General features: G+C 46.7%; 1 protein-coding gene and 1 non-coding gene across 15 annotated transcripts; both read right to left on the bottom strand.

Moving 5' to 3' along the window:
* Positions 1-42,896: 42,896 nt before the first annotated feature.
* On the bottom strand, positions 42,897-122,495 carry BCAS1 (brain enriched myelin associated protein 1). Of its 14 annotated transcripts, XM_053926381.2 has the most exons (16): positions 122,340-122,495; positions 121,794-121,948; positions 114,819-114,895; positions 112,184-112,262; positions 100,633-101,204; positions 82,490-82,645; positions 81,353-81,397; positions 78,838-78,972; positions 74,663-74,833; positions 69,484-69,525; positions 65,189-65,248; positions 62,163-62,336; positions 56,051-56,116; positions 53,227-53,502; positions 49,688-49,758; positions 42,897-46,696 (listed from the first exon to the last, which is right to left on the bottom strand). In XM_053926381.2, the coding sequence occupies exons 3-16, from the start codon at positions 114,888-114,890 to the stop codon at positions 46,624-46,626; spliced, it is 1,992 nt and encodes a 663-aa protein (XP_053782356.1). In that variant the 5' UTR covers positions 114,891-114,895; positions 121,794-121,948; positions 122,340-122,495; the 3' UTR covers positions 42,897-46,623. The 14 variants fall into 14 exon arrangements, with proteins under 14 accessions (XP_053782356.1, XP_053782355.1, XP_053782358.1 ...); XM_053926380.2 differs by lacking the exon at positions 122,340-122,495 and having other exon boundaries at positions 121,794-122,089; XM_053926383.2 differs by lacking the exons at positions 56,051-56,116; positions 122,340-122,495 and having other exon boundaries at positions 121,794-122,089.
* An 18,818-nt stretch (positions 122,496-141,313) lies between these two features.
* LOC112304263 (U1 spliceosomal RNA) lies at positions 141,314-141,477 on the bottom strand. Its single transcript, XR_002974714.2, has one exon. It is a non-coding gene; the product is annotated as a U1 spliceosomal RNA (small nuclear RNA).
* Positions 141,478-144,179: the final 2,702 nt, after the last annotated feature.

The raw sequence follows: 144,179 nt of genomic DNA, 5'->3' as shown, positions 1-144,179 counted from the left end.
TCCCCACCATCACCACCTCCCGCCAACAGCTTGTCTCATAGTCTTCTGAGTTCTGCCCATGGCTCCTCCATCCAGCCAGTGGCTCAGGCCAAATACACTGCACTTGACCCTGACGCCCCTTCCCCTGCATGTTCCACACTCAATCCCACAGCAGCTTCGGCGTTACTGTCAAGAAGCCTGATATCTGCTCCTGCCCTGGACCAGCCGGCACCAGGGGCACCTGGAGCTTCTCTACTGTTCCCACACCTCCCACCCCCCATGCCTCCTTCCATCCCGTCTGCAGAGTGGGATTATTTGAAAATAATTTGAAATGCTGTGCCTCGTTCCAGACCTCCTTGATGACTCCCCATCTCAGAGCAAAGTCTAACACCCCACGCCCCTTCCCTTCCTCCGCCATCCCCTCACTCATCCCTCTGCTGCCTCTCTGTCTTGCGTCTTCCACTAGCCAAGGATGTGCCCCTCTGAGCCTCTGCACCTGCTGCTCTCTTTCTGGAATGATCCCCCAGATGCCCCAGGCGGTATCCCTCACGTGTTGAGGTCTCTGCTCAGTGAAGCTTCTCCAGTATTTCCCTTGGACGTGCATCGTAGTTATGTATTTGTGGATGACTCTTCCCACTACCAGTTCCATCAGAGTGGGGATTTTTGTCTCTTTTTTGTCATGGCTATATTCTCATTGCCCAAGCCAGTGCCTCCGCAGAGAGTAAGTACTTGTGGACTATTAATTAATTAATAATTAATTGGATGAACTAATGATGGTATTCATCATTGAACAGCACATGCTACAGATCCTTGTTGAGTGAGTGAATGAATGATACTTAAAAGCAGCTTACCAAAGTCATTCAGTCCATGAAGTTCTGTCTCGGGTCTGGAACCAATTTACCCGGCCCTGCAGTAGTGAGTGAATACGACAGACAAGCTCTCCAGTGACCTGGAACTCCCAGTCTGCTTGAGCAAAGCCACCCGTCCGACAATCACAGAGACATCTCACTGCAAACTTGGTATGGCTGTGGGGAAATGCAGACAACACTCAGAGTGTTGCTCCATTAGAGAGAACTGGGAAGGCTTCTTGGGGGAGGTGACATTTGAGCTGAGATGAGAAGGCTGAGCTGTGCAGCAAAGGGGTCTGGGGAGAACTTTTCTGGCAGGAGAAATCTCCCACCCAAAGGCCCTGAGCCCCTGTGGATTAATCATTTCCCTCTCACCGTTTCCAAGATCTGGTGAGCCTTGGTATTTGTGGTCTGATATTGACCATTCATTTCACTTTGTAGCTGTCAATAGAATGAATATTGATGATGGGTTTGATTCTTTTAAGGGTTTTTTTAAAAAAGATTTTACTTACTTATTTTTAGATAGAGGGGAAAAGAGAGAGAAGGAGAGAAGGAGAGAGAGAGAGAGAAACATCAATGTGTGGTTGCCTCTCGTGCGCCCCCCACACCCCCCGGGACCTGGTCTGCAACCTGGGCATGTGTCCTGACTGGGAATCGAAGCTGTGACCCTTTGGTTCACAGGCTGGCATTCAAACCACTGAGCCACACCAGGGCGTGGAGGTTTCGATTCTTTCCCCTGTGAAGATGGGAACCACCTCCAAGCTCAGGATTCTGCCGACATCTTGGAGACCTCAGAGTTTATGCGGTGCAGTTGGAGTTTTACGTCCTTGTTTGTTTTCTTCTCTCACCAGCCCTTTGACACTGCCTAATCATTAAAGTTTAGAGCTCACCCTGGGCTAAGTGGACAATTTCCTGGAAAACAGCTGGTTGAGCTTCCCCCTCTGTGCCTCTGAAATCAACATCCCCTTTGGAGAAAGGGCTTCCTTAGCGCCTTCCTGCTCAGCCTTGATTTTGCAGTTTCCACTCCTGTTCTGCGTGACTTCTCAGAAGAAGTCTAGAATAACCGAAATCACAGGCAAGGGTTAGTATGCCCTTCTCTACATGACCAGCTCTGGGAGCCAGGTGCTATTCTTTTTTTTTTTTTTTTTTTTTAAGATTTTATGTATTTTTAAAGAGAGGGGAAGGGAGGGAGAAAAAAGGGGGAGAAACATCAATCAGTTGCCTTTCACACACCCCTAGTGTCTCCTTGACCCCACATTTACAAGTCTTCTCTTCATGTCCCTGGCTGTTAGATGAAGGGTTGAGCCTAAAGTGCTCATTCTTACCGTCCATGTGCAGTCAGTCATGTGGGTACTTTTCTCTCGCAGGAGTAACCATCTCTGGCTAACTTGTGCTGAACAGAATTCAGTGGACTAACATCAAGTAACTCGCAGATGGGGAACTGAGAATGAAGAAAGAAAGAGAGAAAGAGAGGGGAGAGAGGGAGGAAAGGGATTGAGAGGGGGTGGCTCTCCAACAGGGACCTCAGAATGAAATCGTTCCTCCAATTCCAACACAGGAGCAGAGGACTTGAGCTCCACTGAGTACTTCCCTTCTCCATGAGGGTGCTGGGTTTATTCTTCCCAACTCTGCCTACCAGATAGACCAAGCACTCCTCCTCTCCTGGAGCCAAGTGGGGAAAGAGCAGAGAGAGGCCAGGAAGTTTAGGAGCTGGGCTCTCTCCGTGTGGAGGGAAGTATCAGGATGGGGAGAAGCACCAGGGTGGGGAGAACACCAGGGTGGGAGAAACAACAGAGTGGGAGAAGCACCAGGGTGGGGAGAAGCCCTCTCTCTCAGCTTCCTGACCAGGTGCTAAGGGGTCTGGGGAAGGGGCAAGGAGGTTTTGGCCCTGAGCTGATAACAATCTACTCCGCAGGTCTGTTGCACTCTGTGTGGCTATCTACTGATTATGTTTTCACAGCTTGTGACTAGAAACATTTCCATCACCCGAGGCCCGACATCAAAACACCCAGTTTTGAAAAGTGGAAAATTTTGTCCAAGGACTGTGAAAGTTCTCTTAAAATAGAAACCTTCAAAGCCCCAGAAAGGAAGGAGTGATAATAATAATTATCATCATTAACTTGGCGGCAAGCAAAGGCCAGTCGGCCCCGTGCGAGGACTGAATTGACTGGCGGGTCTGAAGAACAGGGGCTAAGCTTCCGAGTCGTGAGCTTGAACTTCTGCTTTTTTCCTTATTAGCTGTGTAAGCTGAGGCTTGCCGATGCTTCAGGACCGCATATCCACAGCTATAGAGTTAGGATGATAATAGCTTCCATGCCATAGGGGTTTTTTGGGGGAAATCGATTGAGATAGTGTATTTCAAATATGCAGACCAGTGTCTGGCACACGGTAAGCTCTTAATTAAATGTTAGTTAATGCTCTTATTATGATTTTTGTCACTGGCAGTGATGGTTAGGGTCCTTGTGTTGCCGTGGAATATTATCTATTTGCTTGCATCATCCTCTGATTGTCTGTTTGCTAATGTCCAGTGGAAAGAACTCTGGGGGAAAAGTCTGGGAACCCAAGTTCAAATCCAAGTTCTGGCACTTTCTAGGCAGATGGTGATTGACAAAATCACTAAACCCCTTTGAACTTCAGTTTTTTCACCCGTTACGGGTGGCCAGGAATAATAGAAAAACTTAATCTGAACTTGGAATGTGGATTTCTCTTTCCTTGGAACGTTCTTCATCCTTTCCATCTATTAACGTGGTCTGCCAGGGGCCTCACTCAGTTCAAGTGCTTCTCGGCAGGGTGGCCCTCCCCTCCCCCATTGTACGTATCCATGTGCTCCGCACATTTCAATGAGCTACTCTCCTGCCCGCCAGACACTGTGAAGCATGGTCTCTGGCTTTCAGAACTGGGATGAAAAGTCAAGAAGCTTTCCTGTCATATCGTGTCCCCTGGGGTGACCCCGACAGGCCTGCTGTAGGTTGTGGACATGACCCAGACCTGGAAAAACACACACACACACACACACACACACACACACGTTCACCTCCTCCCTGGGTTAGAGGCCTGGAAGTCTATTTACTGGGTAATTCATTCAATTCACCCAATGAAGTTCTCCCCACCTCGCCTCTTCTTCACCCCGGAGTTAGATTATTCAGAAGCATGAATAAGCCTCGTCCTTGGAGCTTCCTCCTAGGTACTGACTCAGTCTACTAAGGGGTGGGGATGACCAGAGGGCAAAAAGGCCACCGTGGTTTGATAAAAACACACGACTGCTGTTCATTTTTGAGGTCGTTGCTGATGTGTCAACTCCTGAGAGAAACCTCCCATTTGCGGTAGCTCTTTTCAACCTTGGCCGCCCATTGGAAGCTCCTGGGGAGCTTCTGAGCCTACGGATGCCTGGTCCAAGCCCCAGAGGTTCTGACTGAACCAGGCATCCCCTGGCCGTGGTTTTATGTGTTCCCAGAAACTCCAGCTAGGTTAGCCATGGTTGAAAATCACAGCCTTTAGGGAGCGCACAGCGTGGTAACCAAAAATACAGACCCCAGAGCTGGGCTGCTGGGGTTTGAACCCTGGTTTCTGCAACTCACTGGCTGTGTGACTTTGCAAGGCAATAAAACTCTGAGCGCCTCATTTTCCTCCTCTGTAAAATGGGTATCGTGATAGTAACAGAACCTACCTCATCGTGTTGTGAAGAGTAAAGGAATTAATATGTGATACTATGATTTTCTCAGGTTCTGTATTAAGTATAACACTTCGGTATAATTCCTGTTTTTTTATTGTGATAAAATACACACAAAATCTACCCTTTAGCCACTATTCATGGTGCAGTTCAGTGGCATTCAGTATATGTCTAAGGTTGTACACCTGCCAGCACTGTGAATTCCCAAAGCTTTTTCATTATCCCAAACAAAAACTCGGAATCCATCAGCACCTCTCCATTCCCAGCCCCGCTCTTTCACTCTCTGTCTTTACGCAGCTGCCCGTTCCATGTACTTCATACAAGTGGAATCATACACTGTGGATTGTCTTGTGTCTGGCTTATTCCACTCGGTGGAATGTGTTCAAGTTTCATCCATGTTGTGTAGCACATGTCAGAATTTCATTCCCTTTCAGGGCGGAAAAGGAGTATACATATTCCATGATATGTATATACCTGTTAATTCACTCACCCGTCGACGGACATTGGGCTGTTTCCACTTCTTGGCCCGTTTGAACAGTGCTGCTACGCGCGTTGGGGTACACGTGTCTGAGCCCCAGCTTTCATTCTTGGGTAGGTACCTCCACGCAGACTTGCTCAACCACGTGGGAATTCTATGTTTAACTGTCTCTTGTTTCCCACAGCGGCTGCACCATTTTACATCCCCACCAGCCACGCACAAAGGTTCCAATTTCTCCGCATCTTCACCGACACTTGTTCTTTGCCTTTGTGGAAACGGCAGCCATCCTGATGGGTACACGCCGTGGCGTCTCATTGTGGTTGAGCTGTAATTCCTTTTGATCTCCCCCAAAGTAGATTATCCACCGCCTATTATTCTTTTAGCCACAGAACACGGCTCTTTACTGTCACGCTGCTGTCACAGCGTGTCCTCCTGTTTGTGGAATGTTTGTCTTGCTGAGTTGCCCGGGATTTGGCAAGCTCTGGCTGGGGGCGGCAGGTCAAATCTGGACTCTGTTTGTTTTCAGATAGCCCGCAAGCTAAGAATGATTTTTATGTTTTTAACTGGCAAAAACAACAACAGCAAAACAAAAGAAGAATAACATTTTGTGCAATGTAAAAATTCTGTGAAATTCAAATTTCATTGTCTATAAATAGTTTTATGGGCACACGGCCACGCCCTTGTGCTTACGGATTGTCTGTGGTTGCTTTCGCACTACCCAGGCAAAGTTACGGGGACCATATGGCCCAGAGAGCCACAGATATGCACTCCCTGGCCCTCTCTGTTTATCTGTAAAGAAGAGACTTGCCGGATCCTGCGCTAGACCCTGACCTTGGGAGGAAGCGCCCTCACCTCTCCCAAGTACCAGCCACGGAATGTGTTGGTTCATTCTCCTCTGCTAACTCCAGGCACAAAAATAAATCAGAGGTGGATCAGAACACTAAATATAACAGTTAGAACAAGACACCTTCTGGAAGAAAACAATAAAGAATATCTTTGTAAACTTGGGCCAGGCAAAGATTTCTTAGGGCACAAATGCACTACCTGTAAAATAAATAAATTGGACAACATAAAAAATTTAAATTTCTGTGCATCCAAAGCTCTGATTAAGGAATGGACAAGCCTCAGATTGGGAGAAAATTTTTGTTATATGTGATAAAGAACTTGTATCCCGGATACAAAGACATCCTACAAATAATTATAAAAAGATAAACATACACATTTGAAAAATGGGCAAAGGATTCAGACACTTGATAAAAGAAAATGTAAAAATGGCCAACAGGCACGGGAAAAGTGCTTCACATCTTCAGTCATCAGAGAAATACAATTTAGAAGCACAATGAGATACAAATTCACAGAATTGTCAAATAAACAAAACCCCCCAAAACACAGTAGGAAGTGTTGGTGAAGGTGGCGTTTACTGTGGCTCTGCTGCTTAAGGGCGAAAGGAAGTGCCTGTGCTTTGGAGAGCTGTTTGGCCGTTTCTTACAAATTCTATTTTCTCTTGAGTATTACCCGAGAGAAACGAAAACAGGTATCCACACAATGACCTACCCTCGAACATGTACAGCAGCTCATCAGAGCAGCCACAAGCTGGAAACAACCCAACCGCAAAACAGGCTTTTTTTTTCTTTCAGTACTATGTTGTGTTCATTTCAGGCGCACAGCACAGTGGTCAGACAGTCACATACTTTACAAAGTGTTTCCCCCAATGTTTCCAGTATCTACCTGGCACCACACGTAGTTATTTTAGTCTTATTGACTGTGTTCCCTATGTTGCACTTTGTGTCCCCGTGATTGCTCTGTAACTACCAATCTGTGCTTCTTAATCCCTTCCCCTTTTTTCACCCAGCCCCCCCAATCCCTTCCCCTCTGATCCTATGAAGCCATTTAGATGAGATTCTAGAAAGGACTAATCTCATCTCTAGCTACGGGAAGCAGATCAGTATTGCCTCTGGCCGGGCTGGGGTGATGGTGGTGGTGTCGCCTAGAAAATGGCAGGGTGCGGGCAGGGGAGCTTTCTGGGGTAATGAACACATTCCACAATTTGTTTTGGGGGGACGTTCATCATGGGGTTTTATGTAGTTGTCAAAGCTGAGAACACAACACTGAAGACCTGTGCCTTGTATTGTATATAAGTTAAACTGCCGTTTCTATAGGGGGAGTGGGACAGCTGACCCTCAAAGGTGAGGAAACACTGCTTTGGAGGTGGCCCAGATGCGGAGGGCCGGCCTCCCCTGCCCTCCATGAGCCCAGCCAGATCTGCAAAGGAAGAGGAGCAACCCCGGTGCCCTGGTGTCTGTTAGGGGCACATGGCCCCGACAACTGGTTTCCTGTTTTAACCAGAGCTCTTCTCTGAAGGAAATAACAGCAATCACTCCTCTGAGCCCTGGAAGTTGGAGACTAGAAAGCCACTTCCTGGCCTTGCAAAACGACAGCACCCTCCGCTCAGCTGGGAAAGCTTCTGCCTGCTCCCTCTGGGAACCTGCTGGTGGCTGGGGCCCGAGTGACGGCCATCACTCATCAGCTGGCTGCAGACACCTTGAATAAGTGCACAGTCCCAACAGGCAGGGGAGGTGGAGAAGCAGAGGGTTTCTGGTTTCATGTTCAGAGGGCGACGTCAACAAAGCTGCCTCCACGAGGCAAAGTGTCAATACACCTCTGACTTCCTTACAAATCTGAAGCCAGAGTTTGAGTTGTTTCTGGCGGTATGAGTTTCCTATGGCTGCTGTAACAAAAGACCTCAGACAGAGTGACTTCAAACAATATAAGCTTATTAACTTACAGTTCTGGAGGCCAGCTGTGCAACACAGGCCTCTTTGGGCTGAAATTGAGGTTTGGTAGGTCTTGCTCCTTCTGGAGCTTCTAGGGAGCATCTGTTTCCTGGCTCCTCTGGTTTTGGAGGCCGCTGGCACGCCTTAGTTTGCGGCTCCTTCCTCCAGCTTCAAAGACAGCAATGTCGGATCTCTGTGCCTTTCTTCCAACGTCACATTTCCCTTGACTCCTCTCTTCCAATTTTAAGGACACTTGTGATTACAGTGGGCTCGTCTCCCAGCTGACGTTACATCAGCTGATGGGAAACCTTGCTTCTATCCGCAGCTGTAATCAAGGTTCTAGAGAACCCTTGCCATTCAAGGTTCTAGAGATTAGGATACAGACCTCTCTGGGGGACCGTTATCCTGCCAGCTACATTCCCCGATGTGCAAATTCGACTTCCACTCGCAACCTCCTCACTCTCTTCAGAAGGACCTGAACTGGTCATTTGGTTCTGAGGTTTACAAGCTGTGTGGATAGTGACAGCAACAATTACAGTGACCGCATGTGGCGGACAAGACGTAAAGCAGGCACAGGGGACACATGATCTCATTTGATCCTTCTGGGATGCTTATGGAGTAGATATCATCGCCTCCATTACAGATGGGGAAACTGAGGCCTAGGCAGTATAGGCAGTATATATACCCAGCCCAAGGTTACTCAGCTTTTAAATGGCATATCCAAGGTGTCTGACTTCAGAGTCTTTTGTCTTAACAGCAGGTGTCTTAGTGATAAACCTCTACTGCATTGCCGATCACCCTTGCTCTGGGCGGGGAGTTTATATGAAGAGTAAAGATAATGTGCGTCCAATGCTCAGCACACAGGAGATGGAACTTTTGTGGGTGGCTCAAAGACAGTCTCGTTGCCTCTTTATACCTGTCTTGTTCCGTCCTGTTCCTTCCTTCCTTCCTTCCTTCCTTCCTTCCTCCTTTCCTTCCTTTTTTCCTTCCTACTTTTCTTACTTCCATCCATCTAAGACATTTTTAAAAGTGGATGCAACGTGGTGTAATAGTTAAGAGCTAGGCTCCAAGTTCAAGCTACCTGGGTTCAGCTTCCACTTGGGCCCATGTCACCTCTGTAAGCCTCAACTCTTCCCCGTTTGTAAAAATTGGCATGTTATCTACCTTACTGAGCTGTTGGGAGGATTAGAAATGATCAGGCATGCACACAGCACGTGGTAAACGACCGTGATTAAGCCCCTTGTGTGTGTCCATTACTGAAGCAGGTAATGTGAGTAAGGAGAGAGAGTATAACCTTCGTTCACAAGGCTCTTCCTCTTTCTCACACACACGCACCCCCACACCCCCACACCCCTCCCAGTTAATGACATAGAATGGGAAATTAGGAAGGACTGAAAACTGCAGACCAAGACCCCTGATAACATGGTTCTAATTTGTGGTTAGGAAATCGGTAAAGGACGAGGTCAATGTGTACTCAGAGAAAGGGAGGATTCACTAATAAATAAGGAATGCGGGGTGAATCACACAAACCGTCATTGTCTGCAGCCCTTGAAGGGGCCCTCTGACCCCCTCGCCAGGCTGTTTCAACCACCAGATGTGGTCTACCACAGCCCCTCTCACGCACAGCCCTTCACACGTGAACTGCGTGGTCCGAGCTGTGTCTGCCACTGCCTCGCCTAGTATTTACCCGACACTTTTCTTTAATCAATCCACTACTCACACTTAACTACATTTGTATAAAAAGGAAACTTTACATCACTAGAGTGACCGATTTGCTTGTCACAGAGGAAGTAGAAATAAATACATGACTATTAAAACTAATAAATAATTGTGTCTACACACCGGCTGACGGCATTCTGGATCTCACCAGCGGTCGGCATACCGTATTGGGATGCACCGTTCTCACGGAAAGCACTGAGGACTCTGCCCCTTCAGGTCCTCGCTGCCTGACCTTTCTGTGTCTCTGTTTCTTGTCATTGAAGATGTTCATTAAAATAGCCACCATGATTGAGAAATGGCCCAATTGAGCAGTTTAGACCCAACTGCTCATTCAGTTCTAAGACAGGTTCTAGAATGATGTATTATTATTGAGGTTGTGTCTGTGAGGAAACTGAGGCACAGGGAAGGAGAGTGGTTTTGCTCCACCCCACAGCTCAGGGCTGGAAGAGCTGGAAACCTTCCCCGCCCCCCGCCCAAAGCCTTGACTACGGGCAAGATGCCTCTCCGTGCTGGCCCAGTCATGGGTGCTAAGAACAACCAAATTAGCTGATGCTTAAAAAGACACCCGGGGTGACATGCGGGGGCAGATATTTAATGGGTCCTTAGTACGGGCCACACACTATTTTTAAGCATGTTTTAAAAAAGATTTTATTTATTTATTTTTAGAGAGAAGGGAAGGGAAAGAGAAAGAGAGGGAGAGAAACATCAGTGTGTGGTTGCCTCTTGCACACCCCCTACTGGGGACCTGGCCCACAAACCAGGCTCGTGCCCTGATTGCGGATTGAACCCGTGACCCTTTGGTTCTCAACCCGCACTCAACCCACTGAGCTACACCAGACAGGGCTGAGCCCCTTTTTTGTATTAACTCATCTCGTCTTCATAGCGGCCTATGATGGAGGTCTTCTCATTATTCCCATTCACTAATGACAGGTTTGAGAGGAAGAGCCTTTAAATAACTTGCCATGAGTAGGTGGTGAACCTGGCTGGACCGGAGCCCCATGGGTCTGGCTCCAGAGCCTGTGTCCCTGCCGCCGCCAAAGGCATCGAGCAGATGGCACCGCTGTTGGTCTATGTCATCGCCTGTGACAGTTTCACCTTGACAATGGAACATTTATGAGTTGGCCCCAGGTCTTGTCTAGCCCCTGCCAAACCCTCCTTTGCTTTATTTCCTGTACAAGGTGGACTTCAGATGACCTTGGCCTTCTCAGAAATTAACCTCATGTCGGGGAGGGTTGCATCCATTCACTCAGCTATCTGGCATCATGGGTATCTCCTCTGTGCCAGGTGCTGTGCAGTGTGTCACAGAAACAGGACAGCAGTCGCGTGTGATGGCTCAGATGGAGACATCACAGTCACATAGACCCGGGAGCCACGCTCAGCACCAGCATTTGCCAGCTGTGGGACTTGGGGGTAGAAACCCTCCGAGCACCTGTTCGCTCAACGGTAAAGTTAGATTACTACAACAATCTGTAAGTTTTTTTCCATAGTTTCCTTTTTTGAATCCTCACCCGAGGACATTTTTTCATTGCTTTTGTAGAGAGAGGGGAAGGGAGAGAGGGAGAGAGACAGAGAGACAGAGAGACATCAAGGTGAGAGAGAAACACTGATCTTTTGCCTTCCTGTACATCCCCCCACCGGGGATCGAACCTGCTACCTTTTGGTTTACAGGCTGATGCTCCAACTAACTGAGCCACACTGGCCAGGGCCATAATTTACTTTTTGGAGAGAATTTTGGGGCGAGTGTTTACTTACTAATAGCTCCTTAATTCATTTTATTCTTTTGAGCAGAGTTTCATAGCGCTTGTCATATATTTTTGTTTCTTTTGCTGATTGTGAAAGTAAAACACATTCACAGTCCTTTGTCCCCAAACCCAGCGGCCAGGTACCTTTTGTAAGCTAGATTTTTTCAGATCTTTTAGATGCATTTTGTTTACACTCTATGTGAAATAACACGTAATATTTCTTTAAAGAAATATACACATATTCACACCACGTGAGATCATTAAAGCTTTCACGTGAACTCAGAGGAGTCCGATTTGCTGTCAGATGCGGTTTGTGGATTTTGGAATTGCGGGTGAATGAGGGATCATGAATGGGACCTGCACATGGTTATGGTGGGAAATTTTAAAAAATACAGTGGTGTATTGAAAAGAAAATAATCGTATTAACAAGAGATACTTACTGAAATTTCCACGTATCTATTCTAATTCATTACATTATTTAAAAATATTATCCAACACCTACTATGTGTCCTAGGGGTGCTCAACTAGGGGCAACTTTGTCGCCCCAGAGACACTGGCAGCATCTGGAGACAGTGTGGTCGTCCCAGCTGGGTGGGGGGATGGGTACCACGGACACCTAGTGGGTAGAGGGCAAGGCTGAACATCTGACGGTACCCAGGACGGCCCCACGACAAAGACTGTTACCCCGCCCTCAATGTCAGGTGTGTTATGATCGAGAAATCCAGGTCAAGGTTCTGGGCACACAGCAATGAACAAAATAAAAAAATTAATCTGCTTATTATGCTCTTATAAAATATATGTGATGTCTACACACAGACATATGTGTTTTACAGATTTGGTATTATTCACGCACAGTTTTTTACTTAACTTCGCTTCATGAACATTTCACAATATTATCCAAAAGTCTTCAAAGATATGTTCTCATGCCTAGAAAATGTTCCTTCAGAAAGATGTGAAGTTATTTTGTTAGCAGTTCTGTTATAATAAAATTGATGTATTTACATTTTCCCTATTATTTAAAGTAAGGCTGTTGGTGAACATCCTTACGTCCATATCACTGGTGCATCTCAGATTACTTCATTGGATCCTAAGTCTTGGGGTTCATCCTAGATACGAAGTGATCGAGTCAAAGGGCATAAACTTAAAAAAAAAAATCCTGGATGTAGCCCTGGCTGGTGTGGCTCAGTGGCATGAGCGCCAGCCCGTGAACGGAAAGGTCGCTGGTTCAACTCCCAGTCAGGGCCCATGTCTGGGTTGTGGGCCAGGTCCCCAGCTGGGTGCGTGCGAGAGGCAACCAATTGATGAATCTATCACACACTGATGTTTCTCTCCCTCTCTCCCTCCCTACCTGTTTCTCTAAGCAAATAAGTAAAAATCTTAAAAAAAACCCCTTTGATGTACATGATGAAATTGCTTTGCCAAAAGGTTGTCCTAAGTTTCACTTTACAGTTTACATTTAAAAACCAGGGATGTTATGTTATTAATTAACAAATATAGATAGTTTAAGCTACCAATAACACATCTGGATAATTCTGGTGAGTGGAAGAGGTCTTCAGAAGGAGGAGAGTAACATGTTGGGTTCAAGTTCAACTAGTCATCTGAGCCTGAATGGATCGGATGTATTTCTTCTCAGTCAGTCCCAGGGTACGCATTGCATCTGAAGCATCCCAGAATGCAAGCGGATTGAACACAAAGACTGCAAGAAAACAGTTCAGGAGTGACTGACTTATGGGAAAAAAATGAAAAGAGATTGAAGTCTGAAAGCTGTGTGGCAGAAAACCCTGGAAGGAGGTGACCACCGTTACCAAGCACTGAATCCAGTAAATAAAGTCTAGAAGAGGAACTTCCTGTGGGGAGGGAATGGCTCCAGAGGTAATGGATACAGTTGAACAATGGGAATTCCAGAGGGAAAGGTCAACGGGAAACTTCCTTATGGTTCTCCGTAAGAATCATCTGTTAAAGAAATGATAGGATTCCTTTTAAAAGGTCAGTAGGTGAAACAGCAAGGGGAGCACAGGCCAATCAGAGGATGTGATTCTGTTCTCCAGCAAGTCCTGCAGGAGAACCTAATACGGCAGGTGAACTTCCCCTCCCCCAGGGCGAGCAGGCGTGCGCAGTCTCTGCTAAAAGCTGCCGTTGACCGGAGGACCTGGAGTTGAAGGACAGAGATTGCACATTTTCTTTCTTTTCTTTCTTAATAATTAAACATTTTGTTTCAGTTACAGTTGACATACGATATTACATTAGTTTCAGGTGTAGAGCAGAGTGATTCCACATTTATACATCTTCCGAAGCGATCACCCCAGTGGGTCTAGTACCCATCTAACGCCACACACAGTTATGACAATATTATTGACTCTACTCATCCTGCTGTACTTTACATCCGGTAACTGCTTTTTTTTTTTTTTTTTAATAACTGGAGATGTGTACCTCTTAATCTCTTCCCCTCACACTTTCTCTTCATCTGCAGCTAAAGGAAAACAGCACCACCAAGCTCATCATTGAAGAGTAGGGGCTGGCACACTTTTCCTATGAAGAGATGGAGCAGATATCTTTGGCTGCCTCTCCAGGCTCTACGTCAACCGCTCACCTCAGTCTTCCTGGGCTGAAAGCAGCTGTAGCCATATGCAAATTATGACCGTTGACCTGGAGAAGTAGGAAAGAGCCAGTGTAAGAGTGAGGAGGTTCTGAGAGATCTGGGTTCAAATCCCATCTCTACCACTTACTGGCGGCGTAACCCCGGCAAGTTAATTGACCCTTTGGAATATCAGTTTTCTTGACTCTAAAAAGGGGTTAATTGAAGAATGTACCTTATGACTTTGTTCTCAGAATGAAATCGAACAATGCCTAAATAATGTGTAGCAGAGGCCTGGGCACATAGATGCCTGTAAGAAGAGAAGGGTAAAAAAAGAATGCATACTTTGTTCCGTTCTTATCCCGTTGTGTGTGAGTTTGGAAGACCGCTTCCTCCGCTAGCACGAAGTCCTGAAGTTCAAGGACCACATCTTAGTTAACCACGTCTCAGCGCCTGTGCCTTGGCACATAGCAGCGGGTCTGTGAAAGCAGAGTAGGGGCAGATTTGGTTTATCGAGGCAAGGCAGCCCGGAGGAGGGCAGTGAGAGACAGAGCGCAGGAGAGGGAGCTAAGCAGAGATTTTTCTCCACTGGAGTCCAGCTGCAGCCTGCTCTCTGGGACCTGCTGCTCCCCTGGAGGCAGAGGGGCTGGCCTTTCACACCCTGGGACAGTCAGTTACTGGCTGTGGGCTGTCCCCATGAAAGGTGAATGACAACCTTCCAGGTGAATTGGCTCGTGTTGAGCTGAGGGCAACTCTGAGAATTGACAGCTGGGAGCTGTTAGCTGTCAGCATAAGTGACACCGCAGCCTGGGAGGGTGCCCTGCCCAGGAGGGTGACCCGGGGAGACACCAACAGCCTTCCATACAGTGCCTGATTGTGCTCTGAGCTTATGCCAGAGCCACCCATGACACACAGCTGGCTTATAGCAAAAGGGAGAAGGGCAGAGCCAGGGTGACTAAGCCATCACCTGTCACTCCAAAGGTAAATTGTTTAACTTAGAGGCTGAAGCCAGGGATGGTGTGGACACTGGTGGTGATGCTCTCATTCTGCAGGGACAGGAAGTGGCTTCTTTCCCAGTGGCCGGTGACATTTCCTCTGCCCAGAGGAGTCAGTGGCATCACCCAGATGACCTAACACTGTGCTTGGCATAGTGGCAATGAGGTCACAGTTCATACCTGCCTGGGGTTCTGCTGTCCTGTTGGGGTGGAGTCAAATCCCAGCTCTGTCACTTTAGCTTGTGACCCTGAGCTAATTACTCAGCATTGCTAAGCCTCGGTTTCCTCATCTGTAAAATGGGAGCAACAATATTTCCTAATTCACAGGTTTTTCTTTTCTTTCTCTCTCTCTCTCTCTCTTTTTTTTTTTTTTGAGTGGAATAGAGTTAATGCTTATAAAATACTTAGTACAGCGCTGGGAATCTAGTTAAGGTTTAAAACATGGTAGTTTTTTTTTTATTACTTTCTTTGTGGTGGTGTTTTTGTTTGATTTTGTATTTTGAGAAATGGCATTGTCTAGCGCCCTGTTTTTCAATTGTCTTTTGCATATTGCTTTGGCATTTGCCATATCTGTTAGCACAGTTGCTAATATCTATTTAACATACATTAATTGACTCTCAAATGAACCTCACACACTATTAACTTGCCCATACGACCGGCGCACTCCAGTGCAGGTGAGTCCGTCAGCGCTGCTAGTGAATGACGTCATTTTGCGTTCTACCTGAGAACTTGCCTCCGTCCATTTCATTCCTTCCTTTCTGGGCCAAGTCTCTTGCGTCCCCTCCCCTGAGTGAGGTCACCTCCTGGCTGCTGCATGAGCTCACGGCTGTGTTCTCTCTTGGCTAGGAACTGCATGCATACTATCGGGAATGTTTTTCTCTCTCTCTCCCCAGTGAAGAACTGGGGCTCTGCCAGATTACACGGAAGTGGTTACTCAGCGTGCAGCGCTCACGGCTGGGGACAGGGGGCCGTGGAAATTCCCCTTCCTTGCCTAAAATAGCTGGAGCTGGAACACGACAATAGGAGCTTTGTCCAGGCTTGAAACAATATCCTTTCCAAGTGAATTTTGTACGGAAATCCCTGCCAGTGTGTGGTGGTAGCCCTCGCTGACAGGCTAGAAAAGGGTCAGCCCTTCCGAGTTCCACGTTGAAAGAACCATTGTTAGCGATGATGAGCCCCAGGGGAGGGAATATTTAAGTACCTGGGCGTGGGAATATTGGATTCACCTGACTCTCCCTGCCCCTTATCCCGTCTGGTCTGATATCTTTACGATGGCAAAAGCCTAATTCTGGAAATAGACATGCTCTCCATGGATCTGATTATTTTTATTGCCAGGCTGTTGGTGACAATCTTCCCCAGGACACTCCCGAGCAGGTTCTGAGGACAGGTGAGGAGGAAATGCCCGGTAGCCTTATGGTGGAGCAAAGTTCAGAGGGGCTGAGTCAGGACGAACGTCGTGAGTTCAGATTCCGGTTGCGTTTTGACCCCCGGTGCTTAAAGCTGGCTCAGGAGGCCCGAAATAAGCATGAGGGCGAGGTGTCCTTCTTGTGTCTGCCTCAGGATGGAAGGAGCTGGGATTTGGTATGGTCAAGTATCCTCCCACTGGAGTGTCTTTCGGACGACTGTAAACTCCAGAGGAGACAGAGCAGCATCTCAAGAAATGTTTCATGCTGTTTCTTTAACATTGTTACTTGTTATCACTTACAAAACTGTATTCAAGGCTAAGAGGAAACAAAGGGGGCATGCATAAAAATGGGAAGCCATAAATTAACGTGTTTTAAGGCTCCACGAAATTTTGTTATAGCTAGTCATGTTAGCCTGCATTCAGACGTTTCTCGAGACCTGCTGTGTAACACGTGTGATTTATTAAGATGAAGAACCCGCATCAGGGAAAATGTCCATCTCAATAAAGCCGGGAGGCCGAAGTTTTGATGCACATTTCCGAGCAGAGGTCTCTCCACCAGTCAGCACTCTGGCGCAGCTGGGGGAGGGTGCCCCTCCTTGAACAGACTCTGGAGGGTTCTGTCCATCCACCCAGTGAGGTCCGAAGATTCTAACGTTAGCAAAGGGGCAGGCGGGGCTGCACAGAGCTCCCTTTTTCCCCCTCCTCTCACCCCTTTCTGACCAAGGCAGGGGAGTAGATCATTTCGCCCACTGAGCAAGCTTGGCCAGGGGTACAAACAGGAGAGAGAGCCAAGATAAGAACTGGGTGGCGCTGGCGATGGTGCCTGCCAGCTCTCACGGGACACTGAGCGAGGAGGACGTTCCTGGCCATCCCTTAGGGAGGGAGAGGCCTCACGCTCCTGAGCGTGTCATCGTGGGTTACAGATTCACACAGTTTTTTCTTAGACCATGATTCCTACGTGTAAGCCAACTATTGCACCTGGTATTTCAAGAAATGGTCACCTCCGTACTCCAGAGTAACGTGACACGAATTCCCAAAGACACCTGTAGAAGAATCATCACGTGGGCTGGGGTGTGACAGAGAACAACTGGATACATGTGAAGTGGCCCACAAGGAGAGAATGCCTTCTGGACTGGGTATGTCCCCCAGGTATCGTCCACGAGGTTTTTACCTGGGACTTTCATTAGAGAAAGTCTAATGAAAAAATGGGAAAAAAATGTTGGGAAAAAAATTAGTGTGTCTGCATGTTCCTTTGGATGCACAATCCATGAAGCTACAGATGATTGCCGTGCAGTCACATGGAAAGGGTCTACCTGAAAATAACACCAACATCGAGGGAAAGAGAGCCAAGACATGGGAAATGACACGCACCTGCTAATTGTATTGGACGCCTGGATCCAGCTATGCCTGAAGTCAGCAGTAAATTTGGATGCTTCGGTTACATAAGATGATAAATTCCTTTTTATTCTTAAATCAGATGGAGGGATGTTGCTGTCACCTGCACTGAAAGTAGTTGTGGCCATTACATCTGCCTCCTTCTGATCTGAACTCTACATAGATAGGTAAACAGTTAGTTTGGTTAATGACCAAACTTTGCAGGACAGAAAATCCCCCAAATCAGGAACCAAGTGCTTAGGCTCATCTGTACTCAAGGCTGGACACTGATTTTTAAGGATACGGCCCGTTTCCCTTGCAGACAGTGTGTCCAAGGGGAAGTAAGCAGGGGTTCTAGTCACTGTGGGGTAGGCATTGCTGCATAACCTGGGACCAGTCAACGCTGTCAAATGCTGATGCCTGTGATGAGTCCAAAGGATTCTTTAACAATCAGTTTCCATCATGGAAGTGTAAACTCACCCCCGAGTCACCAGCTGGCTAATAGTTCTTTCCTGTCCTCTGCAATGGAATTCACCCACATTTTGAGTGTATAGCAAACATTCCCAAGTATCTGTTCTTAACGAGCCTCTGTGTAATGCTCTGGCACTTGGGATGTTGCCCCATAACCCTGTGGCTTGGGTGTAGCAGGGTACCATTTTCCGCCGCTGCCACTGAGTGAGTGGTGATTTCACCATCAGAGGCATAAAAGCCTTGGACTTGTTTTTCTTGACTAGATAATGCTTAATGCTACATGATCCACAGAACAGCATGCAACCAGGAACAGGGCTGAGCTGTCTAGAGATGCAAAAGGAAAATTTTGTAAGCCCGTTGCGTAACCATCAGCTCCTGTTAGAGCTTGCGCCCGAGAAGACTGTCTTCCTCTCTCAGCCTCCCAGAGAGTTGCGTGCCCCCGGGGAGCGAGTGTGATGGGGATCTAGCTTGAAGAATGCAGACAGATACCGGGCCGTGGACCACACAGCGCCTGGGAGAGGCCCAGGCCATGACGACTCAACAAGAAATAAAAACGAAAAAAACGAAAAAAAAAAAAAAAGAAATAAAAACAAAGAATTGCCAAAGCCAGAGTTACCAAAAATTATGGGATATTTTCAGTGTTCACGTTAAACAAGATAAGAGCTCGAACACGTACAAACTACTGTTGACTGTAGTGACATTGCACTGTATACAGGGCCAGTGGGTTCATAAGACATATTATCTGCAAATGGACTGCAGACAACGTGATCTGCAAATAGGACACGAGTTGAAAGCTGTGTTATTACTGCTCCCCCTGAAGGCCTGTGATGTTTTTGAAGACAACCTTGAAAATCCAATAAAAGGCCTAGGATTTCTAGACCCCTCACTGCCAGCCCCACTGCATGACGTTAAAATTAATTGAAAACAATTAAGATTAAAAAAATGATTAAGTTGCGTCTTGTGCCTCCTGCCTTCTTAGACCTGGGGGGGAAGGGCAATGTGAAATAGCAGAGCCATTACTTGGTAGGGATCCAAAGGGTTCCAAGCTTGCTCTGTGGTGTGCCCCAGCTGGCTGGGTGACCTTGGGGAAGTCACTTAACCTCTCTGGACTGTTCCATCTATAAAAATGTAAGTGTTGTATCATGTATCATGATGGTCTTGTGAGTTCCTTCTAAAAATTTATGATTATTCCAGTGTCACGTGAATGGTTTAGGTATGAAGGATACAGTGATGCAGGAAAAACAAGAGACAATGCTTCACCCAGATTCAGTCGCTGCCTGGAAGGAGTGCACACTCTATGCGGGGTGCGTGGGGGAAAGGAGTAGAGAGGGGTGTCTCTGTGTGCTGACAGTCAGCAGAAATGGTAGCTGTAGAAGTCAGAGAGGGCAAATGCCACAAAGAACAGAAGAGACTGAGAGTGGGCAGGGAGGAACCTCTGGAAAGATGGTCGTTAATGCTTCCCAACCGACGTGATGCTGTTTAAGCAAAGGATGTGCCATGGAGGTAGGTGGAAGACTCAGTGGGCAGAAGGGCCATTGGAGGATCTGATGGATACAGGAAATGACTCCCTGGTGACTCAAGAAGTAGGAGAGGAGAAAGGAGAGAGCAGTGATGATCAGAATGGGATTTCTGTACCCCTTCCGTGTGTCTGTATGAGAGAGGCAGATCTGGATTTGAACCCAGACTCTATCCACTTACCCCGTGTGTCCTTCCCTCCCCTACCAGGCAGATCCTTAGCTTCTTTCTTTCCGCAAGAGGGGATTAAGAAGCCTGGTGAGGGTGAAATGGGAGGATGTCTCCAAAGACAAAGCACAGGGTGGATGCATTAATAAACGCCCCACCTGTAATTAGTATAGTGCTTGCTAATATTTACTGAGCATCAGCCAAATTGTTCTTAATCTGTATTGCTTCCTCTCTCCCTCCCCCAAACAAGTCTGGGAGGCAGGCCCTATTACCATCCCATTTCACAGAGGAGGCTGAGATGCGGGATTGGGTCGTGGCAGACCTGTTAGTCATCATTATTTGTCCTCCGGCAGCACCGGCAGGGGGTACGGTGACCCAATGGCTTAACAAGAATGTCAACATAGGCTGGCACTTTTCCTGGAGGTGGAAAGTGAAGAAACACCAACTGTGACAGAAGCACATTTTTCTTCCACCTGACATGCCTGTCTCTTATCGCAGTATAACTTCCATGCAGCACAATTCACCCACGTTAAGTCTTGTGGTGAATTCCGACACAGGTATACAGCCACACGCTGTGTATCTAACCATCACCACCACCACGGCAATCGCCAAGTTGCTTTCTATCTCTGTAGTGTTGCCTTTTCCAGAAAGTCACATAGATGAGGGTGTGCGCTTCTTTCACTGAGGACGTCTCTGAGATTCACCCACGTTCTGGAGCAGATTCGTAATTCCTCCCCTGATTTTGCTGACTCATATTCTGTCAGAGGGATGGGCCACAATTTGTTTTTTCTCTCACCTGTTGATGGACATTTGGGTTATTTCTAGTGTTTGGTTGTTACATGTAGGGCAGCCAGGGACCGTTGAACACAGGTTTTTCTGTAGACATAGGCTTTTGTTTCTTGTGGATAACATCTTGTGGTGGGATCGCTGGCTTGTATGCTAAGGGTGTGTTTCACTTTAAGAGAGACACCAAACTGTTTGACCTGGGAGCTGTCCATTTTGCATTCCCACCAGCAATGTATGGAAGTTCCGATTGTGCCGCGTCCTTGCCAACAGCTGGCATTACCAAACTTTTAGATTTTAGCCACTTTAGTGGGTGTATGGTGATATCTCATTGTGTTTTTAATGAGTGATGATATTAAACACCTGTATATGTGCTTATTTGCTATTTTTGTATTTTTTCTTGAAGTTATTTGTTTAAATATTTTGCCCATTTAAAATAAATTGTCTTCTTTTAATTGAGTTTTAAAGACTTCTTTATATTCTGGACTTTCATCTGATATATACACACTTTGCAAATATTTTCCTCATTTGTGACTTGCTTTTTTTTTCTTAATTAGTGTCTTTTAAAGATCATAAGTTTTTAATTTTTATGAAGACTACTTTATCCATTTTAAAAAATGTGGATGCTCTCGTAGCTTAAGACACCTTTACTTAGCCTAAGGTCACAAAGATTTTTCTCCTTTGTTCTTCTGGGAGTTTCACAAGTTTATCTCTGTTAACTGTATTAGGTCGACGGTCCATTTCAAATGAATATTTTATGTGCACTGTGAGAAAGGGTCAAGATTCATTATTTTTGCAATGGATATGCAACTGTTCCAGTCTTGTTGTAGACAAGACTACCATTTCCCCATTAAATTAGCTGGGCACCTTTTTATGAACTCAACTGATCATAATTGTGTGGGTATATTTCTGGATGTTCCATTGATATACATACGTACATATATATATATATATATATATATATATATATATATATCCTTATTCCAATAATGCACTGCCTTGGTTATGGTATATTTATAATAAGTCCTTAAAAAGTTATTTGTTCATTTATTTTTAGAGAGAGGGGAAGGGAGGGAGAGAAACATCTATCAATGCCTCTATTACGCCCCCAACCAGGGACCTGGCCCACAACGCAGGCAGGTGCCTTGACTGGGAGTCGAATCAGCAACCTCTTGGTTTGAAGGACGATGTTGAACCCACTGAGCTACACCAGTCAGGGGTATAGTCTTGAACTCATGTCATTGAAGTCTTCTAATTTTGCTCTTTTCAAGGCTCATTTATGGAGCACCAACTATATATCCAGTCCTGCTGCTCATTTGTTCACTGATTCATTCAAGAAATATTGCTAGAGCATCTATTAGGTGCCAGGCTTGGCTTTTGGTGCTGGGATACGGTGGTGGTAAAAATAAACAAACTCCCTGCCCTGGCAGAGTGATGAATGTTCCGCTGAGGTTTCCGCACTGTATTTGCACAGAGGACACAATCCAAGTTTTTAAAAATTCCTCTTAGTGGTCATTTCTATGAACAAAATAAATAAAGAGAGCTGGACAACATTTGAAGGGAGACTTAAATGAAGAGATACAAGTAGTTACGTGAAGTACTGGGCATGAGCTTTCCAGGAGAGGGAACAGCAGGTGCGAAGGCATGGGGAGGTAAGAAAGGGCTTGGCGTGTTCGAGAACCAAAATGCAGTGTTAATACGGAAGAGTCTTTGAGATGAAGTCCGACAGATAAACAGGGACCAAGTGCTCAATGGGCTTTGTGAGCCCAGGTAAAAGTTTGGATTTCATTCGAAGAGACAATGGATGCCACTCAGAAGCTTTGAAGAGGAGCGACCAAATTAATTTCTGTTTTTGAAAGGCTGTGTGTGCTTCAATGTAACTGAGTGGCCTGTATTTAAGAAACTTCTGCCCCTGGCCAGGTGGATCAGTTGTTTGGAATGTCATCTGTATACCAAAAGGTTGCAGGTTCGATCCCCGGTCAGAGCGTGGACAGTAGGCAACTGATCAATGTTTCTCTCTCACATGGATGCTTCTCTCTCTCTCCCTTCCTCTTTCTCTAAAATCAATGCATATATCCTTGGGTGAGGGTAAAAACAATTTCTAGAGTCCTGAGAAACCATTGGCATGGGGCGGGGCCATCTGGCAGCTTCCCGGAAACCCCCTCATTTGGGAGAATTTATGATCATGTTCAGGGATCGAGGTCCCTCCCATGGTGACTGTTGAATTGTCTCAGGTGCAAAGAGGAACTCGTGGTTTTATCAGGATGAGGAATGAGTTTTCATACAGGGGGTGTGTGCGCGCATGCGTGTTTGAGGTGCTGAATCTCGATGAGTCATATTTCCCCATTTCAAATAAATGAACATTCTGTTTATAATCTTTCTCTGTCCCCAGCTTTATGAACACTTTTTATATATGAAAATAATTTCAAATTTACCAAAATGTTGCAAATAGAGAAATAATATAAAGAATACCTGTCCACTCTTTATGAGGTTTACCTATTAATAATCTACTCCATTTGCTTGGTGGCTTGGGTTCTCTCTCCCTTCACACACACACGCACACACACACACTTTGTCCCTAAATTATTTGTGGCTGTTACATTTATCATGGCCCTTTACTCCTAATTTAGGAGTATGTGGGTAGTCTCTCACACAGAGAGCCCCAGTAGAATTAACAACTTCTTCCACTTATACTGATGCAAACCTTTGATCTAATTTATTGTCCACGATCCACTTTCATCAGTTAATCTTACACCATTCTTCAGGGTTTGCCCTCCTCCAGGACAGGGTCCAGCCAAGGGGCAGAATTTGCAGTTAATTTTTATGTCTTTTTAGCCTCCTTTAACGTGGAACATTTCCACAGCTTTTCTTCGTCCTTTGTGATATTAGCATCTTTGAAGAATATAGTCCCTCCCGTGCCCCCTGTCCCATATAACAGAGTGTTTCTCATTCTGGGTTTGTCTGATGCTTCCTCGTGATTAGAGGCTATGCAGGCTTGGCTGGAACGCAGGGCTTCAAGGGTGATGTATCCTTCTCAGCCTATCACCCCCAGAGGCACGTGATGCTCACCTGTCTGTCACTAGTGATGGGAAATACTCATAACATTTTATCCAAAGTTGGAGGATGACAGGAGGTCGGGAGGGAGGAAGAAATTGGAAAAACCTGGGAGGCAGATGACTCAGCATTAGTTAAGCTCCTGAGTCATCTGGGTTACTGATTTAGCCACCCAAAGCAACATTTTGTGTAATCACAGGGGTGGGGCGAATTGCACACACTGAACACAGGCTCACACACATACACACTCATGAACAGACACAGCTCAGCTCTATTTTGCATTTTTTTTTTAAAGCTACCACCAAAGTCCTGTTTTAGCAGATGAGGCATTGGGAGAAATCGGAGAGATTTTCAAATTCTGCACGAAGGCTTCCCCTCTAAGCCTTACTTCCTAATAATTCCCCGGGCCTTAAAGGATTTGGTGCTATGGTCAGGAGATTTGTGGGCACCAGCCAAATGAGTGCATTCGCTTAAAGCAGTGGTTTCCAGCCCTGGCAGCGCACTGAAGTCTCGCGGGTGCATTTCACAAGGGCTATGCAGACCCAACCCAGATCGGCGGAATCAGGACCTCTGAGGGTGGGGCTGGGGGAAGGAAGAGGTTTAAAAGCTCTGCAAAAATGTCTAGTGCCCTGCCAAGGTGAAGAACCAGCAGCTTAGAGATATGATTCCAGAACTTCCGTGATCCCCAAGTGGTCCTTAACTTTTGGTCAAGTGCTCCCTTTAATAGCTGACGTCTATTGAGCACCTACTGTGTGCTGCAGGTGTCACAGATTTTATCTTCACGGTGTCCACTGTCTACTCTCTGGGTAAAAAACTTCCTGGTGTTCCTCTGGCTAATGACCACCCACAATGTGCAACTCATGGGGTCCCCGGGGGGCTGACCCTGACTCCCCACTTCAGGGATGGGCATTGATCCTAGGCCTGGCCGACTGGTCCGTTTACGAACGCTCTCAGTGGTTCAGATGAATGCGAGCTAAGACTTTTGCTGGGATTATTGGCAAAAAGGTGTTTCATTTCTGCTGGGGCCTAAGACGGAGAGAATGTGAATGTGAAGTCACCCGGGGCTTCTACAGAAAGGGGAACTGCCCAGGAGTGAAGTCCACATAGAAGAAAGCAGAAAAAGAGATGGACTTGATGGCTATGGTTTGAGCCCAGTCCTGGATGCAGTCATGCCTGAACCTACAAACTCCTAGATCTTTAAGATATGAGCCACTAAATTTCTATTTTGCTAAAGTCAGTGTGGGCGGAGGTTTAAGAAGCAGGTAAGACAAATCTTATCAAGAGACCTGATAATTTGACCTATGGCAGGAAGTTATCAGAGACAGAAAACCCTTACAGAAGGAAGAGAATTCAAATGCCAATTCTCTGCGCGTGGCTGTGGGACTCCATCATCATCAGTCTCCCTGGGCTCTAGCCCACTCTTCAGAGGGGCCAGGGGGTGGGATAGTGGGGCTGGCCCCACAGTGTCGCCTTGGGATTCAGTGGCACAGCCTGGCATGGCCCTTCGCAGCTGGTGACCTCTGAGGCCATTCTTAGGAGTCTGTGTAAAATTCAAGTTGGTATTTGGGAAGTTGGTGGAACAGGAGATATGGGTGTCTCTAAAATGGAAACTGTGCCTCCATCGGCCACAGCTGCATCCATAGCCGCGAGCAGATGTGGCAGGAGGTCTGGGCTCTTCTTTGCAAGGCCCTTTTCTGTGCTCTCTGTCCACCCCACCCCTCTCTTGTCCCTGACTTAGGCAGGAGCCACCATTCCATCACCTTTGCCCTCCTCCCAGCCCCCACCCTCCTGGCCTGCTGTGTAGCTGTCACTTTAGGTGACACCTAATTTAATAGTGGAAGGCAGGCTGAGCCTCACAATCTGCAGGGCCATCTGGGTGGCCTTAGTGGACCCATGGGGTCCTCTCTCAAGTGCCAGATGAGGTTCAAAAGTAATGAAGCCTACAAGAGAATGATATTTTTTTGAAATGACACATGACATCATATGCTACAACTAAGTCATTTTCTTTTGAGGCAGTCTCTTTCTTTCTTGGGGAGGGAGCCCCTCCTTTGCTCAGAGCTCTACCGTGCATGTGGTTGGTCAGGTGCCTGTTGAAAACCACCCTGCCCCTGCTCTGACTGTGTCCCGGCACCTGCCGTTAGCCAACAACCCCGATGGACAGATGGACAGATGGACGTAGGTGACTCAGCGGCCCCTGTTTACCAGGTGAAGTGGAGACACAGAGCAGGGAGGGGTTTGTCCACGGTCACATGGCTGCTCAGCTCCGGGGTAGGATTTGATGCCAGGTCTTAATCTCCTCCTCTCCCTCTCCTTATCTATCAACCTTTCTGTCTATTACCTACCTTCCTGCCCATCAATCATCTAACTCTTATCTAGTTATTTATCTATCATCTATTTATCTACCTACCTACCTATTAATTATCTATCCATCTATTTATTTCTCTGTTCATCTCTCTATCATCTTTCTATGTATCTTTGTCTCTTCTCCTTGACTTTGAACTTACCCAGGTCTGGTGTTACATTTTCCGTAGAGTGACCTTATTTATTATCCAATCGAGCACACTTTGGGGAGTGAGAAGCAGCACCGTTCATACTTAGGTCCACACTGATGCTGCCCATGGAGCCCTGGGAAGTGTGGGGTGGGGTGGGCAGGTGTTTATTTCTCCCCAGTCCTTAGCTCATCACAAGGGCTCCCTAAAGTTGTGCTGAGTGTGTTTAAGCTACAGTCTCAAAGGAGGTGGCCAGCCAGCAAAGCTTGTTTGCTTTATTCAGAGAGAAACTGAATCACAAAGAGATGATTTACAAAATCCCAGAGACGCAGTCACAGGTGAGGTGGGGCCAAACCTCCCCTTGGCAGGTTCGCTGATACAGAGCTCCCTCCAACAAGCATTTGTGCGCAGAAGCTAAGCTCCCTCCAGGCCTGCTGGAGGGAGCTCGTGGCAAAGAAATGGTAAAATAGTAATATCTGGTGTTCACTGCACCCATATCATGGGCCTTTGCTAAGCCCTCCACATAGGTTGTCTTATTTATTCCTTAAGGAAGGTGCCATTATTACAGAAAAAAGAGATGAGGGTTCAGAAGACAAATCTCCCGCATAGCACAGCTGCTAGAGCCAGGGGACCAGCCATGTGGCCGCCTCGTCCTGGAAGATGCAGTGGAGTGATGGGCGTTTGCTATTGAGAAGCCCCTTCCAACGTTTTTTTGGAATCTTCAAAAGATTCCAGTGAACACCCATAATCTCCTGAATAGGTTCCATGCCCCAAAGCAGGCCAACCAAGTAACCCTAACTCATAACTTGTCTCAGAGCCCCACCCTGAGATTCATAAACAGAAATTACAACCTTTGCTCAATAATGAATCAGCCCTACTGAGGGGCTGAGAGCAAGAATCAAGTCAGCTGGGACTTCAGCCCCTTCTGTGGGGGGAGGGGGGACTCCCACAGAGGATGCGGCAAGGAGAATGGGGGGTGGGAAGAGAGAAAAGGGAGGAAGTGGAGAGAGAGAATGAAACAGAGACAGATTGATGGTGGGGGGAAGGGTTGGGGGGAGAAGGGAGAAGAGAGAAACAGAAAGAGAGGGAGAGGAAGGGAGAAGGGGGAGAAGAGAGAGACTGAAATAGAGATGAAGAAATGGGGAGGGGTGAGGGAGAGAGAGCAGAAAGAGAAATGGGGGGGCACAGAGATTGAGAGACTGAGAAAGACTGAGGGGGGGGTGAGAAAGAGAAATGGATTGAGAGAAAGGGGAGGAACAGAGGGTACATAGACAGACAGACAGAGAGACAGACAGTCAGATGACAGACAGTGAATGTTGACTGGCCATGCAGGTGGAACAAAAGTCCCCCTTGGGTCCCTGCAGATGCCCCTCTTCAGCCACCACCATTTTGTTGCTGGCCTGGGTGTGAGATGCTGGGCTGTCCTCCCAGCCCCCCAAAGGGCAGTGCCAGCCCAGGATGGGGGTGCAGCTGGGGACAGCCCCTGGCACTCCAGGCCTGATTCTGGGTGGCAGGGACTGCACCGTATGCAGTTCAGACCTCATTTCCTAAGAGTTCTGCAAAATGGTGTCTGCCCGTGTTTACCCTGGAGGCTGCTGCGTCCCTGAGCCGGGTGAGGTTCCTTACAGAGCTGGCTGCGTGTGGCCTGGACGGCTCTTAATCTCCAAGTTTTGATGGCATGTCCTTCAGGTGACCTATGCTATCTGCTATCTCAGATTGCTGCTCTCTGTCTCTCTCTGTGTGTGTCTCTCTCTCACATACACACATACACACACACACACAAAGTATTACTGGAAGAAAAAAAAATCCCTAATGATTGTGTAGATATTCTTACCAGGAATATTAAACTCAGATGCCCCCTGCTGGGCAAGACAGGTAGGGGCGAAGGGCTGCGGAGGATGGCCCTGGTGGCCGGTGGCCCTGAGGTTAGGTGCTCTGGAAATGACGCTGTGCCTGGGGGCTCAGGGGAGCAGCCACAGCGGGGTCTGCCCCCTTCTTCTATGACCCATGGGCATCTTTCAGGGCAAAAGGGCCAATCTGAGCTCTTTGAGTCGAGAGGAAATAGAAAACAAAACTGAAACTGCTTATAAGCAAATCACACATTTTGGGAGAACGGACAATTCCTTCGCCTGCATTTTTTTCTTTCTATGACTAGTACTGTTAGATCTGACAGGTGGGGCGAATCGGGAAAAAATGATAGAGGCTTTGCTGACACCTCCGGCTTCTTCCTCAGGACAAAGGGTTTTGGGTCTTTGGACGGAAGTCCTGGCAAACACTGGTGGCTCAGGGGGCTGTGAGGAGACCGGGGCCAAGTTCATTTTCATTATGAAGTTGTATTCCCCAGCCAGGACATGATTAGAGAGAAAGAAGGTGCTATTAATGATTATGCCAGGTCAACTGGTGTAATCCAGGGATGTCCCAGGTGAGTCAGACGGTTTAGTCAAATTGTCCCAAAGGAATTTTTCACAATGATAAAAATAGTCTGAGCCATTCAGTGTGGCAACTGCTAGCCATGTGTGGCCACTGAGCATTTGAAATGTGGCTGAGGAAACCGAGATGAATTTGTAGCTTCCTCTCATTTTTGTTCACCTACATTTAAGTTTCAATAGTTGCGTGTGTCTAGTGGCTGGTGTATTAGGCAGTAGAACTCTTCAGTCATATTATTCCTGTGAAGAGGCCGGAACCCTGGATGGCAGCGGCTAAGGCCCCAGACACAGGACTTGCTGAGAACAACCAAAGACTCCATCCTCAGAAGTCACTGTGTTCTGCCTCCCCAGCGGCAGGAATTCAGACCGCTTTTCAGAGACTTCCAGGAACTTCCAGAAGCACAGTTTTGCCTGAGGAGAGCCAAGAGCCCGGTGACATTTCCCATCAAACGTCTAAGCCTAACCCCAGGTCTTGAGTGTTCTGATGTGGCTCTGGGACCAGCATTTGGAAAGATTCTTTGCCACCCGTTCCCAGGATGTTCCCGGTAGTGTCCTGAAAGGCAGCGGAGTTTCCGTCCGGGCAGAAAAGACCTCCCTCCTTGAAAACGTCTGAATTTCTGCTGGGGGTCACAGATTGGGAAAGATGTGCTTTTGTTTCTAATTATACATTCCTGGGTGAAGTCACTTCAGCCCCGAACACGCAGTGGGGCTATGTACCGAAGAGGGGAAGACAACTGCTAACGAGTTATCTTGAGGTGTCAGAAAGAAAGGATGAAAAACAGGACAGCTGGGGGAAATGTTTTCCAGCCTGCTTTCTGGTTTCAGCAACCGCGTTGGAAGAGATAAGATCCACATGGCTTTGACGGAGGCGGCGGGATGTCCAGGGGACATGAGACGGGAGAAGAGAATCAGGCTGAAAACATCCAACCATCACATATTCCCTGAGAAACAGATTACGATAGTGCAAAGGAAGCTCTTTACGGAAGGGCTCCTCCAGGGACGGTTGGAGCAAAGAGTCAGTGGGCTCGGGGACAACTTGACTTCAACTCAATGGTATTTGAATAATCTGCCCGAGAGAAAACAGATAGAGCATGCAGTCACATTTCGCGTCGAAACTCTCAGTTTGATTATGAGTAATGCTCAGCCATGCCCAGAGGTCAGGCCTACACTCACCCAGAAACAAGTGGGGAATTGAAGCAATTATTCAGATAAGATCCACAGATGGAGCTACCCGCCAGGGTCGAGTCCCCCGTTTAGGCCAGAAATAGTAATACTATTAGAAGCTGTTTGCGATGGGGCGCGAGGCAGGGACTCTGTTGAATTTATTAAGGAGGGGCGGTTACAGGAGAATCCAGCCTGTCCCCGGGCGTCCGCCAGAGCCCAGTGAGGAATGGAGAGCCTTTCCGCGCCATCGTGCTTGCAGCCACAATGGAGATGCGGAGTTGGATTTAAATTTTCCAGATGGTTCGGATCTCCACCTCGCACGTGCACAGCCGTTACGTTTCACGTTGGATTGCATTTGGGCTGAAAGGCAGAAAATGGTAGGACAGCACACTGAGAATTTGGAGATGCTACGAATCACGTAATAGTATTTACAGCTGTCCCTTAATTAGTCTCTGCTCGTGGTTTTCGGTGAGCTAGCCGATGGAGGGGGGGTCCAGTGTCCCCTGGAACCCTGTTGTTTAAAGAAGCTTGGAATAGAATACAGTTTACCTGCCTATGAGGGAAAACCCCAAAACCAGCAGCTTAAATAAGACTTATTGTTTCCACTGAGTGAGAATCCAGGGAGGTGGGTGCAGGTGTTGGTATGGTACAGACTTTAAGGCCAGACTTTTTTGACCCTTTTCTCAAAGTCTCATAGCTGATCAGATAGCAGGAAAGAAGGGAAAAAGAGATAACCTAAGGGTTCACCTGCCCCCCTCCCCCCTGCCTCTAACGAGCCTTTGGGGAAGTGCATCCAATGACTTCTGACAGCTCATTGGCCAGAACCACGTTAAATGGCCTTGGCTAGTTGCAAGGGATTCTGGGAAATGTAGTTTCCAAAGCTGACTATCTTAAAGCTACATCCCCATCCCCACCCCCACCACCGCCCCATTAAAATTGGTGTTCTGCTAGTAGCATTGAGGAGATTTTACCACTTTAAAGAATCTTAAAACAAAATAAATTAAAAAAATTTAAAATCTAGCTCTGCAAAAATAATCCTAATGCCATGGTCTTTATGAACAACTTTTGTTTATAACTAATTACCATGTAATAAAACAATGATTAGAGAACCAAGATGGTGGCGTAGGTAGACACACTGCGCCTCCTCGCACAACCAGAACTGACAGAAAATCGAACGGCAAGGGGGTCCGACACCAAGGAAATAAAAAATAAACATTCATCCAGACCGGTAGGAGGGGCAGAGACGGGCACCAGGGTGGAGAGGACTCGCGTGGCCATGGCAGGACTGAGACTGGCGGAGTGTGGGACGAACGGGGCAGGCAGTCCGAGCACTAGCAGACCCTGCGGCCCCACATTCGCGCAGATAAACCGAGAGGGCTGGACCCAGAGTGGCAGAGAACGGGGCAGGCAGAGCAGTGGGTAGCACCCCGGGGCCCCACATTCGCGCATAGACAAACCGGACGAATGGTGGGAGCGAAGCAGACCGCGTAACCCAGGGCTCCAGCTCCGGGAAATAAAGCCTCAAACCTTTGATTGAAAGCGCCCGTGGGGGTTGGGGCAGCAGCAGGAGAGACTCACAGCCTCACAGGAGAGGTCGTTGGAGAGACCCACAGGGGCCTAGAATGTGCACAGGCCCACTTACTCGGGAACCAGCACCAGAGGGGCCCAGTTTGATTGTGGGTATTGGAATGAAAGACTGAAATCCGGAGGAGAGTGAGGCGGGCGCCATTGCTCCTTCTCGGCCCCTCCCCCACGTACAGCCTCACAGCACAGCGACTTACCCCGCCCTGGTGAACACCTAAGGCTCCGCCCCTTAAAGTAACAGAAGCGCCAAGACAAAAAAAAAAAAGGCCCAAATGACAGAACATTTCAAAGCTCCAGAAAAAATACAACTAAGCGAGGAAGAGATAGCCAACCTATCGGATGCACAGTTCAAAGCACTGGCTATCAAGATGCTCACAGAATTGGTTGAATCTGTTCGAAAAGTAGATGAAAAAATGAAGCCTATGCTAAGAGAAACAAAGGAAAATGTACAGGGAACCAATATGATGCGAAGGAAACTGGGACTCAAATCAACGGTGTGGACCAGAAGGAAGAAACAAACATCCAACCAGAAAAGAATGAAGAAACAAGAACTCGGAAAAATGAGGAGAGGCTTAGGAACCTCCAGGACATCTTGAAACGTTCCAACATCCGAATTATAGGGGTGTCAGAAGGAGAAGAGGAAGAACAAAAAATGGAAAACTTATTTGAACAAATAATGAAGGAGAACTTCCCTAATCTGGCAAAGGAAACAGACTTCCAGGAAGTCCAGGAAGCTCAGAGAGTCCCAAAGAAGCTGGACCCAAGGAGGAACACACCAAGGCACATCATAATTACATTACCCAAGATTAAATGAAAGGACCTACATCCAAGATTACTGTATCCAGCAAAGCTATCATTTAGAATGGAAGGGAAGATAAAGTGTTTCTCAGATAAGGTCAAGTTAAAGAAGTTCATCATCACCAAGCCCTTATTATATGAAATGTTAAAGGGAGTTACCTAAGAAAAAGAAGATCAAAAATAGGAACAGTAAAAATGACAGCAAACTCACAGTTATTAACGACCACACCTAAAACAAAAACAAGAGCAAACTAGGCAAACAACTAGAACAGGAACAGAACCATAGAGATGGAGATCACATGGAGGGGTGTCAATAGGGGAGTGGGAGCAGGAGAGCGGGGGAAAGGTACAGAGAATAAGTAGCATAGATGATAGGTGGAAAATAGACAGGGGGAGGGTAAAAATAGTGTAGGAAATGTAGAAGCCAAAGAACTTATAAGTATGACCCATGGACATGAACTATAGGGGGGGAATGTGGGAGGGAGGGGGTGGGCAGGATGGAGTGGAGTGAGGGGGGAAATGGGACAACTGTAATAGCATAATCAATAAATATATTAAAAAAATAGAACAATGATTATACATATTATCAAATATGTACGGGAAGAACACCAGTTAGCGAAGGGGTGGGGGTGGGTGTCTGTGTGTTGTTCTCCACGAAGGTGAGCTGCGTCCTTCCTGGAGGATATTCAGTGTGTTTCTCCTGGGGGTGGAAATGAATGAGGTGTGACTTTGTCAGCCAGTAGCACCATCTCCCTCTGTCAGAATCTGAGCTGAGCAGGAGACTCCTGAGAACTAAATCAGGAGCTTCAGCAGGAGTTTCTTCAACCTGAAATGCACTGTCTACAGCAAGTTCAACTTCATTAGTGATTTGAAGAGAGATTTATTGAGCCAAAGGGACGACTTCTCGGAACAGAGTGTGTCTACCTTGATTTAAGTAACTCAGACAGTCATGGCATTTGAGTGGGGGCTAGATTCAAGTCTGAAATAATTTGTGAGTCAGCCATTGTTAGGGATGGAGAATAGGAAGGGGGCGAGGGGAAGGGCTGAAGTTAAGGCTGGAAGTTGGCATATCCAGGACATAGGACACAGGGTCGTAAGTGCACACCAACAGGCAGGGTGTTAGCCTGTGGTTCAGCGGTTGCACGCTGCTCCCAGACCAGGCAGCAACGTGGGTGCACGAGGCTGGCCGGGGTGAGGACACAGGGAAGGGAGCAAAGTGCCTGGCTCCCTAAAGCCACGGTCACCACTGATCATGCATATGATTAACTCTGCTGACCCAGGGCTGTCAGCCAGTCAGATCTTTCAGAAAATACCTGAATGTTTACATGAAACCCGGTTTGATAACCTTGGGTCCAATTTTATACTGCTGGGCCAAGTGCTGATCAAAGATGGTCGTTGTTGGCAACTTTGCTGTATGAGCAATCTGGTGCCGGTAAGGCTGTCTGAGCAGGGGAGGGACCTGGACACTTGCCCCTCCTTCTCCCCCACTTCTCTCTCTCCATCAGCGATGCGAGTCTGTTCTGGAACGGAGAGGAGGGTAGCAAATAGGCGTGGGCAGGGCAGTATCAACTGATGTCAGGAAATCAGTTAGGATGCTCTAGCCACAGCCAGGATGCAGCTTTGGTGAGCGTTGGAATGAAGGCGATGGCAGTGGGGATGGAAGGGTGGGCTGAATTCTGGACCAATTTCCGAGGAGGAATCAGAGGCTTAGGCTGACTGGATAATAAGGGACAGGGCCAGCTTAGAGGAGGGAATTTGAAGAAAGAAGTTCCTGTCTGACATCTTGGCAACTGAATTGGCCTCATAGGCATGTTTCATGGACCACGTGGGATTAATATTCCTTTTACATTCATTTTCAACTCTTAAGAACTATGAGCATTTACACACACACACACACACACACACACACCTCTAGATTTCTAGCTCCTTTTGTAAAAAATCTGAGAGTATTAGGCACAGATTCCAAACAAGCAACAACATTCTGGGCGTGGGGTTGGGTTGGGCCCTGGGGGTGGGGGAGAGAGAGGTGCATACACTCGCAGAATTTTTTCAACCACGGGGTTCCTGTAAGTATTTGCGTCTGTGACCCCCGAGGGAGCCGTGGTACCAACCATAGCAGTATGAGATCACCCCATTAGATAGAGCAAGATGTGAGGTATTCCAGGCCTCAACCCCATTTTAGGACAGAGTCGGGGAACAGGGCAAAGGGGACTTGGAAAAGACAGGCTGGGAGAATGGAAAACAACAGGAAGAAGTGGAGTAAGAAACAGAAGCGGCTGCCTGCTGCCTGATGCCACCGGGGAGCTCAGTCGTGGAAAGATTGAAATAGGCTGTTCATGAGGATTTGTGTGGCTGTCTTGAAGGGGTGACGTGCCAACGCCATTAACGATAAAAGGAAGAAGTTCACCCTCGCTGGCTGGGAGGTCCAGTGCCATGTAGCCACCCCGGAGAAGTGAAATTCCCCCAGATGGGTACGGAGAGACAGGTGGAGTGCTCCTGGTCTGTTGTAGTGACGAATTAGAACACCCTAAATGTCCATCAGTAGGGTTCCAGGTAAACGAACCATGGGCCATGGTGTATCTGTGCTGTGGGAACCCAAGGATTAGTTACAAAGGTAAGATACGTTGAAAAACTTCCAAACAAAACAAATGTGGCATAGCGGTACTCTTGTATTTCTCTCTCTCTCTCTCTCAATCGGTCCTTTAACTGTATGGAAGCCTGACATTTGACATTCGGGTGAAAGACAAAAAAAGGTCTGCAAAAGGCGTCTGGGGCCTGAGGACCTCTCCTACCTCCCCCTCCCCTGCCCTCCGCTTCCACCACTTACAGCACTAGATGTCTTTGCTGAAGGAGAAAGTTTCAAAAATCAGGGATAAGTGGTTAAAGGGAATCCATCTTTCTCTTTATGTTGTTAATTATTTTAACGGGGAAGATGCCTTTCTGTATCACCTGTGCAGTTAAAAATTCATGGAAAGCATAGGATGCTGCATTTGGCAGTCTACAAGGTCTGTCTTGGCAGACCACTGGGAGTGAAGACGGGATTATAGCATCTTGAGTAAACAGTGGGTAGTGAGTGGGAAATCCAGGCCAGGCCAAAGAGGAACACAAGGCTACGGGCCGGGCGGGGGGGCGGTGGAGAGTCCGGGAAAGTTTCCTTCTATCTGGGTGACCCAAAAGCTTGGCGAAAGGACACTTCGGCTTCTCCGACAGGCCGTTGCTTCTACAGCGGCGCATGGGGTTTGCTTCAGAGCTGAGATCACACTTACAATTTGCATCTCGGCTCTTCTGATGTAGAAAAATCTAAAAGGATTCTCATGGGAAATTTTAAGTATTTGGCAGGATAGGACCCCAATACTTGTGTAAAGGAGAAACATTCATATGAGGAAAATGTTGCTTGATATTGGATACCAAGGAATGTCCACCAATGGAAAAATGATTAAATATGTTTTAATGACCGCTGGGGCAGACTGTTAGGTATTATCAAAAAAAAATCATGTTTTCCAAGTTTTAAAGTTTAAAACATAGAGAAATGCTGGTCCTGGACAGGTAGCTCAGTTGATTAGAGCATTGTCCTGGTATGCTAAGGTTGCAGGTTCGATCCCCGGTCAGGGCACATTCAAGAATCAGCCAATGAGTGAATAAATAAATGGAACAAGTGATGTTTCTCTCTTTTCCTCTCTCTGTCTCTCCCTCAAATCAATAAATAAGAATTTTAAAACATAGGGAAATGCCGATAATACACGCTTTGATGAAAAAGTTATCAACAGTGCTTCTCTCTGGGTGACGGGGAAATTGGGGGTTTTACTTTTCATGCATTTCTGTTGACATAACAATTTTCCACTGAAAACCCTATTGCTTTTATAATTCCCAGAAGGAACTGTTTTTAAAACTGTAGTTTCAAAATCATTCATAAGGGAAGACAGCCAAAGAAGGACTCCTGTTGGCAAGGAATCAGACAGGCAGGCCCAACGCTGCCTTTTGCTGACTTTTTTCGCCTTTTACCCAAATGCCAAATGTCAGGCTTCCATGCAGTAAAAACGACCTGGAATTCTAATCAACTTCCCAAATGCTGGGTGACAAATGTTAACTGCTCCCTGCTCCCTACTCAAGGGCTGTTGGATGTTCTTCAGTTGATTTCATACAAGAGAAAACACGGAACTCAAGTGGGCTGGAGCCACGAGCCGGCAACACAGGTGAGTCCCCTGCCTCCTAGGCTGACCCCAAAAGTGTTCTGTGACCTGCAGAGAGGAGATGGTGGCTCTTCTTCTATATGTTTCCCCCACCCCACTGCCTGTCTTCTCGTCAAAATGGCTACACAGCCCCATGATTCCGTTTATAAGCTTTGGCATCGTACAAACCCTATGGAATCCTTATCCTTTTACATCCCAGCTCTGTGGCTACCGGCAATTTCTGTAACTTCTTTGGACTTGAGCTTTCTCATGTGTAAAAAGGGAATGAAGGTCCCCGCCCCACTGGGTCCCTTTGAAGATGAAATGAAATAAAATACATCAAGTGGACATGGAGCAGTGTTGAATCGGTGGGTATCTTACCTAATTTTATTTTCTTCTCACCCCACCTTCTGGCCGTCACTCACGGGATGAAATAAGGAAGGACAGTTTTGGGGAGAAAGATACTCTTGTTAACCTGCAGACTTCCCTGTGAGAAGCAAAGCCACCCAACTCCACATTGGTATCCATTGGAAACCAATGGCCCAATAGGGCGAGCATGGTGACCTTCCAGGGAGAGTGCTTAAGCCCCCTTCAGGTGCTCATGTGGGTGTCGCACAGATTGCATTATTCTGCCATGTCTTACTCAAATCCATCCTGAAAACAGGCACTTCCTGCCACCTCTTAAGCTCCCCCGCTCATCTAAGCTGCTCTCTTCTCCCAAGAAGTGACCGCAGTAGCATTCTCCTTGGCTATCCTTCCTAGTGACCTTTGGAGTCAATCAAAATAAGAGAAGAACCAATCTGGGCAGAGTAATGTTCTGCTACTCTGCGTAGTGTGGGGGCCCAGGAAGTGTGAAGGCAGGGGGACTTGGGACTGAACTTTCATTGCCTGGGTCAGTTACAAATTTACCTGCAGTCACAGGGAAGGAAGTGGCACAGCTGCTTTTCACACCTCTGGCGGACTGACCCCACTCTGGACCTCCAAGCTTGCAGGCCCCCCCCCTCAACACACACACCGCCATGGTTGCTAGGAGAAGTGAGCCTCATGTGCCACGGGCTGTCCCACTTGTGTTCATTGCTGAGACCTCTCTTCCTCTCTGCTTTCCCAGCACCGAGAGGGAGGAATTTACTCAACCAACACATCCTAAGAATTTGGGAGTGCTGCTTCAGGAAACATAATATGTAGCTGAACATCTTTCTCTGCAGCTTTTTAAAGCCAACCTTTGAATTAGCCAGCAGTCTGAGGAGATCTTTCTTTAGGCATTTCTACTCAGGGCGAATGTGTTGGTTTTGTTCACAAATACATCAAAATACTCATATCTTTTATTGATCTGTGTTGGGGGATTTGTGAGTTTTAATACATTTTTCTTTGAAAGAGTGAAAAGCAAAGCTTCAAATGAAAATAGGATCATCCCATAATCTCATCCCCTTGTGGAGTTCATTTTATTACAGCCCAGTTGTATGCAAGGAACCCCGCTTTGATTTCATCTCTTTGGGCTCCCTTCCGGCTAACTTACAGGGGACGGAGAAGTGGCTCAGCCACAGCTCACACATGGACGTGGCGAGATACCCTGGAGCCATAAAAACTGTAATCCTGTAGTTTATTTAAAAATAAAGGGAATGTCCACGATGTAATTAGAACATCATAACATAGTATCATATCACATATAACTGTAGCTAAAGTACACAGAACATGAAGCAAAATAGTTCTGTGCATTGAATTGGACAGTCGGGTGGTGGGTATGCATTTCACTGAGCACCTGTTATATGCCTACTTTCATAACCATGAAATGACCACTGTAAAGTATATTTGAAGGGGCTGTTTAAAAATAAGATTGCATCGGGGAGATGGGATTATGATAGACTGCTTTTACCTTTATTGTCTCCTAAGATTAAAAAAATATTATGGTTTCATAAGAAAAAAGGAAAGAAATGTTTGAAACAGTATAATAATGAAAGTTGCAAATGCTCATTTTGTGCTGACTTGGTCCCAGGCTCTGCTCCGAGCAGCCCGTGTATAGCATCTGATTTACTTCTTAACGATGGGAGCATTAATGACGTCAGTCCCATTTTACAGAGAAGAAGCTGAGACATAATATTTCTCAAGAAGCCCAATGCCTCAGAGCTTGTTCGTAGGACGGAGTTCCAGAGTGCTCTTAATTACTACTCCAAGCGTGTCCCACAAGGGCACATAACCCAGTTACGCGTGTGGGACTTCCTACGGTATTTCCTTGATATTTGGCCTTTGAAGTGGATGCTCCCTTAGCTGTACTGGAGGCTTCTCTGGGCTTCTTGCTCCTCACTCTCCCAGACCCAGACTGCCAGCTGATACACGCGGTCGATGAATAAACGAGTGCCACTCTCATCAAAGAGGACAGGCTCTGAGTTGACACTTCACTTTTTCAGAAGTGTCTGTCAACTTTGTGGGACTTTCATAGAGTGTTTTTTTTTTTTTTTCCCTGGGCAGCCACCATTCCAAATTGAAACGGATGTTGCAGCCCAGTTCACAAGACAAGCAAACACTTCAACTGAGAAGACAGCGATTAAAGCAGGAAATTATTTCACCCTGGGAGTACTCCGGAAACCAAGCCTGAATAACTACTCCATGTTCAGTGGGGCGCAGGTTCATTCCCAGGTTGACTCACACTTGTAAATTCTCCTGACTACCTTCTGACTGCCATACATGCCCAGTGTACACACACACACACACACACACCCCTGTGTTCCCAAATGCTAACCGTACAGCATGAAGCAGTCACTCAGGACTTTGGAGCATGGAGTCCTTCATCATTAACCTTGACTCCTCTCTCTCTCAGACTCACCTCCTCTCCGAGGACAGCAAACCTTGCTGCTCCCACTTCTCAGTTTGAGACCTATTCTAAATCCAGCACATGTCAATTTTGGTAAATGTCCTCTGTGCCCCTCAAAAAATATATATATTCTTCAGTTTTAGGTCAAGTGTGTTGGTCAAAACTTTTCTATTCCTGCTGATGTGTTTTTGTTGGTTTGTTTATTAGTTACTGAGAGAGGAATGTTGAAGCCCACCACTAGGGTTTTGGGATTTCTTTATTATTCCTTTTTAAATCTGGTGGTTTCTGCTTTATTTATGTCGAGGCTATATTACCGGGTGTTTATAGAGTTAGAATTTTTCTGTCTTTCTGGTGGGACTGACCCTTTTTGTTACTATAAAATCTCTCCTGGTATTATATTGCTTCTTACCTTAAAATCTGCTTAGTCTGGTTCCAGAACAGTTAATCAGCTCTCTGTTGGTTAGCGTGTGCAGCTGTATCTTTTCCTACCCTTTTATTTTCATTCTTTCCGCGTGCTTATACTTAAGGTTGCCTCTCGTCAGCAGAATATAGCTGGTTTTGTTTTTTTCATTTAGTATGACAACGTCTTTTAATTGTGTTACTTAGTTCATTTACATTTAATGCAGTTATCAATACATTATGAACACCATATGAGTATATTATCAGCTGTTTTCAATTAGTTCCAGTGTTATGCGTTTCTCTTTCTCTCCTTTATGGCCTTTTACATTAATGAGGTCTTATTTTTTAGATCATTCTGTTTTTCCTCTCTATTCACTTGTTATCTCCATATTTGCTTTTCTTTTCTTTTTCTTTTTATTACCCTACAGAGTCCAAGTGTGATTCTTGACTTAATAGAGTCTAACAAAATTAGTGCTTTTACTACTTCTCAGGCAGTGCAAGGAACTTAGGACAAGTTTAATTCTCTGCTCTTTCTTGCCTACCTTTTGCTATTGCTGTAACATATTTTAATTCTACATATATTTAAACCCCATGAGACATTATTATTATGTTTGAATACAGTCAATATTTATTTAGATTTACTAATCCACGCATCGTTTTGCTGCTCTTCATTCTTTCCTAAACTTTTATTCTTGCATCTGAGATCATTTTCTTTCCCCCTGCAGAGCTTTCTTTAGTCTTTTTGGAGTTTGTTGTCAATGTATCCACTCACTCTTTGTTCGTCTGAAAAGGTATTTATTTCCTCTTAAGTGTTGATGGATATTTTTTACTGGGTATAGAATTACAGGTTGAAAGTTGTTTTCTTTCAGCCCTTAATTTTTTCCCCAAAGAGCTTTATCTTCTGGCTCCTGTCAGTTCTGCTGGAGAGTCAGCGGCCAGTCTCCTTGTTGCTCCCCAGATTGCTGGACTACTGTGTCTCTCAGGATGCCTTCAGAACAATTTTCTTTTGGTTTAGCTTTTCTAGTTATTCTCAGTAGGTGAGATGATCTGAAACTAGCTCTTTGGCCAATTTCCCAGAGAGCATTTTTACATACTAAATGGTTCGGGATTTCCCTAAAAGATTACTGAGATTCCAAGCCACACCAGTAGACTCCAGAACCCACACTTTTAACCAGTAAACTATACTAAAGACCAGAGACTTTTAAACTTTTCGGTGTATAAACTATAGTAAGAAATATATACTGAATCTATATGTACATATTCACAGTAAAAACCTAACCGTTCACTAATCCCTGCTACCTCTACTATCTGTGCTATGACATGAGATATTCTATTCCATTCCATTCCCATTCCATTCCATTCCACCCCACTCCACATGCTGGCTTAACATGAATGGGTTGGTCCCCAGTTTCAGATAAAAATCACTGCTAAAGACAATGACTTATCTGAAGGATTAATAAAGCACATAGTTCCGATTTGCCAGGGAAAGCTCAGAGAGGGAGAAAAAATTAAAAAGGCAAAAGAAGCCGCTTATGATGGCCTTTCAGTGACTTTAACTACAAAACAGCTTTGGACCACCCCGTTCCGATTCTGGTCCTAGGCAGCCTCCAGGAGGTCCCTGCACTTTCACCTGGCACCAAGCAGGGAGAAGTGATTCTGCCTGTTTGGGAGCTCATCATTGTCCTCTCTACCCAGCACAGGGGACGGAGCGAGCACTCCACACACGTCTGCTGCCTGAGCGGGCGCAGGGTCAGCTGAAGTCTGTGCCTCTCTCTCTCTCACTGTCCATTAAGCCCCTGAATGAAGAAGGCGACACAGTTCCCTCTGGGTCAGCCTCAACAGCCAAAGCATGTGCTAGAATGATCATTTTGTCCAGAGTTGCTACCTTAGGTGGCAGTGGCACTCACTGAGGAATTAAAGAAACATCCCCCTCCCCCCATTCCAGAATTTCCTGTTCCATCTTGTGGTTGACTTTTAAAACATTTCAACTCCCGCCTCGCTCTTTCTCACCATCTCTCTTTCAGGGTTAAAGAGGTTGTCCATTGGCAAAGGAAATGATTAAGCAAACTCAGAGATCTTGGCCAGGGGACCTGATTTTTTTCAAGGCTCTAGATTCTGAGAGCTGAAGAAATGTGCCCAATGAAGGGTTTGCACTGGAGATTTTCGCCTTAGTCAGGACTGGGGCATTAGTTCCTGTTTTGTAGCCTCCAAACTGCTAAGCTGCTTGTGAACAACTGGCCGAGGGAGAGGGAGGGGCTGCGGAGACCTGGGGCTTCCAGCCAAGAAGGGAAAAGGCTGTTTCTCCTGCAGTTCTGGCAGAACTTCTGTGAAAGTGGAAAGATTTTTTTTTTTTTTTTAAGGCAATGAAGTAGAGACTAGAGGCAGATTCTAGACATCGATGTTGGGGGTTTGAATGATAGAAGAAACAAGCTTGAGCAGGAATTTTAATGGGCTGCCAGATATCCAAAGAGCAGCTGAGTCTCGACATGGTCTGATAGCATGAGTATTTATTAGGCACTTACTGTGTGCTGGGCAGTGCTAACTGCTTTGCCTGGAATATGTCATTAAACCCCATGGCAAGCCCACGAGGTGGATACCACTATCACCCCCATTTTATGGATGGGAAAGTGAAGCTTGAAGAAGTTACGTGATTTGGGATTCCAACCAAGGCTTTTTGGACCCAGAGCCTGTGTGGTTAACCAGCACTCAGTTCTGAAGATAAAGGAAGTGACAGGGTTGTCACTGGGACCATAATCTCCACGTTCATCTACTCAGATCCAGGTTAGGGAAGGGGGCGCTGACTGAAGTGGCTCCCTGGCTTTGTCTTCTCTCAAAGTGGTCTTTCAGAATGTGCAGGGCATTTGCCTGTTTGCTCTTAGCTTCTCTCTCTCTTTTTTTAATCCTTACTTGAGGATATGCTTATTGATTTTAAAGAGGGAATGGGAGGGAGAGAGAGAAACATCAATTGGTTGCCTCACGTACACACCCCAACCAGGGATTAAACCCGCAACCTAGGTATGTGCCCTGACCAGGGATCAAACCCACAACCTTCTGGTGTACGGGATGGTGCTTCAACCAGCTGAGCCACTCAGCCAGGGCCCTAAGCTCCTCTTGCCATGTTGCCCTTCAGACGGCTTTGCCCAGGTTCCATTGCCAAGTTGTTAGTTTCAGCCAGGGGAAGGCACTAGCACCCTATCATAAAGCAGGGCTCCTGAAGAGCCCCCTCTGGTCCTAGCTACTCACCCCACCCGCACACGGCACCCCCTTTCTCCTGTGGTGTCCAGGCTCCCGGCTCCCATGACATCACCTCTTCCTGTCTGCCTGGCCCTAATGGTAGTCACGCTTCTTTCGGCCTCCAAAGTTGGGATGGCCTCCTTGTCTGTTCCGCTGACCCGGCACCTTTAACACTGGTGCCCAAATGAATTTCCCTCCGTGAAGCTACTTGGCACGAGCTAGGTTCTCCCTGACCGGATCCTACGAGACACAGACCCTGACACAAGAACACGGATGCAGGTTGTTTATTTGGGAAGCGGTCCCAGGAAGTACATACAAGGGGTGGGGTGTCCATGAGTACGTTACTGCTGGGGGCAGCTAGGGCTCTGTGTTGCTGGGTACCCTTGTGGGAACATGGAGAGGACACCTCAAAATCGTCCCACTGAGCAATGAATGGGGAAACCGAGCTATTTATCTGCCATCATCCATCCTTCCCTGGTGGAGGGAGGCCCTGGGGGCCTCCGACTTCAGGCACTTCCAGAATGCCCTGCATACGGGCTGCACAAATTCCCACAGCCCCTGGAGAAAGCCACCGAGAAGGAAAGGGAATAACAAGGAGTCTTTGAGGTGGGAAGCTGTTGTTGCTGCAGGTGAACTCAGGGGTGAGCACTCACAGCATCTGCTACCATGGCAACCTGGCTAATACACTGTCGTAGGTACATACAACCAGGAAAGCCAAAGGCAGTCCCCGTCCCTGAAGTGGGACTTGAGTTTAGAATGGGATGGATACCGGAGACAAATCAACATTTTTCCCCCCTTCTCTCCACCCTCCTCTCTCTTGTTTTGGATAAGCCAGTCAGACATCTGGTTACCTGGATGGGGAGAGACTGGGACACAGTTTAAGGGTGTCCCAAAGACTGGGAAGTCATTCAGCCTGAGACAGAGAACACATCCATTCTACCTTGAGCAGGTGTCCCCTGCACCTCGTCAATGATGCTTCATGAGCACATATTACTTGCCAGGTACTACGTGTACACAATGCATTGTGTCCTTACTTAGGAACTCTCTGAGCTAAGTACCATTGTTATCCCCATTCTACAGATGGACAAACTAAGGCTCTGAGAAGTGAAGTAACTTGCTGAAGATCGCACAGCCTTGGTCACAGGTGTAAATCATCTGAGCGGACGGGGCCCAATTCGCATTTATGGCCCTTGGAAATAAGCATTTAGGTATCCACCTAAGGGCTAAAGCCATTTAGAAATTTTATGTAAGTGGACATTTCTTATGCCTCTTTGAAGAGGCTTAGAAAGAAAATAATTACACGTTATTTCTAGTGGAGAGTTCAAGTCGCTCAGTGACTCCTAGTTGAATTGAGTTTGTATGAGATCTGACCTGCAACCAAAATACAGATCTGAGTCTGTCACTCTCCAGCTCAGATCTCTCCCGTGGCTCCGTACTGGCCCTGGGAGAAAGTTTAAAGTGACTAAGGGCTCTTTCCCACGCATCCTCGATGCCCGCCACCCTCCACCGTCTTACCTACCCTCCTGCAGCCTCACTCCAGCCTCACTCCAGCCTCACGGAACTACTTGCTTTTGCATTCTCTTCCCTGGGAACCCTTCGGCTCTTCTCTGTGCTTCCTGAGTTCCACACACCCTGCACTGACCGCTCTTACACTGTATTATTACTGTCTTTTTGCTTGACCGTCTCTTGCACAAACATGAACATGTGCCTTTAAGAGCTTAGGTTGAATTTCAACCTGGGCTCTGCTGCGTGTGCCCTTGGGCAAAGTTGCTTTCCCTTTCTAAGCCTTCGTTTCTTCATCTGTAAAATGGGCAGACAACAAGGTAATTCCCGGGGTGCACAATACCTGGCACAGAGTCAGGTCCCATGTTAGCTGTGGTCTTTGCATCTTCGGGGCTGGTTTTTCTAAGCTGACGTTCAGTGAAGTGGTGGTTCTGCCCTCATCAGTGGCTTTCAAATTTTCTCCTACATCAGAACCACCTGGGCATGGTTCTAACCCCAGCGTTTTTGACCTAGTGGGTCTGGAGTGGGGCCCAATAATTTGCATTTTTACCTAGTTCTCAGGTGATGCTGACCATTATTGGGGCCACACTGGGCCGGCCACCTGGGGAGGGTGGATGTCTGATTAGAGTAACTGAACACTTGGACTTAGGATAAATTCATACTAGAGGCAACTCAGTTCCCAGTGGATGTGGCCATAGACTATCGATCTATCAATTTATCCATGCAGCCGACATTTATTGAGAATCGACTATATCCAGGTCTTCCATGATTCTCGGCCCACCCCCATCAAAGATAAAGTTGGTTGGTTTGTTTTCCCATGCCTATCAGCCCAGTCTTGGAAGACGCTTAAGGAAGGATAATGTGATTGCAAAAACTGAAGTTGGTGTTGTTACAAAGCATGTAAGTCACCCTCACCAGCCTTCCCTCCCACATCGCCACACTCAGCTAACTAGAAAGCAAGCGGCTTGACCTCTCAGTTCCCTTCCCGAGCAATGGGATAACAATAGTGCCTACTTGGAGTTGCCGTGAGCATGGAGGGACATGGAGCATGCTCAATTTAGCCCCCTTGTTCTAGTTTTCTTCATTAAACTGACTGCTTTCTGGAAGTCAATCAACAAACACATTCTTAACAGTTGCTTCGGCCCAACCTCCCATTTAAGCAATCAGGGAAAAGGGCCTGGCTAGAGATTATAGGACCCCCTGTCCTGGAACTCCCCCATGTGGCCAGATTTAAACACAAACGTCCTCCTTGAGATTAAATTAAGTAATGTGCTCCTTCCTGGCTGTCATTATCAGGAAGGCAGCTGGGGGCCATTTTGTCAAGAGGTAATCCTTTGGGGAGGGGCGGGGAAGCCATACACATGCAAGCCAGGCCCCTCATAATGAAATGTAACAAAGGAAGCAATTAAGTTCAGTTAGGGGCATACAGCTTTAAATTAGATAATGCATTCAAAAAACATTCTATGAGCTGTGAAGTGTAATAACCTAAGTTATTATTATTATTACCCTTATTTCAGTGAAATTGCATGGGTTGCCCTGTCTGCTGTGGCTAGTTAAAGGGCCAGGGGAGGGAGAGGCTCCAATGAGTCGCTTTCTGGGGAAGGCAAACAGAGGTGAAAGGGTTAAACTCCCCAGAAAACCAATTTATGCAAAGGGCCTGATCCTGACTGGCATTCAGGCCAGTGCTAAAGATCTGAATTACAAATGTCCCGAATTTGTTGCTCAGTAAGTGATTTCTTTTCTCCCTAATGGAGCGCGGCCTTTCCGAGGGCTTGGCCACTTTATTTCCACTGTGAGAGCGAACAAGATCTAGACCCTAGAAGAGCCTCATTCTACTCACCACGGAAACTGCCTTTTCAAGAGGCTTAACTGGGGACCTGGGGAGGGTGGGTACCACCGAGCCTTCCTGTCTTACATTTCTGCAGAGCGCATTCTCTGCGTCTGCTCCTTGGGTGAGTTAATCATTGAAATCGCCTTCCTGCTCTGGAAGGAAGGTAGGCTAGCCGATTGCATTTTTTAAAGCTGAAGATCAATTTGGGGCTATTTGACATAAGACGTGACATTTGTCAGGTTCAGCGAGTAGAAATCGGCTCCCTCCCAGGCTGTTTGAGAAGGAGCCAGCAGGGTGCGTTTAAAGAGCCAGGGGATTCTAGCCTCTTGGAATCTGATTTACATCTGGGCTGTTTGCAAACAACCAAGGACAATCCAGCCACAGAGTGTGCGTGTGTTTAAATCCCCGATAATTTGTTTAAAGAGCAGAGGGTGGGGTTTACAACAAACACATGAGAACTTCACTTTTTCTTTTTCCTCCCTTCGGGGCATTTTTTTGGGGGTGTGTTCCCTTCCCCCAAGTGATGACTTCATGAAGGACCTAAGGGCTGCTGAGAACAACTGTGGTGTAGAATAAATTCTTATACGGGTATCAGTGAAAAAGTCACCGTCAGCTGGAACTGGAAAGCGGCGGTGTTTTGGTTTTTGTGTTCCCAATGGCAGCCATGTCAGCTCAAGAGCTCAATTCTTGGGAAAGGCCACTTCTTCTGGACTTTGGAGAAGACACACTTCCGTGTGCACCTAAAAATAAATAAGCAAACAAGTCAATGAGGATGCAGACTTGAGAAGGGCACTTTGCCCCTTCCCCCCCAGGTCTTAATTTCTCTTTCAGTTTCAGGCGGTTTTAAGGCTTGGCTGTGGCACTTTGGCTCTTGGAGGAACTGGAGCCCCTGGGAAGCCCGTGCCCAGAGCTCTCCTGAGCTCACTCAGGGGTTTCTGCTCGTTGTCACTCGAGCTCAGCACGAGCCATGGAAATTAGTGTTGATTGTAAATGTTCAGGAATGGGCTCTCACCTCAAAAAAAAAAAAAAAACCCAAACCAAAACACAAAAAACCACCCATAAAACAAACCCCACAAAACTCAAGAATGGAATTATACCTCACTTCTTAAGCTACAGCTGGATATAGAGTCCCCCACATAAGTCAGCTCTGCCTTCAATGCTCAGGCCTTAAAAAAACTGACAAACAAGCATGTTCACGAAAAGATCGCTCTCCTTTTTGGCTAGGAGGATGGGAAACCAGTTACAGAAACTGTTGGCATGCTCTGCAGGGAAATTCTCAGCAAAGTACCTCTTTAAAATTTTTTTAAAAATTTCTTTCTGGAGAGATGGGGGATGGGAGGGCTCCTTCTGTGTTAGTGACTCAGTTCCCCCTGTGGTTATTTCTCATCAGGGCCGAAAGCCCCAGGGCCCAGTGGGGTGAAACTTGCAAATGACATTGTCACCTTTCCTCATGGACTGCTGTGGTTCAGGCCACCCCCCCTGGTGTTTTGAGACAAAAGAGTAACCAGCTGTCTGGTTCCCTAGAATGTCCCCAAGCTCCGTGGTGGCAATGGCCCATGTCTGAGGGAAAGTCGCTGCTCACCAGGGCTTCCCCAAAGGGCTTTGTCCTGATTTGTGCCAAGTTAAGCATTTGGACACCAAGCGGCCTGAGGTCATTCTCAAGTGGGTGAGTCAGAGACACTGAGTAATCTCCAGGTTCAGGCGAGGACCTGAGGAGCTAGCTAGACTGCCAGGGAAACACCCTGGTCTTTTTTGAAACCCAGCATCCACAGGCCCCAGCAGCCAACGGCCCCCTCATCTGATTTTGAGAGGTATCTTTTTTTTCCTCTTCCCCTTTTTCCAAACACATTTTCTAAACACCTTGTTGCCAAAGCCATGGTTTTATTTGCCTCAAGTGCAGACTTAGGAGAATATATTGAATTTATTTCCGATCGATGTGTGCTAGATCACACGTGATGGATTTGTATGAGTCACTGAGCTTGTGGGTCTGTTACAAGCAGCTCTTTGTATGTGTGTGAGTGTGAATGTGTGCACGCATTCATTGATCCCTGTCTGCACTTATGTTTACAGTATAAATGTGAATCTGTATGTGTGTATCTGTAGCGGACACGCCCACGCTGCAGACGTTCTCTGGCTGCTAAGGGAGCCCAGCTTCTCAGCACATTGGAAGCAGCTTGCCCTTCCCACCACCTCGCAGGGTGGCCCCTGACTCCCCAACAAGGGTACAGAGGCCCGCCCCCTTGGCTGAAGGAAGCACCGGCTGGGGGTGCAATTCGTGCTGCAGGTCCCCAGGGGATCAGGCAACTCCACTGCAGCTGAGCCCGATCTCTGCTCAGCTCCTTCCCAGCCCTGTTCTCTTCCTCCCCTTTGCATTGTGAGCGCCCCTCAGCATTTACAGGCATCGGAATGAACCCATCTCAGGCTCTGCTCTGGGCCGCCTGGCCCAAGACAGCACTTTTTACATAGGTGTGCGTGCAAGTGCAGATGCACACGTGCACACTTTCGTATCCGTGTGTGCCCACATACAAGGAAAACGAGGAGGGTCTGGGAGACAAGACGAGCTGGAGGAAGAGCAATGATTTTTCTTTTTTTTTAAACTGGGGAAGATAAAGGCATCTCAGTCATAGGATATGAGAGACCTGCTTTAAAAGTGGAAAATTAAAAGATGCTTTAGATGTAAATGTATTTTTTTTATTAAATCAGAGAAAGATACAAGGTACATGTTATCTGTCAATCATATGCTACGTTTGGAGTACATTTTAATAGACTCATGGTCCGATTTACTCCTCTGTACAAGTATTTAAAAAAAAAAACTCAGGTATTTGAATAATCTTCTGTAAATTTTTATTAACTGGGGTTATGGGGAGGGTTTTATCAGAGCACATCCTGAGAACATTAGGAAATTACAGACAGGCTTGAGATAAGTGTCAGACAGAACAGATGAAGCAAGCCCCCAGCCATCTGAGAAACATTAATAATGTAAGATCACAGGAGACCACATCTTTGTTAGGGACACTGGATTCGGGATTAAAATGGAGCCCTGGGCGCCCCCTTGTGTTGCAAAGTAAGCTTGCAACTTCATTTATTGTATTGGTTTTGTTTTGGAAGCTGCCATTCTTGGCCTTGTCACCGAGCCTCAAAAAAGCAATTGTTTTCCCAAATCGGTTCAAGCCCTCTCCAGGCAGTCTTGCCCCTCTCGTCAATAACTTTCAAGGACCCTATTTGAAAAACAACTCTTATTCATTCCGCATACATTCCATTCCAGGAAATTGTCAACCTCCCAATACACAGTCCACATCCTCCCTCCTTGAAATGGGACTTTACTTTTATAGTCTCTCCTCTTCAAGCTTAGCAGATGAGCCTGTGTTTTTACTACTAAGCTTAATTCCTTCCAGCAGCCATTTCTTTCCCGCAACTGACTTGCTCCTGCCATTTTCCATAACTTAACCAGAATGCATTCCTCCACCCTACCCCCAACTGTCAACTCTGCTGACCTGACTGGTGAACCTGCTACACCATCCTTGCAATTATTTACCAGGAAAGGTTGGACCAGAGACGTAAATAATACACCTCAATATACAACAGCTCAGGCTTGGTTTGTAGGCAGAATGTCATGTGATGGCCATCAGGTGGAAAAATATATACATGGAGTGGGTCTGGGGAGGACTTGGGCAGGGAGGAGGCATCTCGGTGGCAGGAGGACTTGGTGGGAACTGTGGCGATTTGTTTACTTGGATTTGCCAACTGGTCCAATGGATACAGGGTCTGTTTGTACTTGAGCATCCAACATCCGCTTTGGTCCCTGGAGAAAAATATAAAACAGTATTTCCTAATGAAGAGCTGTAATATCAATTAGCAACAACTGCCATTTATGTAGCACTTACTCTGCTCAATAAATACACCTTGCTCGCCAGTGGTGGGTAAGAGAACAGTCTCCCAGCAGACGCCCAAGCTCAGGGCCCCGTTATCACACTTCCTAGCTCTGTGCAGTCTCGGACAACTAACTCGAGCTTCGGTCAGTTTCTTCACCTTTCAAACGGGGGCGATACACCTCATCTGGGAGAGTTGTTTGGAGATAACGTGAGTTCGTACTTGTCATGCACTTAGAACAGCGATGGGAAGCCCCTCCACAAGACAGCTCAGAGCGGTCAGCCTCTCTAATCACTTCCTAAACGCACGGCCCTGCTTCATTCTCTTACAACACCTACCACGTGTGAAATGACCTGATTTGTCTACGGCTCTCTCCACCCAAACGGAAGCCCTGAGGATTGTCTGCTGTCCCCTCCCTGGTGCCCAGCCAGGGCCCAGCGCAGAGGAGCTATTAACTGAATGTGGTCGAATAAACGCGGTGAGTCAAGTACTATTATTACTGTTATTATTTAACCTTTTCCTGTCAATTTACAGACAGTAAAATTAACCCTTTTCTGTGCACAGTTCTGACCTTCGGCCAACACAGTCACGTAACCACCCCCAAAATCAAAATGTGGAGCAGCTCAATATCTCCCCAAAGCCCCTAGACCCCTTCGTACTCGGCCTCTGCCCCCAGCCCCAGCCCCTGGCCACTGCAGCCTGTTCTCCGTCCTAGACTTTTTCCTCTCTCAGGAAGCCATAGCAACGGAGTCACAGTGTGTAGCTCTGAGTCTAGCTCCTTTCTTGTCATGCAGTGGGTTTGCAGTTTATCCGCCCTGCTGCATGTAGCAGGGGTACGGTGTCTGTTTGCCCTGTTTTACAGTATAGTGAATACAGCACAGGGTGGTACAGTGTAACACGGGATAATATAGTAACGTAGTACACACTACATATAATATAGCAGGTAGTACACACAGTAACGTATATGTAGTAAAGTACTAATAGTATAGAGTAGTGTACTATATAGATACTGTACATTGTATAACAACGCAGCAATATTATTATATAAGTATGTTATACACATTATATACTGCATTATATTATAATACTGTATACAGCATTGTGTAATACAATGCAGTATAGCATAGTATAATATAGGGTAGTGCATATCGAATAGTATATATCTATATCTATCTATCTCTACATAATCCCGTATGGTGAATGTCGCACAGCATATAGGACATATATACTACAGTATAGTGCACCACAGTATGCCTTATGTAGCACATGGAACATATACAGGGTAGCACAGTATAGTATAGTATGTACAGGGGTGGGCAAAAGTAGGCTACAGTTGTCTGTATGGAGAGTAAGACCATAACTAATCAATAATACAAGAATACTGTTACACATACAACTGTAAACCTGCTTTTGCCCACCCCTGTATAGCACATACAATATACAGTATGGGTGGAGCAGTAGATTGTACTATGGGGAAGGATATATAATCTAGCATATGCACATACTGTCATGTAACACAATGCAGCAGAGTATACACAGCATAGGCTGGCACAGGGTCACATATAGTGTACTATATACGCATATGGAGCCCCTACTGTACACAGTAACACCGTGTTAGTCTCTGGGGATACAAAGATGACGAGGACAGCATGCCGTACTGAAAGGGGGGCCCTGGGGCTGTGAGCTCTGAACCTTTCTGGGACACAGCCCTCCCCACACTACTCACCGCCCAGGGCACTGGAGCTTGGCAGGTAACCAAGCATGAATGCACGGCTGGTTTGAGAATGACTGAGAAAGGATGACTAGGGTTCACACTCCGCAAGGAGCTAGAGCTGAGCATGGAGACAAGTATTTCAAGAACTCCCCCAACTGCTGGTGATCAGCCTTCATGCAGCCTCCCCCTCTGCTGGTCACTCTCCCTTTGTCATCGTTTCTGTGAAACTGGAGAAGGGCCTTGCACCTGAGGCTCTGGGGACTCAGCGGTAGGCTGGGGTCCACCTTCCCAAACAGTCTTCAGTTGTGACTGTGGACACTGTCTCACGTATGAGTTGGGCCCACTGCATACTCAAGGGCACAGAGACTAGAGAGTAATATGACGTCATCGATCATAAACTTGACTCTTGGGAACTGACATTCCTCACTTCCAGAAATAGGATTTCTGGAGGTGCAGCTCTGAAGCCCACACCTGGGCCGAAGGGACCATCGCCCGCACCGTCCTCTGCCTGCTGGATATTCGTGGGGCGGAATAATTATGAATGACCAGGTACGTTTAGGGCGGCGTGCTTCACCTAACTGCCCCGACTTTATGGCAGCATGAAGGGGGACCCCAGTGCGTTGGCCCCACGACGGGTGTCCGTGTCATCTCCTTGCCTTGCTCTCCTGGCTCAACCCACACTCCCCTGTGTCCTAGGTCTGATACCACTTGTTTCTCCTCCTCGTTTATGCTGGATCGCCTTATCTTCTGAGTGCGGACCCTTCAGACATTTCTCAGGTGCCAGGATTTACATCCTCCCAAATACAATGAAACGTTTCCTAGTGTCCTATTTCATTTCATCTATCCATCCATCCAACTCCTCCATCCATCTTCCCATCCATCCGTCCATCCGTCCATCCAACAAACACAGAGTGTCTACTGTGTTCTAGCCACAACACTGGGGAGGACAGCACGTCTGCCCGTGACGGGTAAGGTCACTACCCTCCCAAAGCCCCATCGATCGTCTGGGTGGGGGAGCAAAGAACCAAATAGACAGAAATAAAGAACGCAGAGGCTGATTAATTACTTAATGTCTGACCTGCACTCACCCCTGACTGGGCTTCCCTGGAGGGAAGGAACTACGTTTTAGTCACCGCTGTACACCCAGCCTGCAGGGTCGGGCCTAGAGCATCTTCCCTGGTTTAAATTCTTCAAGACTCCCCTTGGCCCCAGATAAACGTTGATGCCTCTCATCACCCCCTGACCTTGCGGACATCTCCTTGTCCTTGCTCTCTCTCTCCTAGACAGACTGACCTTCAGTGCTCTGCTGCCTCTCCAGCACACCTGGGCACCTGTCATCCCTCTGCCTGGAACACATTCTACCTTCAGAGGCTCCTCTCAAATCCAACTGCAGGCCACGTCCTCACCCTCAGGATCCCCTTACACACCTGCCTTCTACCTCCTAGCTCTTCCCAGACTCTGCACCCCTCCCCTATCAACCCTGCCCTGATTGCTGCCTCCAGGCAGCAATGCCTCTGTCCACCTTGCTCTCTGTACCTAGCGCAGTGCCTGGCACACAGCAAGTGCTCAATAAATATTGTTTGACAACCATCTGGCCAGCCCCTAGCCAATTGGTCCCCTCCCTGGAGGTGGGAATCACACTGCTGGCCCGAGAGCCCAGAAAGAAATGCTGAAAGATTCACCTACCAGGCCCTTGAAGAAGCCCCCGAGAGACTGCCTCCGCTTCTCGGGCCTCTTCTGGGGCTTGTCCCTGTTCTGCAGCGCGTTGGCCTCCGCCCTGGCGGCCTCCGCACACGCACACGCACACGGGGCCGGCTCTTTGGCTTCCTGCTTGCTGCTCCTCTGCTTGTTGGTCTCGGCCAGCATCTTCTTGTCCTTCGAGGAGCCCTCTTTGCCCTTCTGGCTCGCTCCGGCTGGCTCCGGCTCTGCTGGCACGACGGCCTTCTCCGAGGAGTCGGAGGTCTGCAGCAAGTGCAAACAAAATGCGTCTTAGGGGCTGCAAGAAACTCTCAACAGCGGGTGGATACACGTGTTAGAACAGAGGTGTTTAATGTGGGGTGGTGTGTCTACGTTTTCTTGAGTCCTGGGTGAAAGGAAGAAAAAAAATGCTCGAATACTTATTACCGTACAAGGTCACAGTAGGGGACATTAGTTATTCATCGAATCATTCGTTAATAATTTCATGCTTTCCCAGCAAGCATTCTTCCGCCTACTTCTGGTACTAGAACCCCCGTTTTCCTTGGGGACCACTCCTCTCTCTCATCTATTCCTTGAAATTTAGGAAAAGTGATTACTGTTGCCCTGGACAAGAACACGTGACTCAGGCCTGGCCAATCAGAACACTGCTGGTGATTGGGCTGCTGTGGTTGGTTCAGAATGGCTAACAGATGAAATACTGAGCTATTCTCAGAGCTTTTTCTAAAACAACCAAGAGAGAGTTCTGCTCCTTTTCTGTTGGGTTTAAAGATAAAAGCCTGGCGCTTCCAAAGGCACTGTCATTTCCTGGAAAAAATCTGCTCTATAAGCTAGCTAACACAGAGGAAAACTGAGAGATGAAGGGAGAGAGAGGGCCGGCATACTGATGGCATTGCACGTGCCCCTGGATCTGTCTGTTCCTGATGCCCACCATGCTTGCACCAGTTTTGAGAGGGTCTCTTCCTTTGCAACCACATGTAACTTTTCTTGAGGATAACTTTTCTTTATGTCTATCTTGATTTCTGGTGTGAATTTGTCCTTTTGCTTCATAAAACAGTGATAAAGAAGATTATTGTTTTATTTTTAGTTTTGAACTCACAGCTTTTTACGTCAAGGTGAAAAGTTTACAATCCTACTTGGTTCCTACAATTTGGAGGGATGGGGCTTTAAAACCCAAAATTTTAGAAAATGCTGGGCAAATTACAGATAATGAAAAAATCTATGAGGAAATAAAAGCCTTTTCCCCACATTTTACTTGAACTGAAATGCCTGTGGGGGCCAGACAGATAAAATAAAACCCTGACCGAGGCTAGGGATAAGAATAATCCCACGGAAACCTATTCCCTCAGTTGTGAAACCAACATAGGGCCAAGGAAATATTTCTCTAGTTCAAGCAATGCTGTCTTTGATGTTAGGGAGACAGGCTGCAGTAGCGGGGACTGTGGTGAACGGAATGTCACATGCCCTGTCTAAATAGTTGCTCGAACCCAGCTGGGAGATGCTGTGTGGGATTCCAGTCCAGTGTTGTCAGACCTGGTTTTTTCAATGAAAACTTCAAACTGAAATTTGTAAATGCAAAATGTATCCATTCTTAAATATTGACTTCTAACGTTTTCCAGCCCTGTTCATGGCAAACAACCACAGCACAAGTACCCCTGTGGGCCACGTTTGACCTACTGGATACATGCTTACAACCTCTCATTCATACAGTTATGTACTCTCCCCAGGTCCAGAAATCCTATGACAAAGTGGCAGTTGCATTGAGAAGGCAGCAACCAGAGAACTGTCACTCACACCCGTGGATTAAGCACACCCCTTAGACAGAAGTGAGAAGGCAGAGAAGGCTCTCTGCCCGAGGTCCTTGCAGGTTGCAGCCCCCTGCAGGGCAGAACTCCTCGCGGGAAGCATCAGACGGCCGTTGCATGGGAGAAGCTGTTCAAACTGTCCTGCAGCCACTTGTTGTGAATATTTCTGCTGGGTCCCAGCTGCCTAAGTTGTAGCAAGTGCCAAGATACAGATGTTCGAGTACAACGGTCTGCCCTGAGCAGATACTCACCTCCGAATGAGCCGGGGGCTCCCACCACGAGGCTCTTCAGTAGGGCCAGAAACCAGTGACCCTGTTCAAACAGCTCGCTAAGTGCTTTTGTTGCGTGGAAGATTTTAAGATGAGGTGAGTAGTTAGGAACTTAGCATCTGGAGTCAGAAGGACCTGGTGTCGCATCCTTGCTGGATGGCCTGGAATAAACTTCCATCTTTCAACTTCCTCATCGGTATGGGGGTAATAAAAGAACTCATATCTCAAGGCAATGGAAACACCTATGCGACATTGTGTCAGGCCCATGTGAAATGCCAAACATCAGGGGACCATCGTCCTGGTTGATCTGGGAGTGAGAGGGTACCGGGACACTGAACTTACAGGTTTAAAACCAGGAAAGTCCCGGGCACATGGGTTGCCCTGGTTTAATATCGCCAGAGGTGACTCTTCCAGAGAGACTGTGTGGGCCTGTGTGCCAGGTGTAGATTGGGACGCTCAGGAAATCCTTGTTGAATCGAGCCCCTCTGTGACGTTTTGGTCAGGACTTAAAGGACAAGAAGGAGTTTTCCAGGTGGAGAAGAGGGAGCTCTGTAATACGAAATAGCTGAGGAGCTCTGGCTCGTCCACACCTGTATCTGCAGAGCCCGAGTTAGTGCTGGGCAGCACTGGCAGCAACCCAGAGAGCTGGCGTGGCTGAGCACTGCGTTGGAAATGAGGCCAGAAAGAACCGAGAGCGTGCCAGCTAAACCCACCACCAAACCAAGTTCACAGGTCACTTACTTGGTAGCTGGAGTCTTTCCCATTTATTTCTTCTGAGTGGGTGGTCCCTCCATCCCCTTTCACTGACTAAAATAACAAACAGACAATGGCCTTTCAGCTATCATAGGCACAGCAAAACGAAGAACGCAAAGGAAGTTCTGATATGGGTGGCCGTAGTCATTCGTTGTTGGGGTTCTGATCAAGACGAATGGAAGACCGAGTGGAAGTGGGTTGTTTATGAGACAGACAATTTCCACGCGGTCTGCAGCCAGAGTCTCATTAAATTCAAGTGTGGGCCTCCCAAAATAACAACGACAAAAGTCTTAAACTCCGGGGTTAGGTAATCCTGGGATAAATAAATGGTGATGAAAATACTAATATGGGAACCAGGAGGTGTTTGACCTTATCGAATGAATGAATCAATGAACAAACAGGTGGTCAAAACATATAAGTGTCTAGTTGTAAGATACCGTAAATAAGTTACCAGGTGTCCGGTTATAAGGTAAATAAATACCAGGAATGGAAGGTACAGCGTGATGACTACAGTTACCACTGCTGTATGGGAATGTTGTGAAAAAGTCCTCAGAGTTCTCATTCCAAGAAGAAACATTCCCCCCCTTCCCCGCCCATTTCTTTTTATTGTATCTGTGTGAGGATGCATGTTAGCTAAACTTAGTGTGGTGATCACTTCGCAAGGTATGTAAGTGTAACCTTTATGCTGTACACCTGGGACTCTTACAGTGCTATATGTCAATTACATCTCAATAAAACTGGAAAAAATAAAAATAGATGAATCACTTAAACCATTGGTAGCCTTCCATTGGTGACATTTAGCGGCCCTTCCTTCCTTTTTTCCTTCCTGTTCTCCTTCCTTCCTTCCTTCCTCCTTCATTCATTCTCTCCTTCCTCCCTCCCTCCTTCGTTTTCTCTCTCTTTTCCTTCTTCCCTCTGGGCAGAGCTCTCTTTCAGAGACAGATTAGGCTCGTTCCTGCTGGGATCTGTATTAAAAGGATGATAACCACAGAAACTTATTTTTTCCAGCTGTCGGAAATAGCAGAGTTCCTGTTTAAAGAGATTAAAATTCTCTCAGAGACGCATCTTTGGAAGAAGAGTCTGGGGACCGTGAAGTAATTGCAGCAATTTTCCAATGTGATACTGAGCAACTTTCTGCATGGGGTTAATCTTGGTTCCCGAGCATCACAGGGGAAGCAGGTCGGTTCATCTGACCTGCGGCGTGCAGATGGGGCCAGGATGTGACATCCAGGCCTTGCATATTAATAACATCATTTTCTATTTCTTTTCTTGGGTCATGCATTCCTACAGCTTGATATGCTGAGGAATGTTTGAACCATCTCCAATACGTATACCTCTTGGATACTCAAAATTCTAGTGGAGATGTCTGGTGGTCAGTTCCCATTTTTCTTGGAAGGAACGAAAGTGTATTTTGATCTATGTGTCAACTCGACTGGGCCATGGGGTGCCCAGATATTCTGTTAAGTGTTATTTCGGGCATGTCTGTGAGATTGTTTCTGGATGAGATTAACATTTGAATTGGTAGACGGAGTAAAGCAGATTGTCCTCCTCAGTGTGGATGAGCCTTATCCAATTTGCTGAAGGCCTGAATAGAATTAAAGGCTGAATATGAAAAAAAGAAAGTGTATTTTGCTGGAGGTCTAATGCAACTGACGCTGAGATTCACAAGAAGAATTGGGATGCCATTTTAATTCAGCATGAGTACATCAGCAACAGCGTTTACTAGATCAGCCTCATTCCAGCAAATTCAGGGAACAGGACCTGCTCGAAATGTCCAGGATAAACAAAAGCTATGAGTCCAGATGTTGTGTTTTACTAAGACGCTCACTTGAGATGAAATCGGACAATTCAGACAAAATTACACAGCGGAGGTCAGTCTCATTCGAGTGACAGGGACCTTCGGAACACTGTGCCCAAGCTTCATGTCAGTCCTGTATTAGTTCCTCTCTTTCGCCTTGTCATTTCAAGTAAGTGTAACGTCAGGGAATTTCAGGTCAGCCCAAGACATAAAACACACGGCTAAGCGAGCCACCCAAATGGAGCTTCGGTTCTGTGTCCGTTTACTCTCAAAGGAAACCAGCCCCCAGGAGCACAGGAAGCAGAAATCACACAATTGAACACGGGGCGGTGGGGGGGGGATTTGGAATCAACAAAAACTTGAGTTTGGCTTTGCCAGTTAGCAGCTCTGTGACCTTGGGCAGATGACTTAGACCCGAGTCTCCTTGCCCCCATCCATGCAGCAGGGTAGGGGGGAGTGTTCGTTTTATGGGGTTTTCATGTTAATCAGTGAGTTGATACATGTACTGTGCTTATTAGCACACTGCCAGCCATGCCATTTGCATGCAATAAATAAGTGGTAGCTATTATTATTATTACTATTAATAACTGAGAAGGGCAGATTCCCCTTTAAGGGTAGAAAGGAGTGCAAGGCACTGGTGAGGACAGAAATCGCCCGAACAAGTGCTGCTTTCAGAAACCCTTCCTTAGAGAGCAGCTCAGTACTCATGGGTAATATTCAGGGGAGGATTTGAGATCTAGAACTTTGGCTAGAAGACTTCCGTTTTATAATTACCATTACAAACCACTGTCTTTGTTTACTTCCAGATGGTGTAAATTTCAACAGGATTTCTTGGACTTACTAGATTGAATGCAGTCAACAAAAAACCTCTGATTTCATGGCTGTCTCCTCATTTCAGCCTTTGCTTTGCTCCATATTGAAGCCCACCGTCTTTCTCACCTAGTAGAGTTTCTTACGCAACTCTGGTCTAAGCAGAACGGAGGAGGACTAAAGTGAACAACGTATGTGGCACAAGTTCGGAGGAGGCAAGTACCTTCCCAGTACAAGGTGCTATTAATGTCGACGAATGATAAGTCTGTCTCCAGATTCCCATCTACCGCTTTTATGAGTTCATCTGCCTACCTGCGTTGTGGGTACACGAATATAGTTCTCTACCCACTCTCTTGATAAAAATACACTAACGCTCCCACTATCCAATTTCTTGACGTACAGTTGCATTAATGCACAGAAGAATCTTTTTTTATTTAGGGCATGACAGATGTGAGGTAGCGCGTCCTTGCAATTATTTTGAAAATCTGTAGGAGCCTGTAGGGTTTTTGTGGCCCATTCTGTCTACCTGCGCTGGGTGTGACGAAAGGGCTCATGTGACTCTATTTTCTCTTCCCTGAAATAAAATTACTTGAAACAGCGATCTTCTTCCTCTTTTTACTTTTATGAGGTTAATTTCTGGAATGGAATAGTTCTCTTTCGAAATGAACAGGGCAATGCATTTATTAAAAATAAACACTCAGCCAAGAGTCACTTGGTCACGGGATTGTAAACACACTATGTGGGGGAAAGCTGGGGGAGGCAAAGACTGGAAGGTAGAAAATCAATGACCAGAGGAATGGAGGCCAGATTGCAGAGCAAGGGAGATGCATTCACAACTGAGTTTTCTCTTCTATTAAATCAATGATTTAAAAAAGAACTATATTTGTAACAATACCTAAAATCAGTTGAAACATTCCCTTATTTTGCTAAATAAATTAGTAGCCCATAGTGATGGACTAGACCCTGTCTCTACTTTCAAGCCCTTAAGCCAGTTATTTCCTCCTTCCTGCATAAATGCAAAGACTTTAGATTAGTTTGGAGGCCATGAAATGTAGCCTGAACGTCTTTCCTCAAAGTAATTGCTGGAGCTGACTTCCAGGCGTCTACAGTAGGGGGATATGAGCACAGAGGCATGAAAGTGGGGGTACAAGGGTGCTCCTGCAGGTGAGTGCAGCAGCCGAGGTCTCGTGTGGAAGACACACGGCGTGTGCTCACTGAGTATGGTGGCGAATTACACTTAAATGTCTGTTTTCTGCGTTAGGCTTTATTCTCCATGAGGACAAGAAACCAGGTCTGTTTATGCTCACTGCTGTATCACTAGTGCCTGGAATAAGGTGGGTGCTCAATAGTTATTTGTCAAACGGAATGAATGAAATACAACAAGTTGGAAACAGACCAATTGACCATGAATAGAGAGAATGGGTAATCCGAGTACCATAAATCCAGACAATGTGATTCGATGAAGTTGTTACAAAGAATGAGGTGGCTCTGTAGCAGGGGTTGCAAACTCAAATAACCACAGGGATAGGGCCAGGCACATAAATGAGTGAGCTGGGCCCGGTGTGACAATAGGGAGTAGTGGGGATTGTGGTACACTGGAAAACCCAACTCTTCCATGGATTTGAATTAACCACAATAGTGATATAATGCTGTAGTGAAAACAAAACAAATGCATGGCGTGGATCATTAGGATATCTGGAATTTTCGGGGAAATCCCAACAGTCATGGGAACTTTGGTGTTTACACATTGAAAGGAACCATGTTCTAGCTCTCAGGTATCACCCTTGTATTGGGCAATAGGAACAATGGACACTGGGAGACCTGACACGAAGAATCCACTGAAGTCTGCTTCGGAAAAGATGTGTCCTCTTCTCCCTCTCTCCCGAGCCTATGGAAGTCAGTTCCCAAGGCCTTCGGTTTCCAGTTGTGTTTCCCTAACAGTTCAGAGTTACCCAGTTTCTACTAGAAAATATCACCAGACAACACCTAATGGATGCTCTGGAGGGTGACTTTAAGTGATGTGGGGCCTCTTTAGAATGTAAGGGTTTGTTTTGAATGGATGGTTTACATGTCTTTCACGATTTATTTGGAGTCTCCTGTATTTTCCTCTTTTACATGAAAAGTATCGTGTTGGTTATTTGGAAGAGAAAGTCATTCTGTTTTTATATCTCTCAACTCTACTCAAAAACGGGATAGCTGCATGGCATTCAGTGCTATGAGGAGCTATTTGGGGATCCCATTTGTAATGCAGATGGGTTTCCAGATTCAGGCCCAGTGTCGTTTTCTTTCCTGACATTGTGCAAATGTTGGCTTAAAAAAATATCTCAAATCCCGATCCCCATTTCCAGTGCCAAACTGCAGAGTAAATGGCCAGGAATACAGATGGGGCTCCAGGCCCACTCCTTACCCTACGCGTCTTACTCCATGGGAGCCCAGCAACGAGAGAAAAGGATGCCTGTCAACGATATCTCATGGAGTTATTTCTAATTTGCCTCAACTCCCACTGGCCAGGGTGGTGTTTTGTGTTGTTTTCTGGACTAGGAAGAATTCCTTAACAGGTTGGGCCTGTGCAATCAGAGTTGCTCTCTCAAAGGATTACATTCCTAAATACTCCGGAAAACAAAGGCCCACTATAATGAAATTCTTGTTTTTCATTAAAAGAGAATTAAACCAATGGCCTTTTATATGCATTTTTGGGAAGGCCGCATGACCCGGAACGTGCCGATCTCATCATAACATGTTTTTGGGCTTCGTCTTCTGACTGATTCGGGTTTTATTCACTGTATTATTTAAGTTCTTGGATCTTTAGATAATTAATATGCATGACTCTTCAGAGATACCATAAGATGTCTTCCCACATTCTTTCCATTCTAGATAAACTAAAACCATGGCAAATTCATCCACCAAGTTATAATACTCATTATTAGAAAGCTACGTCCTCCTTTTCTTATTTCAATGATCTACAAGTCAGCTCTGCCCCAGTCGGCGGTATTCTCACATCACCTTCAGAGGTTTTCCAGCATCAAAATGCAACCTCGATTATTCACTACTTAATCCTTTAAAAATGCCTATGTGCTTTTGGTCACTAAATGTATTTTCAAAGGAAACTTCATGTCATTGCCAGAATAAGAAAAACAGTATTATTTGCCATAAGCAGGGGGACCCTTTAAAAAGAAAGAGAATGAAAAGTAAGCAACAATTTTAACTCCTAGGTGCACACAGTTGTCTGCCCACACTCAGGACGTGAGGCCAGCCCCTTCTTTGTTAAAAAAGGAGTTAGCCGAGGTTAGTGAAAGGTTATGACATATTAGAAATGAACTGAGATTTTCTGTATGATTGAATGCGAAGTGTAACAGGGAATTTTCTCACGGCACAATCCATGTGCATCTATACCATCTATAATGATATCTCACACACGCGTGACGTGGGGTTTTACTCTCTGAAGCTGAGCCAGCCTTTTCAGTCTTTTTGTGGTGGAAGCAAGGGGCTTACCATTTGTCTGAGAAACGTCATCAGGGAGGTTCTCGGTGGTCTGCGTTCTTCTCTTCTGAGTTTCACTTCCGTGGGTTCAGGGCTGGCCTCTCCCTCTTCGTTGAGATCCACCGTTTGTAGGGCTGAGTCTACTTCCTCGGACTTTATAGCCTCTACTGGTGAGTCACACACCACCTGGATCATTTTGCCAGGTAATAAGACAGTGAAAAAAAAAACCATTCCCCCCAACCCTGTTTTATGAAGTCCTAGTTGGCCCTTTGTCCACCTGGTAGCAACAGGTTGGAATCTATGACCATTTCCACGGAGGCACATCCTCATCTTCAAGAAGCAGAGCTCATGATGTGTGAGGGGCTCTCTCAGCCAGTGTCTGAACAGCTGCCAAATAGACTGACTTGGAGGCAAGCCCCCTGCCCCACGAAGGTACAAGGCTTAGACAGGAAGTCCCTTTGGGGACTGCCCCTCGGAGCATGCTCAAAACCCCTTCCATCTAAAAGGCCCACCCCTATGGTCTGCCATAAAGGTAAATTACACCTGGCCTGCGTACAGATCGGGGTAATCATTCCCTTAAGGGTCCAGCTTTAGAGATGGTAACCATGACAACTTCCTCCATATCTTAGGTCCCTGCAACTGTGAGAGACTGTCCTCCATGCAGAAAGGATAATGAGAAAGCCACGCCATGAATAGACTCCTTGTTAACTCATTTCCCACCGCACCCCAGACCAGTCATTTGCCTTTGTTGCTTGACTGAAGTTCCTGCTTTCAGAAGAGAAATGAACTTGGCATGAAAACTCTGGCTAAGTTGCTTATGGCCCCCAGCGAAGTGTCCAGTGAGCTCAGTGTCCCTTGAACGTCAATGGCGGGAAAGGGGGCAGCCATGGGACATAGCCCGAGGTCTGATTCACCTGCACTCTCATCCCGACACGGACTCTTTCACATGGCCTCACTTCTGGGCCAGGTTCTGCAATTGCTTCAGCCCCTGCAACGGGATAGCCTTAACGGGCCTGGAGAGGGTTTCACAATTTTTTGTTTGTTTGTTTGTTTCCTCTGGCAGGGATTGGCAAATCACTGCCAAAGCCATCCCTGAATCTGTTTGGGGATGGCCTCCAAGCTAAGAATGGATTTTACATTTTTAAAGGGTTATAACACATTTTTAAAAGATGAAAGACAGCCACCAGAGATTGTATGTGGCTTGCTAAAATATTGACTATCTGGCCCTTGACATATTGATTTGCTATTCCCTGCCTCAGAGTTTTTCCTGGTGCCAGACCCCAGCTTCCTCAGACCCTTGTCCTTGCTGCCAGGGAGTAGGGGAAGGGGACTGACTTCTCTCCAAAAGCACAGTATGCTTGTGGAGAAACCGCCTTCTTGTCCTTTAATTCAGAATACACCATTGCTTTGAAAATGACCCAAATGATCCCATTGAGAAGGACCCTTCCTCTCTGCATTGTCAACGGAAGCAGGAAGGTGCCTGCCCATCAACAAATCAGCTTTCAGGGCCACCCTGAAATAAGGCCATGAAGTCACAGCTGTCTTTCCCCACCTTTTGTTTCATAAAATACTGACACAACTTCTAGCATTTTCGCTTTGCAGACAAAGATCTAGGTTGGGGGTGTGACAAGCTTGAAAGTCCCCAGGAGCCAAGAAGGTGATCTCAGCCTGGACTGACCAGACAGAAGACAAAAGGGAGCGGTGGGGACTCTACCAAGCAAATGACAAGTCACTGCACCTAAAGGTGTCCAAAGAATCACAGCACTGGACCAGCCCAATGAGACGTGTTGGTGAGGAGGGCTCGCTGCGGGGTCTGTGGCCCGGTTCTGGCTTTAGGTGCAGACCTCAGGCTCATGCTGGAGCCAAATGAGAGCCTGGGGCTGGCAGTCAGATGTGAACGTGGACTTGCCCATGTAGGCCTGGTTTAATTCAACTGCATTTCTGAAAAATAAGCTTCAGCCGTAAGGGTCCCGGAGGTGAGGCTGAAATGCAGGCAGCTGACGTAGTGATTAGGAGCGTAGCTTCTAGCACCAGCCTGCCTGGGTTTAAATCTGGACTCTGTCCCCCACAGGGGCTTTGAGTAATCCAAGGTCCCCATTCAGCATGGCTATGCTTGTATTTTCTCATTTTTCAATGGGAACAACATATACATCAGAAAGTTGTTTTCAGAATCAAATCAGGCAATGCATGTAAAGTTCCCAGAACACTGCCTGGTACACAGGAAGCTCTTAGTTAATGCTACTGCTTGTTACTTGGGCTGTTATGAGAGGTATTCCACTCCATGGGCGTGGATTATCTGGAATCGCCCAACACACATATGCACTATTTAGAGATGATACTAATAACTACCTGTTATTGTGACTGATACTGTACAAGGTAGTTCTATTATACAACCTCAGTAAATAGTTTCAGAGATAAGAGCAGATAATATTATCTCTGTCTGAAGATAAAGAATCTGAATGGTTGAATGACCGGCCAAAGTCACACCTCGGGTAAGCAGCAATTTCAATGTGGATGAAGTTGTCTACCAGTAACTGAATATCTAATAGTGACTTGATCAATAATGACATGGAACAAAGTGTTTCAAAGTTGGAAGTTCTGGGATTGGTTTAGTGGCTCCATACATTCTCAAGAACTTGGGTTCTTTCTATCCTTTGGCTCTGCCATCCTTGGCATGCTGGATTTTTATCCCTTTATTTGCTACCTAATGGGTATAAAGTAGCTGCTGCAGGTCCAGGCATCACATCCTTCACCCAATTGTCCTAAGAAGGAAGGAAGATCACAGCCAAAGATTTGTTCCAAATGAACTTCTGTGCTTTAATCCCCTACCCCAGGGTATATTTCATTGGCCAAAAGTAGGTCATATTTTTACTCCTCAGCTAATTACTGGTAAAGAATATGGAATTATTGGCTTAGACTAATCACAATCAAATATTGGGGGCATGGGTAGTAGTTGCCAGCCTTGCCTAAGATCAAAGAAAGAAAGGTAGAGAAATGAGAAAGGGTCCTTGGGTAAATACGAACAGAATCTGACTTACTCTCTCTGGTTCAGAATTATTCTGTCTTTGAGGCGGCACATTCTGTTTGTGTGTGAAGGCCTGGAGGGAAAATTACAAAATAAAATGACCCAATTGTATGGCAATACCTTCTAAATCAACCTTATCAGATTGCCAGTGGTCTGGGTGCTTGGTCTTTCTTAAGGTTGACAGGTGTCAACTCATCATCCTAGACCAGAGTCCATTCCTTAAAATAAAAAGGACTCCCAAGAAGTGGGCTTTCAGCAGCCAAGGAAAACCCAGTGGGGAAACCCAGAAGGATCTGAGCTAAATTAGGAGCTTATTTACATGAGAGACATAAGAATTTCATTTTTATTTGGCTAGTTTTTCAATTTCCTTCCAGGCCATGGCTTTGGAAAAAGTTGTTCCTTATTTAGAACAAATGATGGCATCTGCATGTTTTAATGGACATAATTAAAATCAGATCTGTACTCTAATTTAGAATTAAATCCCTTTTCCTTAATGCCAATAGGGAATATTAGACGTTGCACAATGATACACATTTTGGTAAAATATATTTTCACTTTTTGCCTCAAATATTATTCCATACTTACTCTTAAAATGCATTTGATTTGCACAGTTTTTACTAGAGCTGTGGGTTTTGGAAACTGACTTATAGCCAGATCAATTTCCTCCACTTAAATTTCACATACAACATAATAATATTGGTAGTAAAAGTTTGTATTTTAGAATCTGTTTTAGATTCTTTCTGATTTGGTTCATAACACAATTATTTGATTACAAAGACCTTGTAGAGATTTTATTTTTCTACCCAGTGGCGATTCTCCCTCATTCTATTCACAGCACCTAGTTTGGTTTTGGGGAAAACAACCCTCCCTAACTTGAAGACTGTGTATTTTGAATGAAGTCAGTTGAGCAAGTCTAAGCCAATCAGCATAGCCTAGCTCTTCGACCACATGGGTTCAGGGGTGGCAGCATGTGACAAAATGCATTATTTTCCTGATTATTCACTGCCTCTTCCTGTAAAGGAATTAACTAGCTGTGCTCACTGCCGTGTGACTTGCTTTGGCAAATGGAACATGAGTAGACAAGATGGAAACCATGACCGAATGGAAGTTTTTGGAGCCGTTTCAAGTTTCACTCAAGGCTCTATTTTCTCTCTGCCATTACAACTGTAAGTCCTTGTCAAAGGGGCTGCTCTTTCCATCTACATCGCAGTAGGAAAAGGCCATGAGGATCCCCCCAGCCAAATTACTGCTGACATGCAGCATGCGTGAGGGAAAAAAAGCATCTTTGCTGTCGAAAGCCAGTGAAACTTGGGGCTTGCTTGTTACTGCAGCATAACCTAGCAAAAGCTGACTAATAGAGCATGGGAACCCATTTGAACAGATGTCAGGGAACAAACTGAGGACAGAGAGGGCTGCTACTCGATGAATCTCTCCTTTACTCTGCACTGGGTGATACGATGTTGGAAACCTGAAACGATAGCCAGCCCAGGAAGGCTGGGCCTAGGGAGAGCCCTGAGTGAAGATTTATTTGAAATGAATTCTACTTCCTACTGATGACAGCCAATAAATACCACTTTCGTTTTTAATCCAGGTTGAGGGTTTTTTTTTTTTTTTCCACTTGGAACGGAGAGGTTCCTTACTAAGAGGGACAAACAACAGAAATACGTGTTTCCTTACTCTAGTAGGTCATTCGGAAGAAAAGATGTTTTTCCCCTTAGTTAAAACATTAACTAACAGCCTACAACGGAAAGATTCAAAACTTCTGTGGTCAGGTAGGTAGATTTTACTTCTGATAGGACCAGAAGTTCATCCTAGGAAAGTGCTGAACTTCCATGGACGTCAACAGCCTCATTTTTCTTTTCATGAAAAACTTTAGGGAATGTTGGAATCGCTCTCTGTCCTTTGCTTCCCACTGCATGATAGACTGGTCCAGAAACTCGTGGTAGAGAAATTGAACAGAATAAACTCAACCACATTGTATCCAACGTAAGTCACCCGTTAAGGAACTTTCACAATATAGTTCAGAACACCTGACTGCCAAGTTCGGAAGGTTTAGAGTCGTACACACTGTTTGGACTAATGCTGTCTCTTTTGTTTGGGAGGAAGAAATTGGTACACACTCCCCCCTCCCCATGGGCACTGGGTCAGCTGTGAGATGTATAATTTCGGGAGGAAACATAATTATTGACTATGGGGAACACTTATTCATAATGTTGTAACTGAAGAAGACTGCAGGGCCAGCACACCTCCTCCGCAAAGGGCTCTGTCACGATTGCCGAACTCGACAGGTTTGGCACGTACCCAGCCATAGACTCTACACAAGGCAATGGGCGTGGCTGGACTCTAATAAAACTTTACTCATAAACACTGACATTTGAATTTTGTCTAATTTTCAAGTGTCACGAGATATTATTCTTCATTTGATTTTTGCAACTGTTCAAAAATGTAAAACCATTCTTAGCTCACGAACCGTATACCACAGGTGATGGGTCGCAGCTGGTCCAGGAGCTGCAGTTTGCCGACCCCAAATTACGGAGTTCTTTCTTCCTGTGCTTCAGCACTGAAGTACGGGCATTACATGCATTTATTCACTTAATTTTCACTAGAATCTAAGGGGTGGGTAAAATCATTATGGCCATTGAAGAGATGAATAAGCCGAGGCCCAAGAGGTGGCATGGCCTAGGGATGATGGGGCCAAGATTGCAACGTTTCGGCTTCATTCCTTCCAACTAATAGGCTGTTAGAAGATGAAATGTTGAAGCTTAAAAATAGAAACACTATTTCTGGGGCTAAGCAATTTAAAGCAATTTTTATAATGCTTCTGTATTTTGTTGAGAAAATATTTTGCTTTCTTTCACTTCTCTAGCAGCTTTTGTGTTTATCTTGGGTATCAATAATTCAACTCATGCTTCTATTCCTGCCTTAAACGTCACACCAGAAATCTGCCCATTAGAGATTAGCACTGCATCCCAGAGACCTGGGAGACCGGCAGCTACCAACTGCAAACATCCAAAGGAAGTTTCTCTGTGAAAAACCTCAGGACCACAAAGCTAATGGGTGCTCCAGTTTAAGCCACAGTTTTTAATGTGAAGTTTGTGGGAGGAAGACTCATGGAACTCCTCCTTGCAGGCAAACAGAATGCTGACTCTCTAGGTATAGCAGGAAATTGATGAGAACCTTGTGGAATTATGAGAGATGTGAGTTTTGCTTAACTATGAAGCTTGGAGGGAGGGAGGGAGAGAGAGAAGCAAAGGAATGCCAAAGAAGGAAGGAAGAAAGAGAGGGAGGGATGGAGGGATGGAGGGAAGGGGGAGGGGGAAGAGATGGCAAAACAACAACAATGAAGCAGATTTCAAAGATCATCTTAACAAGAATTATAACAAAGACATTCTAATTTCCATTCCCCATCGCAGACAATATTTCAGGAACATACTTAGATTTTCAACATCTGTTCGGTTCTAGCAACTGAGTGAAAACAAAAACACAAGCCCTATCCATGGCAAGTAAACAAGAAACACCTAGAAAGTGTGGGATATATTTTGCTTTGGCATAACAATAGGGATCAGTTTCTGTTTTGAGGGCCTGCGGATCCACTTATCCCCACTCATAAAATATCCCCAAGACTTCCACTTCTTTCAGAGCAGAGAGCTGCTGTTTGGGTCTGAAACACACGGGGCCAATTTATTCACTCTCTGGCAGATGTTCTGAAAAGATACATTCTCGCGGCGTCTCATTTGGAGCCACCTCCTTCAGACCTGAGTGCACTGGCTGAAAGCTTTGGCCATGGCCCTAGAAGATAAAGGCCCAATAGACAGGGAAGCTTAACCTCCGTCTCTCAGGTGTAGACTCGCAGACCAACAGTCTCAGTGTGTGTTGCAGCAAGGCGCTCTCGTGCCTGGGGCAGCTACCTGTCCTGGGTACCCCCCACAGTTAGTAGAGAATCTGCATTGTTGTGCCCGCACAGGTGGAAGAAGCAATCAGAGGGGAATGAGGCAGAGGGTGCAGCATCCTTGCCCCTGAAGGAAGTATAAGGATGTTCCTATGTTTAGTAGACTCTTTCAGCCCCTGAAGGACAACAGATTACAAAAGTGTGTGTGCCGATTTTGCATTTAGTCTGCACTGACTCAATGGGCATTACGAACACCCATCCGCAGTCGTGCCCTAGGGGTCCCCGGTCCCTTGAAAGGGTGAAAGAGTCTACAGCAGATGGATAACCCCGAGAGCATGCAAGAGCACAGGACTCCGGGCTGAGATGCAGCGTGCAGAGGATGAGAATGGAATGAGTCTGCCATCGAATGTGTCACTTACATGCTCCTCTGCACCTGTGGGGATTGAATCCTCTTTAATTGACTACAGGGAAGACAAAAACAAAAGCAAGAGTCAGAATGTTACAGACATCAGGGCAAACAGCCCCCTGGCGCAATTGCTGGGCGTTGCTGATGTGTGCCTGTTCCTAAAAGAACCTGAAGGAAGGAGGCTTACACACGTGTAAACTATGTAGTAAGATCATATATGTTATGTATGTTTGGATGCTACCGCGGGAAAATAAACATCCAGATGCAGCCAGGATACAGATGGAGCGAGGGAAGGGGCCGCGACAGAAAACACAGACCACGGTCCGGGCTGTAAGTAACATGTTTATCTGGACATTTTCCAGTAGCTGATGGAAAGAGGGAACTATGGGCGATCACACAATGTGTGGGAACTGCTAGGTAAAAACACATGAGCTGCTCAGGAAAATTCTGGTAGCAGGACCACAGACATTCGTCCCATGGTCCTCGGGAAGCAAGTGGGCACTAATAAGCAGGGTCCTCCGCCTTCGGCTGACCATAGCACAGTCCAGCATAGAAGCTGCTTCTTACATCAGCCCTCAGTCGGGGCCAAGTTCACCACGTCAAGGCTCCATCAGTGAAAACACGTCTATGGAGGGGTAGTGGGCTGGGGTCCAACACATCCAAGTTCAAACACGGTTACTCTCTGTCCTGCCCCACAGAGGAGAGGGATTATCCCAATTCTCTCGAAAGCCAATGCCGCGATCATTTTAACAGTAACAAGCTCCAGCCCCGGAACTCATCTCTGCATCTATCCTGTAGCCATTCTTAAACTTTTTTTTGGGGTGGTGCTGTTTACAGACCGTTTTGAGATTCATTTGATGGGTCTGGACTGTCTTCCCAGACAATAAACATGAGCAAAATATTTTGCAAATTATTTCAGGGTGTTCAGAGACTCTCTTGTATCTCATCTCTTAGATTCTAGGTTAAGAACTCTTCCCTATATCTATTTAGTTCCAAGTCCTGCTTTTGTCTTTACCTTCAAAACAGCCAATGGGAGGGAAGAAGGGAACTGACATTTACATATACATCTTTACATGTGGTGCTTTGCATGCATTTTCTCACTTCATGTAGATCCAAATGATAAGTACGGTGATTCTCATTTACTCAGCAAGAAATGGAGGCACAGAGAGGTGAAGTCCCTAGTCCAAGGCGGTGCCACTAAAAAGTGGTGGAAATGGTTCCAAGGACCAAGTTTTACTTCTGCCATAATGACTTCCAGGATCAGAAACACATTTTCTTTTTTTGGTGGTGGGGGGAGGGACACGTGTGACTGTGTGAGCTTCTTTCTCCATTACCAGATTTGCTTTCTTTCTAGATGAGGTCTTTACTGTGGATCATTTATTTCCATTGATCTTATTCTCATACTGAAGCTTACTTGGCCACAAACACCTTGAAAAGGAGGTGGGTTTTCTGGAAGCTTCTGATTGTCAAGAAATCCCAGAACATCCGGAAGTGTAGCTTTCTTGGAATTAGACCCATTCTCCTGGAGGCCAGTTGCATGCTATTTAATATTATGACCAGGTAAAGAATGAGACAATATTTGGAAAGGCAGGCCTCCTCAAACTTGACCTGCAAACGTTTCAAGGGTCCATATACTGTCTACTTTAGGCTGAGAAGGTCCTCCCACCACTTCAGAAGAGCAGTTTTTAGGTTTCCACACTTCCTTCCTGTCCCAGTTGGTTGTAATGGGACTTGAGTGAGTCTTCAGTTTCCTGTGTCTGGAAAGTTCCTGGCCATCGACTGCTCACCGCATTCCAGATGACACTGGGGACCTGGGGTAGGTGACGGTGAGAAGGAGAAGGAGCTGCTTCTGGACACTGATGTTCCCGTGATCTTCATGGTTGCAGACTTCCAGATCTCTCTGATGTTTCAAAAACTGGCATTATACATATTGTCTGTGCCAAGAGAACTCGCTATTTCATATTTTGAAATTATTCTCTGCAGCAAAACATTCCTTATTTGGGGACTTAGTCCAATTGAGCATTTCTCAAGCTTTGACAGTTTTCACAATTTTCACAATTTTCACGATGTTTTACCTGCCCATGTACCACTTGTATTTACTTGATACTTTTCTTTAAATTGACTACTTTTTAATTTACATGAATATATTTTAAAAGAAAAACTCATTCTAGTGAATGTAATATCAACATCCTTGCCGTAAGTAGAAGTAGGCATGAAACAGCTCCAGTGACTACAACAAAAACGCTCATTAATTCTAATTATTATAAAGTCTTTGTTAAAAAGGGAGATTGGCAAGCGTTAGCCCAGTGAGAGGTGCCTGTTAACATCAAGAAGAGACTTGCTTCTGAATGTCGCCAGAGGGACTGGAGATGAACAGAAAAGGAGATGATCTCACACTAGGCGACTGATTGCATTTTGGGACGGGGTCCAAGAACCACGCAGACTCATTTTGCACTTTTTGGTACGTTGCACACTGACCTCTGTGTGTCGTCTTTATGTCGGCAGCGGCTGACATATCCAGTTAGAATAAGGACTCAAACATGGACAACGAGAGGCCAGGTTCCTGTTCTCCTTTAGTGCCTGGCACACGTTCACAGAGAATCTGCTCAGAACCCAAGTCTGGAGCTTTTTGGACTATGGGTTAGTGACTGGAAATATTAGAATTTTCTAGTGCTTCTCTCTCTTTTTCAAAATTTTTTCAAGAATGACTTAATAACTAAAACTTAATTTAAGGAAGAGAAAACCAAACCTCCCTTCCATTTCCCACGAGAACGTAAACCGCAAGAGGTCAGCAGTCTGCCCGCTGCCGTCTGTTCGATGCCGATCACTTTACACAAAGTGTTTAGCAGAGAAAATGATTAGAAATACCATCGCATGAGTGAATCTTCCCCATTTTACTTCTAGAGAGAGTTATTCTTTCTGAAGGTAAGATGCGATTTCGTTTTATGCTGTAGTTTTAGTTTCTCTGAACAACATTATTTTTATAAGCTACTAAAGAAATAAAGCCAGATAACTGTTGAAAAAAGAGTGAAACTGCAGTAAATAGAATTCCCTTATTAGGGAGATAAATGTCAAGTAGCTCTGCCTTTTATCTGCAACCGGAAAAACTTAAATTTCAAAGACAAGCCACATACCCCTGGTAGATCCCAAAGGTAAGAGAGATAAAGACCTGGAGGCTTAGTAGCCTGGACACCTGCCAAACTGGCTGGTACGGAGAGATAAGGAAGTGGACCTGGTGGGCGTCTCAGCCTCCTTAGCACACACAAGACGGTCGCCCGGGAACAGCAGCTCACCATGTTCACTGGGCACAGAGGTGTTATCTCATTTACCTCTTGCTTCATTTCCAGGAGGTAGGTGCTGTTAGGATTCGCATTTTACACCTTGGGAAACTGAGGCTCATCCCAGTGGACTGGGACTGAAAGTCAGATCTAACAGCAAACTTTTAACCCTGACATAAGGGTTCCTCAAACATCTGCCCCTCGCCGACCGCCTGTGTGGTGTTTGCCATGTAGTACATGCCATCTGCGGCAGCCATGGGAGTGTGGCACTCAGATTCCCCTGTAGGGACAGCCTAGGGCTGTCAGGCCTTCATGATCCAGGAGAGCACAGTGATGCTGAGGTCGGTGCTCCCCCTGGCTGCTCCCAGTCTAGGCCCGGGCCATTTCTGCCCAACGCGGGACTCCAGGAATAGGCTGTCTGCTCTGGGCCTCCCTCCGGCTCACCCCACACTTGGGCTGCGGAGCCTTCTCTCTCTTTCTTCCCTCGCTCCCATCACAGGTCACAGCTGACAGGTGACAGGTCACAGGTGTCTGACTGGCCCTGTGGAGGGCAGGCTCTCTCTACCTCCTCCTGCCCTTCCCCTTTGTCCTTCACACTCATTTCTTCCAGCGAATCTCTGCGTATCAATTCCATCTTGGTGTCAGCTTTTGCAGGACCCCAATTTACCGTTACTTACTTAACATCAGTACCATTATTTATGTAACACTTTCCTTTTAGTTGGGTTACTTTTTAAACAGACAGTCTCCCCCTGAATAAAATATATGTCGAATCAAGCTTAATGTGCCAGTTCTATTTTGCCTAGTACACTTTAAATTTAAATACATTTACACCGAAACAAAACTGTTTGAATATGGGTCACCTAACTCATCTCCCTTGCCACGCACGTATGTATGTTACTCACTTGAAAATTGTCCCCTACACCATATTGCTGATAAAAGGTTTTTAAAAATAAGTCATCAGTGGTTGGTGAGGGAAGAGGATTAGACCCGAATGCCAGATGACATCATCCAATGTTTTCATCGTGTTGGAATTCGTTTCTGGACAGAATCGAGAAGGAAGAATTCCATACAGCAGGGAAGCCCATGGGGAGGGTGTCAGAAACCCCACTGGATTCTGGACAAGAGAATAAAACTAACTCCGCAGCGGCATCTGTTCTTATCACCTGCCCAGCCCTGCGGGCCAAGCGGCATGGATTCTGATGAAATTACTAAATTGGATTTTCCCAGCGCTGTGAATTATACTCCACCACCCACCTCACCCATGACGTCTTGCTCATTTTTTGGCCACGTTGAAAATAGGCAGGAGTTGGGAACATGTGGCAGCTGGGGTTTACTCAGCAAGGATGATCAAGTGATAGCTCTCAGAATTACTCAGCCCCACCCAAACCATTTCCTTGCGCTGCTCCTTAATTCTAGACAGGAAAAAAAAAAATCAGACTGTGGTTTGAATTTTCCTATCGCAGAGCGTGGCGTGTGCTTGCCCCGGTGGGAAACTGGTGGACACCTTGGTTTTTCAAACCAACAATGAAACCTGGTGCTTCTGGTGACTGATTATATCTGGCTGGGGAAACAAGAGAGCCTCTCACTCAGGGGAAACCAGGCGGAATAAATAATACATGATTTTCGAAAGAAAATGAAATCATGCAATACCACAGCCCTTTGTCATGAAGCAGAGCAATTCCAAGAATGAAAAGTTCTGGTTGCTCATTTCCCTTCCTTTCCCATGAAACACATGTTTCTACCATTTCATCCCTCCCAGGAGTCAATCAGTAAGTTTTCAACTCAATGGCTAGTTGAGTCATTTTTGGAGAGGAAAAAGAAACTCCATACATTGTAGAATTCACAGATTGGCTCAATAGAAATCATTGCTCAAGTCATCCCAAGAACTCTCCACACCTTGAGAATAGGACTTACCTTTTTCCAGAACAGTTTGCTCAGAGGCAGAGAGGAGGGTCCCCCCTTTTGCTTAGCACCTTCCTTTGGTGTTTCTGTGGAATTCTTGGCTGCCCCTTGGGTCTCCTGGGGCACAAAGTTGGCTTTGTCTGCCTTGAGGTCTGCTGCTGTGGCGGGTGAATTTTCAGCACCCTATCGAGTTAAAGAAAAGTCCAAATGATCTCCAGATTTCAAAAGGCAAAGATCTGTCTTTTATAAACATAGGTTGGGGGTTATGCGTGTTAATTTTATCCTTTGAACTTTTCTGTATTTTCCACACGTGCTACTATGACCATGGATCAGTGTGAAAAACTTGGAAAAAGTCAAGATAGTTTCCTTTTTGGAAACCATATCTATAGGCCATTATTGATTGTGTTTATGTAAGTGAGTCATTAGGAATCAAGGCGATCAGGAGAGGCTGTTAGAACGTTAATTACTGCAGAGGCCGCTGGTCTTTAGTGACTGGATGGTGTTCCCTTCAGTAATAACGGTGTGAACATGCACCTCCCACGCGTGCCTGTCTGCTTACATTCTGGAGGTGTATGGTCGCACTAACCCAAATTCAGAATTAAAGAAGGGTTAAAGTCAATACAATTTAAAGTATAAGTTCTCCAATTCGCCCCCCACACTCTGCTTCGGAGGTCACCGATGGAGTCTCTAAGTAAGTATAACACGGCTGGATGGGGGCCCAGCAACAGGGTCTGCAGTTGGGAGAGACCCACAAACCCCATTTCTTCATGTTTAGATGTAGCCTCTATCTCCAAATTAGATGTAATTGAATACACTGCCATTGACTTAACACTTTAAATGTTATTCATTCAACCCCTATTTTCTCTCTCTCTTCCTTTTCTCCCTTCCCCTTTTCTCTCCCTCTGTCTCTCCCCCTCTTCCTCTCTCCCCTCTTCCTCTCTCCTTCTCTCTCTCCCTCTCTCTCTCCCTCTCTCTCCCTCTTCCCTCCTCTCTTTTCCTCTCTCTCCCCCGCTGAGCAGTCATGCTGAGGTCCAACTCCAGGACATTCAGCTTCCTCAGTGACAGGGCTATTATTTCCCGTACTCTGCCTTCTCCTGAGTCTGGGATAGAGGAAGAGTTAGGATAACGATAGTCTCCATTTACCTTGAGACGAGTGAATACTAGCATTACAGATGTTAATACTCAGTCCATCTGCCCCAACCTGTTCATCTTAAGCATCTTCACTTTGTGATTTTTGCTCTGGGAGCTTGTGACATAAACCCTTTCAATTCCAGGGATGTCAGATCTTTGACAACATTTTCTGATGACAAGAAAAGAAAAATCCAGCAGTAAAACTGGGGTGTGGAAAATTCAGGAAGTTTCGTAGTATTTTTGATGTTGGGAAGAGATGTAGAGACCATCTGCCCACTTTTTCTTGGATGGGGGTCCAATGCCCACTTTTTCGTGGATGGGGAAACTGAGGCCCATGACCTGCCCAACATTAATTAAGGGGTGCAGCCAGCCTCAGGTCTGGAATTGGGCTCCTAGCTGGCATTCTTGCCACATAGCATACCGCCTCTCCAAAGGGTGGTCTGCAAATAACACAAATTTGACCACTTGAAGCTATATGCTATGTTTCTTGCGCTTTTTGATAGTAAGAGGGAGACATTCCGGAACTTCAGAATGTGGGGGCTTTTTGTTTTGTAACCCTCACGTAGCTTTGGCTGAATGAGCTGAGCCCAACGTCCGGGAAACCACGAGCTGGACAGGGTACCACAGCACTTAAAGTGTAAGTAACCAAGCAACAGATCGGAGATCAAAACGGCGTGGGGTCATTAAGCAATCCAGCATCTACTGGAATGACATCAGCAGGATTGATGATTGACTTCAGCCAAACCCTTTCTTAGAAATGGAAACAAGGTCAGCCCCTAAGTGGGGAGAGGGGCATTTCCGGGCACGGCAGAAACATTCTAAACGATGCCCAGACTTGCGTGCGTGTCGTCATCCAGAGTTTGGGGGACGTGTGAGAAAGTGTGATTCTGAGGCACTGCATATGATGAAACCAAGAAAAAAGGATTCACATTCAGCCCGGGAAAGCTGACACCCTTATGCTTTATAACAATAAAGTGATTTCATTTATTAATTCCAGGCTTCTCCACTTTTTTAAGCCAAAAAATTCTTTTTTATAGGAAGGAAAATTGAGACATAGAGAAATGAACCTAGGCATTAACCAGAATTGGTAACCATTGTATTTTTTTAAGAGCGAAACTAGAAGATAATATTTCATTCTGGAATCGTTTTTGGATTTCTTCTTTTCCGTCCTAGGTTTCAATAAAATCAAGAAGAATGAGAATCACATCTCCTATAATAATGCACAAGGTTCATTGACAGAATATGGTCGGTCAGCTTCAATGGTCCTATTTTCCCATCTTTTTGGGCAACAGGATAATAAAATGAAAATCAATAAACTCTCCTAGACATGGAGGTAAGAGCCAGGGAGAGCTACCAAACTGCTGCACCAATGACAATTAAGAACATTTGGGAATTGCCCCCTTATTTGACTTTTACGTAAAAAAAACAGATGAAGGGTAACTGAAGGCAAAACTCAGAAGTTCTTGTATCTGTGCTACAGAATCCCGGAATCAGACACTTCCTCTCCACCTTCTCAGTCGTTTCAGAATCCTGTCCTACCCGAACATGCGAATCAGTGGCAGGATATGAGGACAATGGTCTGGGGACATCCTAGCGCTCTTGAACTTGGGTGGTCCACTGAAAGGGGTGGAGAGACTCTGGGTATGACATGAATGTCATCGTGAGTGCAGATCTGGGGTTGGGGGGAGTCATGTTACACTTCCAAGGCCCCCTGCTCACCCAATCTCCAAGAGGGAGCTCCGCCCCTTTCCTTCGTGTGAGATCTCTGATGTCCCACTACCTGTTGCCAAATTGTCTCCCCCCCACAGTACCGCTACTTTTGAACTTCCTCTCTGTAATTGAAATATCTGTCACTTACCCCTTTCTTTCTTTACAGAACAAAAGAAGCTCATAGGGATGTTGAAGGGTGGCTTCCTAACACATTTATGCAAATACAGATTCACCTATGAGAATTTTCTATGGAGCTTTCATTTGCATACACAATTCTGGGACTGTGAATCCAGCTGGGGAATTGTTTTTTAGTCGGTTTGTTCAACTTAGTGGAGAATGATTGATATTTTAGACAAATTTCTAAGCCTGCTGGCCCAATTCAAGGGTCCTTTTGATTGATGGTTTCAGACAAACACTGGTGTCTTCATAGATGTTATAAGAGTGAAATCTCCCAAAATGATTCCTAAGGATAGGGAGGTAGAACTTGTTCTGCCCATTCATTGTTCTGTCCTGCCTGGGTTTTTATGTGGGGTCAGTAGAAGCGTAGTTAATGCTGGTAATGGATAGAACAGACCCCAGAAAGATAAAATTGTTATCTTGAGGTTAGAAGAGTATTTCCCAACACGTAGAAAGCATACCGTTGATTGTACCAGAAGTGATTTTACATTGTACAGAGACAGGATATGAAATGATGTTCAAATAGTGAAAATACTTTTCCCTTTTCAACTCCCATTTAATCCTTCCGAGAACATTTGGGGGCAATTCTTGGTCTGGGGGCTGGTACGTCTTTAACGTTTCTCTGCTGATGGCTAAGTGCCTTCCAATAAAGCTAGAAAGGGCGTCTGATTAGGAGCTTAACACAAACAAGGTAACTAGCATGAAAGGTCTTTTTTTTATTAGCCATATTAATAGTTGCCTTCCTCTTAGCATGATTCTGCTTTTCCATGTATAATGTAATATAAAGTCTCTTTTAGAGATACCTTTCAGTCAGAAGTGGCTCAACGGCAATATAAAAAAATCAAGTAAATAATAGTATATATGACAAAAATGATGAAGGCGGCATGCATACTTTCGACATTTGGGAAATACTGGGTTAGAAGAATAATTTCAGAACCCTGGTCCACACGGGGAAGAAACTAGTCTGAGATGTTGATAACTATGGAGATTTTTAAAAAGCATTCACTTAAATTTGATTCGCAGATTCCTGAATCCCCCTTTAACGATCCCAACCACCCAAGGCTCTGGCTTCAGGAAACAGAGCTGAGTGGATATGGAATGGCGTGCATATCACATAGTGCAGACCAGGGTTCTTTTTTTTGCCCCTCCTAGTTTCACAAAATACAGACCTTGTGCCTAAAGAACTTTCTAAAGGTGAGTCCTAGCCTGGGGCTTTGCAGGTGCTTTTTCTTGGTGCCTTTCGCCCGGGTCTCAGATACCTTCCGCCCAGCTTGTCCATCACAGACACTTTCTGCTTTGCATGCCTTTTGGGCAACAGCAGTCACAGCTTAGAACTTTGTTTTTAACAAAATCCATTTTTTCCCATTGTTTTGAAGTGCCTTAAAACACTTTGACAATTAGCTGCTGGTATATCACCCTCCACCCCTCCACCCCAAGACATCATGTGAACGTTTCTCTTTTTGAAACTCTCAGATGGTCTGCTAAAGAACATGCACACCGTTCATTTCAGGTACACGTCGATTTCCAACAGAGTGACCTAGTTAAATGACCCAGATTAACACAACTCTACTTGCTACAGACAATAAAGGACATTGAAACTCTGTCTATATGACACAAACTAACCGATGAAAAAATCTAAAAAGTCAAAAAGATAATATAGTCCCTACTTGATAGTTTTAAATATCTAAATGGTACTGTCACATGGGGAAGAAAAAATATTTGAAGACAAATGATTTATTTCTGCATTGTAGAATCAGGGCAAATACTGCCACTAAGTGACTTTTGTCCCCAAAATGAACCTCCTTTTATTCAGTGTTGGAAACTTCAGGGAAGCAGCTTCACCCACAAAAATTTCAGCTTACTTCTAGATGGGTAGATCTCCCAGGCAAAAAAAAGTTTCTAGCACGAGCCAGTCTACTGAGCCAAGGTGGGGAGAGATTAGATAGAAATCGCCCAGCTACAACCATTGAAAATTGCTGACTCAGGTTACGAATGGCAGGGAATTTTCTGCGGGGTGCGTAGTGTGTTAAAAATTTCCCCGGGGCCAAATGGAAAGATGGACAAACGGTCGAGATATTTCGAAAGTATGATTGCAAGAACTTCAGTAGAAAAGATGATAAAAAGGCAAGGCAGGACAGCCAGGGCTGTGGGAAGCGGTCTGTCTGTGGGTGTCACGGACAACCTGCGTTCACAGAGCCCACTTGGGAGACCCAGCTCCACCAGCAGGGACCCCACAGCTCTCTGGGCAGAACAATGAGATTTTATCAGCTAGATCCGTTCAGTTGGGACCACATTCTGGGTGGAGGAAGAGTCTTGGTGTGTGAGCCCCTGAAAAAAGTTAGAACGTCAGGCCGCTTGGGAAGCCACAAAGCATACCCACCTACCCCACTATTTATAACCTCGAGTGCTGTGTGACCTCAAACAATGCAAAACACAGACCCAAAAGAGAAACATTGGACCCAAACATTCATTGAACTTGACCCTGGCTGTCTTATAGCAACTGAATAATTTTATAGGAAAACACATGTTATCAGAAACACCTCAGATACCTCTTTTTCCAATAAAGGAGAAAAAAATTCTAGAGGAACAAGTCAACACCAGACAAATAAACCACAGGGCAGTCTGTCTTGCAGGGGTTATGGAAAGAGGGATCGTCTACATTTGAATAGAGCTCCGTTGCTTACCAGGCATTGTCAAGCCTTCATTCAACCCTGGATTGGGGTGGTAGAATTTTTTACTGTCGCCTTTTATAGATGTGGAGGTTTGGGTTCAGACAGGTTACAATTACTCAGCGATTGAGTAGCAGGGCCAGAACTCAAAGGCAGGTCTTCTCAGACAAAGTCTAGGATCCTTTTCACAGCTCAGCCCCTTCAAACATGGGCAGCAGGTGTCCCGGGCTGGCCAAGACCCTTCTTGGGTCCTAGTGTCTTTCAAAGCACTTTCAGATACCAAAAGAAGGACACCGGACACTCAGCTGTCACCAAGCTAAACTTTAAACCATGTGATCCACTAGACGTAAAACGTTCTGTCAAGGGTAAATGGAAAGCATCTCTAGAAAGTAGTCATTCCAAACCCAATTTATCTTGAGGGGAACTGCCTGAACTTCCGGGATGACGGTGAACAAATCCAGCCTATCTGGGGCACTCTGACGCCCCTACACGGTCCTTCCTTTGGAGTGTCCACTGGTGTCTATGTCATTTTGTCACATAATTGCCTTTGCAGTACAGAGTTATTTTCTTCAAATGACGTGAAAAACAAAGAATTAAAAAAAAACCCCAAATATAGCAGCCTTTACTTTTATTTTAAATTGAGTCTCATCTCTTTCTCATTTCCAGAAGTTAATTTTTTACTCTATTCCCTGGACCTCTCTCTCTACAACTACAAGACTAAGATGCCATGTAATTGTTAGCATTCTGCTCTTATTCTATATAAGAAATTGGTTACGGTGACACTATTTTGTTAGAATTGGCATATATTGCAAGCTTCCCACTAAGACTCTTATTAAAATACCACTAACATAAATGGAACATTTTAAAGACAATCCGACAGTACCGTTGAATTGCTAAATCGGTACATGTGCATATGAACATACACACTCAAAATTCCAGAAACAGTGAAGCAGACACCAATTCAAATCCAATTCCATACAAAATCCCAAACACAAACACACTTCCAACTACCTACCGTGTCTTGCAGATCTTTTTTTGTTTCAGCTTTGCTAGGTGAAACCTTAAAAGTTTGAGAAAATCAAATGTTAAAAATCATAGCTCGTTAGGGAGATTTATTTCACAGATACACAGTTTTTAGGCTAACCCAATTCACTATACAGGTAAGGAATGTAATCGGAAGTCCTTTTAGTATACCAGAAACCCCACAGACTTCTGGTATACCTAGACATACAAAAGTTAACAAAAATTAATGTTTTATAATGGAATGTGTCATATTTCATACATTCGCCAAGAATTTGACCACATTCACAAGTTGTCTCCTGGAAGGCCACAGACTTTCCGCTGATTCTGCCACAAATCCAAACACAGGCACATCCCTTTCGTGTTTGTAGCAATCCTATTGTCTTATTTGGGCTTATCTTCTGAAGTTGACCTTTGGAAATAGCCCAGACACGTTTGGAGCTGTCTGCTTAATGATGATTTCATTCATTGGTCCTTCTCCGGGTGTCTGGCCGGCTCAGGCCATGGCTCTGCCCCGAGAAGTCAGAGATGAGCAAGCAATGCGAGACATGGGTCCCTGCCTCCATCCAATTTAACTGGTAGACTGAGTCGGAACAAGATAGAAAGTGGTTTCTATGGTTTTATTTGCCATGTGAGTGTCAAAACTGCTTTGATAGGTTAATAATTCGAGGCTCAATGACCATCCAGTTACAGCACAGTTCCATTACGACTCAGCTCACGTTACAGAGTTTGGGCGCCTGTGGTTCCCATTTCTGAGTCTCCCTCATGGAAAGCCTGGTATGACACAGTTTCCTTGCAAAACACATCTTGTCACTGTTCTCCAGTGTCCCAGCTACATCACTCAGAATAATGACACTCAAGTGTGTGTTATTCTTTTTAAAAAATAATTTTCATTTATTGACTTGAGAAAGAGAGAGATGGATTTGTTGTTTCACTTATTTATGCACTCATTGGCTGTGTCTTGTATGTGCCCTGGCTGGGGATCAAACCCACAGCCTTGGCCCCACAACCTTGGTGTATGAGGATGACCCTCTAACCAGCTGAGCTATCTGGCCATGAAGTGCACATCCTTCTTAGAAGAGCAAAACATTTGAGCAACAGAATTGAGAGAAAAAAGAAGGAAACAACTTACCAGTGTTTTAAAGAAGCTCATGATGGAGTTATTATTCTCAGTTATATCTGTTGTCTGGGGGTCCCCCTTGGCACTCTCCAGTCCTTCGGGGTCCCTGGGGATAGAGCAACTCGCAGGTGTGACTTCTTGTCCCTCTTCTTTGCCTTCGACTATGTCCTAGGAGCAAAACAGAGTTTTCACAGTTGCAACTTGTTGAATGTACAACTCACGAAGTAATATTTTTGCTTCACAGCCCTTTTCTCCCTGGCCCCCTAATTCCAGCCATACTTCATCTGCCCACGGCGTGTAGAACAATCAGGAGCTTATGAGAGTCACTCTTCCTCTCCCTCCCCCTCCTTCTAACATATTCAGCATTTGCAGTTAGTTGGAGGGACATTGTTTGTTTGGAGCCCAAGGGTAACAAACAGCCGTGCATGTCAAATTCCAAACAAAAACCCTTTTTTCCCAATTCTGCAAAGAGGTTGTGTATGATGTCTCCTAGGCCAGAGATTTCCAACAGATGTGCAGCAAGAATTTTTAAAACCTGCACTACCTGACAGTTAGGGGCACTGTCAGGGGCACTGACCTCTTTTCCCTTGGATTGCCATAAAAAAAGACAACAGCCAACACAGCAATAGCTGTCCACTGCGAACGTATCAAAATTATACCTATCTTTTTTGTCAGACTGGCAAAAAAATATAATAGATATTTTTGGTGTGCCATAGAATTTTAGTAATCAGTTTATGTGTGCCGTGAGATGAAAAAGGTTGAAAATCGCCGTGTCTGATTTTCAGACTGATGGTGTGTCCAACAGACACATCAAACAGAGCTGTGTCTATTTGAGTTTTTACAATCTATACGATGGTGAATCGTATCAACTAAAAAAAGTACTCGTATTTTATTTTAAAATTACCATTATTGTTTTTAATCCTCACCTGAGGATACGTTTACTGATTTTAGAGAGAGAGGAAATGTGTGGGGGAGAGCGAGAGAGAGAGAGAACTATCCATCGGTTGTCCTTATGTGAGTCCCGACCTGAAACCTAGGCATGTGCCCTAACCTGGAATGGAACCTGCAGTCTTTTGGAGTATGGGATGATGCTCCAACCAACTGAGCACCCCAGCCAGGGCAAGTACTTATGTTTTAAAATAATAATAATGTTGTCAGGGTCTGGTTGTTCATTGGTGCCTGGAAGGCGATAGAGGGACTGAGTTTCTTCTCGCCTGGGTAAGATAGGATGCATTCCGAATCTGTCCTGTCCCATCTCCACTCCTATAACCCTGGGTCACAGCCATCTCTCCACCCCATGACTGCAATATCCCCTTCCTGCCCTCCCCCACACCCCCAGCTGCTTGGGCTCTTGGCCCCTCCAATTCATTATTAACTCAGCAGAGCCCACCCTCCAAAGGCTTCTGATGGCCCTTGAAGCCAGGGTCTCCCCTGTCTCACATGGCCTGGCCCTTGTCTATATCTCCAGGCTGTGTGACACTCTCCCCTGTACTCCATACTCTCTAGCCACCTTCCTTCGGGTTTCTCAAATATACCTCAAGCTACTTCCAACCTCGAGACTTTTGGTTGGGAGCATTCTTCCCCTCTGTCTGCCTGTGGGTAATTTCTATACATCCTTCAAGTCTTAAGTCTCCCCTCCCCTCCCCTCACTGTCACCCCTAAAACTATCCCTGGCCCTTTTCCATCTTAGCTATTACAACATTTTTATTTATCTGCTTGGTTATCTGCCCCTTTCTTCCTACCCCACTAGACTGGAAGCTCGACAAAGACAGGGGTTACATCGACTTTGGGTGCTGCTGTTTCTTTAGTATCTGGGACAGGGAGGCCTACAGCAGGCTTTCAATAAATATGCACCATTTGACTACTTAATAGATGAATGGATGCAAATAAACTTTATATAAACAGGATGGTGCTATCTGTACCGACTCATTTTTCCTGCATAGTCAAATAGCGCAGACACCTTCCCCTTGCAACGCAGTTAGATCTGCATCAGTCTTCACGGTTTGCACGGCGCCCATCGTCCAGATGTGACATCACTTACCGTCTAGTATCCTCATTGATTGGCACTTACGGGACTTAATGGTCTTACATTTAGGATGTTAGAAACAGTGTTTTTAATCAATCATGTGTTTCTATATTTCTTTTGGGTAAATTTCTGGAAGTGACATTTCTATGTCAAGTAGTATGCAAATTTATAACTGTATAAATATTCTCATGCAAAAAAAGAAAAAAAGAGCAAGATTTCACTAGGAAAGTCCTCTAGATACAACTTCGGATCTGAAAAGCTGTTTGGTTCATTGGTAGGGGTGGCAGGTGGCACATTCAGGGAGGGCAGTTGAGTGCCTGGGGACTGTGGGCTTGACAGCAGTTGCTGGAGGTGGGGGAAGTGAGAGAGAGCTGACTCTCCGACTCCCCCCAAAATACAAATAAACCAATAAAGGTACCATATGACTCAGGCAGTGAAGATTGCAAGGGATCATCTAAGGAAGACAGGGGAACAGGCTTCTTTAAGAAGCTGTGTGTGGAGATGCGGGAGGAGGCACCTATTCTGGAAGGGCCCCAACCCCTAGGCTGGGGCAGCTGCTCTGAGCCACTCTGGTCCCACAGCTCATAGGCTGGGGCCCCAGTGACCACAGGGAATGGAAGGATCTGCGCCTAGGTCACCCTGCTCCCAGACTGGGTGCTTCCTAAGGGGGACAAGAGGCCGTGATTCTTCCCTGATCCCCAGGCTAAACACAAGGGAACATTTATTGAACTTCGTGGAAATAATGGAAAACAGTAAAGTCAACTGAAAAGGAAACGAATCAGTATAATGTCAGGTGATCTGCGCGGGCGAGGCTGGGTCCACTTGGACCAGGTTGGGGCCACATGGGCCAGGTGGCCATCAGGGAAAACCTGCCAGGGTGGGTCTCCTCTGAGCAGGGGGGAAGGGACCCTTAGTACTTCTTCACTGAGGAAAGGGACTCTGCCTTGAGGGGACGCAGCTCCACAGAACTCCAGGAATAGAGGAGCCCTGCAGCCACCCATTCGCCCTGGGGCACCTTCCCAGCCATCTGAGGATGCCCGAGACCTCTGTTCCCCGGCCTGCCCATGGCAGCAATGTCTCAGGACTCCGACGGCAACTCCAACGGCAAATTCGGGGTGACCAGACTGGTTCGGTGCAAGGAGGGGTTTTGTTTCCCTGGGGCTGTTTCTTAGTTAGTGTTTTATTTTTCTCAACTTGGTACTGAACTTAAGCTTGATCCTTTTCTTGAAATACTGTTTTTCTTTTCAGACTGGCTTTTAAAAAAAGAACATAATACTTCCACTTCCAGAAAGACAGAGAATACACACTTTTCTTCTCTCTTCCACTGACTGCAGTGGAAAATTCCCAACATGAGGTGGAAAACAGATGCAAAGGATTCTGAAGGTTGGAGAGGAACAGACAGACCAGCTGGGGACCCACGGAACAACGCGGTGGTAGATTCCCGGATTTCCTTTTTGTCTCGTGTGTTCTAGACTTGGAGTTGAAGAGGCTGGTGACCTGAAAATACCAACAGGCACTGACCAAAAAAAAAAAAAGAAAAAAAAAAATTCTCAAAAAGTCTGCTCTCTCTACCAAAGGGTCATCCTGGCAACACAAAGTTTCAGACCATAACTGCTCTGCTTCAGCCAAACACCAACTATGCGACCATACCATACCACACCAATGGCAAGATTAAAAAGTTTTTAAAAAAGTACTATTGAGTAGCGCTGGGAGAGTAAGGATAAAGACCCCTTTAAAAGTCTGGAATAGGTAAATAAAGCAGCTCGTGGTATTGATATTAATATGTGAGATTTATCGATGACCACAGGATGGAATATTTTGCAGCCACGAATTTGTTCAAGAATGTATAATGAGAAGGAAAATGTCCATGGTAATAAGAAAAATGATTGCCCTCAATATGTCGGGCTTAATGCCAAGCTAGTTAAAAAGATCTCGTTTAATTCTCAGAATGATCCCATGAAGTACGGACCGTTTGTCGTTTCATTTTTACGCATGAATACGTTGATGCATGAGACGAATAAATCACTCGCCTACGGTCACGGAGTGGAGCTGGGATTAGATCCCGATCCCAAATGATTTCAGAGGCAAAAAGCTTTGTGAAAGCACCCACTGTGTGGCCTCAAACCATCTCCCTTCCTTCAGCTGTTTGCTGAAATATCATCTTTTCGCTAAGGGTTTTCCTACTTTAATTTCCCTTAGATTTATTCCTTTTCCCTGCAATATAATTTTCCCATTTTTCACCATCCATATATAACACATTTTACCCAAAGACATATGGGAATTGAGTGCGTGATAAAGATGACACCTCGAATCTATCAAAGGGAAGAGGACTTTTTAATAAATCACACAAGGACAACAGGGTGGCCCTCTGGAGGAAAAAAAATAACTTGTCCTCACTCAACCCTATACCAGGATAAAAGCCAAAGGCATAAAAAATACTAGAAGAAAACATGGAAAAATATTTTATAATTTTGGATTGAGAGGGCTTTTGTCATTTGACTCAAAATCCAGAAGTTACAAAAAGAAAGACTGAAAGCGAAAATGTCCAGATATTTGGAAACATTCCGTCAGGAGCCTGGGGTGAGACACCAGCAGTCAGTCATTCAGACAATGCCGACTGGGGTATAAATTAGTTCAGGCCCGAGGCAGGGCTGACGTCTTTGGCATTATCGACCAAGACTGACGAGAAGAGTATATTCTTTGACCCAGCAGTCTCACTTCTAAGAGCTAATGCCAAACCTCAATTCGCACATGTATGAAATAACAAATCCATGAGGTTATTCACCGCAGTGGGAGCGTAGCAAATGTGTGGGAACCAGCCAAATGTCACTAATAAGGTGGTTAAGGTAAGTGATGGCACCTCCGTTCAGAGGAAAACTACGTGTGAGTGTTGCCAAGTGAGGAAGTTGTGCAGCTACAGAAAGTAGAACTCTCTCGGTGCAGAAATGGGAAGCAGCAGTAACTGAAAAAAAGAAGTACAGGGTAGAACAGTGCATATGACATTATCTTTTGTATAAAAGCAAGGAAACAAGAACTCATGCTTGTATTTACTTGTGTGTATGCACAAAGAAACCATAGAAGGGCACTTTTAAAAATACAAACAATCATTATCTATTGGGGTGGCATTGGTAGGCACGTATACCATTTTGTAATTTTAAAATTTCATTAAAATTACAATGAAAACAAAACGTGGGTGAACTAATTCCAAATTTTAAAAAATATCCCAAGGGCCAGACTAAACATGGTTGGGAAGTCCAAGCCCAAGGTTGCCATTCTGTGGCCCATGCCTCCACCGTTGGGCTGTGTGTAGCATCTTCGCCCTTCACTGCAAATACTGTTTGGCTATTCTCATCAGGCCCCCGGATCATTCTCAGCAAACAGAAATTTTAGACAGACACACGAACGTTCTCCAGGAAATGTCTGGAAACTTCTTTTAAGAAAACAGGTGTTCCTGTTTTTCATCTGTGTGGATGAAGCCTATATATTTTTTTCCTTTTTGTTGGCTTCAAAGGGCCAACAGACAGGAACACTAGTTAAGTGATCACAATTTGTCATGTTGAAAAATAATGCTGCCTTATCATAATTTAATTGTCTGTAATAAAACCCATATGGAACTTCTGGCACCTTCTTTCAACTGGAAATTGTCAACTGGATTTCAGCTTCCTTTAGGCCAACTCTGCATTGTCAAAGTGAAGGCGTAAGTTAAGGCAGGATGATCAAGGCTAAAAGAGCCTTGTCTGGAACAATTTGTGATAAACGTCTACCCCACCAGTTCCCCACTGATTGCACACCACTGGTTTCGTTTTGGATCTTTGTACCAAGGATCAGAGCCCAAGGTACTGTTTAACACGGGAAAATTTGTCTGGGAAATGCCGAATGGTACAATAACCCGTCACTCTACTCCTTTCCATCTGTTAGAAATTTGAGCCACATGCTGCCTGAAATACAAGGAAAAGCTCTGTTTCCTCTCCCGCCCGGACGCCCCAACAGCTCAAGGCGCACCATTTGCTAGGCAACAATGGTCTCCAGACAATCATTAAGTCTTTACTTCTCTTCTTCTGAGAGCGCTGTCACCTGCGCCACTGTCAGATGGAGGAAGAAAAATGGCATTTGGTTCGTTCTCGAAGGTGAAATGTACCTCCTCTAATTTGCCTCAAAAGGAAAGCAAATGAATAAAGAAGCAGGAACTCACTTCAAAGCCAAAGTCTCCTCAGAACATTTTGTGGAACTTCAAAATGTCCTAAGCAGATGGGTACTAATTAATTATTATTATTATTGTTTTACTTGGCTTTACTATGAAGCGGAAATTCACCTAAGGAGGGACTACCACTGTAACTCGATTTCTATTTTTATTCTCCTCACTATTTCTGCCCCGTTCCCATCAGCTGATAAAAATGTATTCCCATTTTTTTAACCCCCGGTAAAAATGGGGAATGAACCAAGTAGCACAACCGCAGGACGGGCCAGGTGTGAGAGGGCTCCAGAAACTGCCCATACGCGGCGCGACCTCTCCCTCCGGTCTCCTGCTGCGGCTGGCCGCCCCCGAAGCTGTACGTGTGTTTTTAAACGTCAGTGTTATTTCTGAACAAGGATTTGCCACGCAGGCTCTGGGTCGCGTCGTTTGGGATTCTTGCGAGCACCAAATAACCTCTCGTTGAAGCTGTTCTCGGCTGCCGTACTGCAGTTTCTAATGAACTCAGGATGCTTCCAGCCTCATAGCGCAGCTTAGTGGAGAAATCAGGGAATTACCTAAATTGTAGGGATTAAAAAAAATTTTTTTTTATTTAACTTAGCTAGGCAGTAGGCTGTACTTTCTCCTTTTATAAAAAAAAAAAATAGAGAATATGGATAGGCAAAGAGGAAAAATGTAAAATTCACCCTTTACCCCACTACTGAAAGAAACTACTACTAACAATTCACAGTTTTTCATTCTACACCCCTTTGGGCAGAAGGGTGAACATGGGTGGGGGTAGGCATCATTTTTACCCAAAGGGACCATTCTGTAGATTCTATTCTGAAACCTGCTCTTCTTGAGCAACGTCATATTATGGCTGTCTTCACATGTCTGTGATTCTATCTTCTTGTCAAGCTTTTCTGATGTCCAGAGGTGGGGTGTACCATCACATTAATAAGAGCTGTCCTATCAGAACTTGTATATCTTTCCAGCTTTTCCCTGGCAATGCTGGAACTGGAAAAAAAAAAGTCCTGTGCATGAAATTTTGCTCATTTTCTCAATACGTCCCTTAGATGTCAAATCGCTCGTTGAAAAAGCACGCGTGTTTTAGGTCTTTAAAACGGAGCACTGCCCAAGTGTGATGGTTGAAATACGCTTCTGAGTGATCCTGGTAGACGATTAAGAATTATCCAAGATTTCAGAGGGCAATACAAATAACATAAAGATACTGAGACATGAAACGCAGATTTTTGTTGTCTTCTGGGATGTTTTCCTATGAGGGGGGTCTAGGCTGCAGTTTCACAGATGTAAAAATGCTCCTTACCCATCGTCCCTCCTTATGTTAGGAGAAGAGAGGCAAGGCTGTTCATTGTATCTCCTTACACTAATTGCATCGAGCTGGGCTGGATCAATTACCCACTAGGACGCTTTTTGTTGCACATCATAAGATCAACACCTGTTATGATACTCTGTAGATCTAACCTCAGGATACTGAACACTTGTATCTTAGCAGGAGTCTAACACAGAACCTTTATGGTAGGGCCTCATGAATCGGTGGTATTGACTGATGCAGAGATGTCATACTTATAAGATTAAATGAACTAGTTGCTCATCATAGTTGTAGAGGGTGGGGAAAAATCAATTGTTGGAAGCAATTCATATTTGCATCCTGTAAACACGGGTTTCCCATGCCCTCTTCCAGCAACTCCTCCCTTTAGTAGCAAGTGAATTTGTCAACTTGATTTCCAGTGGGAAGTGAAACATGGGTAGAGAATTAAGCAATAAGATACTTTCCTTCCTTCCTTCCTTTCTTCCTTCCTTCTTTTCTGCCTTCTTTTCTTTCTTCCTTTCTTTCTTTCTTTCTTTCTTTCTTTCTTTCTTTCTTTCTTTCTATTTTCTTTCTTCTTTCTTCTGCAGCTGTCATTACTTTGGGGACATTCCTAAGGACACATGAGTGTCACACTCTCGTATGATATGGAATGGAAACATGTACACTGACTGTGGGCACCGAGTGGGTGGGGAGTGACCCCAGGGCAGTCCTATTGGGCAGCAGGGACTTGTGGAAATGTTGTCTGTTCCACAATTCATTCTAACATGTCCTGATAATGGCATTTCACATTTATTAGAGGAAAAATAGCCAACGTTAAAAAAGAAGACTTCAAAACACAAAAGCTAATAACCCACAGCCTAGAAAGTGTTTGCCATCTGTTTAACAAACACTTCTCAATAGTGAGAAAACTGTTTTGAATGTTGGCAGAATTAAGTGGCAGACTTTCTAAGAATGGTTTGGCATTGCACAGAAAAGGAGGGAAAATCACATTCTTTTCCCTGAATTTTCAGATTAAACCAAACTCCTCTTTCACCCAACCCTTTACCTAATTTTAATTATCAGGCTCCTCTCTACTTTCTATCTTAAAACTCTGTTCATTTCATTCATAGCCCTTTTCATACCCTGGGGATATTTGTTTGTTTACTAATTTTCTTGTTTCTTGTTTATAGAATGAAAATTCCCATGAGCTATGTTGTTCTATCACCCCAGAACCTAATATTATTCCCGGCACAAAGAAAGCACTCATATGTTTGTTGAATGAATGTGCAAAAGTACTCATGCCTCTTATTTATTGTTCGACACCTGCCAACAGGCGGACTCTCGAGCTGCATTTATATTTTGTGAACCTTAAGTAGCTCCAAATTGTGAAGTATTTTAATTTGCCCTCAACTCTAGCACAAGAAAACGACAATGGAAGTGTGGCAGTGAGGGACACCTCACATGGCTGCCCCACTGGGGATCCACGCAGGGGCGGAGACATGGGTGACCTGGAGAGCAAATGCCACCTCATGTCCTGTCTAGGAATACAGGGGAAAATGTCCGTTTTTTCAGAAATGTCTGAAATCTGGCATTGAATTGAGATCTCTCATTTAAAAATACTGTCAACTTTGTCCATTTAAAAATATTATCTGTTAATTAAAACATTATTTAACACAATGTATAGGTCAGTTGAAAGCTATCTGTGGTCTGCTGCGTCCTCCAAGAGGCCATTTCCCAGCTCCGGTCCAATGCCTAACTCCGCACGTCTCGGAAGAGGAGCGGTTCCTTGGAGGACAGGCCCAGCCGGTGGACGACGAATAGTTACAGGGATGGTGAAGTCCGAGGAGCGCTCAGCTGCACGAAGTGAAGCAGGCGAGCTTGCTGCGGGACTTCTCAGGGCCTTTCGCAGACTGATGACCATTGTGGATCTTCAGGAGACGGTATAAAGCAAGCAGTAGTTTCCAAAGTTCTTTGATGGCGGAGCCTTATTTCTAGGTTGATCTCAGCAAGATGATGCTTCACAGAACATCAGTGTGGGACGTTCCAGCTTCCGAAATTTTAAACATGTATTTGAGGCCGCAAAGGCTTGAAGTGTGTGCTCTTTGGGAACTTGTAGGCAGTGTGGCCGAGCATGTGGGCTTTGCAGGCCGTGCGGTTTTATGCAAGTCCCTTCCCCTCCCTGTGGGAGAGTAACTGCTCAATACATTAGGGCTGTTATTCTAATCCCGGAAGGAGTGAATCAGACTGGATAACACTAAGGGACAGTGAACTCAAAATTTATTGTGCAAACGCATGGCGAAACACACCTCACTTGATATTTCAATCTTGATTAACACCTTAACAGGTTAAAGTCTGAATTAAAACTACCAAAAAAAAAAAGAGTACAGATATATGATTTGACATAGTTTAACTAAGCGAAAGCATCTGTATCAGACGTATATTTTGAAATCATTTTCTACTTAAGTTGTGTGAGGCAGAGCTGATAATGAGATGACAATAATATAGTCCAGCATCCTTTGAAAAGTCGTACTGTGATAAGTATCATCTTCACTTTCGTCAGGTTCAGCTACGGAACGTTCCTGCGTGGTATTGTGTGCGAGGCAGGGGGAGGGGGGCTGCCCAGGTGAGTAAGAAACAGTCAGATCGCTCAGGATCGCTGTCTCCGTGTATGCAAAAAGTGGTTACTGTGGAATGGAATTTTTCAAACTTGAGATTGTACTCCGTGGACTGGAAAATAACTCAGCGGGTCAAAACTAACATGGAACAAGATAGAATAGAAAACAATAGAAAATACCAGTCAGTGTTATGTGCTGTAAAGATAGTGTTATCTTGTGAATTCTTTGTTTCCTGTGTGGATATTACATATGGCCCAGATATAAAATCTATTTCTTACTGTGGTCCTAGTCAAGTTAAAAAGTGAGTACAATAAGTGCATGTAAATAAAGGATACTGTAGCAGCCTTAACTAGTTTCATCCACTTAATGATTTCCTGATACAAAGTCAGGTAGAAAAAAAATGTATCTGATTCCTATTATGGCGCATCACCTTTGCTGGCAAAGCCTGCTTTCTACTGAAGAAATTTTCCAAGCCTCCCTTCCACCTAAACAAACATAGACTCGGGACTCAGTGCTGACCCTGGGTAAATCTTAGGAAACCTTTTTCGTTTGATAGGACATTGTGACAATGTACAATACTTTTGATCATGGCAGCCATCTGAAAACCACCAGGACCAGCCCTGTGAACCAACCAGTCCTTGGGGGACACTGGAGAAGAAAAGCTGGGCACGTGGGGCTGCCAAGGCGCTGCACCAAGCTTGATCACCCTACTCCAGAATTCTTATTATGTACAAGAAACAGTACATTCTCCTTGTGAACTAAGCCACTGTTGATTGGCTGTTCTTTTTTTCTTACTTGTAGTCAAAAGCACCATAAATGATATACTGCTCAAACACCATCATGCTGGAAGACCATCAATCTATTTCCTAATTCTTTCTTTCTAAGTTTCTGACAATTTGGGAACTCTGCTCTTTTATTTAGTGTCATTACTGACCATCTGTACACTCTCCACCCTTACAACAGCCCCTTGGGCAGGCGGTATCTTCTTTTTGTGGATGGAAACACAAGCCTTTGAAATGACTGAGTGTAACAAGGTTTGGAGACTGAGGGATTTTGATTCTGGTTCTGCCACTGATTTAGCTGTGTGGCCTTGGACAAGTAGCTTAACTTCTCTGAGCCCCAGTTTCCTCATCTCTCAGATGGCAATAAATATATCCACCTTGTTGTAAACATTTCCCAGCAAATGTTTCTTAGTGCTAAATTCACATGATACATAAAAATTACAGTCTTAGAGCTGACGACTTTGCTTACTCTATAACTTGTATAATTTTTAAGATGCATTTCCCCTCCATACTGACAAAGTCTTTTGGGTGCATAGTTCTCTTTACCTGTTGAAACAGCACACCCTTGTGGCCCTAAAATAAACAAAACAAAATAAAAAACACAGATCGTAATTCACTTGGTCCTCTAATGTTGGAACTAGATAATCCTTTTTAATTATTTTTAATTTGAGATTAAGTTGCTATTTGTGATTTTCTACTTACTAACATTTTTGAATTGCCCATCCTCAAATTAACAGTATTCTGTTTTGCATACTTGCAACCTTATTGCATGTTGTTGGGAACCTCCCTGCCTGGTTTCAGAAGCTATAACCCCCCATGGCTAAGGCTGAGTAAAGAGACCTGGGGACCATAAGCCACTAAGGAGACAAAGCTTACCCTCCAGGCAGGGGTGCTACCTCTGCCCCCTTTAACCTCACCCTGCTTGGCCCCAGGCAGATGATTGGTTAGTTAATTACAGGTAAGATTCCTCAAGGGAGATACAACCTAAGACAGGCACAGTTGTAAAGGGGCCCTCAGGGAAGGACTTGGGTGGCTATAGAAAAAGGGGGTGATGGACCCTCACCCCTCAGCTTTGACATAGCCTGAGTCCTCATTCTGTCTGCAAGCAGTCTCCTAATCTCTTGGCTGCCTTACTTCCCCTGCCTGACTTAAGCCTGAAACAATGCTGGAGGGTGGTGCAGCCCTGGGCAGGAATGGGCGGTTCCCTGGGGTGATCAGACCTAAGAAGGAATGCATAAAATCCTGTGAAACCTGCTTTGCTAAGAATGCCCTCAATTTTCTAAGGGTCCAAGCATGAAATGAGTTTGTTTCCCCAAGTTTTATAGCCCTTTAGCTAACTGACCCTGACTCAGAAGAAGCCCTCGTGGCTCTTTGAATGTTATCTATTGTTTGATCATTACTGCCTGACAATGATTGATGAGCTTTACCTGTATTCCTGTGCAAATTGAGCCCAATAAAAGCTCATTGAGGAACAGGCTCATGGCCCTTCTCCCCTGAGAGATTGGTCACCTCTCCTCTCCAAGCAGATTGTGACTTGGTAGACTTATTCTCATCTGTGGCAACCGGGGAGGCTCTGTGGGTGGAGGCCCGCCCACAGCATGTCAAACAGTTGGTAAAAACACAATGTTGGCATGGTAAGAATGGAGCTAGATGATTCTTTTTTAGCTGTGAAACTTGAAATGAGTTAGTTATTCTGAGGCTGTGATTTCTTCATCTCCAAAATGCTAAAGATACAGAAATCCCCATGTACGTTTTGATGTTCCAATGAGGTGAGTCCTTCCACGTGATTTTATCACAGAATTTGACTTAAGATACAGCATACAAAAAATACTAGAGGGGTGCCTGTCGTCAGAGACCACCCAGGGATGGGGACATCTGGTCAGTTTCATGAACTTGGCACTTGCAGGTGAAGTAAAGGTTTGATTAACAGAGAGAGAGAGAAATACAGGTGGAGAAAATACTGAGGAGCAGCAGGCATTGGCTGAGATCATATGCTGGACATGCTAATTGGAGAAATTTAAGGGAAGAGTGGAAAATATACTTGGAAAAACATTGGAAAGGGTGTAGAGACCCTGAAATGTAAGACGAAGAAACCAGGTCTTATGGGGATAGGCACTTGAATTCTATTTTTTCTAAAATAATTTTACAACTCCCGCACTTTTTAAAACCCAAATTAGGACTTGTGCCTTTGGTTATGTACAATAGCTTTGAAATTAGATTTGGTTACGCCACCTCTGTGACTTTGGGTTGAGGACTACGGGAAGGAAGAATCATAAGACTAAAAAATGTGGAGTAACAGATGGGGAGAAAAACCAACATACTAATGACAGCTCAATTTCCTTTTTCTCAAAATGTAGTATCTTTATGCTAAGTACTTTCCTTGGCTTATTTATTTGACAAGTATGAATAATGGGAGAATGTGCTGGATCCTCTTATTATCCCCATTTTACAGGTGAGAAAAGGAGGCTCAGAGAGGTTAAGTAACTTGCCTAAGGTCACACAGCCAGTAGGCGACCAAGGCAGAGTGGAAACCTAGGCTCCTGGACTGCATTGCTTCCGTTTTCATTGACTACTCTATCAAAGGTCTTGGTTCTTTAATTCCAAGACTAAGAAGCAGTGGCAGGATGGAGCTGCCTTTCAGTGAGATGAGGAAGGCTGTGCATTAAATGTGTAGGCACTTGGCCGTGGTGGTGGTTGCTCTGGACATGAGTTTGCAATGTTCTGTGAAGGTTCAAATGGAGACGTAGAGATTCAGGAGGACATGTGGAAGAGGCAGCTGGATATTTAAGTCTGGGCTGGTAGGTCTAGGCTGGAGATAGAAATTTAGGACTTGTCAGCAGATACTTAGATCTAAACCCTTGGGCCTTGAGGAGATGTCCAAGCAAGGAAGTAAGGGCAGTTAGAGAAGATGGCTAAGAGCTGGACCTTGGGGAACGCCAAGCTGGGGTGTCTAGCCTTTTGGCATCTCTGGGCCACACTGGAAGAAGAAGAGTTGTCTTGGGCCACACATTAAATACATTCCAAAAAATAAAACAAGTAAAAATAAATACATACATTGCAACATGTAATCACGCACAAAAATATCTCATAATGTTTTAAGTAAATTTATGATTTTGTGTTGGGCCCCATTCATAACCATCCTGAGATGCATGCAGCCCACGGGCCGCAGGTTGCACACCCCTGGTTTAGAGGGTCAGATCCAACAAAGGAGATAAGGGAACAGCAGCCAGGCAGGTGGGAGGACCTGGAAACCAAGTGAGGAGGATGTTTCAGGAAGAAAGGGGGCCCCCTGCTGGGTCAGATGCAACTGGCAGGTCCAGAAGGGTAAGGACGAAGGCATAGCTAGCTTGGCAACTGCAGTGAGGGGTGGGGAAGGGGCAATGTGGCAATGACTTTGACAAGAACATTTTTTTTTGTTGGGGACAAAAGCCTGAAAGGAGTATGTTCAAGACAGAAAATAAGAGGAGGAAGCAAAATCACTGAGTACTTTTCTTCATACCAGTAGTTGGCACGAATTTGCGGATCAGCGCGCTTATCACAATCTTCCTGTAAGAAATGATGCCTCTTACTAAACTGTATGATCTTTGAAGGACTAGAATGATGATTTATCTTCTAAACGCCTTGCACGAGGTTGGTGCTTAAATAACAATTGCAGAATTTAATTAAACTTTGAAAAGAAAAGCCATATTCCTGCTTAAATCTTACGAGTTGGTGCTTAGCAACACGTGAGACATCTCTTCCTGCCTCCAACACAGAGACACTTCTGGAAGTTGGGCTGACAACAGAAACTGAGTGTGTGTATGTGTTTTTAACCAGTAAAGGTCAGATTTTCACTTTTGTGTGTGTGTGACGAATCTTCGATGGGTATCTCATAGCTCTGGTTCAGTTGTTGAGAGGAGAGAAAAATTAAAATCTCATCCTTGCCAGCACGTTGGCCTGTGTGAATCACAGCTCAGTGAAACCTTTCAGGCATATAATTTATCTTTTCTTTGCCCTACGTAGTAAATGCTTCATTTGTTCGTGAATTCTGGCCTTGTTTTAATTATGCTATGCCCTGAATGTAGTTTTCTATGGCACAAAAATCAGACTGTCGTTCTGAAAACACAGAAGATTTGTGTGCACCCCCCGCACCCTCCCCACCTCCCCGCAGAATGAAACGGTGGCATCTTTTTCCCAATTCACAGCTCTGTGGGTTTGTGGTTGGAATTCCAATCCAGTAAGGGGCTAGGGGTAAGGCTTGTGTGGGTGGGTGGGTGGGTGGGTGGGTGGGGGACAGCTGACATGGCTGAGCCTGGGGCATAATTTACTCCTAGGACTCTGAATCAATACACTGATGGCCATTTAGGCTACTCCCACCAAGGAGGCCATTGATTGAGGAGTTTTATTCTTGTTTCTTTCTCAGGGCTGGATTCTCTCATCACACTTAGAGAACAATTGATTTTTTTGTTGTTTTTTGCTCCATATACACAACTGTGCAGCCAGAAATCAGATGAGAAAGCTTAACAGTCAGAAGGCTAGGGTTGTGTGTGTGTGTGTAGAAGGTCTTTGCAGACATATGTATTTGCATATCCACACGTTCATAGACTGAAGGAAACAATGAGTGGCTATTTCGTAACGTGTCTATGTTTTCCATGCAGAGTGCAGAGTGGGCACTCAGTATGTCAAATCCCAACGATACTACCAACAAAGAATGGACATTGGAAGTGTAACAAAGACAGATGCAAATTTTGTTAGTGAACATAAGGGAGCTAACTCACTCACGAAGGGAGACAAGTTACAGTGTCGGGGTCTTCTCAGAGGTTACTCTAACTCTGAAACATCGCCCGTGGGCTTGGCTATGTTAGATTCCGGCCCTGCTCCCAACAGAAGCTCCCATCTTCTGACTCCATTCTCATTTTGAAGCTCATTCCCCTCAAATGGAGGTGCTCTCCCTAAGAGTCTTTGGTCAAAAAGAGAAAGCTGAGCTGATAAAGCACAACTCTAAAACTTCTTTGCACGTTTTTGAAAACAGGAATGGATTCAGTGCGTTGGGGCTTTATGGTGAAATTATGTGCATGCCAGGCTTGGTTATTAGATCCTAACGTCATTTATTTACTTAAGAGGGGGATTTGGATGAGTCACTAGACAACTGTGCAGAGATGGGTCTTCCCACAAACAACTGAATCTTTCCCTAAGTCAGACCCTGGGCTGACTCCGGACGCATGTACACAAAATGTGAGGATTCACCAAGTCTCAACCTTGGAATGGCCTTGGGAGCCCATGGCCCATAATGAGAACTCAGTCAGAGTTTTACCACTCAGAGTAAAGGAGTCCCTGGTTTCCCAAATGTTCATGAATATTGATAACCAGTTTCTGGCAAGTAACTTTCTGCCTCAGGTTTACATCGTGATGGAATGTTCCCTGGACCAGCGAGCCTAATTCTCTGCTGTCTGGGCAGCCTCTCCAACACATCCCCCCCACCCCCCCACCAATAGAGCACTTGGCACTTTGCATAATAATTGTGGGTTTTTAAAATTCCTCTTCTCTGCTGGACTGCACACTCACCGAGGACAAGGGCACTCTGTCCTGTCCCCCACTGTGGCCTGGCTTCACCTGTGTGTGGCTATGTCACACTCAGCTGTGTCACACTTCTGTTTTTTAAATCCTCACCCGAGGATATGTTTATTGATTTTAGAGACAGAGGAAGGGAGAGAAATGTTGACTGGTTGCTTCCTATACATGCCCCTACTGAGAATCGAATCTGCAACCTAGGTGTGCGCCCTGACTGGGAATTGAACCTGCAACTTCTTGGTATATGGGATGATGCTCCAATCTACTGAGCCACACCAGCCAGGGCTCAGCAAGGATTTGATGCTTGAATGCATTGAAAAACTTACTTAGAAATATACAGAAAGCAATTCAATTGGCTCCTGAGTTGGTGCCTTTGGGGAAGTAGCCATTTGAAGGGCAATTTTTGTTAAATTTTGAAGGCAAATTTGAATACCGGATTTCTTGGAGTCCAATTTTACAAGAACCGCTGACGAGAACAGCAAGCATGCTGATGGTAAGAACCTAAACACAGGAGCCCGATGACCTGTTCCCAGTTGTAACTGTTCAGGATTTTCAGCGGGTGTCTCACATACACCATACAATCCTTGACACCACCCTAGATGCATGAAAACCACAGAGTGACGTGACGATCGTTTTCCTTAAGGGAGAAGAACATGTGCACACTCTCTCGACCAGAGCCTGGCATGCCGTCAGTGCTCAGTGATGGGCAGCCAGCGAGCATTTCATTAGCTGTGTGGCAGGGCAGTTAGCTGTTAGTAAGACAAATACGCCAGTAATCAGGGCGTACGACCACATAATAAACAACTCAGTCCATCTGATTTTTTCCTCATTCTAACCCCAACTAGAGGCACTTGATTTTATCCCAAGGTTTGAACCCCCCCCCCCAAAAAAAAACAAGACTGTTATTGAAAAGTCCATTAACTGAGGAAACAAGCGCCTTAAAATACAGTGTATTAATTTTTATTTCCTTCTTCACTCAAGGGGCTCCTGTCTTGGCCCTGAACACAAACAAATCTTTTCATGGTTCAAAGCAAACGCTCTTTTTTTTCAAATCAAAAGAACTTGCCTTTCTTTGTACTGGCTGAGAGAGTGTCAAGAAAAAACTAATTCTGGATCCCTCCCTAAACAAAAATTTAGTTTTTCAAAGGTATTACTCCAGGTTGTTGGAAAATCATTAGGACATAAAAGAGTCAGCCCGGAGCTGTAGAAACTCTTTATTTAAACCCACCCTTTACTGCAAAAGATAGCTGAAGATCAATCCAGGCTATTAAGAGTAAGAAGTGAAATGTGTTCCGAGGGAAACCTTTAACGCACTGGGGGTGAGACAGGCTGCTGAGGCTGGGCAGTGGGTCGGTCCCCCAGGAACCGTTTTTATCCTGCTAACGCCTTTCCCCCTCCCCCCCACTGATCACAGAGGCAACCTGTCTGGCTTCCCCTTTGATAAATGAAAGGACGGATTCATCTGCATGTAACTCACCTCCTCTTGTCTGTTACATAAAACAGATGCCACAGCTGTGGCTGTTCTGCAAACAGATGTTTCTGCCCAGAGAAACACAAGGCGGCAGATGATACCATGTGACTGTAGAGCAACTTATCTGCATTGTCCCCCCCCCCCCCCCCCCCCCCCCCCGCCCCGGCCTCCAGGGCCCCTCTGGGCTTGCATCGAGGACAGAACGGATTGCCCCTTGCCAGCACTTACCCTCCCTGCAGGGACATCATGGGACAGCCTGGAGAACCTGGGAGTGTGGTCGCCCTGGGCCTGATGCTCCCGGTGCTTGGCTTCCTGCAGACTGTCAGTGGGTGCCTTTTCCTGTCCCTTGTCCAGTTTGAAGAATTTGTCAAAAAAGCCGGCGTCCTTAGGCTTGGCGAGGGCTGCTCCCCCTGACTCAGGTGGCAGAGGCGCCGGTCCGCAAGTGGCAGAGAAGCCTGCGTGCTGGGCGGGGGTCTGGCCAGGGGTTTTATCTGGGTTGAGGCCCTGCGCAGCTGCCAGCGGAAGGGCCATTCTGTCACTCGGTTCTTTGTTCCCCGGGGCTTCACTGGAGCTGACATCAAGCTTCCCTGGAGCGGTGCATGAATCTGCAGCTTGGTCTTCGGTACGTCCTGGTACAGGCCGAGAGAGTGTCAAGAAAAAACGCGATTTAACAGCTGGGGCCTCAGCTTTGGCCTCTGTCCCAAGATTCTTTCCGTTGGCACCCGCGACAGCGCTGCTCTCCGCTGTCTTGGGGGAAGAAGTGGCCACACTGTCTTCCTGGACACTTATCCCCAAATCGACTGCAAACACAGACATCAACAGCGGTTATTCAGCCACACGAGGAAACTCACGGAGAGATAATGGACTACAAATGTTTCCCACACAAAGGCCACCACGCACACTGGGACTCTTGTTCTCCAGTCACCCTGCAGAGCAGAAGGTGGTTCTCTACATGTCTTCGGACCCTACTCTTCATGGGAGAGAGGAACAGAAGGTTAGTGAGGAAGAGGGCCAGTTATTGGAAACTACACGCCAGGTGCTGCACGTGTGATATTCATATTAATTATCTTCGCAGGAATCCTGTCACAAGCAAATTGTCGTGAATTCAACTGGGAGGCCGTAGTGCTGGGGAGCTTGGGGTCCACGCTGGAACAAGGTCTCTCACTCAGCCTTGGGACTCTTGGCATTTGGGTGGGATCCTTCTCTGGTAGGGGGCCCATCTTGTGCATTGTAGGGTGTTTAGCAGCATCCCTGGCCTTCACCCACCGGGTGCCCCAAACCGAGACAACCAAAAATGTCACCAGACATTGCCAAATGTCCCCTGGGAGGCAAAAATGACTCACATTTGAGAACCACTGAGTTGGAAGGTCTATTGGAATCCAAGCTACTTACCTTCTCAGGGTCTCAGTTGTCTGGTAAAGCGGGGCACTTTGTTAGGAAGATGACAAGAGTTACTATTCTTAGGACACACACAACAGTGCTGGGAATACAATCAGTGTGCAGTCAGTGTCCCAAACGCTGGCTGCTGGCACTACTCGTGAGTGAGCAAACGCACAGCCAGAGAGGCGGGCTGGTCCCACTCACTGCTCAGGAAGCTGGTACATAGCAGAGGCTGGGTACAGTTAGAAATCGGTTGAGAATACGAAAAGATTTTAAAAAGAAAGACTCAGAAAGTTTCTCTTGTGCAGGCTGGAAGGGCAGATGGACACAGAGAAGGCAAACTAGACCCCGGGCCCGCCTGGAATCAGTGGTGGACGGTGTGCTGTCTGAGACGGGGCCTTCTGCGGGGGGACCCTGTTTCCAGCCCCCGCCTGTTGTATTTTGACCTCTGCACTGACCTAATTCCATTGCCTCCTGCTTTGGGTCCCTTTTATAGAGAAGAGTGATATTCAGGAAAAATAAAAGACATGCCACCCATTTTAGAACCACAGTTAAAGATTGAGATTTTTCTGCTGAAAAATTACATGACTTTGGCCAGGTCACTAGACATTTTTTGAATTTCCTCAAAGAAAAATGGGCATAATAGTAGCTCCCTTGCAGGGTAGTTGCGACGTTCAACGGAGAAAACTCTTGCCAAGGACCCGGCACACTGCCTTTTCCATCGTAGGCTGAGATAGTGGACAGATAGGTTATTGTTTTTAAGGTTTGTCCCATGCCTTTGCCAGTATTGCATTCTGCTTTATACACTTGTGGACGGCTACTTCTTAATACCTGTTTGCGGGAAGACAGGGAGAAAGGGGAGAACGGAGGTTTCTTTGGGTCTGTCATTTAGCAATTGTTTTTGCCAAACTCTAGTACCTCCAGTGTCTAGAGTCAGGAATAAACAAACACGGAGAGATGGAGAGAGGGAAAGAGAGAGAGAAAGAGAAAGAGAGAGCACACAAGAGAGCTGGATTCTGGTGCAGAATGGCAATCTCCCCGTTCAGCACTGAGGAGCAGAGAAGGAAAGACCTGGAGCACCAGGGCTTCCTCATAAACTTGAACCCCAAGGACAGCACTCTGCAGGAAGCCTGACTGCATCTTCTAGGTCCTTTCCCCCTTTATTCTGTGGCCCAGGGATTCATAATCATGGTAAATATTATTCCCCAGGAGGAGGGGAGGGAGGGAGGGAGGGGGAGTGTGGGAGTAAGAAGGTGGTAGACGAACGTGTCAGGGTGCCCAGTCAGCGGGCGAAGTGTCCGAGTGAATAGAAATGAATTGTGGGGATGGTCTGTGCCAGGGGAAGCGGAAACAGTCGCCAAAAGTGGAGAGACTAAGATTCAAAACAGGGAAGGGCTTTGCAAAGTGCCGAGAGCACCAGTGGGTCTTTTTCCTCTCTTTCTTACACTCTGGCCACAAACCAAAGGAACAGGGTATGTGTGCGTGTTACCGCCATGGCAAACATTTCCGAAAACAATCTTCCCACATACAGATTTGTTTACAAAGTGCCAATATAGTGCTCGGATAAAGGATACATTTCTTACATCCCCGTGTCTAGGTAAGTCTTTGACGCCTGTTGAGATTACGACAGAGGCAGACCATGGCTGCTGATATCAGAGAATGGGCGAAGGGTTTTTGATAACTCGTGAGACCTAGGACTTCTTCAATGGGACATTCTGAGACACTGAAGCTCTGCCTCTCCCCAAACTTGGGTCCTTGAAAAACGCTCACTTCCCAGGTGGGCGCATGGCCTAAGCAAGACTAATAAGAAGAAATCCTGCGACTTTTGCTGAACTGCTTAGACCAGAGTTTTGCTCTTTGTGCTTGGGGTGGCAAACAACAAGTAGAGCTGGTGGCCTTGGCCATCCCTTTTGGGAATGCTTGCCTGAGAATCAACACAGATGAAAGCAGAGCCAAAAGTTCTAGGAGCAGGTGCTCAATTACAGCATTTGGGCGCCTGAATCCAGCTTTGCCTGAAGCTGATAGACCTTACCATTATAGGGACAACAATATATATTTTTTTACCACCTCATGTGTGCCAGTTTAAATTATGTACACACTCAGCGACTTGGAGAGGATTTCAGGGACTAGGTCAGTACCTACTTCACTAGTCAGTTAGCAGCAATCACTCCTCTCCTTGAGACGCTGCCAGGCTCTTTAAGTCTGCCTCAGAGGTATTCAGTACGAGAGGAGGAGAGGTAAAGAGAATGAAATGGGAGGAAGTGAGTTCCAAGAAGCCGGAGAGATGTAAGAAACACCCACAAAGCCTTTGTCTTCTCCGTAAAAGTGAAGGGAAAATGCACTTGGGGAAAAGAGATTACGGTCATTTGAGACCTCAAACATTAAAAACAAGTATGTTCTAAAACATAAGCTTACACACCCACACCCACACACATCCAGCCTGTGTGAGTGAGCAGGCAGAAAACACATTGGAATTACAGGTTTTATACTCTTGCAAATGTGGGGAGAGTTGACACGCCTCTCCTATGTTATTCTGGAAAGAAGAAAATGTTCTTTCTAGAGGACCGGAACCAAGCTTTCAGCTCCTACGAAGAAGCTTGGGAGAAACCCACCCTGAGTCTGGTTCCAATAAAAGCATTTCTCATAAAGCAGACAAACAGATGACATACCAGAGAGCTTTACTTTCCGTGAAAAACAATGTGTAAGGGTTTAAGGAAGATAAAAGGAATCGAGTAAATGCAAATGGCGGTTCCCGAGTAGTTAGGAGAGTTGAACATTTTGATCTCTTTAGTGCAGGAAAGATATTTTGTATTGTGTGTGTGGTTTTTTTTTTTGTAAAGAAAGTGATTTTATCTAGACCTCAGGCTGAGAACTTATTTCTAGGGGCAGCTCAGTGTAATTGTTAAAGAACTTAGATTGTGGATTGGAAGGGCCTGGGTCTAACTCTTAACTTATTTATTAAATATGTGACCTCATCAAGTGACTTCATATCTTTGTGCCTCGGTTTAATTATAAAACAAGCAAGAAAATAACAGTGCCTTCTTCAAGGGATGACCGTAAGGGTTCAATGACGTATTTCCGGTAAAGTGCTTCACACAGCAGCTGGTATGTGGTGGGTATTCAGTAAGCATTAGATACACTGTAGTATTTATGTTATTACTAGAATTACTAGTTGATATTCCTATGTGTCACTCATAAAACAAGGAATTATTCCAATGGTTTAACCTACAAACTTGAGTGCTCTGGAAAGACTTTTAAAAATGGAAATGATATGAGGTAACTGATCCTCAGAAGTATAAGAATCTGGTCCAGAGAAGTTTCAAGAATTCTTATCATTTCTAAGTACCAAATATTCCTAGTCAAGGCAAGCTGCTTCATCAGAGTTCTAGTTATTTATTGAAAAACACATAGACACACAGTTTGTATTACAATACTCAGAACTTCTGTGGTAGGATTATCTTTTTTTCTTTTCATGTGCCAAAGCTAAAATTTTCACTTGTTATAGCTGTAAAAACAGTACCTAGTATTCATGGAGGCTGCCCGCGAGCCAAACATGGTAAGTGCTATGTGTGACCAGAAGCATTTGATTCAGTTGTTACGGCAAATCTACAAGTTAGATACTGCCATTTCTCCCATTTTACGGATGGGAAAACTGAGGCTCTGGGAAGTCAAGTTACTTTTCTCATGTCCTCCAGCTCTTAAGTGGTGGAGTCAGGATTTGAACCCATGTTTGACTGATCACAAAGCCCAAGCTCCTAACATGTTACAGAAGCAGCAAGAACAGGAGAGAGGGAGAGAGGAAAGATGAATTAAGTAGAAACAGTTTGGTTAATAGAATTAGATTAAAAAAAATCTATGCACAGAGGAAAATCCTGTGATTTCACACACCTGGAAAATATAAGTGATTTTTTTTGTTTTAAATAAAAATTGAACCATGCCATTTATCTGCACAAAACTATCCAAATAGAGCTTCAACGCAGTCAAATCAAGTCCAAAGTCTACCAAGGACCATGGCTCATCCTGTGTTATTCCTCTCACCTGCCAACACACCAACCTAGTTCCTACCTGAAGCCCTTTGCCCTAGTTCTCTTTCTACCTGGTCATGCTTCCCCCATCTTTCCATGACTACCTGGCCACCATTCCAGCCTCAGGCCAGGCCTCCCTGAGCGCTGTCTCTGAAGGAACACACCACTCACCCCATCCACTCTTTGGGTCTGCAGGGCACACCTTGGTCTCTGATGTCCTTTCATTAATCTGTGGTTTAATCATTTCCTGCCCCCTAGAATGGAAGCCCCAGGTGGGCAGAGACTTGGTCTGTTGTATTTTCAGATGCGCCCCCAGTAGTGATTGGCATACAGAATAGGATGACATCTGGGAGCTTGATGACAAGCTGTCTGCGACCACGATGGTACCAGTGACAAGAATGGCAACCCTTGTTGTAACAGGGGTGGGAGAGACACAGTTCTAGTCCTGCTGAGAATTCATGATCCAAATCCTCCCAGTTCCTAAGCTTAAAGAGGGAAGCCGACACTGTCAGCTTCACCATACCCACAAATGAAATGCCCACTTATGAAAATCATCCCCCACTCCGATCTCCCTTCCTCGGTGACACCGTCCTATGCATCACTATCCTGATGGATCAGGAAGAAGGACAAATCAAGTGGAAGCTAATGTGCATTAACTGCAAACAGAAATCTTGAATCTGGCAGAAGATTCAGGCGTCTGTAGAGTCATGTGAAGGGCCAGGTCGCATCACCCGGTGGCTGTTGTTGGATCAGAGTCAAACAGGTCACCAAGGAGAAGGGGAAGTAGAGGACAAGACTCTAAGATCTTCAAAAGAGAGTTGTATTTGAATATCAAAGGGCGACGGCAGGCCCTTGGGGGAAACTGATGAAGACCTCAGACAGTTTTGCAGAAATGACCCTTTTGCCGTCACACTGCGAGAGTCAAATGACACTTCAAACCACCACGAGGCTTTCTGTGTTGTGCTAATGCATTTGTCAGTTTAAAGATCTGCAAATAAGCATCCATGTGGCAGATACTTATGGCTCGGGGGAAGAGAGTAGTTCTGAAAATTTCACTGGATGGTCAGATTTCATGCTTTCCATTTCAATATTAAAAAGATAGGAACTCTTTGCCAAAACGTTCTAACATGGATAAAAAGAAAGGAATGGGTTTGGGGGGGCATGGGGGAAGACTTCTCAGCTATGAGCTTGATATAACATGTCTAAATACTCAGTGATGAAAATGCTGGGCTCAGATGTAATGTGCGCAAAAGGTAGCTGCTCAGCCTGCGTTCTTGCAACAGCGTCCTCTGAGGTCACTGGTGATTGTCGGTCACCATGGGGCAAAAGAATGCTAGTGACATGCTACATTCCCACTCTATTCCTCACCCACACATTTGTAGTCATTCACATGCTACAAAAATCTAGAACATACAGAGGCAATTCAAACACAAAACCGGCCTTCTTTCAAACACGGGCAAATATTGTCACTCACATTAGATGCTGGATTTTGGATTAGTTTTCCCCCTCATGTTGATGACACACATTTAACATGTGTTTACTCCCCAAGATGATTCATCTCTCAACCCTTTTCTTTCCTGGTCTCTGCCCTTCACCTTCACTGCCATATAACTAATATTGTCAACCCAGCGTCGCTTATCAAAGAGTTCATGGTCATAAAAACACCAGTGGGCATTCTGGATACATGTACAGAGGTTGTCTGTATCCTTGTTGTTGGTTTTTTATAAAAATTGGATCATGTTAGACACAGTTTTCAATTGCTTTTATGTGTCATTTCTATGGGTTGAATGTTTGTGTCCACATGTCACATTTTAACCCCTACTGTGGTGGTATGAGGGGATGGAGGCCCCTGGCTGGTGCTGGGGTCACGAGGGTGGAGCCCTCAGGGAAGGGATTAGTGCCCTTAGGAAAGAGACCCTGAGAGCTAGCTCGCCCCTTCCAGCACGCGAGGACGCAGTGCAAAGACAACTATAAATCAGGAAGAGGGCCTTTCCATGACAAAAAATTTTCCATGACAAACAATGCTGGATCAACTTTGATGTTCAAAAGTCCTAAATTAGTGCTTTATGCCTGTGCAATAGAGGCACAGATGTACAATTGCTATACCAGGGGTGTCCAAACTTTTGGCGTCTCTGGGCCACACTGGAAGAAGAAGAGTTGTCTTGGGTCACATGTAAAATACACAAACACTAACGAAAACTGATGAGCAAAAACAAAAACAAAAACAAAAACAAAAATGTTCGGTGCATAGTATTCTTGAATCTGCCACCACAGAGAAGCAAAAAAGTCCTCTCATAATAACCCTAACTATGCAGCAGCCCTTTCGGTAATCTTTTAAAATTGTCAAGCAGGTCCCAAGTTTGTGATCACTAATATAGAAAATGTACATACCCAAGTAATAAAACTAAGTAATGTTTTAAGTAAATTTACGATTTCGTGCTGGGCCGCATGCATAGCCATCCAGGGCCACATGTGGCCTGTGGGGAGGACACGGCTGAGCTACACAGCTTTTAAAGATAGACATTGTCAGATTACTTTCCAAAAAAAAGGCTCTAGAAATTCACATTTCCAGCAAAAGTTTGATGAGTGTCTCTCTCTCTCTCTGTCTCTCTCACCCCCAACGATGGCAGGGATATGAAGCAGCAAGAACACTGGTCCGATACACAATATTAAACACCTTTTTACAGGGAGGGCCGCGTATCATTTTAGGAGCGCCCTCAGCTGTGAGATCACCAAGGGTAAGCTTTGGAGCTGGGAGTGACGGCAGGTTGAATGCATGCCGCATGGACCCCCATTAAGGAGGATGATTATTAGTTTGGAACTCTGGGGCTCTGAGAACAGCTGGCCAGAAAGTAGTAGGAGGCAAGGGGCTCGGGGCAGAAGGATGGGGAAAGCAACCAGATTGAGAAGACATCACATTCTCCAGGGTGGACAGACAAATGGCCAATGGGCACGTAAAAGAATGCTCAGCATCATCGATCACCGGGGAGGGCAATGAAACCACAACATGAAACCACTCCCCACCCACCAGGAAGGCTGCGACCCAAAGGGCAGATGACAATGGGTGTCGGTGACAGTGTGGAGAAACGGGAGCTCTCGTAGGTTGCTGGTGGATAAAGCGGAACAGTGCAGTTACTTTGGAAAGCAGTCTAGCAATTCCCCAAAAGAGTTAAACACGGACTTACTTTATGATCCAGTATTTCCATGCCTAGGTACAGAGCCAAGAGATTAAAAACCTATATTCACGTCAAAACTTGTACGTAAGTGTTCAAGCTGTCTCGTGCACCAGAGCCCCCGAATAGGAACCACCCAAATGCCCGTCATCTGACGACTAGCTAAACAGCATGTGGCATATACACGCAGTGGAGTATTACTGAGCCATGAAAAAGAAGTTCCGCCGCGGGCTGCGATGTGGGCGGACCTCGAAAACACGCTGCCAGGTGAAAGAATCCGGACACGAAAGGCCACAGATTATGTGTTCTGTCGTGATACAAAAATGTCCAGAGTAGGCAAATCTGTAGAGACAGAAAGTAGACTCGAGGTTGCTGGGAGCTGGAGGAGGGGGGATCGGAGGTGACTGCTTAAGGGACTTCTTTTTCAGGTGAGAAAAATGTTCTGGAATGAGACCATGGGGATTGTTGTCTACTTCGTGAATATACTAACAAGTGATGAACTGTACACTTTACAAGGGTGAATTTTTCAGAACGTGAATTATATCGCAATTTTGAAAAGGAAGCTATATAAACAAATATGAACATGGTGGGGGCGGGGGGAGGGGACAAGGAGCATTAGACGTGAACAAGCCGTCCACAGGAAAAGAACCGCGGCTGGGTTTTAAGCATTGAAAACGATGGCCAACCTCAGAAATAGTAAAATACCAGCAAAATAAAATCCCAGCGAGACTCAGCTCCCCACCTGTCAAATCGGTCACCCTGGTGAGATTTGGTGCCTTCATGGGGAGGGGTATGAAAAGCAGTACGTGTGTCTTTGCTGGGAGCGGGAGGGTACTTGAGTGATACCCGTCAGTATTTAAAAGTCCGCAAACTCTGCGCTGTCCCTTCTCCATCCAGACTGTTCCCCTGTAAGTACCACTACACAGAGGCATGCTGTTCGGGGGACCAGTGTTTCTGCGGCTGCAGACTGGAAACAGCCTCACCTCTGGGCCCTGGGGACCTGGGTGAGCCGGCGATCATCTGTCCCCTCGATGAAGTGAGCCACAGGCAAGAACACTCCTAGACAGCTGGTCCGCGATAAGAAAGCTACACCCAAGTGTCTGCACAGCTGCCCCCGTGCTTTTTAAACATGACGTCGAGAGGTCGAGGAGAGGATTTGAAAACACCCACGCTCGGAACACCCTTGGCTACAAGGCACAGCATGGAGTGCTTGTCCCTAAGGAAGGAAACTTGGGGACGGGGTGATGGGGGCAGAGTCCAGGCCGCGATGTTTTTCCCTGCCGTTCACGACGTATCTGAGAGTATGAAGTCTCACCCCCACCCCTGTCACTTACAACTGTACAAATAGTAAAGAGAAAAGGCAAAGGAGAGGTGTAGAAATGAGAAGTGGGATTTCAGGGGTGTTTGACCTACTTCCCGCCTTGCCTGGGGCCGGCCTGTGCACGGAGGGGCTCGGGGCCCAGTGGGCTCAGCATCCAGGTGTGGGTGCCCCGCCTTGGGGGCGTCTCCAGAGGCTGATCCTCTGCTCCCCAAACTCAGGGACTTGAATTTTTAAGTCACCAGGAGTTGATGTACCTCTCAGAGTTCATTTTACAAAGAACTCATGAATCAACCCCACGGGCAGTTTAAGAGGAGAAAACAGAGCTGGGAAGGGGCCATGGGCCACTGGTGCCCTGCCACCCAAGTGGTCCCTCCCTGTGGGACCTGCGGGAGCACCTTATGGAGGGCAGGATGCCCAGAGAGCCCAGAACCCAGCCACCACGCCTGCAGTTGACTACACGCAGGGCGCCAAACTCATTTTCACCGGGGGCCATGGCAGCCTCGTGGTTGCCTTCAATGGGCCGAATGTAATTCTAAGACTGTATACATGTCACTGCTCCTAAACTATGGGGAAGGAGCTCAGTGCTGCCGCCGGGTAGAATCAAGGTGCTGGGCTGGATAAAACAAGGTGGAGGACCAGATTCAGCCCACGAGCCTTGCCACCTGTGGGCTATAGGATTCAAATGTTTAATGCTCCAAGCTGTGATTACCTGGTGTGATGATGATGATGATGATTAAAATCTACCTGGTTAAGACATGTGAGGTAATAGCCCTGGCTGGAGTGGCTTAGTGGGTTGAGACATGTGAGGTAATAAAAAAACTTCACAATATCAGAGGTTGGCCTCTGTGAGATCTGCTTGGTGTTTGGCCCACAGGTTGTTTGGATTGTCTTTGAATTGGAAAATGTCATTTGAAACTCCTAGCATTGGGCTTTCATGGCAATATCTTCTTATCCGCTGAGGGATCCCCCCAGGGCTGAGCAGATCCTTCTAGACAGGGAGCGACTCCAGTTATCCCTACACCCCCCAGAGCCTCCTGCTGGGTCTCAGGTGTAGGGTACTGAGGTGAGAACTGCCCCCAGCATTTCTGATTGGGGGGGTGCTGGCTGGGGCCCCCACATCCGCAGGTCTAATAGTTCCAGGAGATGGGATGCTGCTAGCCCAGGGCCACTCTGAGGGTCACGGGCACACGTCACAGCCCTGGCAGCTACAAACGGAGCCGGACCCTGCTTCCGTGTGAGTTGCGGAGCGGGGATTTTAACCTAGCCTGTCTGACTCTGAGAGTATTTCCTCGACTGCTTTCCTCTTAGCTGCGGTGAGTCTGCGGCCTCTTCTGCGGGCACCCGTATCAGAAGAGGCGAGAGTAGTTAAGAGTGGAATTGAATCCCCACGGAAGATGAAGCCCAAGCCCCAGTACCGGGGGCCTCATTAGCAGATGGTCAAGGAAAGATGAGGTCCATTAGGGTGAGCCTCATTCCAGTGTATCTGTGTCCTTATTAAAAGGGGCAATTTGGACTCAGAGACAGACACATGGAAGGAAGGTGTGGGGATGCAGAAGACCATCTAGAAGCCAAGGAAAGCCTGAGGCCACCAGAAGCTTGAACAGAGGCGGGGAACAGATTCTGCCCCCCACCCCACCATCATCCTCAGAAGCCACCAACCCTGTCACCGCTTCATTTTGGACTTCTGGCCTCCGGCACTGCGAGACAATAAATGTCTTAAGGCACTTGCTTAAGGCACCCCGATGGCGACACTTGGTTGGGGCTGTCCCAGGACACTGAGGTGTTTTCAAGGTGAGCCCGTGGCTGTGATCCTTCTGTTTCATTCCTCCATCAACAGGATTGGCAATCCCGACCCCAAGGGAGCGCCCAGTGACACTGACCTTCATCGTAGAGTTGAATGGTGTGGGTTGACACCATCACCGGCCCCCCGTTTTGAGCACAGTCCCTCCTAGCTGCCTCCTGGAATGGAACACAGGCCAGGGTCACTTAAGTCTTTAGGGAAAATCAGAAGAACTCAAGGCCACAGGGGTGCCTGCCCCAAGTTAGACGCAATGTAAAGGCTCTGTTTCTGGACACACCCCAGCGTTCTATCAGAGAGACTCAATCCCACCCCAAGGACTGGGTTTCTGGGATTGTGACAACCCCCCCCCCTTGTCTGTCCCTTGTCTCAGGAGCCCACAGGCACCTGTGGGACGGGCCCCGGCATGCGGATGGAACGCCCAGGTTAACCCGGGCACCTGTAGGACCAGCGGGGAACAATGATTTAGCATGCTGACACCAGAACCTGTGGGGGAGATCCCACCCTGCTGTCCACACACGTGGGCACAGTCCTTGGCCAGGCCCCCAGTCAACAAACCCATCTAACACAGGAAGTCCTTTCTGTTCCACACCCACCCCCTGCATCTCACGGCAGGGGCCTACAGTTGGCCTCTTTCCAACTGTAGGCCACTGCCCTGATTTTCTTCCTCTTCTGTTATTAGAGACATTGAAACAGATTTTACACATGTTTGTGTGTGCATGCAAACAGACATATATATACATACATTCACATGGAAAGAAAAAATCACAAGAGAATATATGTTATATAATGTCATTTAAGCCATAATATCATCTTCAGAGATGTCCAAACTTTTGGCGTCTCTGGGCCACACTGGAAGAATTGTCTTGGGCCACACATTAAATACATTGAGACAGGTAATCACAAAAAGTCTCATAATGTTTTAAGTAAATTTACAATTTTGTGTTGGGCCTCACTCGCAGCCATCCTGGCTGCATGCGGCCCGTGGGCTGCAGGTTGGACACCCCTGATTCTGAATTATTTCCCTGATAGTTGACATGGGTTGGATATTGATTTTATGCTAAGTACTTTGCATATTGTATCGTATTTTGCTAATTCTGTTAGTAGTATAATACATGTTAATAAGTGCATAGAAAAATAAAAACTAAAAGACCAATAGCAACCTTCTAAAGGTAGGGACCTCTGGGGCGGATATGAAAGACTTCTCTTTTCTTTATATTTTGCTAATGGTTTTCTTTGTTTAAAATAAGTCGGTGTTCTTGGGTTTATCATGAACTTTACCAAGAAACCACGAAAGCTGAACACCAAACCCGTGGTACCACCAGGCCCTGAGGTTACAACTGGCTTTCCTGGGCCAATACGTGGTCTGCAAAGGTGATTTATTTGGCTCATAGAATTTTTAAAAAGTATTTTGGAATCTGTTGCCGCTATTTAAAAGGCAGATTTTATCAATGTTGGTTTCTAACTCCTGATGAAAATAAGGGTCTGGGACCCTCTTGATAGCATGTGTTGGCCAGAGCCAGCAGGCTTCGAGTGGGCCCCCCACCCCCCATCCCCCCTACTGCTTTGCTCCCTTTTGTGACTGCCTAGTCCTGGAGGACAGGGGCTCCGTGACTTGGAGTCACCTGGGGTGCCTGAGAAACTTCTGAGGCCTGGACCCACACCCAGAGGTCAAGTTTAGGTTGGTTTTGGCCGCTAGTTGTCAGGAGTTTGAAAAGCATCCTGGGTAATTCCAGTACACAGTCAGGTTTGACACCTGCCAGGAGTTTTTGGCCCATTCCTTCAAATCCAGCCTTCCATTGTGGGCAGGAAGTCCCTCTATCACATGATTGATATTAGTACAGGGCGTTAGCTTCCTCCTATAGGGATTCCATGTTTCACTGTGTCCCAAGTCTTAAATGGAATTGATCTCAGAAACATGGCTGGTAGAAATTTAGGCTTCCCACCACCTGGTCAGAGAAGACCCCAGGAGAAGCCTTTGGGTGTCCCTGCCCTCAGGCTTCCAGAGCAGTCTCCTCAAAGAAGAATTCCTAGACTAGGAGTCTGCTGCCGGGCTGCACACACCACAGGTGAGGAGCTCTGCTCGTGCGGAAGCCTGCCCTGGCTCCCGCACGCCTGTCTGCTACAATTGTTCCGGGGCCGCTGTGGTTCCCAGATGATTCTGATGTGCAGCCCAGACTGTGAACTGCGGATCGAAGCCTGGGTTTCACATCCTTGGCTGCTGACAGGTGGGGCTGGGTCACTCTTTGCGGCAGGGCCGTTCTGTGCATTGTAGGGTGTTTACCAACATCCTGGGCCTCTACCCACCAGACCAGTAGTAGCACGACCTCAATTGTGACAGCCAGAAATGTCTCCAGACATCGCCAAGTGTCCCCTAGTGGGTACAGACAACATCACCCACAGCTGAGAACCACTGGGCCAAACCCACCCGGCGGCGGGTATCAGGTCGGCTCCATAGGAATCACCTTGGAGGTCCCTAAAGACACAGGATCCCTCGGCTCCCAGACCAGCCTTTTCTGACTCAGTGCATCTCAGGCGGGGCCGAGAGCCTGTGTTTTCGCCAAGCTCCGTGATGGATTCTGGAGGTCCGAATACAACAGAACAACCCCTGGGAAGACGGGGTCTACGTGATAAGCCCTGAGCAGGCCATTCGTTGGGCCGTCACGCCCTACTCTGCCGAGTTGCAGCTAACGATCCAGGGACCGCCTCAACACTACCTCGTAAGTGTCCACTTCCGAATCATTCTCTAGGTCATCAGCTCGTTGTGGGACACTCAGCTGGTTACCCATTGTTCCTGCAACAGAGATAAACAGGGAGAGAGAGAGAAATTAAAATTCTCGACAGACAGAAGCCTAACTGCCGCCTGTGAAGCGAAGGGACAGAGAACTGACAAGCCACCGTGGTGCATCATCACAGTGGCTGATAGTTACTTTGGGGAGTGAGAAGGGTCAGACCATCATTCAATGAAGTTCAAGTCCAGCGTGGCCCCGATGTTCATGTGCGTTTCATTGCCGCGGTAAAAAGTTATCATCAGGAAGAGTGTATTCAGCATAGACAATATTTCCTTCCCTCCCAGTCACAGCTTTTATACCAAGGAGATTTTAGGATGAAGATAATTAAAATAATACAATTTTTAGTATGCGCTGATCTTCAAACGAAATTAGGGCCCCTGTGCAATCCCATCTATTTTTTTGTTATAGCACTCAGCACTACTTGTAATTGTCTATTTATTTGGCCGTATTTTTACTCATTAATTCGACAAATACATACTGAGCACCGATTCTGCACCTTATGCTGCACCAGGCACTAGGGTTACAGCTGTGAATTAAAGAGATGAGGCTGCTTGACCTCACAGAGCTGCAATTGGTGGTGGTGGTGGTGGTGGTGGGGTGAACAAACAATAAACAAATAGACAAGAAATCCACAAGCCGGGCCATTTCCAATGACAAGGCAGCAGGTGCAGTGGTCATGAACACCCTGTGACCTGCAAAGTCTAGGATGCTCACTGCCTGGACCTTTGCAGAAAGCCTGTCAACGCCTGCGCTAGGCCACTGTGGGTACTATGTATCCACTGTGCACACGAGGCAGCTGAGAAATCATATGCTGCCCATGGTGAGCCTGACCAAGATCGGAACATAAGAATGAAGACAATAACAACTCTAACAACCACATCAGTGATAAAATAGTAAGACAACAACTACTTTGGCGAGAGCTCACCATGGATTGAGACACTGTCCTGAGAGCTTTACGTAGAGTAAACTAATTCACTCCTTCCCGCAAATCAGCAAGACAGTGGTGCCATCGTTCCAGTTTTATAGATGGGAGAACTGAGGTTCACAGGTTAGAGGTGTTGACCGAGGCCACACACACACTGGACTGTGTCTCCATCTAAATCCAGCTTTTTGCCCAATGAAAACTTATTTGCCAGAGGGTTTACATGTTTTTAAAGCTCCTATTATTCAATTTAAACTCAGTCCAAGTTGGAGGCCACTTTCACTAGAAATGTTTGAGGTTGTGAAAAAGCTTTGGGTTGGAGAAGTGTGACGTGTGTGGGCAGGAGAGAAACTTTGTCACCCACAGAGCTGGGGTTACACGGTCCTGTCGCTGCACATTTTAAGTAGCCTCTCTGGACTTCAAGGCCAAGTGGCCCCAAAGAAAGAGAAGGCATTTGAACGTCTTTGGGATGTTGCAAAAGCCCCTTCTGCCCTTCCTTCCAACTTTGTGAAGAGCGGCATTTATATGGGACAAAAACAAAAGTTTGCTGCCACCTACTGGCCAATGTCAGTATCAGGAGAAATGAATATATTCAGGCTACAAGGGGAGGTCGAAATGTCTGGGGAGGAGGGCAAAGGAAAGGCTTTGCCATTAAACCTTCACAATGAAAACGTGAGTTAAAAGTTTAGCCAATAAAAGTTGGCAATGGAATGGCAAGTCTTTAAATGCCCCAAAGATAGTACAACGAATAAAACAGGAGCAATAACCGCCTCCAACGTCGGGGAGGAGCTTGCCTTGTGCCAGCCCAGGGCTGCCCACTCTAGGCAGACAGCAGAGTAGCATACAGGGTAAGAATGTGGGCTCCAGAGATGAACCCCGAGTTCGGAATCCCTGCTCGGCTGCATACTGAGTCCGTGACCCTCGCCAGCCTCAGTTTCCTACTCTGTAAAGTGGGGATCATCACAGCACCCCGCTTTAAGAGGTTGTTGTGAGCACTGTCCAAACTGATGTGTGCCGGGTGCCCGGGACACGGTGAGCACCGTGCAGTGTTAGCCGTGCTTAGGGTTATCCTCGTTATTATTGATATTTTCAGGCAGGGTCCCCCACAGTTGCCTGAGAGTAAGAATCAGCCGAGGAAGCCGTCAGCACTTCTGATCGTCACCGAAAAGCCAGCTTGGGGCCCGGCATCTGTAGTTTTAGCCGGCACACAGGTGGTTCTCGCGACCAGGCACGTGCGGGGAATAAATACCGTGTTGGCAGCCGTCTGTCCCAGGAACGGGGACATTCTGGGAGGCAGGATTTTCATATGAAAAGTAGGAGCGTCCCGGGCAAACCTGGATGGGCTGACCGCCCCATCTGCCGCTCAAGCACTCTGTGAACAAAGGACTCTTCATCCCCATTGAGCAGATGGGTAAACTGAGGCTCAAGGAGATTTAGGCCATAATTCCCGTGGCCTTTTCTCTAGCCTCCAATCAATGGGAAACATAAATCGGGTAGACGTTTTCACCCAGAAAAACATATTCATGTGAAAGCGCTGGCTTTTGTTTTGAAAAGGACCATCGTTGAAGGTGATGCCAAAATGCCCTTTCGTTCAAGAGCGGACGGTGCTCGTTGTTTTGATTTGATGACCGCACCTGACATTAGACACAGGCGGCCATATGGCGGAGGGATTTGGTTTTGAAATTGGACTCGTGTTTGAGGGTCTACTTTCTGAGAACGCGGGGTAAATCTTTTGCTGGGCAGGGGTCATTCAGACGAGAAAGTCCCTTTATTTCTCCGTTTCCCAGCTGTGTCCTGAGGCCAGTCCTCAAACTGGGCCACAGTTCAGAATCACTGGTGGAGGTTCAAATCCCCATGTACAGGGTCCAGCCAGGCCCGATTCCATCAGACTCTCCGGGGCTGGGGCTCGGGCATCGATATATTTTCAAGCTCTCTAGGTGATTTCCATGACAGCCGACTATTTCGGGGTGAGCGAGTGTCCCACCTCTGCTGGGGATCTCTTGGATGCTGCCTTCCCTGATGCAGAGAACCAGGCTGAGAATTCCCAGGTGCAGAAAGGGCGATGCAAGACTGATCACCGCCAACCCCGGCGTCTGAACACGTTCCTGACCCCTTTGGGGTGCTCCTTGGAGCGCCCTCTGTATGGGAGCCTGCAGGAGTCGAGACGCACCTCCTGGCCCTGCAGCTTTCCGTTCTTGAGAACAGTGTGCGAGTGTGTGGGTACGCGTGCTCCTGGGCAGCCTCGCCTTTCTGGTGTCTGGGACAAATGAGGATGCAGGTGAGTGGGGGGGGGGTGAGTGGAGGGGGGTGGTGCAGGGAAGGACGGCAGAAGGGCTGAGTCCCTAGCGCTCACCTTGGCTTCCCCTGAGAAAAGCTAGGGAGTGGGACCGGCCTCCATGAGCCCTCCGAAAGCATGTTCCTTGTGGGAAATGACCTATTCATGTCGCTGGCAGTGTTAAACACTGTGGAGGGTCTTTAGTGGGCCGTACACTTCCGATTTGCGTGTATTCACTTCTCGGGCCCTTGCAAGAACCCTCTGGGTTAGAGGCTGCTGTCTGCTTAATCTTCTGGCGAGAAACTGAGGCACAGAGAGGTTGTACACTAACCCGACAGGCCTCCCACACCAGTGTGGCCCGGAGAAGGTTAAAGGAGGTGGGCACGTGTGGGCCAGGGAAGCCCGCACATGGCTGTGAGATATGTGAATGGATGTATTAAAGACAGAGCTCCCTGTGTATCGTTATCTTAGAGGAATACGCTGCTCTCTGTTTCTGACTCACGATAACTCACCAGCAGTGTTTTCGGAACTGGGGGTAATATTGCCCCCCTCTCCCCCGCCCTGGGGACATTTAGAAATATCTAGAGACATTTTTGATTGTCACGACTATTGGCATCTATTGGGTGGAGCCCAGAGATGCTGCTGAACATCCCATAATGCACAGGACAGCCCCACAGCAGAGAACGATCTGGCCCCAAATGTCCCTAGTAGGCGGAGGGACCCTGCTCCAGGGGCTGCCCTTAGTGATTTTCTCCTCGTGTGACCGCCCGGTGTCCCCTAGGGACCTACGTTTCTCAAGAGCTGGTTAGAGAACCAGCCCACCAGTCCACAGTGGTGAGGCAGCAAACCCTCTGGCCGGCGTTGGCTCGCACCGGCTGTGGGCAGAAGCCTCCACTCCTGGCCTGTACGGTGAAGGGTGGCGAGGGGCCCATCACAGATCTGCCCCCATCGGTCTGTTGTGAAGGTGACGAGGGTGCCATGTGGCATGTGGCCCAGTGGCTCTTACACCCCAGCCATTGGTGTTTGTGTGCCTCGTTTTGGCAACAGGTAAACAACAAGCCCACCTCCTGGGAACCGATCAAACACCAAACCCGGGCCCAGCTGCCCCGGAGGGAGGGCAGTCAGTCTGCAGCTGTGGGACACTCTGCAATGAGTGCCTCCCCCTCCCCCAGCAGAAGGGGGAGGTCCTTGAAGTGTGAACCGTGGCAGAATTAGTCACCGAGTAAACAGAAACACCTTGGATCCCTGCGGTGGCATGTAGGCAAACTGGGAGCCCTGCCCACCACCCAGCTGTGGGCAGCGGCAACCCGGCCGGGCTGGCACAGCCAGCAGAACACACCCGCTGCCCCTACTCCAAAGGCAAGGTCAGTGTGAGTAAGGAGAACAGACCTGCTCTGCCAGGTTCCGTGGTCCTGCATCTCTCTGTGTCCCCAGCATACTATGAGGGCTGGCAGGTGTGGTGGTACCTGCTGCCTCCTTCTTAAGGGGGTGCATGAGACTGACCTCCAGGCCTCTCTGTGTCTTCCCCCAGCCCTCCACCCCCCAGTCCTGCTATGGGACTGCCTGGACCCAGGGGAAGGGGTACCTTCATCAAAATCAAACTTGGTTTTTTTCCCCCCAGAATGCTTGGTAATTGACGTCTTGCTGTTGGAACACTGGACTATGTTTTTATACGTGGCTGATGTTCCCAGAAGGCTTAGAGCTCACGCTATCTTATTCTTAGTGTGGCCCCAAACATCTTTAGGTGAATGATAGCAGGCAGCATTAACGAAGGCTTACTCTGAGCCAGCCAGGGCCAGGATTAGGGGAGGCAAGAGCGGCTCCCAGGTGCAAAAGGCAAACAGGTGGCCTCTCGGGGTCGGGCAGGCACAGAATTGGCACTGGTCAATGAGTGTCTCCTTGCTTTTTTGCCCCCAAGGTGCCTGGCTCACTTCACCCTCATCCTGGCCCTGGGGCCAGACACTATTCCCATTGTGAGCATTTTCCTACCACAGCTCGTCACTCCCCCATTGCACAGATAAAGAAACTGAGGCCGAGGTGCAATCCCCCAGCCCTGGAGTGTAACCCATGGAGGGCACACAGTGAGCCCTCCATTCACATCTGGTCATTAGATGCAGTTACAACCCCCAGCCTGGAAAGCTGTGAAGAGGCAGAGTGAAGGATGGACCTGTTTCCCAGCGAGTCAGGCACTCAAATCCTTAACCGCTTCCGGCCGAGCTCTGGTGAGAGGCAGAGAAGCTGCAGACACGGTGACAGGCAGCAGTTTGACACTCGAGCAGGACAGCCAGCCGAGCCTGCACGGACTGAAGTCCCCGAGCCCCTCAAGGCTTTCCCATCATCTCCCCCTGCATCTCCTGCCATCAGAAACCAGCTTCCACCAGCGGGCACTCTCAGCGGCCCATTGCTCCCCCAAAGGGCGTGCCTGTTTCCTAGAAAGATCACCTCTCCCAAGTTTGAGAACTCTTGGGGAAAAAAGATCTTCCTTGATATGGGACATTGGCTGGTTGACCCACTCCCTTTAACCTGAAAACTCCCTAGAGTGTGCTCCCCCCTTGGCTTTTATTTATGGAGGGAGCAGGGTATCTACCCCCCAGGCCCGGAGCCAGCCCCGTCTTAGTCAGTGCGGAGGAGGGCAGGGTGAGCCAGGCACTAGCCCCTGGTGCGAAATTGGAGGAGGAGCCAGAAAACTCAGCCACCAAGATGAACACTGTATTTTCACACAACCTTTCCCACACCAAACGAATGCTGTGTCACTCGCTGGTCCTGTCTTTGTGTAACACGTTATTTTGCGTATCATAGGTCTCTTGGCATTGGTTTAAACAATGTTAAATATTGCCTGAAGATCTAATTTATTTTGATGACCGAGTTTTGTTTGGGCGTCTCTTAAATTCTGTGCTGGAGGGGAGCGCTCATGTCACTCAAGCCCTGGCCTTGACTGGTTGCCAGGTCCACGGCCTCCTTTCTGTGACTCTCAGGAGGTGCTCCTCCCCTGCCCCTGGCCCCGGGCCCCATCTTCCTAATTGTAAAGTGGAGATGACGATCACAGTAGCACAGATAACAGCTGACGCTGGTCACACGCACAGGCGTTCAGGTGCATTGGTCACCTGGGCGCTCACGAACATCCTTGAACTATTATCACGCCCATTTCACGGATCAGGAAGCTGGAGCCTGGGGGCAGCCACCCTCTACTCACAGGACTCTTCCAGGCAGAACACAGGGTGTCTGCGGTCGTGCGGCTGGGGTTTGACCCCGGCGCTGCTTCAGAGAGTAGTCCCGAACGCACTCAAAGGTTTCTTCTCCCTCCCTGCCTGTCTCAGACGATGCCCCCAGGTGCCCTCCCAGTCAGCTTTACCATGGGGCGTTCTTGTCCTGATGTTGGTCCCCCAATTGCATTCCTTCCCCTCCATCTGATGATTTTCCCCCAAGTTTTACGCTTAAAATGACCTTCAACGGTTCCATACAAACAGGAGCCATTTTTGCTGCTTTGCCTCTGACGCTGCCCACCCGGTCACTTCATTCTCTTGCTCCCTTCCCGGCAGGGCTCACAGACGGTGACGCTGCGGCCCAGGTACCCAAGGCAACCCAGGGAATCCATGGCAGAGCTGGGGCCACACAACCCTCTCTGACCCCTGCTCCTGTGTATCACCGCCAGACCTAGATCACAAACCCTCTGGCCACACTTAGAGGTGCTGAACGAGGTTACCTGTTGAGCCCCTGGTGGGAGTGTCTTTGGTCCCCTGGTGTCACTTGCCGTGGCTGCTGTGCAGGGCACCTTGTCTCCAGCTGGTGCAGCCCAGTACCAGCGGCCAACTGAGCCTGGGCGCCCTGCCCTTTGCTTCCTCATCCGGAGCCTGTTGGCTGAACACACAGGGCAGGGCGAACACCCGCCTGGGTGGGGCCGCCCTGTCCCCTGGCTGCCCTGGGGAAGCAGCTTCTCACGCTGGCTGTCCCAGTCTCTCCATTAAAAACCACCTAGCTGATTTCTCCCGTGCTCAGGCTTCCCCCGCACTCCAAGAAGGACACATGGACATTATGGGGGGAGGGGGGAGGGGGGGGAGGGAGGTGGGTTCAGCTGGGGTGCGGTGGAGGGATGGGGAGAAAAAGCATACAACTGTAACTGAATAACAATAAAAATTAAAAAATAAAATAAAGTCAAACGACAAAAAAAAAAACAAAACCCCATCTAGCACTCCTCCCCCACCGCAGCCGCTGGGGTTGACCTGGGTGGCTAATCCCCTTCCCCAGTAACCTCGAGTCCTGGTCACAGCACAGCAGGGAAAACACGTTCAGTAAGGTTTTGCAGTTCCGCCTGCTTTCACCTTCATTTAGTTCAGAACCCCAGCTCCACCACCGCCTGACCAAACCACGGACTTGGAAGGAAATCGCATTTCACTCACTGCACCCCGCCCCCCACTCACGTAAACATCACTCCCCAAGGGCTTGAGACACCGGAAAGCAGGTAACCTAAGGGGGGCTCATTGCCCTGGAGACAGGGCATGGCATTGGAAAGGGCATTCTTTCCTTCTGCAGGGTGCAAGGTCAGGACAGCCTGTTTAATTTATCCAGTTCCAGCAAGGGTATTAATCCCAGAGTTTCGCAAGGACCTATGCAAAACAGTCTGAGAGCACAGTTAAAAATACAGCTAAAGGAGATAGAAAAACAGGAGTGGGTGCGTCCATGGGGCCAGGATCATTAAAATGTGCATGTTGATTTACAGGCTTGTTATGAAGCTATGGTTTTGAGCTTCCTAACAGCCAGTGCAAAAAGGGAAACATGGTAAATTATACTGCTCTGTGTTCTTGAGAAACCATTTAGGGGAAATGCAAACTAGTAATTATTGTGGCTTTATTCATTACCGTGCTCATCCAAGCATCCATCAGGAATACCAGGTGAGTGCCAGGCTATAAATAGGCCCCGGTTCAGAGAGGTGGGTACAGAGACCCCATCCCACCCTCCCTGGGCTCACCCAAAGTGAACACAGGGTCCTACAAATAAACATAGAGCCACGGAGTGAGATCCTCGGTAGGAAACAACAGCTGGGGCTGCTGAGAGAGAGAAGCAGGGAGACAGAGAAGGCCCCTTTCAGAAGGCAGCACTGCAGGGACAAACGTAGTATTTAAATAAACACTGAATTCACCGGCTGACGCACCATAATTAGGGCTGTAAACTCGATTCCGACTCAGTGCTGTAGCTTGAAGTCCGGAATGTAATCAAGCCAATCATTAGGCAGCTGCCGCGCACACACGCTAACAGGGGCACAGAGGCAGTCGGGCCTGCAGGCTGGAGCGTGTGCGCTCTGGCCCTGGGTCCAGACCGGGACTCTGACCACCAGCTGTGCGACTGCGACCAGCCGCTTTACTTCCCTAAGTCTCCGTCCACCTGCGCCCTCCCCCCAACCTGGACTGGGAGCGCCTTTGTGTTTAGTTCGTGCTTATGTTTGTGTCCCCGACTCCCAGCAGCCTGCGAACAAGTTGGCCACGTCCCTGCCGCGGAGTAAGTGGGTGCTGGCACGGCCATCCCTGATGGGACCGGCTCACTCTGCGGTACCTGTGACAACAATCGCCGTGCAGTCGGCGCTTTACTCTTTGCAAAGCACTCTGCATCTGTCCCTCTCAGTCACATCCACGCTGTGCTCAGGACTTTTGTGCCCATTTTACAGAGCGGGAACAGGAGGTTGGGGGATCTGAGTGACTTGGGCCATCAGAGTATCGTTCCTGTAATTCGGGCAGGGTGCCGGGCAGCCTGTCTGGCAACTGTAGACCCTCAAGTGTTAACTCAGAAGTAGCGGCAGAGGCAGGGCCGGTGACATAATGTGCAAGACCCTGTGCAAAAACAAAACAAAACAAAACAAAACAAAACAAAACAAAAAACCCCAGAAAAAGTCCTACTAAAGGCACTAAGAGAAGTGTAAAGACTTTTCCTTTCTTCCATGGTCTCTTTCTCTCTCTCTCGCCTGCCTTGTCATGCTTTTTATACGCTATTCAAAGTCACTCTAAGGGAGGAGAAACGGAAACTTTGAGTTATTAGTTGGTGGCGTGGGTGAGTCCCCAGAAGGCCGAACTTCACAGTGGAAGTTCCGCTTCCCAGCGGCCACGCAGCTGCCCCCTGAGAGGAGCGGTCCTCTCGCACACAGTCGTTAGGTGGTGTCTGTCCCCTGTCACATCTCCTGACTTGGTTTGCCTCTCGATCTCCGAGCTTCACAGCCTCCACCCCTTTTCGAATATTGACCAACTGATGAGGCTGACAGCCACTTTATTAACCTGCTTTCCCGGAATGTGGACTGGAGCTGCTTGCTGTGCCTGAAAGACTCATCGCAAATCTGAAGCTTCTCCAGACCCTTTTCTGGGCCTTCCTCCCCCGGAACCCCAGCCCTGGCCAGCGTCGCAGACAGTCCTGCCTCCCACACACAGGCCCCTCACTCCCTCTGCTTTTTATTTTGATCAACGAGCCAGAGGCGGGCACGGCCCAGACATTCGTTGCAGGGTGGCCGTGCGTGCCCACCCTGCTTTGGCCGAGACGGACATCTGGTGTGCACCTTTGTTGTGTTGGAGGATGCGCCCATCACTTAGCATTTTTCATATCGCCTTCTTGTACCTTACAATGTGCTCCTTATTATAACCCTATGGCACAAGGAGTGTCTGTTTAGGTTGGAGGAAGCAGAGGCTCAGAGAAGAAAAGTATCTTGCCCCAAATCAGTCCATAGCCTGGTGCTGAGTCAGTCTCTCAAGGCTAACCCCAGGGCCCGGCCATGGTTAGGAGTCTGGGCTCTGGAGTCACGCAGTCTGAGAAAGAATCTTGGCTGTGTGACCTTGGGCAGGTGGCTTGCCCTTTCTGTGCTTCAGTTTTATCATCTGTAAAAATGGAGATACTGGCAGCACCCAAGTCATGGAGCTTTAGTGGGAAGTAAATGAGATAATTCACAGAAACTACTTAGCACGGTGCCTGGCACAGAGTACGATTAATAACATGGCAGCCACTACGGGGAGAGGCGGGTCTTCACACACACCATCTGACCCCCGGATGCGCTCTTAACAACGCTTTCAGTATGTATCTACGAAAATGCAATGTGTATGTACATGCATAACTAAACCGAAAATAAAACCACACAAATCACATCACTCAAGGGAAAGAAAAAGTAGTTACGAAACCCACAGGTAATCTAAAAGCCTCATGCAGATATCACTGAATGTTGATGGCTCGACTGGACTCATCCGTTTGCAGTCTGGGACTCTCAGAGCTCCAGTTTTAACGGAAGCGACGCTTTGGGGACCCTCTGACCCTCGTGCGAGGGCCAGACTACCTCCCGAAGGGCCAGCCGGGGAAATTCGACTTTGGTTCAGAGCAGTTTCTCATTCACCTCAGTGCCTGTCCCTGGAGGCGGAGCCTGGAGATGGGCAGTTGTCACCCGCAGAGGGGACATGGCCCCTACCCCACAGCCATGGTTTCCATCATTAATGACAGTGCCTGACCTCTACCAGGGGGCTGGAGGTTGGCAGAGAGGTGAGACCGGGGCCCTGGCATCGGATCCCAGTTTGGATTCAGGCTCCTGGTGTTTGTCGTGTACAGTGTAGTGTGAACATTACTTAGTTTTGGATCCTGGATCCACGGGCACGTGGGCAAGTTCCTTCAACTCCCCGGGACAGAGCATCTTCGCGCTCACATTGGGATCAGTGCCTACTGTGTATAGCACAGTTTAGCAGACTGCCTGGCACGTAACGTGTGGTGTATGCCAGCCCAGGGCTGTCTTGTTTGTTGTTACTGCGGAGAGGGAGAAGCCACCTATGTTGGGCGTGGTAGAGGAAGGTTTTACAGTGTTGGTACTGTTGACCTTTGGGGCTGGGTCCTTCTCCAAGGTGTGACCATCCTCTGTTCTGCAGAATGTTCAGAAGCATCTCTGGCCTCACTAGATGCCAGAAGCACGTCCCTCCCCCAGTTGTGACAACCCTGAATGTTCCTAGACATTGCCACATGACCCCTTGGAGGCAAAATTGCCCCCACTGGAGAACCGCTGAGGTGGAAAGATGGGCGAGAGTCATACGCTGCCCCCCCAACTGAGAAGGGAGGACAAGAGGCTTGGACAAAGGAGGACTGAAATCCCAGAGCGGGGAGGGGGCAGAGAAGGGCATGGTAGGCTCTGGGATTCCCAGGTCGCCCCATGGGAACACAGGACATAGTGGCTCCAGTTTTTATTATCACTATTCACAGCAGAGAATAAGGCTGGGAACGTGGCCAGGGCCAGACTGGGGAAGAGTCTGCTGGTCAGGCGAGCAGTCTAGGCTTTGTTCCGCAGGGCCACCCAAGGTGTTTACGCTGCGGGGACTTGGTGGCGGTGTTGCCGGGTGAAATACGGAGGTTCTGACCCCTGCTGGAGCATGCGCGGACCCTGAAGACGTCATGCTAAGTGGGATAAATCAGACACGAAAGGACAAATGGCGTATGCTTCCACTTACCCGAGATACCCGGAACAGTCGAATTTACAGAGGCAGAATGTAGAATGGTGGTGGCCAGGGACTGGGAGGAGAGGCGAAGGAGAATCATGTTTAATGGGGACAGAGGCAAATTTGGGACAGAAAACTGTTTCAGGGATGGACGGTGCTGACGGTTGCGTGGCAATGTCAATGTCCGTCATTCCACTGAAGTGTGCACTTGGCGATGGTTAAAATGAAAAACTCCACATCCTGTCTGTATTATCGCACGTAGGAAGTGCAGGGTGCCTGTTCAATTTGAACGTCAGATGAACCAATGAATGATGTTTTTTGGTATCAGCAGGTCCCGAGCGTTGTGCGGGCATAGCGGGAGTGTGGCCCACACTCCAGTCTGGACATATGTACACTAAACAGTTCCTTGCTGTTTATGTGACATTCACATTTAACTGCGTGTCCTGTGCTTTTATTTGCTAAATCCGGCACCTGTGTTTTGGGGTTATTCCTGAGGATGTACTGGAGGGGAAGGACATGGTGGAAAGGAAGCCTGGGAGGGTGCACTTGGCCATGAGGAAGAGGACCCCTGACTGACAGGGGCCTGGACTGAGGACATTCCTGTGTAATTAACAGGAAATCACAGGAAGTTGTGGCCTTGGCTGGCAGTGCCGCTCACCAGTATCCTGGAGACTCAGTGTCTTCAGATGCTTAGAAAGGAGTCTCAATGAATGTTAGATGATGTTATTAGGTGTGGCTCCCTTTGATGGGATCCAGCACTTTTTGGAGATAGAATTCCTGCCACCTCTGGTCCTGGGTTTGGAAAGAGAAGGGACCACGTCAGCTTCTATTGATGGTGCTGATGGGAAATATCTTGACCCCCTGGATCCCAGCCTAGGTCTGGGGGCACAGACAATTTTCAGAGCATCAGGCAGGGGAAGGGAGCAAAACCAGGCTGCAATACCAGCTGCATGGTGGTCTCACCGCCACGCCTGTTCAGAATTGACAGGGAGGTGAACGCTGTAGGAGGGACGGCACAGCCAGGAGTGGGGGGAGGCACCCGGAAAGTGGACAGGTCTCTGCGGACCAGTGTGCAAACCAAACCCCATGTCACACCCCCACAATGTAGTCATTTGGTTCTTTCTTCCAATCATTAGAGTTGGTGGCTTCCCTGCTCAGCCCCGTCCTGGGGCATGGCAGAGGGACAGGGATTTATCTTCTGCCATCTTTCTACCTTGCCCCAGACTTCATTATGGCGGACACAGGCCAATGCAATTAATTGTATAAACATTGTGGCATTGGCGATGCTCTCTGCTCCAGGGAGACGTTAGAAAGCTGTTTGAAACCAGAAGCCTCTGTAAACATTTCTGCAAATGGAGTTGGAAATAGGGCATTATAAGGTGCTAATAATTTTCCCTCATCATGTGAATTCTCCTGGGGTTCTCTTTCTCACAGTGAATGAAATAAGAGGCAAACACACACACACACACATATGTATTTGGACTTGAGGCCGGGCAGGGGTCTGTTTTCTGCTTTCTGGAGCGGGAGCATTCAGAAAACGACCTCGGGTCTTCCTCTCGGTGTTAGAGCAACCGTGAGCTCAGTACGGACGCCAGCTAGAGAGCTCTTCACGTGGGTGCTTCCGGAATGGAGAAAACTATATCAGAGAGACACAGCAGTTACTATCCTTGCGGTGGCTCTGTGGGTGGCAGGGCATTTGTAGTCTCCATAGCTGCCCCCCACCCCAGTCTTTTCTTTGTAAAGTTTTATTTTATTCTCATTCAAGAGAAGGAAAAGGAGACAGAGAGACAGAGAGAGACAGAGAGAGACAGAGACATCAATTGGCTGCCTCCAGCATTCGCCCCAACGGGGGATGAAACCCACAACTCAGGCATGTGCCCCGACTGGGAATAGAACCAGGCACCTTTGGGTTAGGGGACAACATTCCAACCAACTGAGCCACACTGGCCAGGACACCTTGTGCCCCAGTCTTATATGATAATCATGCATATTTCTATGTCAAATATTTCACTTTATTAGTATTAGCACTTCAGGGTCAAGGCACATTTTTCAAGCCATAGTTTCTGCACTTGCCTTTCCCCTTCCTGGTCCGTATGCTCATTGGCATCCGCATCGGGCAGAGTGTGTAGATCTCCAGGGGAAGTCCTCCCCCTCCCCAGAATGCACCGGTGAGGGCCCAGAGTGAGTTGCCCCTGAGCCTGATGAATATTTGCAAATGACAGGTGGCCCTGATCCTCACGGCCAGGGGAGCAGAGAGCAGAGCCCACCACGTGTTCCTGCAGGCCTGGGCCTGGGCAGGCCCACCCTTTCTTCTTGCTGCCATTCACTGAGGACCGCCCCGAGGGCTGGTCGCCTGCGCTGTCTGGCTGAATAGAGCCTGCCTGAGGTGAAGTGGTTTGCAGAGGGTCCCTTTGCAGAGGCCCCGGAGTTCAACAAAGGGACAGGTTTCGCATCCCAGGTCTGGAATTGATTAACGCTAGGTGGAGTGGAGGCCCCGGTGCCTGGCCGAGATCAGCCCTCCAGCACCGAGGGTTCCGCACCCTACCCTTCTGGAAGGGGTGGCTGAGGATGCTCTTTCTCTCTCTGGCACTTGCCCCCTCCCCAGATCAGGTCCCTTCCCAGGGCAGGCAGTGTGCAATGGCCGGTGGCCGCAGAGACTGAAAGACCTGGACGCCCGGCTTCCGGGGAACAGCTCCGGGGTTCGACCCAGGTCTCCAGCAACCTGTCAGATGGACGGGGCCTCGGTGGTGACTCCATGGCAGCGTCCACCTTCTCCCTCCCCTTAGTCCTGCCTCTGTCCCTCCCTCACAGGGGTGGTTTACAAGATCACACCCACTAGAGTCCCTCCAGGCAAATCTCCACCCGGAGACTGCTGCTCCTAGAGCCAAAACAGGGCAGTGGCCTCAGGAAAGTTGATTTTTTTAAAGTTGAAAGGCACAGGGCAAAACGTGCGGTAAGCTATGCGGAAGGTTATCCAAACACACGCAAACCAAGATCGTGGGCCTGTCCTCCCTCCAGCCCTTCACGCCGCACACTTCCCTGTGCGCAGTTTCAGGCGGGGATGCTCAGGGTGGCCCAGGATCCAGGCGGGGCCCTGGCCCTTGCCACGTTCACCATAATACTGACACGCTATTTGTATTCTTCTCTAATCCTCTCGCAGGTAGAGTGAGCATAAAAAGCACACTGATATAGGTTCAGAATTCACACTGCAACTAACTTCAAGAAACTGTATCACCTGTCTCGTTTGGGTATAGTGTCAAGGTGCACATGACTAGTGGAATAAGGGATTAAAATGTTCCTTCCTTTCCAACCACAGGACCGTGTGGGACTGGGTTTTCTTCATCTCCTTCAACCAAAATGACGTATGGAAACATGAATGCAGAAGCAGATATGAGACCCCAGCTGTCTTCCCTGAAGGTAGAAATTAAAGACATTTGCCAAAAAAATGTAATGTCATACCATATTTTTGCCCTTTTTCCTGTTTTGGAATAAATCAAATAGTTCTGTTGGAAACTATTGAAAAAAACAGTTATTTTCATCAAAATGTTATTTTTGGCAGCATGGAATGGGTTTGTTATTATTTTTAAATGAATAGATAACTAAATATTTAAAAGTCCTTAGTTTGAGTTTCTAATATGGTAAACATTGCTAGCTCTAACCCACAGGAATAAAACCATTTTGGGGTCCTTAGTAATTTTTAAGAGTGTAAGGGGTTCTAGAGAATGGAACTTTGAAAATTGCTCCCCTTTTTCCTCATTACAGAAGGAATAGATGTTTCTTATAAAACATACAGAGAGCCGACATATAAAAGGAGTAATAATCTATAGTCCTATCATCAAGAAACACTCTTTGGGTAGTTCTCTCTTTCCCTGTCAATATCACATGTATATTAGCGATTCTGAAATACTGTTTTGAAGCCAAGATGTCTTTTTTTTTAAAGCCGTTATTCACAATGCCCAATATGTCATTTAAAATAGGGTTGGGAGCTCCTTTAAGAGGCTGTGCCACAGATGAATGAGTTACAGGTCACGCCGTACATTTCAGCGTCTGACAGAGTCTGCTGTTATTAACATGACTGATAAACATCTTTGCAGCAAGATTATTGCAGTCATTTCCTCGATTTTTCTCCTACAAGCATTTCCCAGATGTTAACATGTCGGATCAAAGGGTAGTCATGTTTGAAGGGCATTTGTTACATGTGTGGCCAAATTCCTCTCCAACTCAATGGCTCTCCTTGAGGCCAAGGGCTGGGTCCCTGTCACTCCCTTCTGTGTTGCCACAGAATGAATGAATGAATCGGTGGGCAAGAGGATCAGTTTCTTTGTATCCAAAGCATAGCAGCTAAAAAAACTATATTGTGTTTGCTTAAGAAATACGGTCTCTCATCAGTACTCTGTCTCGTAATTTCTTTCCCATTGGTGATGTGAGGTTGAAATTGTTGGCACGTGTTTCTCAGACATTTGTCTCTGTTCTTTGTCAACTGACAACACAATGAACTCTGGACACTCAATTCCTTTCACCTCCCAGCCCTCCGGCTCCTCGCTAATCAGCTCCCACCACTCAGCCAGGGTGGAGGGAAGACAGAACCAGCGTGAGGGGCTGGGTCTTAGTGATCCATCTTCCATGATGTTGTGGGAGGGAAGAGTGTTTTTAAAACCAGGGATTAATTGCCCACATTGAATAATCAGGGAACAGCACATGAAAAAATCACAGTCCTAACTTCTCATAAAACAGACAAGCGTTTGGCAATATCCTCTCATCACGGTTGATTGGGACTTGATATTGGCTGTGCCTCCTAAAGAGACATGGGTCCCCCAGTGTACCTGGGTCCTCACTACTCCCCCCGCTGCTGGCCCCGAGTTCCAGTCATAATTTGTTATTTATCCTTCCCCTTATGCTACCATTTTTCTTAGGGTAAATTTGAAAGAATCGCAAACTGTTTCTTATGCCCAGGTTTCTATCAAAAGGACAAAAGAGAAGAGTAGGGGACCCCAGGTGTCTATGACAATGTGAAAGTATCTTTGGGAATGTAGGGCTACAAATATTTCACATGTTACTACTATAATGTAATCGAATATGTTACACATTTAATGTAATATATAACATTATCTATAAACAGAGTTGCATAGAATTAATACGCACAGTGTGTCTATATTTAAAAAGCACGTATAATTTTTAAATCCAATACGAAACTATCATTTTTTAAAAAGTCATCTAAACTCTGGAAAAATGCCTAGGCATCAAGCTCTTTTTACTGATGGGGAGTTTCCACTGAGGTGTGTAGTGGGTGCCCAGGGCCTTCCCGACCCCGGCAGGCGCACGGGTGTGGGAGTCCCCACAGGGCTGCCGGGGGGTGGGGGGTTATCTGTCTGGGTTTTCTGTAGTGCCCACCCGCCATGCCACCTAAATTATTACTCACATGTTTTCTCTAACCTGACTCACAATGTTATTGAACATATTTTAAAAAATCGAATAAGACTACCATGAAATAAAAACTGGTGTTATTTCCCACAAGTAAAAGATATCATTAAAAATAATGCAACGAGTGTAAAGAAAGATCTGGCATTCTAGCTCAATTCTGTTGCCCACCCAAGACCCCTGTCTGAGCCCTGCTGACTGCTGAAAATGTTAAAGAAATTCCAGCATCAAGTGAAGACTTTCTCCGTGACATAATTAGAAACATTAGTTCATAACTGAAAGAGAGTTGCCCAGGGAATAACTTTCTCACTTTCTTAGTGGAGGATTTAATGTTATTTAAAAGCTTACTTTACATACAAGGTAAGATTTTCTTCTCTATCGCCACAGGTAAGTATTCCATAATTTGCGAAATGTTATCCCAGTGCACTATTAATCATTTATTAATTGAATTGAAAATATCTGTATTACCCCTTGGGTTACTTCCATCTACCAGCTACTGGGTCAACCTGTTATCAGTTGAACAATTACTACACTGTGCTATTTTTCTTCAGTCCTGACACAACCCTTTGAACTAACCTTTTGTACTAGTTTTCAATGGTCCCTACTTCCCATTTTACTCGTTAGAAAAGAGGTGCTTTGAGAAGAAATTTAGCAAAGTTCTCACAAGTAGTACATGATAGAACAGAAATTAAAATCCAGATCCGACATTACTTGTAATGGTTTGAGGTTATTTTTCCTTCCATCCAACTCCCAGCTCACTATGGTTTAACCCCTCAAGCCCCAGCCCCTCACAACTTAAGAAACCAATGGTGCGCCCGAGGGCCGGGAGAGGAAACTCCCTACAAGTGCTATTTCCCCTTAACAACAAAGGGAAGTGTGGCTTCAGTCTCCTAGGGTAGATGTGAGCCACCCTAAACTATGTTTCTATGCAGGCAAATTATGATTGAAGTTAGCAACTAGGCCGTCTTTTGGGGAACAAAAATTTAAAATAAGACAACTTATATTCTGAGAAAGGGGCAGTGTGGCTTTGGCCTTCTTCCTCAGGAATGGATTTACAGAATTTTATGGACCAATTACAGTGAGAGAAGACATGATTTCTTTGAATCCCGGAAGATGGAAACTTTGCATTAGCTGCCTGCTAAAGGCATCTATCCATCCTTTCAACCATCCATTCACCCACCTACCTACCAACTCATCCAAGTACCATTCATGCACGCATCCATCCAGCTATCCATCCAATCATCCATCTATGTATCCATCCATCCAATCATCCATCTGTCCATCCATCATCCATCCATTCATCCAATCATCCATCCATCCATCCATCCATCCATCCACTCATCCTTTTTTCCTTCCTACCCTTACCAAGCACGAACTTGCCCAGTACTGTATTAAGTGCTAGGATTACAAAAGGATATGAATATAAAAAGAGTACAGTTTCTGTCTGGGCCACAGACTAACAGGGAGAAAGACATATGTATAAATGAAAACAAAAAAGTGTTCAAATAGCTGTCAACAAAGGGGAAAATGAGGCTTGAGGAGGAGATGTCCCATCTCAGCCCAGGGTGGGGAGAAAGACTTCCCAAAACAAACCCCTTTTACATAAGAGTTGAATAAAAAAGAGGCATCAGTGAGGTGAAAGCCCGGGTCCAGCAGGGTGGAGAACGGTGCTTCTCACACCGAGAGACACACATGCAAAGGCCCGGCGCACACCAAGCTTCTAGCAGTGCAGTGCTGGCGTATAAGGCCCAGGTTTTAGGTTCTGCAGGGACGGCCTCGCCCTCGGCTGGTCTGCCTGGATGTTCAGATTCTTGCTTGGACTCTTTCTGCCTAAGGACTTGGATTTCCTGGTGTGTTTGCATTCTGATGTTGGCTGCCTCTTGGTCAATATTGTCTCAGTTCGTTTGGCACCAGGAGGAAGTGCTACAGTATTACTCAGAGCAATTAACCTTTAGTATTCAGCCGCGCATATCTGCTGTGTCCCTGTCAAACAAGAGACTGGGCTCTTCTCCAGCTCATTTCTCCCGGCCCAGGGCTGCCTGTTGGTAGACATTTACTCCAGAATTATTTTGCCTACAGACAAACGTGGTGGAGGTTCTCTCACACGTCTGAGGCCAAACCAGCACAGGCCTTGCATGTTGCATCTGTGGCATTTCTCCTGAGGCCGTCATCCACCCACAGCTGGTTTATAGTGAGGCTGAGGGTTGAAAACCAATGTCTGTTTCCTTCACGCTTTCGCAAAGGACACAATTTTACAGTGTGACAGTACATATCGGGAAGTCTGCGGGCAAGTCTGCCCTGTCACTCCCCAAAGCACTATGGTGTCTGGTCTTGCTTTCATCTGCACGCTCACGAAAAAGTGGACTTGGAATTGGAAAGGCTGTGTGATCTGAGGCAAGTTACTCAACTTCTCCGGGCTTTAGTTTTCTCTGCCTGTAATAATGAGGATGCTAGGAGCAACTACCTCACAACATTATTTTTTTAAAAATATATTTATTGATTATGCTATTACAGTTGTCCCATTCCCCCCCCCTCACTCCACTCCATCCTGCCCACCCCCTCCCTCCCGCACTCCCCCCCTATAGTTCATGTCCATGGGTCATACTTATAAGTTCTTTGGCTTCTACATTTCCTACACTATTCTTACCCTCCCCCTGTCTATTTTACCTCATGACATTCTTATGAAGATTAAGTAAGTTAACATTTGAAGTGTTCCGAACAGTTCCTGACATAGAGTAAGCATACCAATGGTTTGTTTAATGCAATAAAAATAGTATGGGATTTGCACAGTAGCTAGGAGCAAAGCTAGGCGGATTTGGGATTCTCTTGTGAATTCTGCCACCTCCTAGCCGTGCAGCCTTGGGAAAGTGACCCAGTATCTCTGGTACTCAGTGTAGTCACTGCGAAAACGAGAATCACAATAGTCCCTCGCTTTTGGGATTGTGTGGGGTTGGCATGAGATAGCGTACACAGCGTTCTTGGCACCAGGCTGGCATAAAATAAGTGATCGTCGTGTTGTTTAACGCTATTATTATTCCTCGCCTTAAGCCCTGAGTTGGCCAAAATAAAGAATTAAAAAATCAGCCATGTAAAAGCAAAGAGAACCTCCAAGTCCTTGCAATTCCAACCACCTGCCCATCCTCGGACACCTACCAGGTGACAGGGATCTCTGTGGGGACCAAGGGGACCCTGACTCCTCTGGGCCACAGGGGATATTAGTCTTCTTTTGTAAATGTGGATCCTGAGTCTTGGTGACCTATTCAAGGTGACCCAAGCACTTAAGTCACAAGGACAGAATTTAAGCGCCCTCTGCATTTTGTTCGACTGTCGCCATGCCCTGGCGGTACAGGAACCAGCCAGACCTGGCTTTGAACCCTGTCTTTGCCATTGGCTGTGAGACCGATCGTGAGTCTCTTCACTACGTTCAGCCTCAAATCCCTCCGCTGTGGACCCGAAGCACAATCGTAGCTACTGTCGGGGCTTTGGTGGAGTTTAAGCTCGTCAGGGCAGGGAAGGCCGGCCACGTGGTGCCTGGCACAGAGCGCTTAATCAATATCTGCAATGATTGAATTTGTAACTAGTGATTTTTACTAGTCACGATTCAGCACAGTCCCAACGCTACCTGAAGTTCCCAAAAGAAGAGAGAGCAGAGGCTCTTTGCAAAGTGGGGCCACCCGCGTTCTGGCCCTGTCCTGACATCCGCGATGACTCATTTATTGCTGTCGTTTCCTGGGAGTCAGGTGTTTCTCTCCTCTCAGTTACATGTGTAAACTTTCACAAGAGGACACGGCCTTGTCTGAAAGCCAGGACAGCTGTGCGGAGAGCAGGTGGACCGGAGCTCCTGCAACAGCCCCACGCCCTCGCCACCGTGTTCGTTCTCCCAGGAGCAGCTTTGGATCCCTGACAACGTCTGCGAAGAGGAACGCCGTATTTAAGTAACCACATCGTCCCCCATCAGTTTTTCTCCCCCTGGGGCTGTGGAAGCAGAAGACACTGGGCAGAACCCCAGAGCGCCATCCAGTCAGGGTCAAACGAGAGAGAGGACACGGGCCAAGGAGGACGATTCAAGGAAGACTTAGCACTGGCAAGATTGGTTGCCAAGGTGCGGGTTTCGACAGGACAGCGGGAAAAGCCAAGGGCAGCCCCAGCCGACCCAGAGAAACGGCAGCAGGATACAGCTTGTTGCTGTAAGATGAACAGTGACTTTCTGTAGAAGGTCAAGGACAGCCTGCGGTCACCTTGTCTTCCTTTCTATCCTCTAATTTCCTGCCCGGTATCCCCGTTGGCCAAACCCAGCAGGAAGCCCAAGGGCAAAGAGCTCCATCCACGGAGTGTGGACACAGTACGCAAAGGCCGGCCTTGGGGGGCAGAGCACAGGTGTGAAGGGGTAGGAAGTAGCTGGGGGGTGGGGGGCAGCCCAGGGAGGGGAGAGCTAAGGAGCTGCCTGGGCTGGAAGGCACTGGAGAAGCTGTTCCTGTAAGACCAATTGTGTTATGGACCGACTGTTGAGCTAGCAGCTCAAGGTACCAATTAAATGTGGGCGAATCTTCTAAACCAAGGGTAGCAGGCCGCGTTCCCATGCAAGAACTATCGCAGCTTCCTCAGGAAAGAATATTGCCACATCCAGGTAACAGAATGATTGACTAGAGAGAGCTGGATCTTATTACTCACCTTGGACTAACCTTGCCTCCCTTCTCTCTGTCTACAGGTGACTTTTTCATTGGCACACACGCAGCCTGGAAAACACTCGGAGGAAGCCCCCACAGCTGGCGGCTCGTGGGGTTCTTGTTTCAAGGTTGGGGGCCCCTGTGTTCCCACCTGTTGAACTGTATGCTTACCAGCATGCAAGTTTCGTTTATACCCACCCCTGCTTATGCCAGTAGTACCTGTTAATAATCATTAAAGCAACTGATAAATAATTTTGTAAACTAGAAAGATCAAAACAAAGAGAGTTGTTGTTCTGGCGAAAATCTAGCTAAATTCCTTTGGGGGAAAAAGAAACTCCGTAAAGGCCAACTTTTAGGAAGCAACTGCTGCCAGATTAGTTGCAAGCAAGGCAACAGTGAGTGATGGGGGAAACTTAAGAATCTAGAAGGGTCTATTTATAATTTACGGTCATTAGTCTAGTGTTTTCCCCTGGTCCCCAATTCGAGCTGATGGCTAGGCTTTTAACGTTCTTGCCTTGGGGGAATTTTTCAAGACAGGCAGAAGCTTCTGCTCTAAGGTTGCTTGCTAAAGAGCCTTGGTAACTTTCTAGAATCTTTTACATCCCTTTTCTTTCATCCAAAGACTTTTCTTATTTCCTTCCCCTCTTCTATCTCAGGGATCCCGGAAAATTTTCTTCATTGGTCTTTTAACCTGACCAAGGATGAGACATGGCCTCTAGTTTCTGAGCATTTCTGCTTTATAACAAGAGGGAAACTAGAAGGTTTGGAGTGAGAGTGTCCTCCTTTCTGCCCATTTGGAATCTTCTTCATTTGTCCTTTTAATATTTGAGATTTTTTTTTCTATGACCGCCTTTCTACTAGACAGTGAGTGCCAGGAGGTTTGGGGCCATTCCTCAGGAATCTCGGCCCCTTCATTGCCCAACCTCCTCTGGAACATTCTAAGTGGCAATAAAAGCTTGTGGAAATCCCTGGAAAGTTTTTGAAGAGTATTGTTCGGGACGCAGGGGGACCCGAACACCTTGCATTTATAGGTAATAACCTATTACCCAAACCCTCTAAACTTGATGTGACATTTCTTGAATCTGAATGTGGTGGAAGAAATTTTCATTTATTACATCAGGGAATTAATCGAGAGTTCAAGTCTCTTTGGAAATCATACTCTCTTAGGAGCAAAGACCTTCCGATCGTAACGGTGCCACAGACGCCCTTCCATCAGCTGTCCTCTGTCCACCCAATTAGGCACACCGCGCTTTAGGTTGCCTCCCTGCCTTTCCATCTATCAATCTGTCTGTCCCTCCAGGACCCACCTACTCTACCTAGTGCTTCACATATGACATGCACCACAGCATCATCTCATTTCATCTTCACAAAACCCCTGTGGGCAAGAATGGAGTCTTCACATTTTTCTGAGGGTCACGTACAATTAAGACAGACATTTAACAGGAGGACCCTGCTCATAGACACACCCATGCGCATGTACACACACGAATACCTGGAAAAACGCTTAGACTTACTTTGCGTGAGCCATTCTACTTCAGTCACACTCTACTGTAGTCCAGCCCATGTAGAAACGATTCCCTGTGAACCACAGTGCTGATTTGCTGAATCAGTAGCGGGCTCTCATCTCCGCTCACAGCAGCGCAGCTCAGGGAGATTCAGGCCGGTTGCAGAAGAGGTCTGGAGAAACCCAGCTGATCGGAGTCTAGACCCTTGACTCTTCTGGTGCCTGAGTCCCCACTGCAATGCAGAGCTTCCCCCCCTCCCCCCAGTGCACCTCCTGAGGACAGGAGAGCCCGGCTTGCTTGGGGATGGACAGCTGTGCTTTCCCTCCCACCTCTCTCCGCCAGCTCTGTGGCTCTCAGCCCGGGCTGCACAATGATGCCCGAGATAAATCTCCATAGGTCTTGGGCAGGCCTGGATCCAGATGTATTGTATTATTTTAAGGCCATTCTGGTCATTACCACGTGCATCAAGGGTGGGGATCCCTGTGGTGGGGAGCATGTCAGGCGCCCAATTTCCTACCTTGCTGGGGGCTGAGATTGCAGTCTTGCTGATTTGCTGGGACATTGGTAACCAGGGAAGATCAGGAAAGCAAGTGTGTGGGCAAACCCCAGTATTGTATCATTCCATCACAGTGGCATTGACCCCCCTCTTCCCCAGCTGGCTCCCAAGTACCAATGCTACTGCGTCAGCCATGGCCGGAGACTGATAGGGTGCGCTTACCCCAGTTCACCTGGGACCTCCACTTTCTCTCAGCCTTCCCGGGAGAAGAACAATACCCTCATTGAATGAGCTCTGTAGCTTGAATTGGAATCTGCTTTAATAATTCCGGCTTTTCTGTTTGTGTACCGTTATTTAAGCACGCTGGGTCATAAGGTCCTCCCCCAAATTGGAAGGCTGCCTTGTTTTCATATTTATAGACTATAAAGCACAAAGAATCCAGTCAAACTGCATTTTCCTCTGCTGAGTAGATTGAAGAATGTACGCATTCTAAGTAGCTTCTCCGTAGGAATGATTTAGTTTTGGAGCAAGAGACTGTCCTTCATGAGTGGTGGGGGGAGACCGTCCACACCAGGCGGAGCCCATTTCCTTCTTGGGAAGCAGCGTTAAGAATTGTTTTTTTCCCGATGTGGGAAAACTGTGCAGCCTTTTAACAGCATAAACTCCCAACCCACCTATTTGGAAAATATCGAATGAAAAACCTCCAAACCCCTACTGATGTCAAGACTTGAAAATGCCCCTATTCCTGTTGAATTGTGCCAGGACTTCAGGGACATCATTGTAATGACTTTTAAAAAACGTTACTACGTTTATTGGGGTGACACTGGTTGATCAAACTATACGGGTTTCGGGTGCACAGTTCTGTAATACATCATCCGTATGCTATACTGTGTATTCACCACCCCAGGACAAGACTCTGTCACCACATATTTGGCCCTCTTTACCCTTCCTACCTCCCCCACCCCCTTCCCTCTGGTACCCACACCACCAGTAAGGGAATGCTGTCCTGCACACACGCTTGCGGTAATGATGTGCTTCGTGTGTCTGCTTGTACACAGTGTTTGTCTGTGTCTATGAGTTTTTGTTTGTCTTGTTTGTTTCTTTGTTGCTTTCGGTTTCATATCCCTCGTATGAGTGAAAGCATATGGTTCTTGACTTTTTCTGTCTGACTTACTTCGGCTGGCGTGGCATTTTCAAGGCCCACCCATGCTGCTGCAAATGGCAGTGTCTCATCTTTCCTCGTGGCTGAGGAGTGCTCCACTGTATGTGTGCACCCCGTCCTCCGCATCCAGTCTTCTGTCAAAGACACTTCGGTTGTGTCCGTGTCTCGGCCACTGTGAAATACGCTGCAATGAACATAGGGACACACATGTCTCTATGAGCAAATGCTTTGAAAAATTTCAGGCAGATACCCAGAAGCAGGGTTTCTGAATCATATGGCGACTCTATTTATAATGAAGCAAGCCTCCGTGTGCCCGGCTGAATGGGTAACACAGTCCCGTCTTCCAAAGAAAGGCCTGCGTCCTCAAGGAGAAGGGGGAAGTGCAAAATTGATGACTGGCTTTGAGATTCACAGTTCTTCATTCAAATAAGACGCAGTGTTGTGCCTCCTAAGAGCACTTATGATATTGGCATTGATTGGATACCAGGCATCTTGTCAAATTCTGATGTGGAGTATCTCATTTAATCCCAATAATGAGCATGTAAGATCGGAAATGCTACTAACCCCACTTTCCAGATGACGAAAGCAGTGATCACTGAGGTTATAACCTGCCACATATCACACGGCCTTCGGACGTCATTGCCCAGAGAGGAACACAGGTCCTAGTCTCCCTGAAGACCCAGTCGCTTCTCCCCAAAACATGTGGGATGTCACTGCTGGGCAGCAAGATGCCTCGAGGCATCACACAAATGGGTTCTGGGTGTTTCAAATTAATTAAGCAATCACTTTAGCAACTGATGTCATATACAATTTGACAGATATGATTATTTAGGACAAGGACAAATAAGAACAAAATGTATAGATTACAGGGAAAGAATCGAGTAAATAATAATCCAGGTGATACATGTTAGAAATGTTAATAGCTTATTTGAGTCGCTGGGAAATAATTTCTAGTTGGTAGAAGAGACAATGTGGTGGGCCCCTTGATTGCATATATGTTTAATGAGCTAAGTTCTTTTTAAAAAGATTTTTATTCATTTATTTTAGAGAAGGTGGGAGGGAGGGAGAAAGAAAGGGAGACAAACATCAACGTGTGGTTGCCTCTCACATGCCTCCAACTGGGGACCTGGCCTGCACCCCAGGCATGCGCCCTGACTGGGAATTGAACTGGCTATCCTTAGGTTCTCAGGCTGGTGCTCAAACCACTGAGCCACACCAGCCAGGGCAAATGAGTTAAGTTCTTCTTCCTAGAGCTGTAGTCCCCAAATAGAAGATGGGCTGAAGCTCTGGCATTTTACCCTCAGTTAATGCTGCTGAAAGTGCCGTGTGGGCCCAAGGGGCCCGAGTGACCTTGCTGATCAGTCACCCAGCTGCCGTGTGACCGATCAGCAAGTCATTTCGCCTTTCTGTGCTTTCTGTTGTTTTCTTTTTATAAAATAAAGGGTATGGAAATGTTTGGATCTGAAGCATTTTTCAGTGCTAACTTTCTGGGAGGGCACAGCTTTATGGAACCCTTTTCTCCAGCTTTTTTTCTTTTCAGGGGAGAGTGTGAACGCTGTCCCCCTCTTCCCCAGATTATGCAGTCAAGTTCCCCACATTTGGGGAAATCGCAGGGGTCAGCACATCCAGAGTGCAATGGATAAACCTCACCCTGGGAAAACCACCTTCGTGATCATGGTATCTCCCCTGCCAGGTAAGCATCTCTCCAGCTATTTTGTGAGGTGGTCCAGTAGGGAGCTCTGGAGGCAGAGGATTTCTGTGGTCACCACCTTTTGCTGTGTGACGCTAAGCCAGTTTCTTAGATTCCCGTGCCTCCGTGTCCCATAGGAAGCCCGGAGCCGTAGGGTTCACACCCATAAATTTTTTGCTGACCTGCCGACGCCTGAAAGAAAGGCGAGGAGGATGGTGGGTACTATCTATGACGTTATTGTGTCTGCCGAGATTAATTTGCGAGGAGCCATTTTCGCGCAGCACCGTGGACACCCTGTGCACTTCCCGAGACAACCAGCAGGTGGTGGCGTTGCATTTTATTTTAGATGGGCAGGGCCCGGTGCTCCGCCAGCCGAGGGGTTTTGTGAAACAATAAATAGTACCCCTCCTCCCCTCCCCCCTCCTCCTCCTTCTTTTTTTTTAAATCGACACCAGGAATCATTAGCCTCGGGAATAAACAAGGGCAATCTTTGTCACTTGATGCTATAGAAATATCAGGAAAGGTCCTGCTAGTTAGAGCTAACGATGACAGCATCATTAGCCTCACGGGAGGGACTTGTTAAAATGCAAAATGTTCAGCCCCTCCCCTGCAGGGCCGAATGGGAAACTCGGTGTGTGTGTGTGGGGCGCTATGTTTGGGGGAGGGGCCCAGCGCTCGGCGTTTTCAGGAGCCCTCCCGCCGATTCCCGCGTCCTGGGGTGGGAGTACCTCCTTGCTGGGCACAGAGGAAGCCAGGTCTCCCTTTTAACGCCAAGTGTGAGTCGGTAGAGAGGGGGCGTTTGGTGGGTCCAGGGACCCGCAGTTTCGAGCCCCAGGTAGGAGGGGGTTAAAAATGCAGTCTCACACCCAGACGTGCTGCGCCAGGATTTGCGTTTTCACCAGACCCCAGGGAGTCTGCCCCACTCCTTTCTCTTCCTCCTCTCCTCCCCGGTCCGATGCTATGGCCACTTTTTGTTTTACTTTCCCAGCACCAATTCTGACTGTGAACCCTGTAGTTCAGCTGCTAAGGAGGAAAAAGAAAAACTCAAAGGCTGGACAGAAAGGACTTTCCCCGTCCTGCTCTGGAAGAATTGCTGGAGAACAGCGGCCCTCCTGTGGTGTACTGACCTCATTGTGCCAGCAGGTGGCGATGGGCCGGTAGGTGTGACAATCAGTCCCCAATACCCTCTGATGCCGTGATGGGAATGTCCTCGGGGCGGGGAAGGGGGCAGGGGTGTTAAACAGAGTTCCCCATTCAGGAGGTCTGGAATGGGTCAAAGAATTTCTATTTCTAACAAGTTCCCGGAGGGTAGGCGGCTTCTGGTCCAGGGCCACCCCTTGAGAACCAGACACATACTTCCTAATCTAACCCCCGGGTGACGCTGAGATGGGAGAATAAACTGCCCGCAGGTGAAAGAACATTGGGGAAGTAGAGAACAACAGACACGCAGAGAGCGGAAGATGGAGATGAAAGTGAAGGAAGACTTCCACTGGATTTCCAGATGTTTCTTAACCGCCACCCTTGCTGTGAGGCCTTTGGACTCGGAGGCTTCCGCTCTAAGGATTTTTTCCTCCCCTTGGCCTGCAGCTCCGGGCACAGGCTGTCCTGTGTCTATTCAGAAGCAGGAACTTCCTGTGGCCCCTGGGGGGTGAAATCTGATTGGTCTGCATCCTGTCCTTCTTGGGCAATGACTGATCATAGCAAATCAGGGCCCCCGTGGAGCAACTGATGGCAGAGTCAAAATACAGTGATTTAGAAGTTTATTCAAAGGTGTGAATACAGGGTGTGGTTCAAATAACGCCCCTTTTTATTACAAAATCTTTTATTACAAAATCCTAAGCATGTAATTCTGTAACATAACAATATCACACTCAAGCACACACCATATGATATTGTAGGTGAAATGTTTAAATTAGAACTATACATGATTACACCCATATTATTACCCTACCAACTACACTCAAGCAGGCCTTACCTCTGCTGGACCCTGTGTATGAGAGACAGTGAAGTAACCACAGACTAGTCACAAGAAAGCTGTTACCTTCCCCAGGCCGAAGGGAAGGAGAATTATAATATGATTTAGGAGAGAGTCAAGTATGGGGGAGCCCCTGGAGGGGAGCAGGGAGCTTGGGTTGAAGTTCACAGCCAGCCTGAGGTCTCGCCCAGGGAGGAAGTCAGGGAAATTTTCTCCTTCCCTTCCTTCATCACCGTCTTCTCTCCATCTGATTTTCTTCCTGGAACCCCCACTGGCCGAAACCAGTCAGGGCCAATGGGGACCCTGAAATCCTCCCAGGAAGGTCATCCTCACAGGTTGTCCTTGCTGCTCTCCATAGGGCGGGGCTGTCAAACTCATTTTCCCTGGGGCCACATCAGCCTTGCCGTTGCCTTCAAAGGGCCGGATGTAATTTTAGGACTGTGTAAATGTAACTACTCCTTAACAGTGAACCAAGAGCTCAGTGCTGCTGCCGGGTAGAAACAAGGTGTGGAGCCGGATAAAACAAGGTGGAGGGCTGGATTCGGACCACAGGACTTGTGTTTGCCACCTGTGCCATAGGGTGTTGAAGAGCAAAATGTGGATCTGGGAAGCAAATGGAAGACACCTGGGCTCATTGGTCTAGGGGTGCACAGGTGACCCAGTCTGGCCAATGAGACGCATAGGAAAGTCTTCTGGGTGCTTTGGGGGAAGATTTTCTTTCCTGACTACTTTAGAAGA

Source organism: Desmodus rotundus, chromosome 6, assembly GCF_022682495.2.
Source record: "Desmodus rotundus isolate HL8 chromosome 6, HLdesRot8A.1, whole genome shotgun sequence".
Classification (NCBI taxonomy): Eukaryota; Metazoa; Chordata; class Mammalia; order Chiroptera; family Phyllostomidae; genus Desmodus; species Desmodus rotundus.
This window is presented reverse-complemented; position numbering and strand designations above follow the sequence as displayed.

Coding starts and splice junctions, on each gene's coding strand:
- BCAS1 (XM_053926381.2), bottom strand. CDS start 114,890: ATGGGTAACCAGCTGAGTGTCCCACAACGAGCTGATGACCTAGAGAAT. Junction 112,263..114,818: donor CGGAAGTGGACACTTACGAG/GTAGTGTTGAGG, acceptor GTTCCATTCCAG/GAGGCAGCTAGGAGGGACTG. Junction 69,526..74,662: donor GCAAACTGTTCTGGAAAAAG/GTAAGTCCTATT, acceptor TCTTCCCTGTAG/TCAATTAAAGAGGATTCAAT.